This window comes from Strix aluco, chromosome 1, assembly GCF_031877795.1.
Source record: "Strix aluco isolate bStrAlu1 chromosome 1, bStrAlu1.hap1, whole genome shotgun sequence".
NCBI classification, from domain to species: Eukaryota; Metazoa; Chordata; class Aves; order Strigiformes; family Strigidae; genus Strix; species Strix aluco.
In genome coordinates this window covers 72,513,557-72,657,735 of record NC_133931.1, presented here as the reverse complement: position 1 = coordinate 72,657,735, position 144,179 = coordinate 72,513,557, and the positions used below count along the sequence as shown (strand labels likewise).

Sequence of the window (144,179 nt, the reverse complement as noted above, 5' to 3'; positions counted from 1 at the left end):
AATCAGCAATTAGACAGCTATCTACCTTTTCTCCTATCAGCATAAGACCACTCTAACATGCGTTGTGCAGACCAATCAACTTCTTATTCACACACTGTTCTCGCGGCAGTAACTTCTCACAGTTCAGTACTTTTCCACAGTTTAGTGTTCCAGCTGTCCGTTGTTTTTCCCTGCCACCTTGGCACAACTCAGCAGTTTCTTATCTTTCTACCAAGGCCTGTTTCTCATCAAAACCCTGCTGCTTCTCAGGGGCTACGCAGAGCTGGCAGGCCGATGTCTCTCCCACAGTTTTCAGGAAAAGTACTCACTTTTTTAGTTTGCTATTTCTGGTGGGAAATTTTCTGCATTTTTATTTTATGCCATTTTCTTATGGTTTCACTTCCTGTTTTAATTAAAACCTTATTTTTAAATGTCAAAATTCTTTGCAAGATGATTGTCTTTTCCAAAGAACTGCAGCTGCTAGAAAGAGCATGGTCATCAGTACAGCTGCAAACAGCAACATCAGAACCTGCTAAACATGAAGGTCTTGACAAGTTTCTGTTATGTAAGCTGCCAAGCAGATCTTCATTAGGAATTTAGTTTTAAACTGTGCAGTCTCACCCCACTGTAAGATGGTTTACTCTTCCATGAAATCAGATCCACTGCTGAAAATGGGTTATACTACTCACATGCCATTGCTTTTTGGAGAAACGGCTATTATGAGAGCAGCATCTGCTTTTCACAGAATCACAGAATCACCTAGGTTGGAAAAGACCTTGAAGATCATCCAGTCCAACCATCAATGCAACATTAACAGTTCCCATCTACACCATATCCCTCAGTGCTCAGTCGACCCTACTCTTAAACACCTCCAGGGATGGGGACTCCACCACCTCCCTGGGCAGCCCATTCCAACGTCTAACAACCCGTTCTGTAAAGAAATGCTTCCTAATATCCAGCCTAAACCTTCCCTGGCGCAACTTGAGGCCATTACTTCTTGTCCTATTGCTTACTGCTTGGTTAAAGAGACTCATCCCCAGCTCTCTGCAACCTCCTTTCAGGTAGTTGTAGAGGGCGATGAGGTCTCCCCTCAGCCTCCTCTTCTCCAGACTAAACAACCCCAGTTCCCTCAGCCGCTCCTCGTACGACATGTGCTCCAGACCCTTCACCAGCTTCGTTGCCCTTCTCTGGACACGCTCGAGTCATTCAATGTCCTTTTTGTAGTGAGGGGCCCAAAACTGAACACAATAATCGAGGTGCGGCCTCACCAGTGCCGAGTACAGGGGTAAGATCACTTCCCTGTCCCTGCTGGCCACGCTATTTCTGACACAAGCCAGGATGCCATTGGCCTTCTTGGCCACCTGGGCACACTGCTGGCTCATGTTCAGCCGGCTGTCAAACAACACCCCCAGGTCCCTCTCTGACTGGCAGCTCTCCAGCCACTCCTCCCCAAGCCTGTAGCGCTGCTGGGGGTTGTTGTGGCCCAAGTGCAGCACCCGGCCTTTGGCCTTATTGAAACTCCTACAGTTGGCCTTAGCCCATCGCTCCAGCCTGTCCAGATCTCTCTGCAGAGCCTCCCTACCCTCGAGCCGATCAACACTCCCACCCAACTTGGTGTCATCTGCAAACTTACTGAGGGCGCACTCGATCCCCTCGTCTAGATCATCAATAAAGATGTTAAACAGGAGTGGCCCCAAAACCGAGCCCTGGGGGACACCACTCATGACCGGCCGCCAACTGGATTTAACTCCATTCACCACAACTCTTTGGGCCCGGCCATCCAGCCAGTTTTTTACCCAGCAAAGCGTGTGCCCATCCAAGCTGCGAGCAGCCAGTTTTGCCAGGAGAATGCTGTGGGAAATGGTGTCAAAGGCCTTACTAATGGACAACTCCTACAGAATTCAGAATCACACACTCAGGTTTTTTTTCTTCCATTCTCCTCCAACACAGACAGACATACTCTGAGCACTACTACTGGACATTTATGGCAAGGGTCTGTTTTACATCCATTTTCACTAATGCTTAAGCAACCTTGCTTGGCACCATTGGGGGAACATTCTTTGGCTTAGGACTAAAAGCTTGGGGCCTTCTCCTAAAAGCACATTTCTGATGGAGACCAGCAGGTCTCTTTTCTTATAGAGCAGCCAAAATGAAGAGGGTTGCATCCCTTTTATCCAGCTGTTAAGTGTTTGAACACCTGCCTGAGAGGGTTCAATATTCTGCCTAGAGACTAAAGCATTACTCTTTCCTCCTCACTGCTTCTTTCATCTAGAGCTGGGAAGGCAGTTTCCTTTCTCAGCTGAAGCTGTTCTGTTGCACACTGAATATTTAAACAGCAATTAAATCATAGTGAGCAGCAGTCTCTAGCCTAGGTGTAAAAATAAGTTCACTTACTTCATATGAAGTTGCTATTAGAGCAGTAGCAAGGAATTAGGATCCTATTCCACACAGGCTGCTCTCAGGAAGAAGAGTAAACTGAACTTGCATCCCTGATGAATATTTAAGCTACCATACTAATTTACAAGGGGAAAAAAGCAACATATATAATGCTGACATCGGCTGTACTTTACAATCCAATGACAGTTACTTCTCTGTTGGGCCAACAGCCCAAATCCAGACATGCAGAGTAGGTCTACTGTGACTACATGCACTTAATAGAGGCAGAGGAACAACACCTAATTACAGGTTTGGGAGAGCTCAGGTGCACGTCTGTTACTGAGCTGCTCAGCTCTGCCAGCCTCATGGGCTTCTTAGGCTCATCCAAGAACAGATTTTGGGAAACACATTAATAAATACAGTAATCCTACTTTAGCTTCCCTGAGGATTAAAATGAACTGAATAGTTCATCATCACAATTGTGAAATTGAGCAAATCCACATTATCTGCTGGAGAGGTAACATCCCCAAGTCTGCTTCAGATAAAGCAGCCTTGGTGGTAGCAGGTACACATATATGCAGCAGACGCATGGTGTATCCTGTATTCAGGTAGAGCATGTAGGAAACCAGAATCCCTGATCGCTTCTACCACTGCACCACTGGCTTTCTCCATCTTCAAAGCAAACCATGAAGGGTGAGGTATTTCAAAATCATTTATTACATTAGTTTGACTCTGATGCCCCTCAAGAACCCAATTCAACTCCTGCTGTATAACACAGCTATATCAACACTGTTTATCTCACTCAGAACTTCCCACTACCTCAGTTTATCTGTGAATAATAAACAATTATCAACAGTCTCCCACTTCTCAGTAGGCTGAGATCTGCTGTTAACAAGTTACCCAAACATCCTCATCTGGAAAGAAGTGAAAGAAAAAGAACTGTCTGGCAGTACGAATATCCATCTTTTTCTACAAAGGACTCCACGCATCAGCAAAAATGTTCCACTATTCTTTTTTAACAAAATACTTGGATTATGAGGGAAAAAAAAATGGTTTTGAAGATAAAGATTAGTCATGAACAAACAGTACATGAAAATGGTCAGTCTTTTTATAAGAATAGTACCAATGCCTCAGTATCACTTAACTGTGATGAAGAGGCTGCAGCCAGCAACAGCTTACCCCGTTCCTCTTCTGAACTGGCTTTCATAGGGAGAAAGAATCAAAAAGGTGGTGCCAGTGGGACTTTATCAACTCAGCAAAGCTACAAGGTCATTCTTGTACACCCTAGACCATTATGAAGTAGATTGCTCCTTCGCTAAACAACAATTAAAATTTTAAAACAGGTGGACACTACATGTCATTCCAGAAAATGTACTGACTCTGAAAGAAAATGAAGAAGCACCTAAGCAAGCCAGAAAACTTGATAGTATTTTTCAGCACCACAAACAACAAACGTTACTGTTAAAAGAGATCAAGGCAAGGCATCATTTTTTAAAAAAACAAGACAAAAAAAGCAGAATGTTTTTTCACTTAACATCACAGATATTTATTTGGAAAACATAACAGTTAACAAGCTAACATCAAAGTAAAGCCACACAGAGCTGAAAAGTTTAGCTGGCTTCAGCATGACTCATGAACCCATTTCCACTCCTAAATCCCCAGTAAATCCCCATTTTTGTGTTATAAAAACATACATTAAAGGACAAAGATCACTAGAATGCAAGGAACTATCATGAAATTTCTGGTGCTGATCTTGCAGCTGTCAAGACAGCAGGCCTTGCTTATCTTTGCAGACAACTACAGATGCCTTAAGTACATGAGGGGATTTAACTGAATGAAACATTCCCTGTTTTAAGCATTCACAGAATTTTGTGACAAAGGGATTATTCTAGACCCTATTTTCCATCCTACACAACAGAAGCCATAGGATTTTTTCATTCAGAATCTCAGTTGTCCTAGACAGTGTAATGAATGATTTTAAATCCTCAAGAATGATTAATAATGGTTGGTTAATTAGTGTTGGTTAATTAGTGTTAAAACATGTGCCTTAACTCTAGTCCAAATTTGGTTAGAATCAACTTCCAGCTATCTGATACTGACATCTTTTCATATTTAAAGAAGGACCCTTTGATTTTTAAATTTGCTTTTCCTTAGCATTTGATCAATCCACTGTCAATAACCCCTTTCTTGGCTAAACTCCAAAGATGGAGTTTCTTTAATCTCTCATTAGGAGGAAAATTTGTCAAGCCTGCATCACCTTTTTCTCTTATTTTAGAACTTTTTTTTGACTATCCAATATCCTTTTCAATGCATGGCCTCAGGACTAGCCCAATTATTTTCTTAGTTCTCCTATTAATGTCATAGACATATACCTAGTGCTATCTTTTTTACACATCCAAGGATCATATTTGTTTTAACCATCATCCAACACCAGGAATTTTCATCCTGTCAGATATCTAAGCTGAACCATAAATGCTTTAAGAAGGCATTGGCTTCCAAATTATAAGCCTCATAACAGATGTATAATTCTGAATGCATCACCTTTCATTTGGCTCTATTAACATATACATTGTTAAAATGAGACCAGTTTGACAAATAACCAAGATTTCTCAGAAGGAATTTCTACCTGTCATTGCAAATGCTGAGAGTTATTACATTTAACCTTCAAATAATGACAATATATTGATACATCAAGAACAGTTTTTCACAGGAACCTACTGCAATACTTTCTAGAACAAGTATTCTCATTTATGCTTCCTACAGTCACTTGACTAGTTTATAATCCATCTAGTTTTCATGTGTGTTACCAATCTTTTAATCTCAATGTTATTTTGTCACGGTGTTTGTCAGCTCTCACAGGAGTCTACCAGGTCAACAAAATTCTTCATGGTTAATCAAACTGGAACTATTTCCTTAGGCAAGACATGCCATGTGCATGACTGCCCAGAAGACAGGAATCCCCTTTATCAAAAGAACATTTCAGTTTAGCCAAAGAATTATTTTTCATATTTTAATTCATATGAACATTCAGAACACTTCTACTTTGAACGATAGGACATAAATGTAGAAACAAGCTGCACAAGAAGTGAGTGTCTTTGCTGGGTGGCCATGGATATGGTGGATTTTTCCCAGCTGGGACAACTTAACCTTAGAATCATTTTCTTCAAATATTTATTTCTGAGCGATAAAGAGAGTAACTACACTTGAAAGTGCACAGGCAAATCTAATATTCTTGTACAGGTACTGAGAAATTTCCTTTAGCTACTTTATAACTACTAATGTAAGGTAGTTCATTCCGACCAGAAAATAAAATATATTGGAAGTTTTTGTCACCACAGGACATCCATTTGTTCTCATACAGACCAGAAGAGTTTTGAAGGTAAGCTTTTTAATGCTGGTAAACCAGTGGTGATGGCAAGCAGAGAGTTCAAATTAGTTACCATGTTTGTAGTTTTATTAGGAACACATAGGCATAAGGTTGACACTTTCTCAGATAAATTTGGCAAGGAAAGCATATAAGACTTCATCATTTTGCAATAATGGGCAATACTCCAAAGAGAAAATCAAATTTATTTCATCCTTGAGACAAAAAAAAAAAAAAAAAATCTTTAGTTTAAATCTCCACAAAGAAATTGGCTTTACAGTGTACAGGCAGCTTATGGTTTGTCAGAATGTATCGAAAAATGGGATTAGACTAACCGTTACTAGAACAATTACACTAGTACAGCAGTGACAGTCTAGCTACAACTATCTACTAACTGTATTTCATAAAGCAAAGAAATAACTTATTACATGTCAGTTACAGACCACTGAGAAGCATACAAGAAAATATTTTATATTCCCAGTGTGTAGGCTTCTGAACTCCCCTGCCACTGTCTCAGTTCTTGAAAGTCTACAGCAAAGACAACATTTGATGAAAGCCAGAAGCCTTGCTCTTCACAGAACAGAATTTCTTTGAAAAAATCTCTGGATTATTAGCTTAAAGAAAAAAAAAAAAAAACTATTTAAAGAAAATCTGATGTTGCTGCCTCCTGATGGGGATATACACTGGTTATAGGCTTTTACTCAGACATCTGAACAGGAAGTTGTGATTGTTGCCTGGTTCAATTGAAATAAGTCGAACTGAACTGTCTTGACCAAGAAAAGTTCTGGAACACCTCAGAGAAAGATGATTTTTTTAGGACCTTCCTTTGACAGGGATCTAAGCAACTATTTCTTTTGATAAAAACCAGATCTGGATTCTCTTTTTGAATTGTACATACTGTTTTTTGAAACACATCACATTTAGGCAAAATCTCTTACATATAGGGCCACTCCACCACCTCTCCTTCTCTATCTATCCCTCCTGAAGAGCTTGTAGCCATTGATTGCAGCACTCCAGTCGTGTGAGGCATCCCACCACGTTTCTGTCATAGCTACTATATCAAGGTTCTCATGCTGTATCATGGCCTCAAGCTCCCCCTGTTTGTTGCTCATACTGCGTGCATTGGTATAGATGCACTTGAGATGAGCTAGTGAATCCAACACCTTCTGTGAGTGTGGGCCCCATTTCCTACCAGACCCTTCTCGGGTGCTTCCACGGTTCCTAAACATCTTTCCCTTCTCTCAAATGAAGTGGCAGAGGGAGAGCCTTCACCAGTCCACCATCCTTCAAGCTTGTTCCTAACAGGCCCAGTTATCTCCCTGTCCCTCCTCATATCTAGTTTAAAGCCCTGTCAATAAGCCCTGCTAACTCCTGCCCCAGAATCCTTTTCCCCCTCTGGGACAGCTGCATCCCACCTGTCTCATTTGTCACCAGCAGAGCAGGGGCGTTATAAACCTCGTCATGGTCAAAGAACCCAAAATTCCGACGGTGGCACCAGTCTCTGAGCCACGTCTTGATCAGATATGTTTTCCACCCTCTATCAGTGGTTTTCCCTTCCACTTCAGGGATTGATGAAAATACGACCTGAGCTCCCGAGCCTTCAATTAGTCACCCCAGTGCCTTGAAGTCCATTTTGAGTGACTTAAGACTTCTCTCTACCACCTCATCATTACCTGCCTGGATAACCAACAAGGGGTAGTAATCAGAGGGCTGCACCAGAGCGGTGACCTTCCTTTTAATATCTCTGACCCGAGCCCCAGGGAGGCAGCAGACCTCTCTATGGTATGGGTCTGGTTGGCATATGGGCCCCTCCGTACCCTTCAGAACAGAGTCACCCACTACAATTACCCTCCTTTTCTTCTTACTTGAAGTTGCAAGTCTTGGGGCTGAGGGACAAGCTGTGGATGCCTCACTACATGGGTCCTCGTTTCCATCTTCATTTGGCTGGCCGTCTAGTTCCAAAGCCTCATACCTATTGTATAATGACAACTGGGAAGGTGAGGGGGGTCGAGAAGGTTTTCACTTGCCTTTCCAAGGAACGACCTGACTCCATTCCCCCCCGTCCCCCACATGCCCTCCTTCTGCCTGGTGAGAGGAAGGGAGGGAGTCATGTATTTCTTGTAGAGCCTCTACCTGCTGCCTTTGTCTCAGAGTATGGCTCCACCAGTCAATCTCGTTTTCACACTCTTTGATTGCTCAACATTTCTACCTCCTCCCTCAGTTCAACCACCTGCCTGAGCAGATCGTTTACTTGATCACACCGCACACAAATGGTGTCTCTGACTCCCTCCGATTCAAGTGCCAGGTTCAGGCACTCTCGGCAGGCAGAGACCTGCACAGCCACCTGCTTGTGCAGGACCTCTGTCTGGGTTCCCACATTCCTCATCACTCTGCCTCTTGGCCGTGTTGTGACCATGATCTTCTCTCTGGCTGGGACGGAACTAATCCCTGGGTGCTGTTTCCCACATGCTGTGCTCTCACGTCCCTGCAGTGCTGTTCCTTCCCTTCCCTCTCTCCAGCACGGGTCAATTGCTTGCAGGGATCAAATGTACCTTGTCCAGTGGCAGAGGCTCAGCCCTGCTCTACAAGCTGCCTCAGTGCACTCACAGTCAAGTACTGTCTGATTACCCTGAGCTCAGTGGGCAGTTGTTGCCCTCCCACAGGGTTCTTATCACCTCGTCAACGGTGGGTGGTGCTGGTTCCACCCATGGTAACCCGGCAGAGCCCACCCAGCTCGTTACCGAGGGGAGGGGGGTGAGCTGGTCTCGGCGAGTGACCGTTGGTGTGGTTACACTTCGTACAGAACAGGCCCCACCAGCACTTGGCTCCACCCTCAGCCCACGCCACCTCAGCTGCCCACCCACCGGCTTGCCAGCTTCCTCAGAGCTGGCTAGCCGCCTTCTTGGCTCCAAAAGATTCAAAAGCCCCCCCAAAAAGCTCCTTGCCGGTCCCTTTTGCCGCGATTCCCCCCCAGTGCAGGCTTACCTACACTGGAGCTGGTCTCCTCAGCGAGTGACCGTTGGTGTAGTTGGGAACTGTTAATGTTGCATTGATGGTTGGACTGGATGATCTTCATGGTCTTTTCCAACCTAGACAATTCTGTGATTCTGTGATTCCTAGATGCTCAGAATTCCTTTTAAGTTGGAACCAAGACAAGTGTATACATATCAGGCAGCCCAAAGCCATAGCACTCTGTGAGAACTCCTTAGCTCTCATTTGGTTTTTTTAGTGGTTTTAATGTACAGATACAGTGTTTGTTTTTATTAGGAGAAAATAAGTAGTTCTGTTCAGCACCCACAGCAGATAAAGTTTATAATGATGTAGCACCGGTGAAGCAGCCTATTTCCTCAGTCTCAGCTGTTCCTTCAAATTAATTCAGGAGGTACACGTCCAATATATAGTTGATTAATGTTTTGGGGGTGGGAGGGTAGAGAACATGAAAGAATTATCAGGCAGATACACAAGCAACACATGTGCTGAAAGACATATGTTGCCAATGTATTTTGAGTTTGACCAGAGATCAATGTGAGAAGAAATCTGTGGCAGGTAGCTGGTTACTACTTGAATGATACATCTGTTGTTTTTTTAGGACTGGTGGGAGCTAAAACTAGAAAGAGTAGCCTTTAACATATATTGCATTTTTTTCATTCATTCTGAAAGAATTATTGTTTTGTATGTTATAAATTGGAAGAAAATTTTATCTTAGGTTCGCTTCTAATCTATTTTTCGAAGTTTTTCAAGATGAGTGATGGCACATGAATTTCCCTGTTTAGTGAGGCCAAAGCAAATGACTGCTGTACTAAACGTTATATCTGCCTATATCAAAATGCACGCTCTTGTATCTCCATGGATGTTTATGTGTATGTACACTCAATGCATACAGTTCAGGTGCAAAAATATGATATAGCTTCTTTGAGCATAGATACTCTGCAAGGAGGATAGTATTAAAGGCAATTTTAGGTTTATAGGTCTGTGACATATGTGTCCCAAGATATTTGTCAGAGTCTGAATGGTGAAAAGAAAGAAAATAATGTTAGGGAAGCCACAGGAACAAAGAGTAGGAAAGAGCCAGCATGCATCAGGAACTGCAAATACTGTGGGAAAAGGCAGTGTCTGGGGAATGTGGAATGTGAAGCTGCTTGTCGTATGCAAGGGAACTCAGTCTGTGTGTTCACTAAGGTAGACTGAATCAGTCATTCATATTTGTTTGTTTGGAATAGCCTGTACTTGGTGCCTTATTTGAATTCTTTGACATGATCCTTCTGAGATATTCAGAACTTCCTCTCTCTTGCTCAGTTTGATTTATCATAATGCTTCTAGATTAGTTTACATTCCAATAAATACTGATTGTGATCTTTGGTGTGTAAATTATAGAACAGTTATAGTAACAAATTCCCATGAGTTTATGCATGCACAGTTTGTTGCCATATGAAGAATGCCACTGGAAGCCATTTCTTTTGTCACAAAGTAGCAGCTATGCTTAGTTTTTAAAGGTGAGGGGTTGCAAGAGGGGTAGGAACCTAAAAATGGCTTGTTCGCCTCATCAGTAAAAGGCATGCAAAATGGATGTTAATGCTTGGTGGTAAGATGGAAGAGACTCCAATTGTACTATGAATTATCAAGCAATGAAACCTCCGTAGTCACTTCCATCATTAGACTGTGACAGCGTTACACAACATGAATTCAACCTCAAAATACTCACGCATTCAAGTTGACCGAAAGTATAGAACGACCGGGTTATAAGTCTTGAAAGTCACCAGCTGTGTTCCAGCACCCATTACTCTTTAGCAGGACACAGCACATGCTCAAAGCGAAGAGTGCATGTAACTAGTCCTGTCCGGAGGGCAGAGATCCTCCTGGCGAGAGATGAAGTTAAGCCACTGTTGATCATGGATCAAATGACAGGAAAATACTGTTCTTCCATGTTGTCAGTCACTTGTGTTGCTCTTTTATTTAAAATATGTTTGTGAAAAGCACTAGGGAACTTGGATACCGTTGAGGAAGTCTCTTCCTTTGTGTCTTTTGCCATTTATTTGTGAGGAGAAGAGCCAGGGGGAAGGAAGAGCAGGGCAATCAGCAGATTATTGCTGTAGCTCAAGAAATTCCTTAAGCTGAGGCTGTTCTCTATCATCAGGCACCAAGTCAAACCAAGACCTTTTTCCATTGCAGTTTCTCTGATTGGAGCTATGTTGTGATTTTTATTGTCCAGGCAAGAAGTAGCGATAGATTTCATAAATAATTTTCAAATTCCTTTGCAAAGACGGTGACAGTTCTCTGTTCATGTGGATTGATTTGTGAGCTGTATTGGGGTAAAAACAGCTTTCCAGCCAATTTTTGAGCCAAGTGTTGAACCTGACTGTTTCTGTCACAATATCCCAGATGTTAAATTTGCACTTGAGTAGTGGGAGAAACAAAGTTGCAGCTGTGGTGACACTGCAAGACTTCTTTAAAAGAAGTTGAAGGGAATCCAGGAGTTACCTGCTGCAAGCCATGGGATGAAATGCTTTCGCAGCCTTTGGTAGGAAATCTGGTTGTCCAGGACAGAAGGGAGGCAAGATGCCAGCAGCAGGTATGAGGCGCTGGGAGCCAGCAGGCATTTGCCAAGGGCAAGTCATGCCGTGCCTAACCCCAGAGACTGCTTGGCTGGCCGCGTGGTACAAGGGCAGAGCGGTGAATACAGAAGCTCACTTGGAGGCACACGAAGGGCAAGGTGACATCACCGAACATCCAGCACGGCTTCCCTAAGGACAAGTTGTGCCAGCACCAACATGAGCCTTGCTTTGAGGATGTGACTGTCGTAGTGGGACAAGGGGAGAGCAATGACTGCCATTGACTCTGACTGAATTCAGCAAGGCCCGTGACACAACCTCCCATGGTCTCCAGATGGGTGAGGCATGGAGAGGGCGGCAGTACCCGGTGGGAGGACCACTGTCTTGTGCTCAGCAGGACAAATCCCACCCATGGGGCAGCTGCTCGGGTTGGTGTGCCTCAGGTCAGTGGTGGCGGGGCTCTTGCTGGTGACCGTCTGAAGTAAAGGCCTGGGTGGCAGTGGGGCAGGCCACCTTCCGCGAGGTTGTGGGTGTCCCTTGGCATCTGGGGAAGGCAGGAGCTCGATGGAAGCCAGGCCCTCTCCTGCCCTCTCCCTCGGGGCTCGGTACAGAAGAGATGGCACCTCTTCACGAGGGGCGGTGGTGGGGGATGGGAAAGAAGGGCCCACACAACCCTTGACCATCAACCAAAGAACTGCTTATTGGTGGGAGATGTTGCAGGTGAGCCTGCGGGAAGTCCACAGACTTTGTTCTCGGTTAAACAGGACTTTCCCCTTGTGAACCTGTGTTGGCTATGACCAGTGACGGCACTGCCTCTCAGATGTTTTTCAGTAACTCCCAGAATGACCTCCATAATGTTACCTGGCACTGAAGTGAGACCAATAATTTGGAAACAAGACATTCCTAGGGTTCAACGCCTTTCTTATGGTAATTTTACTCCATTGAAAAAACTAGTATCAAGTTATTGATGTTATAGCTTAAAAAAACTCAGAAGGTAAGGCACCGCCAAAGCACAAAGGTGGGCACGGAAACGGAAAGTTTGCAAAAAAGAGCCTCCTACTAAGAGGCAGAGGCCAGGAGGGGTGACAGGAGTGCAGATGCAGTCGCCCCAGTGCCAAATAAGAGAGGATGGAAGCATTTTTATTCTTTTGTTGTTTATTGTTTTGTTTGAGGTGGATCCACCTCCATGGGCTCCGGGCTGTCCTTTGGTGCACTGTTACGCCTGGGCATCTGGTAGGGAGCCGGTGGATCCACCTCCATGGGCTCCACGCCATCGCCTGGTGCACTGCCGTCCCTGGGCCTCACAGCATGTCTCAGCAGATAGCCATGGTGGGGCCCCATGCTGTTCCCCTGGGTGTCCACAGCTGTGTGCTGGACAACGCTGCTTGCATGAGAGCGGTCAGTGGTTCTCATGTCACGAGGGGTAGTGTTGTGCCTCATCCTCCTCTTCCTCTTCTGACTGTCCTCCCTCAGCCTCCTGGAACGTGCCTTCCTCTTTGGTGGTGGTGGTAACCTTCTCTCTGCTGTCACTGACAAAGGTGGGCAGCCACCCGCCTCGCCGCTCCGGCTGCTCCCTCGCAGGCAGACACGCTTGGGCTCCGGGTCGTTCTCCTGTCGATCTGCAGCCAGGTGCCTCTTGCGGTCAGTCTGAGGAGTGCGGTCATTCACGCCCGTGGCATGAGGGCTGATGTTCGTCCTCCTCTGCTGCTTGGCCTCCTGATTCAGGCTCCTGGGAGGTGTCTTGCTCTTTGCCGGTGGTGGGAATGGTCTGTGTGCTGTCCCACGCGAACATGGGCACCCCCCCGCCTCGCCACTCCGGCTGCTCCCTCGCAGGCAGACACGCTTGGGCTCCGGGCCCTTCTCCCGTCGGTCTGCAGCCAGTTGCCTCTTGCGGTCAGTCCGAGGAGTGCGGTCATTCACGCCCTTGGCACGAGGGGTGATGTTCGTCCTCCTCCGCTGCTTGGCCTCCTGATTCAGGCTCCTGGGAGGGGTCTTGCTCTTTGCCTCTGGTGGGAATGGTCTCTGTCCTGTCCCACGCAAACGTGGGCAGCCACCCGCCTCGCTGCTCCGGCTGGTCCCTCGCAGGCAGACACGCTTGGGCTCCGGGCCCTTCTCCCGTCGGTCTGCAGCCAGTTGCCTCTTGCGGTCAGTCCGAGGAGTGCGGTCATTCACGCCCATGGTACGAGGGGTGATGTTCGTCGTCCTCCGCTGCTTGGTCTCCTGATTCAGGCTCCTGGGAGGTGTCTTGCTCTTTGTCGGTGGTGGGAATGGTCTGTGTGCTGTCCCACGCGAACGTGGGCAGCCACCCGCCTCGCCGCTCCGGCTGCTCCCTCGCAGGCAGACATGCTTGGGCTCCGGGCCCTTCTCCCGTCGGTCTGCAGCCAGGTGCCTCTTGCGGTCAGTCCGAGGAGTGCGGTCATTCACGCCCTTGGCACGAGGGGTGATGTTCGTCCTCCTCCGCTGCTTGGCCTCCTGATTCAGGCTCCTGGGAGGTGTCTTGCTCTTTGCCTCTGGTGGGAATGGTCTGTGTGCTGTCCCACGCGAATGTGGGCAGCCACCCGCCTCGCCGCTCCGGCTGCTCCCTCGCAGGCAGACACGCTTGGGCTCCGGGCCCTTCTCCCGTCGGTCTGCAGCCAGTTGCCTCTTGCGGTCAGTCCGAGGAGTGCGGTCATTCACGCCCATGGCACGAGGGCTGATGTTCGTCCTCCTCCGCTGCTTGGCCTCCTGATTCAGGCTCCTGGGAGGTGTCTTGCTCTTTGTCGGTGGTGGGAATGGTCTGTGTGCTGTCCCACGCGAACGTGGGCAGCCACCCGCCTCACTGCTCCGTCTCCTCTTCCGTCCAGCTATGCTTGACTGCTGAGGGCCTGGAGGCTCGGCAATCTGTGGGCCAGCTGCAGGGTCCCTGGTTTTATAGGGCCAGAACAAAAGGCTGTGAGGTGGATTGTGACATCAGCAGGCCATTGTGATGGCGACTGTGACTGTGGCCAATGGGTGTGTCCAACTGTGGCAGGTTTGAGCGTGGTGGGCCTGTGGTCTGCGAGATGCCCAAATGTGGGAGGAGGAGGGTCGCAGCGGCTGAGGGTCCCCTGCCTGGGGCTCACTCCCGCCTGCCATGGTGCTCGCCCAAGAGAAAGGCTTCCCCTTGGGCACAGGGACTGCCCTCCACCTCCGCTCGTAAGCCTTGGGCTCCAGCCCCCTCCTCATTCCGTGCCTGGGTTCCCCTCAACGAGATGGTGGCAACCATGTTCCAGGAGGCTCGCGGGTCCTCAGCGACCCTCCACCGAGCCAATGCCCTGGAAGTGGCACAGCCTCCTGTGCTTGGCAGTGGCTGAGAGGGGGCAAATCATCCAGACATCCCGCCGGCGGGGAAGGGAGGTGCAGCCGGCCTGCGCAAGGTCTGACAGCTCTCTGTAAAGAACTGCTGATTGCCAACTGCTTGCTGCGTGGACTCTTCTTCCCCCTCCCCTGGCTCTGCCCTGGAGCGTGGAGAGGTGCCATTTCGCGTACACAGAGCTCTGAAGGAGAAGGGGAGGAGAGGGCCTGGTGTCCTTTGAGCCGCTGTGCCAGCACAGTGCAAGGAGCCTGCCGGAGGCCACTGAGGGAGGACCTTGGGGAAGGCAGGACAGGTTACGTTCAAAGACCCGCAGAATCACAAAGGTTGGGAGAGACACTTGGAGGTCTCTAGTCCAAGCTCCTGCTCAGAGCAGCTCCAGTTGCATCCCGTTGCTTGCGTCTTTGTTCAGCCGTGTTTAGATGCTCTCAAGCACGGAGGCTCCACAGCCCCTCGGGGCCTCTGCGCCATGTCTGAGCAGCTTCATGGTGACAGTCTTCCTTTCACCTAGCTGGGATTTCTCCTAGGCCTAGTGCCGCTCGTTCAGCTGTAGTCACCAGCCAGGTCCACCCCTGAGCCTTCCTTCTCTTCTTGATGCAGACCAGAGGAAGCTCCCTTTGCCTGCCCTTGTACACCCCTCCCCATCTCAAAGGCTTTGTGCTGGGCTCACAACAAATCTTTCCTGGACTGTGGAGACCAGGAGGGCACAGAGGAGCCCAGATGATGTTGCCGAAGTGCCAAATAAGAGAGGAGGCGTGTTTATTGGGGGGTTTTGGTGGTTGTTTCACTGTTTGGGGTTTAATGGTTTATTGGCCAGTCTTGAAAAGAACAATTAATAAAGTAGCTAGAAGGGACCTTAAGGATGAAGTGCAGCACTTCTTCCTGGCAGAAGCGCAGTCTTCTGCTTTTCCAAAGCAACAGCTGTCTCTCTAATGTCTTTGCACGATCTGTTGCTACTCTTTGTGCACTGCCATGGAGTGCACTGCCATGGAATGCCTGGCTTCATCTTCAAGACGCTCTTGGTCTTCTAAGACCTTAGACACCCAGAGGAGAGGGAGAGATGCAAAGAACGCCTTTGCTCAGGGCGGAGCTTCTCAGCCGGGAAGTGTAATTCAGCGTTTCTAGACTTCTCCTGGGGACAGGGAGGTAAAGGGAAGTGCAAGGGCTTGCCTGTTGCTGGTTTGGTCTTTCCCCACGTTGCGAATGTGATTCTGTTTGTAAGCTGGGCATTTGCCTTTGCCCCAGATATCTGCCCTTGACGGAGTTGTCCCAGTTCTCACAGGTAAATCCTGCTGGCCTCCAAGCCATCCTCCAGAAGGGGACTGGGAGCGTTTGGCCTATAGAACAAAGGCAGTTTTTCAAACTGTTCATAAATCAGTTTTCCCAATTTTGGGTCATTTTCATGATGAAAACGCTCCTATCATTTTAGAGGAAGCACTTGCATGAGTTTTGTTGCCATATACTGCCTTTGCTCCTCCTGATCAGTCGCATCTTGGGGAAGGCAGCATTTAATCTGCAGGGGGAGAGGGAACGTCAGTATTTGCGTGAGGATTCTGTAAAAAGCCTGGGAGGAAGATCACTACCAAAGGCATGTGTGACCGCAGGATTTTCTGACTGATGTATGAAGTACTGGTGCTACTTCAAATAAAGCAACTGATTCAAAATTCACAGTGCCAAATTCTGTGCTGGAATTTTGTGAGCCATTGCCTGCAAAGGAGGTGGGAAATAAAAATTTAGGAAAATGGTAATAATCCTGAATACTGCTAATGCCTCAGTAGGAAGAAAGCTTCTGTTCTCAACTAGTTTTGGTCTTTTGTACCCAGTTGGTGTCTCATCCCACACAGTGGGTTACGAGGGGGGGTGAATCTTTCAAATTCCCCAAGAGCCTGCCTACCAGTGGGTGGCAGAGCCGGTCTCTGCTCGGCAGAGCCACAGGGCGGGCCAAGTCACCACAGTGACTCAGAATAATTGTGCTGGTGACTTTATTATCTGACCACTCCAGTGAGTGAATGGAGACAATTTGGCAACAGTCGACTGGTAACCGTCTGGGAACGAATAAAGGCACTTTGGCAATGAGAGTATTCTCCTAATAAGCCGTCAATAATCAACGGATCACAATTCAACTCGTACAGAACTTATACACATGAATATATGTAAGACAGAGAGCAGAGAGAGGAAAGAGGAAAAGAGAGGAGGAGGAGGGCATAGGAAGAGGGGAAATCACCACCCCTGGATCCCGTGTTGTCGCAGAGTAGCCAGTTTGGTCCGGAGGTGGTGGGTCAACAAAGACACACGTGGGGTACTACCTTTATATAGTCGTTCTTACACACGTGCAATAGGTTGTTCCAGAAGGTTCTCATTTTCTCTGGCTTGTACCTGTGCAGTTAGGCAAGTTCTGTCTCTGGGCAACAACGGGAGGGGGGAGGAGGAAAGAAACAGCCCAGCGCCCCACCTCTGCAGAGCTCGCTTCTCTTCTCCCCCACAGGGCGTCCCACTCAAGTTGTTTGAGATGTCCTCTTTATGAACAGTTTCTAATTTATGAACAGTTTGTGACAGCTGGTTTATCTGTTCCTCTTTTTCTTTAGTCTGCAATCAACTGCAGGTCTCTCTCACTCCAATTTTAACTTTCTTGGTGTGAGCACACTTCATTACTCTTTCTCTTTCTTGATAAATGCTTCGTTTGCCCTTTGCCTTTCGTCCCTCCTGCCATTCTGTCCTTTTTTCTCTCTTCTATTTTTTTCTGGTTTTCCACATTACATAAGTGGATATCAGCACAAAAATGTGATGAATTATGAAGGTAGTATAGCACCTTCCTCACGTTCAGGAGTCTCCCTTGACTGGCAGTGGTGTTTAGTAGCCTGTGAATATAGTAAATACATGATTTCCTGTCACGGAAGCTACTAGAAGTCAGCTACAGGAGCCAATGGAGAAAGGGCAGTAGGAAGGGGACTGGCGACTGGCAGAAGGGTTATGCCACAGTAGGCTGAGCTGCAGGAATTCTTTCAGAGGCACTCTCGGTCAGGGTTAGGGAGGTGACTTGCTTTTAGAAATGTGAGAACCACTTGGACTGGTTTATTGTATTTAGAGAATTTTAGTTCACAATACCAGCTGGCAAAATTTGTCATTGTAATTCTATGAATAATGTAGTATTTTGAGGGTCAGGGGGAAATCATGATCTGCACATATTGGTGTGAGATTTGCTTTGTTCAGGAAGGTTCTGTAAAGTCAAGTTAGTCATAAGTCACCTACCTCACTGCATAAGTAGGAAAATTAGGTCCTTTACCCCGGAAACAGGGAGGCGGCTCTTGTCTGGACTTTTCTTTTTCCCCTGAATGGATGAAGCAGTAATTCTCCAGTTCACAGGTCTCCAAAGTAGTAGCATGCAAAATGGATGTTAATGCTTGGTGGTAAGATGGAAGAGACTCCAATTGTACTATGAATTATCAAGCAATGAAACCTCCGTAGTCACTTCCATCATTAGACTGTGACAGCGTTACACAACATGAATTCAACCTCAAAATACTCACGCATTCAAGTTGACCGAAAGTATAGAACGACCGGGTTATAAGTCTTGAAAGTCACCAGCTGTGTTCCAGCACCCATTACTCTTTAGCAGGACACAGCACATGCTCAAAGCGAAGAGTGCATGTAACTAGTCCTGTCCGGAGGGCAGAGATCCTCCTGGCGAGAGATGAAGTTAAGCCACTGTTGATCATGGATCAAATGACAGGAAAATACTGTTCTTCCATGTTGTCAGTCACTTGTGTTGCTCTTTTATTTAAAATATGTTTGTGAAAAGCACTAGGGAACTTGGATACCGTTGAGGAAGTCTCTTCCTTTGTGTCTTTTGCCATTTATTTGTGAGGAGAAGAGCCAGGGGGAAGGAAGAGCAGGGCAATCAGCAGATTATTGCTGTAGCTCAAGAAATTCCTTAAGCTGAGGCTGTTCTCTATCATCAGGCACCAAGTCAAACCAAGACCTTTTTCCATTGCAGTTTCTCTGATTGGAGCTATGTTGTGATTTTTATTGTCCAGGCAAGAAGTAGCGATAGATTTCATAAATAATTTTCAAATTCCTTTGCAAAGACGGTGACAGTTCTCTGTTCATGTGGATTGATTTGTGAGCTGTATTGGGGTAAAAACAGCTTTCCAGCCAATTTTTGAGCCAAGTGTTGAACCTGACTGTTTCTGTCACAATATCCCAGATGTTAAATTTGCACTTGAGTAGTGGGAGAAACAAAGTTGCAGCTGTGGTGACACTGCAAGACTTCTTTAAAAGAAGTTGAAGGGAATCCAGGAGTTACCTGCTGCAAGCCATGGGATGAAATGCTTTCGCAGCCTTTGGTAGGAAATCTGGTTGTCCAGGACAGAAGGGAGGCAAGATGCCAGCAGCAGGTATGAGGCGCTGGGAGCCAGCAGGCATTTGCCAAGGGCAAGTCATGCCGTGCCTAACCCCAGAGACTGCTTGGCTGGCCGCGTGGTACAAGGGCAGAGCGGTGAATACAGAAGCTCACTTGGAGGCACACGAAGGGCAAGGTGACATCACCGAACATCCAGCACGGCTTCCCTAAGGACAAGTTGTGCCAGCACCAACATGAGCCTTGCTTTGAGGATGTGACTGTCGTAGTGGGACAAGGGGAGAGCAATGACTGCCATTGACTCTGACTGAATTCAGCAAGGCCCGTGACACAACCTCCCATGGTCTCCAGATGGGTGAGGCATGGAGAGGGCGGCAGTACCCGGTGGGAGGACCACTGTCTTGTGCTCAGCAGGACAAATCCCACCCATGGGGCAGCTGCTCGGGTTGGTGTGCCTCAGGTCAGTGGTGGCGGGGCTCTTGCTGGTGACCGTCTGAAGTAAAGGCCTGGGTGGCAGTGGGGCAGGCCACCTTCCGCGAGGTTGTGGGTGTCCCTTGGCATCTGGGGAAGGCAGGAGCTCGATGGAAGCCAGGCCCTCTCCTGCCCTCTCCCTCGGGGCTCGGTACAGAAGAGATGGCACCTCTTCACGAGGGGCGGTGGTGGGGGATGGGAAAGAAGGGCCCACACAACCCTTGACCATCAACCAAAGAACTGCTTATTGGTGGGAGATGTTGCAGGTGAGCCTGCGGGAAGTCCACAGACTTTGTTCTCGGTTAAACAGGACTTTCCCCTTGTGAACCTGTGTTGGCTATGACCAGTGACGGCACTGCCTCTCAGATGTTTTTCAGTAACTCCCAGAATGACCTCCATAATGTTACCTGGCACTGAAGTGAGACCAATAATTTGGAAACAAGACATTCCTAGGGTTCAACGCCTTTCTTATGGTAATTTTACTCCATTGAAAAAACTAGTATCAAGTTATTGATGTTATAGCTTAAAAAAACTCAGAAGGTAAGGCACCGCCAAAGCACAAAGGTGGGCACGGAAACGGAAAGTTTGCAAAAAAGAGCCTCCTACTAAGAGGCAGAGGCCAGGAGGGGTGACAGGAGTGCAGATGCAGTCGCCCCAGTGCCAAATAAGAGAGGATGGAAGCATTTTTATTCTTTTGTTGTTTATTGTTTTGTTTGAGGTGGATCCACCTCCATGGGCTCCGGGCTGTCCTTTGGTGCACTGTTACGCCTGGGCATCTGGTAGGGAGCCGGTGGATCCACCTCCATGGGCTCCACGCCATCGCCTGGTGCACTGCCGTCCCTGGGCCTCACAGCATGTCTCAGCAGATAGCCATGGTGGGGCCCCATGCTGTTCCCCTGGGTGTCCACAGCTGTGTGCTGGACAACGCTGCTTGCATGAGAGCGGTCAGTGGTTCTCATGTCACGAGGGGTAGTGTTGTGCCTCATCCTCCTCTTCCTCTTCTGACTGTCCTCCCTCAGCCTCCTGGAACGTGCCTTCCTCTTTGGTGGTGGTGGTAACCTTCTCTCTGCTGTCACTGACAAAGGTGGGCAGCCACCCGCCTCGCCGCTCCGGCTGCTCCCTCGCAGGCAGACACGCTTGGGCTCCGGGTCGTTCTCCTGTCGATCTGCAGCCAGGTGCCTCTTGCGGTCAGTCTGAGGAGTGCGGTCATTCACGCCCGTGGCATGAGGGCTGATGTTCGTCCTCCTCTGCTGCTTGGCCTCCTGATTCAGGCTCCTGGGAGGTGTCTTGCTCTTTGCCTCTGGTGGGAATGGTCTCTGTGCTGTCCCACGCGAACGTGGGCAGCCACCCGCCTCGCCGCTCTGGCTGCTCCCTCGCAGGCAGACACGCTTGGGCTCCGGGCCCTTCTCCCGTCGATCTGCAGCCAGGTACCTCTTGCGGTCAGTCCGAGGAGTGCGGCCATTCACGCCCGTGGCACGAGGGCTGATGTTCGTCCTCCTCCTCTGCTTGGCCTCCTGATTCAGGCTCCTGGGAGGTGTCTTGCTCTTTGCCGGTGGTGGGAATGGTCTCTGTCCTGTCCCACGCAAACGTGGGCAGCCACCCGCCTCGCTGCTCCGGCTGGTCCCTCGCAGGCAGACACGCTTGGGCTCCGGGCCCTTCTCCCGTCGGTCTGCAGCCAGTTGCCTCTTGCGGTCAGTCCGAGGAGTGCGGTCATTCACGCCCATGGTACGAGGGGTGATGTTCGTCGTCCTCCGCTGCTTGGTCTCCTGATTCAGGCTCCTGGGAGGTGTCTTGCTCTTTGTCGGTGGTGGGAATGGTCTGTGTGCTGTCCCACGCGAACGTGGGCAGCCACCCGCCTCGCCGCTCCGGCTGCTCCCTCGCAGGCAGACATGCTTGGGCTCCGGGCCCTTCTCCCGTCGGTCTGCAGCCAGGTGCCTCTTGCGGTCAGTCCGAGGAGTGCGGTCATTCACGCCCTTGGCACGAGGGGTGATGTTCGTCCTCCTCCGCTGCTTGGCCTCCTGATTCAGGCTCCTGGGAGGTGTCTTGCTCTTTGCCTCTGGTGGGAATGGTCTGTGTGCTGTCCCACGCGAATGTGGGCAGCCACCCGCCTCGCCGCTCCGGCTGCTCCCTCGCAGGCAGACATGCTTGGGCTCCGGGCCCTTCTCCCGTCGGTCTGCAGCCAGTTGCCTCTTGCGGTCAGTCCGAGGAGTGCGGTCATTCACGCCCATGGCACGAGGGCTGATGTTCGTCCTCCTCCGCTGCTTGGCCTCCTGATTCAGGCTCCTGGGAGGTGTCTTGCTCTTTGTCGGTGGTGGGAATGGTCTGTGTGCTGTCCCACGCGAACGTGGGCAGCCACCCGCCTCACTGCTCCGTCTCCTCTTCCGTCCAGCTATGCTTGACTGCTGAGGGCCTGGAGGCTCGGCAATCTGTGGGCCAGCTGCAGGGTCCCTGGTTTTATAGGGCCAGAACAAAAGGCTGTGAGGTGGATTGTGACATCAGCAGGCCATTGTGATGGCGACTGTGACTGTGGCCAATGGGTGTGTCCAACTGTGGCAGGTTTGAGCGTGGTGGGCCTGTGGTCTGCGAGATGCCCAAATGTGGGAGGAGGAGGGTCGCAGCGGCTGAGGGTCCCCTGCCTGGGGCTCACTCCCGCCTGCCATGGTGCTCGCCCAAGAGAAAGGCTTCCCCTTGGGCACAGGGACTGCCCTCCACCTCCGCTCGTAAGCCTTGGGCTCCAGCCCCCTCCTCATTCCGTGCCTGGGTTCCCCTCAACGAGATGGTGGCAACCATGTTCCAGGAGGCTCGCGGGTCCTCAGCGACCCTCCACCGAGCCAATGCCCTGGAAGTGGCACAGCCTCCTGTGCTTGGCAGTGGCTGAGAGGGGGCAAATCATCCAGACATCCCGCCGGCGGGGAAGGGAGGTGCAGCCGGCCTGCGCAAGGTCTGACAGCTCTCTGTAAAGAACTGCTGATTGCCAACTGCTTGCTGCGTGGACTCTTCTTCCCCCTCCCCTGGCTCTGCCCTGGAGCGTGGAGAGGTGCCATTTCGCGTACACAGAGCTCTGAAGGAGAAGGGGAGGAGAGGGCCTGGTGTCCTTTGAGCCGCTGTGCCAGCACAGTGCAAGGAGCCTGCCGGAGGCCACTGAGGGAGGACCTTGGGGAAGGCAGGACAGGTTACGTTCAAAGACCCGCAGAATCACAAAGGTTGGGAGAGACACTTGGAGGTCTCTAGTCCAAGCTCCTGCTCAGAGCAGCTCCAGTTGCATCCCGTTGCTTGCGTCTTTGTTCAGCCGTGTTTAGATGCTCTCAAGCACGGAGGCTCCACAGCCCCTCGGGGCCTCTGCGCCATGTCTGAGCAGCTTCATGGTGACAGTCTTCCTTTCACCTAGCTGGGATTTCTCCTAGGCCTAGTGCCGCTCGTTCAGCTGTAGTCACCAGCCAGGTCCACCCCTGAGCCTTCCTTCTCTTCTTGATGCAGACCAGAGGAAGCTCCCTTTGCCTGCCCTTGTACACCCCTCCCCATCTCAAAGGCTTTGTGCTGGGCTCACAACAAATCTTTCCTGGACTGTGGAGACCAGGAGGGCACAGAGGAGCCCAGATGATGTTGCCGAAGTGCCAAATAAGAGAGGAGGCGTGTTTATTGGGGGGTTTTGGTGGTTGTTTCACTGTTTGGGGTTTAATGGTTTATTGGCCAGTCTTGAAAAGAACAATTAATAAAGTAGCTAGAAGGGACCTTAAGGATGAAGTGCAGCACTTCTTCCTGGCAGAAGCGCAGTCTTCTGCTTTTCCAAAGCAACAGCTGTCTCTCTAATGTCTTTGCACGATCTGTTGCTACTCTTTGTGCACTGCCATGGAGTGCACTGCCATGGAATGCCTGGCTTCATCTTCAAGACGCTCTTGGTCTTCTAAGACCTTAGACACCCAGAGGAGAGGGAGAGATGCAAAGAACGCCTTTGCTCAGGGCGGAGCTTCTCAGCCGGGAAGTGTAATTCAGCGTTTCTAGACTTCTCCTGGGGACAGGGAGGTAAAGGGAAGTGCAAGGGCTTGCCTGTTGCTGGTTTGGTCTTTCCCCACGTTGCGAATGTGATTCTGTTTGTAAGCTGGGCATTTGCCTTTGCCCCAGATATCTGCCCTTGACGGAGTTGTCCCAGTTCTCACAGGTAAATCCTGCTGGCCTCCAAGCCATCCTCCAGAAGGGGACTGGGAGCGTTTGGCCTATAGAACAAAGGCAGTTTTTCAAACTGTTCATAAATCAGTTTTCCCAATTTTGGGTCATTTTCATGATGAAAACGCTCCTATCATTTTAGAGGAAGCACTTGCATGAGTTTTGTTGCCATATACTGCCTTTGCTCCTCCTGATCAGTCGCATCTTGGGGAAGGCAGCATTTAATCTGCAGGGGGAGAGGGAACGTCAGTATTTGCGTGAGGATTCTGTAAAAAGCCTGGGAGGAAGATCACTACCAAAGGCATGTGTGACCGCAGGATTTTCTGACTGATGTATGAAGTACTGGTGCTACTTCAAATAAAGCAACTGATTCAAAATTCACAGTGCCAAATTCTGTGCTGGAATTTTGTGAGCCATTGCCTGCAAAGGAGGTGGGAAATAAAAATTTAGGAAAATGGTAATAATCCTGAATACTGCTAATGCCTCAGTAGGAAGAAAGCTTCTGTTCTCAACTAGTTTTGGTCTTTTGTACCCAGTTGGTGTCTCATCCCACACAGTGGGTTACGAGGGGGGGTGAATCTTTCAAATTCCCCAAGAGCCTGCCTACCAGTGGGTGGCAGAGCCGGTCTCTGCTCGGCAGAGCCACAGGGCGGGCCAAGTCACCACAGTGACTCAGAATAATTGTGCTGGTGACTTTATTATCTGACCACTCCAGTGAGTGAATGGAGACAATTTGGCAACAGTCGACTGGTAACCGTCTGGGAACGAATAAAGGCACTTTGGCAATGAGAGTATTCTCCTAATAAGCCGTCAATAATCAACGGATCACAATTCAACTCGTACAGAACTTATACACATGAATATATGTAAGACAGAGAGCAGAGAGAGGAAAGAGGAAAAGAGAGGAGGAGGAGGGCATAGGAAGAGGGGAAATCACCACCCCTGGATCCCGTGTTGTCGCAGAGTAGCCAGTTTGGTCCGGAGGTGGTGGGTCAACAAAGACACACGTGGGGTACTACCTTTATATAGTCGTTCTTACACACGTGCAATAGGTTGTTCCAGAAGGTTCTCATTTTCTCTGGCTTGTACCTGTGCAGTTAGGCAAGTTCTGTCTCTGGGCAACAACGGGAGGGGGGAGGAGGAAAGAAACAGCCCAGCGCCCCACCTCTGCAGAGCTCGCTTCTCTTCTCCCCCACAGGGCGTCCCACTCAAGTTGTTTGAGATGTCCTCTTTATGAACAGTTTCTAATTTATGAACAGTTTGTGACAGCTGGTTTATCTGTTCCTCTTTTTCTTTAGTCTGCAATCAACTGCAGGTCTCTCTCACTCCAATTTTAACTTTCTTGGTGTGAGCACACTTCATTACTCTTTCTCTTTCTTGATAAATGCTTCGTTTGCCCTTTGCCTTTCGTCCCTCCTGCCATTCTGTCCTTTTTTCTCTCTTCTATTTTTTTCTGGTTTTCCACATTACATAAGTGGATATCAGCACAAAAATGTGATGAATTATGAAGGTAGTATAGCACCTTCCTCACGTTCAGGAGTCTCCCTTGACTGGCAGTGGTGTTTAGTAGCCTGTGAATATAGTAAATACATGATTTCCTGTCACGGAAGCTACTAGAAGTCAGCTACAGGAGCCAATGGAGAAAGGGCAGTAGGAAGGGGACTGGCGACTGGCAGAAGGGTTATGCCACAGTAGGCTGAGCTGCAGGAATTCTTTCAGAGGCACTCTCGGTCAGGGTTAGGGAGGTGACTTGCTTTTAGAAATGTGAGAACCACTTGGACTGGTTTATTGTATTTAGAGAATTTTAGTTCACAATACCAGCTGGCAAAATTTGTCATTGTAATTCTATGAATAATGTAGTATTTTGAGGGTCAGGGGGAAATCATGATCTGCACATATTGGTGTGAGATTTGCTTTGTTCAGGAAGGTTCTGTAAAGTCAAGTTAGTCATAAGTCACCTACCTCACTGCATAAGTAGGAAAATTAGGTCCTTTACCCCGGAAACAGGGAGGCGGCTCTTGTCTGGACTTTTCTTTTTCCCCTGAATGGATGAAGCAGTAATTCTCCAGTTCACAGGTCTCCAAAGTAGTAGCATGCAAAATGGATGTTAATGCTTGGTGGTAAGATGGAAGAGACTCCAATTGTACTATGAATTATCAAGCAATGAAACCTCCGTAGTCACTTCCATCATTAGACTGTGACAGCGTTACACAACATGAATTCAACCTCAAAATACTCACGCATTCAAGTTGACCGAAAGTATAGAACGACCGGGTTATAAGTCTTGAAAGTCACCAGCTGTGTTCCAGCACCCATTACTCTTTAGCAGGACACAGCACATGCTCAAAGCGAAGAGTGCATGTAACTAGTCCTGTCCGGAGGGCAGAGATCCTCCTGGCGAGAGATGAAGTTAAGCCACTGTTGATCATGGATCAAATGACAGGAAAATACTGTTCTTCCATGTTGTCAGTCACTTGTGTTGCTCTTTTATTTAAAATATGTTTGTGAAAAGCACTAGGGAACTTGGATACCGTTGAGGAAGTCTCTTCCTTTGTGTCTTTTGCCATTTATTTGTGAGGAGAAGAGCCAGGGGGAAGGAAGAGCAGGGCAATCAGCAGATTATTGCTGTAGCTCAAGAAATTCCTTAAGCTGAGGCTGTTCTCTATCATCAGGCACCAAGTCAAACCAAGACCTTTTTCCATTGCAGTTTCTCTGATTGGAGCTATGTTGTGATTTTTATTGTCCAGGCAAGAAGTAGCGATAGATTTCATAAATAATTTTCAAATTCCTTTGCAAAGACGGTGACAGTTCTCTGTTCATGTGGATTGATTTGTGAGCTGTATTGGGGTAAAAACAGCTTTCCAGCCAATTTTTGAGCCAAGTGTTGAACCTGACTGTTTCTGTCACAATATCCCAGATGTTAAATTTGCACTTGAGTAGTGGGAGAAACAAAGTTGCAGCTGTGGTGACACTGCAAGACTTCTTTAAAAGAAGTTGAAGGGAATCCAGGAGTTACCTGCTGCAAGCCATGGGATGAAATGCTTTCGCAGCCTTTGGTAGGAAATCTGGTTGTCCAGGACAGAAGGGAGGCAAGATGCCAGCAGCAGGTATGAGGCGCTGGGAGCCAGCAGGCATTTGCCAAGGGCAAGTCATGCCGTGCCTAACCCCAGAGACTGCTTGGCTGGCCGCGTGGTACAAGGGCAGAGCGGTGAATACAGAAGCTCACTTGGAGGCACACGAAGGGCAAGGTGACATCACCGAACATCCAGCACGGCTTCCCTAAGGACAAGTTGTGCCAGCACCAACATGAGCCTTGCTTTGAGGATGTGACTGTCGTAGTGGGACAAGGGGAGAGCAATGACTGCCATTGACTCTGACTGAATTCAGCAAGGCCCGTGACACAACCTCCCATGGTCTCCAGATGGGTGAGGCATGGACAGGGCGGCAGTACCCAGTGGGAGGACCACTGTCTTGTGCTCAGCAGGACAAATCCCACCCATGGGGCAGCTGCTCGGGTTGGTGTGCCTCAGGTCAGTGGTGGCGGGGCTCTTGCTGGTGACCGTCTGAAGTAAAGGCCTGGGTGGCAGTGGGGCAGGCCACCTTCCGCGAGGTTGTGGGTGTCCCTTGGCATCTGGGGAAGGCAGGAGCTCGATGGAAGCCAGGCCCTCTCCTGCCCTCTCCCTCGGGGCTCGGTACAGAAGAGATGGCACCTCTTCACGAGGGGCGGTGGTGGGGGATGGGAAAGAAGGGCCCACACAACCCTTGACCATCAACCAAAGAACTGCTTATTGGTGGGAGATGTTGCAGGTGAGCCTGCGGGAAGTCCACAGACTTTGTTCTCGGTTAAACAGGACTTTCCCCTTGTGAACCTGTGTTGGCTATGACCAGTGACGGCACTGCCTCTCAGATGTTTTTCAGTAACTCCCAGAATGACCTCCATAATGTTACCTGGCACTGAAGTGAGACCGATAATTTGGAAACAAGACATTCCTAGGGTTCAACGCCTTTCTTATGGTAATTTTACTCCATTGAAAAAACTAGTATCAAGTTATTGATGTTATAGCTTAAAAAAACTCAGAAGGTAAGGCACCGCCAAAGCACAAAGGTGGGCACGGAAACGGAAAGTTTGCAAAAAAGAGCCTCCTACTAAGAGGCAGAGGCCAGGAGGGGTGACAGGAGTGCAGATGCAGTCGCCCCAGTGCCAAATAAGAGAGGATGGAAGCATTTTTATTCTTTTGTTGTTTATTGTTTTGTTTGAGGTGGATCCACCTCCATGGGCTCCGGGCTGTCCTTTGGTGCACTGTTACGCCTGGGCATCTGGTAGGGAGCCGGTGGATCCACCTCCATGGGCTCCACGCCATCGCCTGGTGCACTGCCGTCCCTGGGCCTCACAGCATGTCTCAGCAGATAGCCATGGTGGGGCCCCATGCTGTTCCCCTGGGTGTCCACAGCTGTGTGCTGGACAACGCTGCTTGCATGAGAGCGGTCAGTGGTTCTCATGTCACGAGGGGTAGTGTTGTGCCTCATCCTCCTCTTCCTCTTCTGACTGTCCTCCCTCAGCCTCCTGGAACGTGCCTTCCTCTTTGGTGGTGGTGGTAACCTTCTCTCTGCTGTCACTGACAAAGGTGGGCAGCCACCCGCCTCGCCGCTCCGGCTGCTCCCTCGCAGGCAGACACGCTTGGGCTCCGGGTCGTTCTCCTGTCGATCTGCAGCCAGGTGCCTCTTGCGGTCAGTCTGAGGAGTGCGGTCATTCACGCCCGTGGCATGAGGGCTGATGTTCGTCCTCCTCTGCTGCTTGGCCTCCTGATTCAGGCTCCTGGGAGGTGTCTTGCTCTTTGCCTCTGGTGGGAATGGTCTCTGTCCTGTCCCACGCGAACGTGGGCAGCCACCCGCCTCGCCGCTCTGGCTGCTCCCTCGCAGGCAGACACGCTTGGGCTCCGGGCCCTTCTCCCGTCGGTCTGCAGCCAGGTACCTCTTGCGGTCAGTCCGAGGAGTGCGGCCATTCACGCCCGTGGCACGAGGGCTGATGTTCGTCCTCCTCCTCTGCTTGGCCTCCTGATTCAGGCTCCTGGGAGGTGTCTTGCTCTTTGCCGGTGGTGGGAATGGTCTGTGTGCTGTCCCACGCGAACATGGGCACCCCCCCGCCTCGCCGCTCCGGCTGCTCCCTCGCAGGCAGACACGCTTGGGCTCCGGGCCCTTCTCCCGTCGGTCTGCAGCCAGTTGCCTCTTGCGGTCAGTCCGAGGAGTGCGGTCATTCACGCCCTTGGCACGAGGGGTGATGTTCGTCCTCCTCCGCTGCTTGGCCTCCTGATTCAGGCTCCTGGGAGGGGTCTTGCTCTTTGCCTCTGGTGGGAATGGTCTCTGTCCTGTCCCACGCAAACGTGGGCAGCCACCCGCCTCGCTGCTCCGGCTGGTCCCTCGCAGGCAGACACGCTTGGGCTCCGGGCCCTTCTCCCGTCGGTCTGCAGCCAGGTGCCTCTTGCGGTCAGTCCGAGGAGTGCGGTCATTCACGCCCATGGTACGAGGGGTGATGTTCGTCGTCCTCCGCTGCTTGGTCTCCTGATTCAGGCTCCTGGGAGGTGTCTTGCTCTTTGTCGGTGGTGGGAATGGTCTGTGTGCTGTCCCACGCGAACGTGGGCAGCCACCCGCCTCGCCGCTCCGGCTGCTCCCTCGCAGGCAGACATGCTTGGGCTCCGGGCCCTTCTCCCGTCGGTCTGCAGCCAGTTGCCTCTTGCGGTCAGTCCGAGGAGTGCGGTCATTCACGCCCATGGCACGAGGGCTGATGTTCGTCCTCCTCCGCTGCTTGGCCTCCTGATTCAGGCTCCTGGGAGGTGTCTTGCTCTTTGTCGGTGGTGGGAATGGTCTGTGTGCTGTCCCACGCGAACGTGGGCAGCCACCCGCCTCACTGCTCCGTCTCCTCTTCCGTCCAGCTATGCTTGACTGCTGAGGGCCTGGAGGCTCGGCAATCTGTGGGCCAGCTGCAGGGTCCCTGGTTTTATAGGGCCAGAACAAAAGGCTGTGAGGTGGATTGTGACATCAGCAGGCCATTGTGATGGCGACTGTGACTGTGGCCAATGGGTGTGTCCAACTGTGGCAGGTTTGAGCGTGGTGGGCCTGTGGTCTGCGAGATGCCCAAATGTGGGAGGAGGAGGGTCGCAGCGGCTGAGGGTCCCCTGCCTGGGGCTCACTCCCGCCTGCCATGGTGCTCGCCCAAGAGAAAGGCTTCCCCTTGGGCACAGGGACTGCCCTCCACCTCCGCTCGTAAGCCTTGGGCTCCAGCCCCCTCCTCATTCCGTGCCTGGGTTCCCCTCAACGAGATGGTGGCAACCATGTTCCAGGAGGCTCGCGGGTCCTCAGCGACCCTCCACCGAGCCAATGCCCTGGAAGTGGCACAGCCTCCTGTGCTTGGCAGTGGCTGAGAGGGGGCAAATCATCCAGACATCCCGCCGGCGGGGAAGGGAGGTGCAGCCGGCCTGCGCAAGGTCTGACAGCTCTCTGTAAAGAACTGCTGATTGCCAACTGCTTGCTGCGTGGACTCTTCTTCCCCCTCCCCTGGCTCTGCCCTGGAGCGTGGAGAGGTGCCATTTCGCGTACACAGAGCTCTGAAGGAGAAGGGGAGGAGAGGGCCTGGTGTCCTTTGAGCCGCTGTGCCAGCACAGTGCAAGGAGCCTGCCGGAGGCCACTGAGGGAGGACCTTGGGGAAGGCAGGACAGGTTACGTTCAAAGACCCGCAGAATCACAAAGGTTGGGAGAGACACTTGGAGGTCTCTAGTCCAAGCTCCTGCTCAGAGCAGCTCCAGTTGCATCCCGTTGCTTGCGTCTTTGTTCAGCCGTGTTTAGATGCTCTCAAGCACGGAGGCTCCACAGCCCCTCAGGGCCTCTGCGCCATGTCTGAGCAGCTTCATGGTGACAGTCTTCCTTTCACCTAGCTGGGATTTCTCCTAGGCCTAGTGCCGCTCGTTCAGCTGTAGTCACCAGCCAGGTCCACCCCTGAGCCTTCCTTCTCTTCTTGATGCAGACCAGAGGAAGCTCCCTTTGCCTGCCCTTGTACACCCCTCCCCATCTCAAAGGCTTTGTGCTGGGCTCACAACAAATCTTTCCTGGACTGTGGAGACCAGGAGGGCACAGAGGAGCCCAGATGATGTTGCCGAAGTGCCAAATAAGAGAGGAGGCGTGTTTATTGGGGGGTTTTGGTGGTTGTTTCACTGTTTGGGGTTTAATGGTTTATTGGCCAGTCTTGAAAAGAACAATTAATAAAGTAGCTAGAAGGGACCTTAAGGATGAAGTGCAGCACTTCTTCCTGGCAGAAGCGCAGTCTTCTGCTTTTCCAAAGCAACAGCTGTCTCTCTAATGTCTTTGCACGATCTGTTGCTACTCTTTGTGCACTGCCATGGAGTGCACTGCCATGGAATGCCTGGCTTCATCTTCAAGACGCTCTTGGTCTTCTAAGACCTTAGACACCCAGAGGAGAGGGAGAGATGCAAAGAACGCCTTTGCTCAGGGCGGAGCTTCTCAGCCGGGAAGTGTAATTCAGCGTTTCTAGACTTCTCCTGGGGACAGGGAGGTAAAGGGAAGTGCAAGGGCTTGCCTGTTGCTGGTTTGGTCTTTCCCCACGTTGCGAATGTGATTCTGTTTGTAAGCTGGGCATTTGCCTTTGCCCCAGATATCTGCCCTTGACGGAGTTGTCCCAGTTCTCACAGGTAAATCCTGCTGGCCTCCAAGCCATCCTCCAGAAGGGGACTGGGAGCGTTTGGCCTATAGAACAAAGGCAGTTTTGCAAACTGTTCATAAATCAGTTTTCCCAATTTTGGGTCATTTTCATGATGAAAACGCTCCTATCATTTTAGAGGAAGCACTTGCATGAGTTTTGTTGCCATATACTGCCTTTGCTCCTCCTGATCAGTCGCATCTTGGGGAAGGCAGCATTTAATCTGCAGGGGGAGAGGGAACGTCAGTATTTGCGTGAGGATTCTGTAAAAAGCCTGGGAGGAAGATCACTACCAAAGGCATGTGTGACCGCAGGATTTTCTGACTGATGTATGAAGTACTGGTGCTACTTCAAATAAAGCAACTGATTCAAAATTCACAGTGCCAAATTCTGTGCTGGAATTTTGTGAGCCATTGCCTGCAAAGGAGGTGGGAAATAAAAATTTAGGAAAATGGTAATAATCCTGAATACTGCTAATGCCTCAGTAGGAAGAAAGCTTCTGTTCTCAACTAGTTTTGGTCTTTTGTACCCAGTTGGTGTCTCATCCCACACAGTGGGTTACGAGGGGGGGTGAATCTTTCAAATTCCCCAAGAGCCTGCCTACCAGTGGGTGGCAGAGCCGGTCTCTGCTCGGCAGAGCCACAGGGCGGGCCAAGTCACCACAGTGACTCAGAATAATTGTGCTGGTGACTTTATTATCTGACCACTCCAGTGAGTGAATGGAGACAATTTGGCAACAGTCGACTGGTAACCGTCTGGGAACGAATAAAGGCACTTTGGCAATGAGAGTATTCTCCTAATAAGCCGTCAATAATCAACGGATCACAATTCAACTCGTACAGAACTTATACACATGAATATATGTAAGACAGAGAGCAGAGAGAGGAAAGAGGAAAAGAGAGGAGGAGGAGGGCATAGGAAGAGGGGAAATCACCACCCCTGGATCCCGTGTTGTCGCAGAGTAGCCAGTTTGGTCCGGAGGTGGTGGGTCAACAAAGACACACGTGGGGTACTACCTTTATATAGTCGTTCTTACACACGTGCAATAGGTTGTTCCAGAAGGTTCTCATTTTCTCTGGCTTGTACCTGTGCAGTTAGGCAAGTTCTGTCTCTGGGCAACAACGGGAGGGGGGAGGAGGAAAGAAACAGCCCAGCGCCCCACCTCTGCAGAGCTCGCTTCTCTTCTCCCCCACAGGGCGTCCCACTCAAGTTGTTTGAGATGTCCTCTTTATGAACAGTTTCTAATTTATGAACAGTTTGTGACAGCTGGTTTATCTGTTCCTCTTTTTCTTTAGTCTGCAATCAACTGCAGGTCTCTCTCACTCCAATTTTAACTTTCTTGGTGTGAGCACACTTCATTACTCTTTCTCTTTCTTGATAAATGCTTCGTTTGCCCTTTGCCTTTCGTCCCTCCTGCCATTCTGTCCTTTTTTCTCTCTTCTATTTTTTTCTGGTTTTCCACATTACATAAGTGGATATCAGCACAAAAATGTGATGAATTATGAAGGTAGTATAGCACCTTCCTCACGTTCAGGAGTCTCCCTTGACTGGCAGTGGTGTTTAGTAGCCTGTGAATATAGTAAATACATGATTTCCTGTCACGGAAGCTACTAGAAGTCAGCTACAGGAGCCAATGGAGAAAGGGCAGTAGGAAGGGGACTGGCGACTGGCAGAAGGGTTATGCCACAGTAGGCTGAGCTGCAGGAATTCTTTCAGAGGCACTCTCGGTCAGGGTTAGGGAGGTGACTTGCTTTTAGAAATGTGAGAACCACTTGGACTGGTTTATTGTATTTAGAGAATTTTAGTTCACAATACCAGCTGGCAAAATTTGTCATTGTAATTCTATGAATAATGTAGTATTTTGAGGGTCAGGGGGAAATCATGATCTGCACATATTGGTGTGAGATTTGCTTTGTTCAGGAAGGTTCTGTAAAGTCAAGTTAGTCATAAGTCACCTACCTCACTGCATAAGTAGGAAAATTAGGTCCTTTACCCCGGAAACAGGGAGGCGGCTCTTGTCTGGACTTTTCTTTTTCCCCTGAATGGATGAAGCAGTAATTCTCCAGTTCACAGGTCTCCAAAGTAGTAGCATGCAAAATGGATGTTAATGCTTGGTGGTAAGATGGAAGAGACTCCAATTGTACTATGAATTATCAAGCAATGAAACCTCCGTAGTCACTTCCATCATTAGACTGTGACAGCGTTACACAACATGAATTCAACCTCAAAATACTCACGCATTCAAGTTGACCGAAAGTATAGAACGACCGGGTTATAAGTCTTGAAAGTCACCAGCTGTGTTCCAGCACCCATTACTCTTTAGCAGGACACAGCACATGCTCAAAGCGAAGAGTGCATGTAACTAGTCCTGTCCGGAGGGCAGAGATCCTCCTGGCGAGAGATGAAGTTAAGCCACTGTTGATCATGGATCAAATGACAGGAAAATACTGTTCTTCCATGTTGTCAGTCACTTGTGTTGCTCTTTTATTTAAAATATGTTTGTGAAAAGCACTAGGGAACTTGGATACCGTTGAGGAAGTCTCTTCCTTTGTGTCTTTTGCCATTTATTTGTGAGGAGAAGAGCCAGGGGGAAGGAAGAGCAGGGCAATCAGCAGATTATTGCTGTAGCTCAAGAAATTCCTTAAGCTGAGGCTGTTCTCTATCATCAGGCACCAAGTCAAACCAAGACCTTTTTCCATTGCAGTTTCTCTGATTGGAGCTATGTTGTGATTTTTATTGTCCAGGCAAGAAGTAGCGATAGATTTCATAAATAATTTTCAAATTCCTTTGCAAAGACGGTGACAGTTCTCTGTTCATGTGGATTGATTTGTGAGCTGTATTGGGGTAAAAACAGCTTTCCAGCCAATTTTTGAGCCAAGTGTTGAACCTGACTGTTTCTGTCACAATATCCCAGATGTTAAATTTGCACTTGAGTAGTGGGAGAAACAAAGTTGCAGCTGTGGTGACACTGCAAGACTTCTTTAAAAGAAGTTGAAGGGAATCCAGGAGTTACCTGCTGCAAGCCATGGGATGAAATGCTTTCGCAGCCTTTGGTAGGAAATCTGGTTGTCCAGGACAGAAGGGAGGCAAGATGCCAGCAGCAGGTATGAGGCGCTGGGAGCCAGCAGGCATTTGCCAAGGGCAAGTCATGCCGTGCCTAACCCCAGAGACTGCTTGGCTGGCCGCGTGGTACAAGGGCAGAGCGGTGAATACAGAAGCTCACTTGGAGGCACACGAAGGGCAAGGTGACATCACCGAACATCCAGCACGGCTTCCCTAAGGACAAGTTGTGCCAGCACCAACATGAGCCTTGCTTTGAGGATGTGACTGTCGTAGTGGGACAAGGGGAGAGCAATGACTGCCATTGACTCTGACTGAATTCAGCAAGGCCCGTGACACAACCTCCCATGGTCTCCAGATGGGTGAGGCATGGAGAGGGCGGCAGTACCCGGTGGGAGGACCACTGTCTTGTGCTCAGCAGGACAAATCCCACCCATGGGGCAGCTGCTCGGGTTGGTGTGCCTCAGGTCAGTGGTGGCGGGGCTCTTGCTGGTGACCGTCTGAAGTAAAGGCCTGGGTGGCAGTGGGGCAGGCCACCTTCCGCGAGGTTGTGGGTGTCCCTTGGCATCTGGGGAAGGCAGGAGCTCGATGGAAGCCAGGCCCTCTCCTGCCCTCTCCCTCGGGGCTCGGTACAGAAGAGATGGCACCTCTTCACGAGGGGCGGTGGTGGGGGATGGGAAAGAAGGGCCCACACAACCCTTGACCATCAACCAAAGAACTGCTTATTGGTGGGAGATGTTGCAGGTGAGCCTGCGGGAAGTCCACAGACTTTGTTCTCGGTTAAACAGGACTTTCCCCTTGTGAACCTGTGTTGGCTATGACCAGTGACGGCACTGCCTCTCAGATGTTTTTCAGTAACTCCCAGAATGACCTCCATAATGTTACCTGGCACTGAAGTGAGACCGATAATTTGGAAACAAGACATTCCTAGGGTTCAACGCCTTTCTTATGGTAATTTTACTCCATTGAAAAAACTAGTATCAAGTTATTGATGTTATAGCTTAAAAAAACTCAGAAGGCACCGCCAAAGCACAAAGGTGGGCACGGAAACGGAAAGTTTGCAAAAAAGAGCCTCCTACTAAGAGGCAGAGGCCAGGAGGGGTGACAGGAGTGCAGATGCAGTCGCCCCAGTGCCAAATAAGAGAGGATGGAAGCATTTTTATTCTTTTGTTGTTTATTGTTTTGTTTGAGGTGGATCCACCTCCATGGGCTCCGGGCTGTCCTTTGGTGCACTGTTACGCCTGGGCATCTGGTAGGGAGCCGGTGGATCCACCTCCATGGGCTCCACGCCATCGCCTGGTGCACTGCCGTCCCTGGGCCTCACAGCATGTCTCAGCAGATAGCCATGGTGGGGCCCCATGCTGTTCCCCTGGGTGTCCACAGCTGTGTGCTGGACAACGCTGCTTGCATGAGAGCGGTCAGTGGTTCTCATGTCACGAGGGGTAGTGTTGTGCCTCATCCTCCTCTTCCTCTTCTGACTGTCCTCCCTCAGCCTCCTGGAACGTGCCTTCCTCTTTGGTGGTGGCGGTAACCTTCTCTCTGCTGTCACTGACAAAGGTGGGCAGCCACCCGCCTCGCCGCTCCGGCTGCTCCCTCGCAGGCAGACACGCTTGGGCTCCGGGTCGTTCTCCTGTGGGTCTGCAGCCAGGTACCTCTTGCGGTCAGTCTGAGTAGGACATAAATCCAAACACAGAATGAATTATAACAAAAAAAAAAGTATGATGAATGAAAGCATTTCGGGAAAACATCAAGATCTTACGTCATGCTACTGTATAAAATTTCATGGTGCAAATGAAATATAGAATTTAATCCTAACATAGAAAAATATGTAAAGATTTGAGCTTCCATATGAAACAATACATTTATTCTTACCTTTGACTGAAGGATGTTTGAATCATTTGACATAGTTTTGTATCAAACAACTAATAGCTTGCTTTACCATCCTAAATCAGAAGCGACTCCATGCTGATTACTTTTCCCACGGAAGTTCATGCTTCACATCATAGAAAATAGTTCCTGGTTTTTTTCTTTATATGAGGTAATCTTTGAAATTATGATACTTATGCTGCCTTTATTTGTGCTGCGATGGACCCTGATGTCTCCTTTGAGGATCCAGTTTCACTTCCTTGAATTTCTGAGCATGCATGCTCACAGGTGTTTTGGTCAATTTGGTGGACGCAAGATGGTTTAAGGAAGACACAAGAAATGCATTTAACAGGTGTGCAATGGTAGGAAACTCTTAATTCATGGCTCTACTCACCTGAAGAGGGGTGTATTTCTGAAATGTACAGCCTGCCATGAGGGTTACTGCTCTGGTGGCTGCCGTGGAATGTATATCCTTGCACAGGGCCAAAGCTGGCTGTCTTAAGCCAACAAGGCCCCAGCTGTCCTAGGGCCTCCAGAGCTCTATCTTGTAATTTGTTGCATGGCTTTCTGCTGCCTTGGAGCAGAGAAGAGCAGATAAAAAGACAGGATGAGAGCCATGAAGCAAAGGAATAATATAATTTTTATTTGTTTCCCAAACTACCGTACTCTGGTCTCTTAGGCTCCTTATTTATATTCTTAATTTTTGTCATGTTCCCCAGTGCTAAGACTAGAATAAGCTTGAGCATAGGTGTGTAGGACAGGAGCACAGTACCCAAAGTGCAGTGGGAAGCTGAGAATATGTACAAGTAGCACCGAGACCGGGCTGTGTATCTGGAAATGCCTGGAAGCAGCAGCAGTTATTGAAAGCTGCTTATGGAGTTGTTACCCTCACTGTTACCTCATCCAAAACTGTGCTCATGACCACATGCAATAGAGCTGATGGTCTGCCTGGCAGGAACAAAAAACCAAAACGAATCACACTGGGGTCTTGCACTGTTTCTACACCATTCTTTGTGTTGTATTAGTAGCTATAAAAATCTCCATCCATTTCTGCAGCTAGTTCCTCCTCCCTTCAGTATAACTCAGTTTTAAACACTAAGGTACTTGCAATACATGCAGGTGAAAGCTGAGGTCCAAGTATGTACCAACAGCTGTGTGGGGTGTTTTTTGTTTGTTTGTTTGTTTGTTTTTCTTGTGTTCAAGTACACAGAATCATCAAGGTTGGAAAAGACCTTGAAGATCATCTAGTCCAGCCATTAACCTAACACTGACCATTCTCAACTACACCATATCCCTAAGGGCTCTGTTGACTCTACTCTTAAACACCTCCAGGGATGGGGACTCCACCACCTCCCTGGGCAGCCCATTTCAATGCCTAACAACCCGTTCTGTAAAGAAATGCTTCCTAATATCTAGTCTAAACCTTCCCTGGCGCAACTTGAGGCCATTACCTCTTGTCCTATTGCTTACTGCTTGGTTAAAGAGACTCATCCCCAGCTCTCTGCAACCTCCTTTCAGGTAGTTGTAGAGGGCGATGAGGTCTCCCCTCAGCCTCCTCTTCTCCAGACTAAACAACCCCAGTTCCCTCAGCCGCTCCTCGTACGACATGTGCTCCAGACCCTTCACCAGCTTCGTTGCCCTTCTCTGGACACGCTCGAGTAATTCAATGTCTTTTTTGTAGTGAGGGGCTCAAAACTGAACACAGTAATCGAGGTGCGGCCTCACCAGTGCCGAGTACAGGGGCAAGATCACTTCCCTGTCCCTGCTGGCCATGCTATTTCTGACACAAGCCAGGATACCATTGGCCTTCTTGGCCACCTGGGCACACTGCTGGCTCATGTTCAGCCAGCTGTCAATCAACACCCCCAGGTCCCTCTCTGACTGGCAGCTCTCCAGCCACTCCTCCCCAAGCCTGTAGCGCTGCTGGGGGTTGTTGTGGCCCAAGTGCGGCACCCGGCATTTGGCCTTATTGAAGCTCCTACAGTTGGCCTTAGCCCATCGCTCCAGCCTGTCCAGATCTCTCTGCAGAGCCTCCCTACCCTCGAGCAGATCAACACTCCCACCCAATTTGGTGTCATCTGCAAACTTACTGAGGGAGCACTCGATCCCCTCATCTAGATCATCAATAAAGATGTTAAACAGGAGTGGCCCCAAAACCGAGCCCTGGGGGACACCACTCCTGACCGGCCACCAACTGGATTTAACTCCATTCACCACAACTCTTTGGGCCCGGCCATCCAGCCAGTTTTTTACCCAGCAAAGCGTGTGCCCATCCAAGCTGTGAGCAGCCAGTTTTGCCAGGAGAATGCTGTGGGAAACAGTGTCAAAGGCCTTACTAAAGTCAAGGTAGACAACATCCACAGCCTTTCCCTCATCTAATAAGCAGGTCACCCTGTCGTAGAAGGAGATCAGGTTTGTCAAGCAGGACCTGCCTTTCATAAACCCATCCTGACTGGGCCTGATCATCTGGTTGTCCTGCATGTGTTGTATGATGGTACTCAGGATGAGCTGCTCCATCAGCTTCCTGGGCACCGAAGTCAAGCTGACAGGCCTGTAATTTCCTGGATCATCCTCCCGACCCTTCTTATATATGGGCGTCACATTGGCCAATTTCCAATCTGTTGGCACATCCCCGGTCAGCCAGGACTGCTGGTAAAGGATGGAAAGCAGCTTGGCAAGCACCCCAGCCAGCTCCTTCAGCACCCTCAGGTGTATCCCTTCCGGTCCCATAGAATGTGTATGTCTATGTGATGCAGTAGGTCACTATCTCCTCCTGAAGTGCAGGGGGGTCGTTCTCCCAGTCTCTGTCTTCTGGCTGAGGAGGCTGGATTCCCTCAATACAACTAGTCTTGTTATTAAAGACTGAGGCAAAGGCGGCATTAAGCACCTCAGCCTTTTCCTCATCACTTGTTACCATGTTTCCTACTGTGTCTAGCAGGGGATGGAGGCTCTCCCTGGTCTTTCTTTTGCTGCTCACATACTTATAGAAACATTGTCCTTGATTGCTGAAGCCAGATTAATTTCCAGCTGGGCTTTGGACCTCCTGATTTCCGCCCTGCATAGCCTCACAGACTCTTTGTAATCATTGTGAGTGGCTAGCCCCTTCTTCCAAAAGCGGTAAACTCTCCTTTTCTCCCTGAGTTGCAGCCAAAGGTCCCTGTTTAGCCAGGGTGGTCTTCTCTGTCACCGTCTTCTCTTACAGCACCTGGGGACTGCCTGCTCCTGAGCCATAAACACTTCCTTCTCAAAGAGCGCCCAGCCTTCCTGGACCCCTATACCCTTCAGGACCATCTCCCAAGGGATCCTGTCAAGCAGGTGCCCAAACAAGACAAAGTCAGCCCTTTGGAAGTCCGGGATGTCAGTCCTGCTTAGCCCTCTCCTGGCCTCTCTAAGAATAGAGAACTCTATTATTTCATGATCAGTGTGCCCTAGCTGGCCTCCAACCGCCACATCATCCACCAGTCCTTCTCTGTTCACAAAGAGGAGATCCAGCAGGGCACCTCCTCTGGTCGGTTCACTCACCAGCTGCATCAGAAAGTTATCTGCCACACATTCCAGGAATCTCTGGGACTGGTCCCGCTCTGCTGTGTTGTATTTCCAGCAGATGTCTGGGAAGTTGAAGTCTCCCACAAGAACAAGGGCAAGCAATCGTGAGATTTCTCCTAAATGCCTATAGAATATTTCATCCACCTCTCTGTCCTGGGTGAGTGGCCTATAGTAGACTCCTACTACAACATCTGCCCTGTTGGCCTTCCCCCTGATTCTAACACAAAGACACTCCACCCTGTCTTCACTACACTTGTACTCAAAGCAATCACAACAGTCCCTAACATACAGCCCCACCCCACCACCTCTCCTTCCTTGTCTGTCCCTCCTAAAGAGCTTGTAGCCATCAACTGGCGCACTCCAGTCGTGGGAGGCATCCCACCATGTTTCTGTGATAGCCACTACATCATAATTTTCCTGTTTCATCACGACTTCAAGCTCCTCCTGTTTGTTACCCATGCTGTGTGCATTGGTATACATGCACTTCAGATGGGCTGGTGTTTTGCCCCCTTCCCCCTTCAAATCTAGTTTAAAGCTCTGTCAATGAGCCCAGCTAACTCCTGCCCCAAGATCCTCTTCCCCCTCTGGGACAGGTGCATCCCATCTAATGCCAAAAGGTCTGGTGTCCTGTATACCAACCCATGATTGAAAAATCCAAAGCCCTGATGGTAACACCAGTCTTGGAGCCACAAGTTCATCTGTTGAGTTCTCCTGTGTTCTTCTTCAACCATCCCCACAACTGAAGGGATGGAGGAGAACACAATTTGTGCACTCGAGCCCTTAATCAGTTTCCCCAAGGACCTGAAATCTCTCTTCATTGCTTTAGGCCTTCTCCTGGTAATGTCGCTACCTATCTGAAAAACCAGGAGAGGGTAGTAGTCCTTGGGTCTCACTAGAGCAGGGAGTTTTGCTGTGAGGTCCTTGATGTGGGCCCCAGGGAGGCAGCAGACTTCCCTGTGAAGCGGGTCTGGTCTGCATATGGGGCCTTCGACACCCCTCAGAATGGGGTCCCCCACTACAATGACTCTCCTGGGGTTCTTTTTAGAACTGGTTTTTATACCTGGTCCAGAACGACCCGGCCTTGGTGGACCTTGGTCTTCCTCTTTGTTTGTCTCATTTTCTTCCTCCTTCTCTTCTTCATTCAAAAGTTCTGGGGCCCCAAATCTATTGTGAAGGGACACCATGGAGGGTGAGGGAGGTCAGGAGAGGATTTTCCTGCCTCCATGAGCAGGGAGCTGTTTCCAGCCTCCCCCATCTCTTAGGTCCCCTCCTTCTGCCTGGTACGAAGAGGATGAGGGATTACCTGCCTCGTTTGGAGCCTCCATTTGCTCCTGTTGCTTTAGGGGTGCTAGGGTGCTACTCCACCAATCAATTTCCCTTTCGCACTCCCTAATATTTCTTAATCTTTCGACCTCTTCTTTGAGTTCTGCCACCAGGCTGAGCAGGTCATCCAGCTGATCGCAGCACACACAGGTGTTGTCACTGTTGCCCTCCAGCAGGATTGACGGGCTCAGGCACTCCCTGCAGCCTGGGACCTGGACCGCTGCATGTTTGTGTGGCAGCTCCATCTGGGTCGCCACGTTCTTTCTGGTGGTGGTTTTGACGTGAGTGGAGACCACTGCTCAGTCTACTCGTGGAGGACGATAAGATAAAACTAGCTCAGATAAGTTGTAGACCTCGGAGAGGGACTGCGCCCTGTCCGCTCGCCCTGCCTGTTGAACTGACACACCTCACCCTTCTGATGCTCCACGCCCTGTTCGTCACGCTCCTGGTCGCTCGTGCTCCCTGGGTGCTGCTCTTGTACGTGAGGGGCGTGGGGTGTCGTCACTCCAGCCTGCACCCACTCTGAGTCCCCGCTGCCCTCCTTTGCAGCAGCTCACTCTTCCTGCTCAGGGGGGAGACGACTTGAGGCTCTCCCTCTTCCCTGGGCTTCTGCCTTCTCATTTTGCGGTTTTGCCCCAATTTTCAAAAAATTTTCAGAATTTTCAAAAAAGTCATTATTATGTTACTACATCAATTGCTAAAAACCCCACCTTGTATGCTCTAAAGTGAACAAGGTTTGATCCCTTCAGAGAACTGAAGAGATACTAGCTAAAATTGACTGTGCTATACAAATTAGTTGAAGGTGATGAATCTGGTCACAGAACAGTGAGAGGGATGAAAAGTGGAACATCAGCCATATCTCTTTTTACAAGGTGTGAGCTGTCATGCAGGGAGGGTTTGATCACTTTTGCTTTATAGTCAGTAGAACGATCTAAAATTATGCTTAGACGCTAAACAACCATTTCCATTTCAGAGAGTAAGCTGTAACAGAAGTGACTTGAATTACCTACAACCACTGAACATAAGCTTTTGCAGGGTCTGGACGCGTGGTTGTGTTACTGCAGGCCATGTAGCAAGCTGCCAGATGTCAGCTGAGCCACAGTTACCGCTGAGGCGCATGTCCTTCCGTACCCCGCCAAAAATGTGAAGAAAAAACCAGAGAAGGTCAGCTTCTCAGTGAAATGAAGTTATGCTCAGGGACTGCAGCTTCACTGCCATACTTGTACTTCATCTTCAGCAAACCTGTTATTTCACCAGATTAACTGTCACCTTTGTGGCTCATTCCAAAGATCCCATCATTCAAATCAAACTCAGTTTTCTTTACATTAACAGCATTTTATTTCAAAATATATTAACTGTTCTGTGCTTACAAAGGACTGCAGTGTGAATACAATATTAAGTTAAAAGCTTCTTAAACCTGCTACAAAAAACTTTTTTATTAGGAAGAGGACTGGTGCATACAATCAGAATTATTTAGTTTAAATACCTCTGCAGTCCACATGAGTACTTCTCAATCTTAACTCATACATTTTGTTCTGCCACAGATGGACACAGGGGTTACATTTTCAATACCATACATGCAAAACCAGGTACTGTACCAAAACCAATTATAGTAACAGTTTTGAACATAGCTCCATTTTGAAGTTGTATCACATGTACATTTACAGACAAAATTTGTGCCAACAGACAATAGAAGTTATTGCTCCAAATCCCCATGAGTTCTGGGTAGGAATGCACGCTCTAGAACAACCAACACTCTGTAATGCAAAATATCCAAATGATGTTAGGTTTGAGTAGGGTCCAGCCAGACTTAGGGCCTGATGTCAAAAGTTTCTTCGGATTTGGTTTGGTGAAATTTACCAAAGGGAAAAAAACCCTTCCCTAGTCTTCCAACCAAATCATCAAACACTAATTTAACACACACATATATATATATATGCAAACACCTAACTATTAGTACAAAAAGTTGGTTTCCAACCGTCACTGAAGCATAGAAAATCTGTTTTTAAAGGTAACAATCTGAACAAATTGTATGCTTGCTGAATATACCAGTGATGACACTGGAACCTGAAACATTGATCTACACAGCCAGTAAGTTATAAACAACACAAAAATATTTTTTACTGATACTTCTTGAAAAAGCTTCAGTTTGGGGCTAAGAATGGCAGAAAGGAGGCCAAACATTTGAATTTTGTTTCTCCAACCTTATGGCCTGGATGTCAGTTCTTAAGCTTAATAAACTTTTGTTCTGTGGCTGCTTTTTAGCTTTGTGATGCCTCTTACATTTAATCTACACATTGGATTATTGTATACAATAGTCAAATGGCAATAAGTGAGGCTAGGAAAAGCAAGCAACATTTTTGCTTTAAGACCATCATGCTGAAAATTCTTCAGATATATACATGGATGCTAGAGCACTCACTCTGCCTTTATTAGGTTGCAAATGCATCCTGCTGCAAGCAAACATGCCCTGCTTCTAACTCAAACCTAGCTTTGGCATTGCCACATACTGCTATATTCAAAGAATAATCTCTAATTCAATGCAATATGAATGATGTTTGCCCAAGTCCATCCATATGCAGAGCACAAGGATGCATTTACTTGCCAATTAGCAATTCCTTCCTGAACTGGACATACTATTTCAGTATGGACATTCAAAGCATGCCCTTCAGGTCCTGAAATCGATCCCAAAGGAGGATGAAGCAATACTCTCATGTATTAAACCACATTCAAAACAAGATACCAGACGAGGTGTGGCAGAGGTTAAGAGACTGGGGAACTGAAGACATATTTCATGATCTATTACTTTTGGCCAGCTCTTTAGTAGATATGTGCAAATACTTCCAGGAACAGAATCTCTTAGCAATGTATTACTAGATGGAAGAACAGCTTTTCCCAACTTTATATTAACTACAACAAAACAGTTCTAGTCACCCTATCAGTATCTGCTTGGCTCTTCCCCAACCTTTATCAAGTAAACATTAGTTCTAGAACAGGTTGCTTGTTTTCACTATATACAGGTGCTATTTTGTTCTCAGATAGTTTAAAAAAAAGATAGGACAAAATTTCAATTAAAAGTCTGAATAGGACAGACGGTGGTTATATTTATATAATGCTGCATATCAATATATACATTTACAAACCCAGTGTAGAATCCCTGAATATGCTCATCACTTCTGGCATTGTTTCTGATTTCAAAATACCAAGTTCATTTTCTACACTGCAGGTTTTTTTTATATATCACTTAAAAGCAATTTTGGACAGTTTTACCATAAAGCATTACTGCGTTTTACTAAAAGTGACACATAAACAGTATCAGATCAAGCTTCCCTAACATTTGTTAAGAGTTTTAGGGAATTCTAGTTTTGTAAAAATAAAAATAAGAGGGGAATTGCCAAAGTATGCATCACCAAAAAGTGTAAGAAATAATAAGAAACCCTTTGAAATACAAGCCAAGATAGAATTTATAAACGTGATGCATCCATGGATTTATTTAAGAGATGCCAGCTGTCACTCAAGGAAGATTATTTAACTGCGAAATCAATTTTCTCTTGTAAAACTGCAAACTTCAAGGCAAACAACCACATCTCTAGAAGAAGAATGTTACCTCCATTATTAAACATAATAAATACTAAACACCAATCCCAACAGCTTTCAGCACCTTCTGAAGGAACCTGTAGCTGTTTCCAGAGGTAGTATCCATAAAGTTGGCACTACCTGCAGTGACAAACTTAAGCCAATATAATATAAACACAATGTCTGAATAAAGGCAATTGTGGGAGCATCTTCTACCACTGATGCAAAGCTATAGAGTCTCAGCAGAATAGCAGTATTTTCCCATCCTTAGTATATCAGGTCCATAGGAAACGCAGCACTCTTTGCAGTATTTTGTCACCAGTACTAGGGTTTAGCAGCATAGCAATTCTGCTGCTGCTTTTACTGGGGAACCATTTTATCAGTTTTGTGTTTTCAGGATTTCCAAAACCCAATGTTTAACACTGCAGCCATATACCTATTTCAGAAGTTACACTGATACCCACAATGCATAATACTGGAGATAGCATCCAATTTTCCCTACACAATGCTTTTTTCTTATTTTGTTTATTAAACAGATTATGGATTTCCTAATCCAATAATCACTGACAAAATACATGTAAGTGTACATTCCTCCCCAAACTCTTGAAGAGAAGACATACAGTCCTTGAAATCAGACAAGCCTAAATATACCCCAGATGAGCTGCAAATACATACCATTGCACATGGAAATATCTGACTGTTGTCTCCATTATTAGATACTCGAGTATCAACTTAATTTCTTAAAAGTGTATATTATATGTATGACTATAAACTTTTTTTTTTTTTTTTTTAAAAAAAAAAGCAGTCTCTCAAAGTAAGTCATTACTGCTCCCAACTGGTCACGGTGCTTCTGTGCTGGAAGTCACCATATTGTAGTAAGGCTGGCAAAATGAATGTGTGCCAGATTCTTGCCCACTGCAGCTTGTTGCTTCATGTGTTCAATTAAGCCAGTATTTACAGTGACCTGAAGTTAACGTGACAGGTGTAAACTGGCACACATTCACTTCTGCTAGCTCTGCCACAGCACAGTAACGTTCAGGTAAGGTGCAAGAAGGGGCGGAAGGGCTAACTTAGGCTCAGTGCAAGAAACAGTTACATCTAGCTCTTTGGCACTACACTGACTTGCAACAAGCCTGATTTGCTAGAAGAGAATAATAAAAACCAGTACAGTGGTATTTTACACAATACCATGAGACCACATTGGCTTGGTTTACGACAAGTATTCTCTTCTGAATTCTAAATTGCTTTTATTCAAATTGAATACTAAATGTACTAAATACAAGTAAACACCTGCTCCTGGAATGACTGTTTACAGTAAAACTAAAGGCCATCAACTTCTTGCCTATAAGCATTATGAAAAAGACAGTCTCTCCTAAGAAAACTGTAGTTTAATGCCACTACAGAAAAGGGTGTGAGGAGTTTCCCCTCCCCCCTTGCCTTTTTTTTTTTGAAACCCACAAGCTATCTGAAACCTTATCCCACAGAGCTGCTGCTTGCCTTTGCAGATGAGGCAATATAACCAGGAACTGGTATGTCACAATGACCAGAAGTCAAAATGACCAGTTTGATTATTTTCACATTAATGTGAGATTGATCTAAACTATCACACAATATGTACCATCATACAACACGTGCGGGACAACCAGATGATCAGGCCCAGTCAGCACGGGTTTATGAAAGGCAGGTCATGCTTGACAAACCTGATCTCCTTCTACGACAGGGCGACCTGCTTATTGGATGAGGGAAAGGCTGTGGATGTTGTCTACCTTGACTTTAGTAAGGCCTTTGACACCATTTCCCACAGCATTCTCCTGGCAAAACTGGCTGCTTGCAGCTTGGATGGGCACACGCTTTGCTGGGTAAAAAACTGGCTGGATGGCCGGGCCCAAAGAGTTGTGGTGAATGGAGTTAAATCCAGTTGGTGGCCGGTCACGAGTGGTGTCCCCCAGGGCTCGGTTTTGGGGCCACTCCTGTTTAACATCTTTATTGATGATCTAGATGAGGGGATCGAGTGCTCCCTCAGTAAGTTTGCAGATGACACCATGTTGGGTGGGAGTGTTGATCTGCTTGAGGGTAGGGAGGCTCTGCAGAGAGATCTGGACAGGCTGGAGCGATGGGCTAAGGCCAACTGTAGGAGTTTCAATAAGGCCAAAGGCCGGGTGCTGCACTTGGGCCACAACAACCCCCAGCAGCGCTACAGGCTTGGGGAGGAGTGGCTGGAGAGCTGCCAGTCAGAGAGGGACCTGGGAGTGTTGATTGACAGCTGGCTGAACAGGAGCCAGCAGTGTGCCCAGGTGGCCAAGAAGGCCAATGGCATCCTGGCTTGTGTCAGAAATAGCGTGGCCAGCAGAGACAGGGAAGTGATCTTGCCCCTGTACTCAGCACTGGTGAGACCGCACCTCAATTAGTGTGTTCAGTTTTGGGCCCCTCACTACAAAAAGGACATTGAATTACTCGAGCGTGTCCAGAGAAGGGCAACGAAGCTGGTGAAGGGTCTGGAGCACATGTCGTACGAGGAGCGGCTGAGGGAACTGGGGTTGTTTAGTCTGGAGAAGAGGAGGCTGAGGGGAGACCTCATCGCCCTCTACAGCTACCTGAAAGGAGGTTGCAGAGAGCTGGGGATGAGTCTCTTTAACGAAGTAATAAGCGATAGGACAAGAGGTAACGGCCTCAAGTTGCGCCAGGGAAGGTTTAGACTAGATATTAGGAAGCATTTCTTTACAGAACGGGTTGTTAGGCGTTGGAATGGGCTGCCCAGGGAGGTGGTGGAGTCCCCATCCCTGGAGGTGTTTAAGAGTAGAGTCGACAGAGCCCTTAGGGATATGGTGTAGTTGGGAACTGTCAGTGTTAGGTTAATGGTTGGACTGGATGATCTACAAGGTCTTTTCCAACCTAGATGATTCTGTGATGCTGTGATTCTGTAAACTGTTCTTAAAGAGGCTGAGTCTTTTCAGAAAAGAATATAGATTGTTAAATACACAAGGACTAAAGACAAACCCTAAAAAAGAATCAAGGTATCCTTTTTCAAATGGGTGGTGCTTTTTTGTTGATTTTTTTTAAACATGGTGAAATTCAGGGAATATTTCATATTTTAAAAAGGCATTATTGAAGGTTTTGTTTCTTCTTTTTATTTTCTGTTTGGCAGTATACTGTTACTGCACCACCACTGAACCATACAATTGGTTCCCCAATCAGGTACAGCATGACCTCCTTAAGCTACGTTTACTGAGAAAGACTGTGCTATGGATGGTTGTTCATGGCAAGTCTTAGTTGAATTTGAAACAGGAAGCATCAGTATCAAGGCTCATTTCAAAGGAGGGCAAACTAACAAGACTGCATCAGATATAAATTCTCTACACAAAATATTTTCTCTTCACACTGGGAAAGGAAGATTTCAAAATAGCAACATTACCTTCTCAGTTGATTTTACCTATTTGCCATTATTGAAGATAACTATCTGAAATACAATTTTCGTCTTCCCAGCAGACACTCTTCTTTGATCTAAGGAGGTCAGGTGAAGAGGAAAACTTAAAGCCAAACAGAGGAATGTTTTATAATGACTCTTTAAAATGTTGAGTACCGTAAGAACCTGAAAGATTGTCTCAGAAATAACTGGGACAGCAAATGTGGAAAATAGAAATGTCTTGACCAGTGAGCGAAGAGGAGCAATGGAAAACTGGAAATACATTAAAGATGCATATTTCTTGCTAGTAATCTTCTTTAAATGCTGTCTACAAGAAGCTATGATGAGAAGACAACATTTCAGTGCAAAACTGTGAACTAAAAAAAAGTAATATAGTAAAGAAATTTCCCTAGTATCATGGTGGTCTCATTCAAGCTGGTTAGAATGTTGCAGGAATACTTAGGGACAGCGTCAGGCTCTTTGTCATCCTCCACCCTAGCCAGCAACAATTATAAAAATGTGTTTCATTAAAGATTTTATGTGAGCCACAAAACCAATGGAATGAAAGCACAAGACAGTTATTTAATTCAAACAATACATCCTTCCTATTCATGATGTGTAGCTCTTTCCAAATTTAAAATGTTAAATGGGATGTTTCTGTGTTTCAATAAACTCGAGTCATACCACTAAGTTAGGGTTGAGTCTGTCCTCCAAACATATACCTGCAAGTTTGCAAGTTTAAAAACAGCATATTCAACCCCCCATTTAAGCATAAAATTTCATTTGTAAAATCGCAGCAGCTAATTTTGAGAATCTGATGAGTAGGCTACTTGTGTCTTAATAGGCAGCCTGTTTATTGCAAACCTATAGCAGGACTTCTTGCTTACTAGGTATCACAATATCTTCCACTCACTTTCTATGGCAATATATTTTTAGAAACAATGTAAAAATACATGCAATGCCATGAAATTAAGAGCCTTCTCAAACTATCAGCACTTCCGCAACTCGAGTAAAACAAACATCTATGTTACAAAGAGCTGTCCATACACAAATCTTAGATATCCTTATCCCTAGATAAGAACAGATTTTTATTCCAAGTGTTGCATTACCATCAACAATAAGTGCAAGGCATGCCTGTATTTTGTATAACTCATTATCAAACTCTAAAATAAATGCAAGAGAAGTTACTAGAAACTGAAAGGTGGTTCTTTGGTTAAGCATGTGCACCTGCTACTTTGTACCCAGGGCCTCACTGTATTTGTGGAAAAGCTGTTCAAGTATGAAATCTCTACCAAAAAAACCCACTTCCTATTTAGAAAAAGGATCCATTTATAAAGATCCATTATGGCAAAATATTTCAACAATCAATACAAAAGGCCTTAAATGTCACCAAAACTGCAATTTAAGCAAAATTACACATGGAAGAAAAGCACTAGAGGAGTTTGATGCTGTGACCTAGGCAACACACCATTTCAGGAAGTTAAGAACTCAGTTTTATTAAGATTTTATTATTATTAAGATATATCTTACGTCTTATTAAGATATTTGGCCAGAGGCTTACAGGGAAAAAAACACCAAACTAAAATAAACCAAAAACCATCCTCTCTCCCCTTCCTCTTTGGAAATAAATTTGTTCAAAAAATTAACTGAATTCAGCCACACCATTTGAAAACAAACATTAAACAATCCACATTACTGGAAGTAAATGTGACAATCGTACATTACCTCTGCCTGAAAACACTTAAGGCCTTTGATTAAATTGACAAGATGAGTCCACTGGGATGGTGGATAAACAGCAAAATATTATCAGACTTCACTGCAAATGAGGGCAAGATTTAAACTATTTAAATGAGGCCTCCTGTTTCAATATGAGGAAAGTCCACATTTAACAATTTGCATGTCTACTAACTTCAGGAAGATATTAGAAATACCAGTCTTCAACAACATTAAATTTCAGTGCATATAAGAGGATAATATTTAAGTGTTATTATGAGTTACAGGTGATGGTCAAAGCCTCTAAAGAAATACTTCAAGGAGCAGCAAATAATTACATTCTACTTTCATTTAACAATAAGTGGTTTACACCTTTTTTGCCACCAGATTAACTGAGAATAAATATTTTGGAATTAGCTTTCTTTAAAGCTACTACAGTTTAATGAGACAAATAACCCAATAAATAAAAGCCAAGTTAACCATTTCAGCAGATAAGATAATGACTCCAGTGGATGTACCTGTCCTCTTAACTATTCTTTTTACGAAGACAGAAGGTCTTCAGGGTCTTCAGCAAGGCAGCTGAACTGTGTGTTAGTATGCAAACATGGGAAGTAGACATTCTTTCCTGAAGAGGCAAAGTGCACAGTAATGTAAGGCCAGCAGATGTTCAAGAAGTGGTTTCTCCAGAACCCAAGCTGTGCTTCCCTGTGAGCTGCTCCTAGGCACAGCTGGAAAGGGACACAAGGCCATGGCTGTTGTGAACTCAAGACAGAAGATAGCAATTTTCTCATGTTGAATAGGTGCAGCACAGCACCTTCATCACTCTGCAGACATTTTCATCTCCTCAGGACTCTCTCTAGATGACCTGGCGGGTAGGGAGGAAAAAAACCAAACAACAGACTCACTCAAATCTGCTGACTGATTACAAATACCTAGTTTCCTACAAATTGAACAGGAAACAAACACACAGGCAGATTTTGTGCATACTGTGGGAAGCTCCATCTACGGCATAGACAGAAAGAGTCTACAACAGGTCCAATTAGTGGTTTTTCTCCTAAGTTACCCATATGAAAAATGACAACACTATTCATGTGAATGAAGCTAAGGATTATTTCTGACAAGCACAGAATCCTTTTTAAGATGTATGTATAATGAGCTAACCTATGTAATTGAACAAGACAGTAGAGACATTAAAATGGCTACTGTCATTAATAACTTCACAATGAGATTCCCAACTCTAATTAAGTATTCAGTTAGGAGTTTATTCATCCTATTCCTTAACTGTACAGTTTAAAGATACATTTCTATATTCCATCTTTGGTAACTTCAATAAAGAGATTAATCAAGACCATACTTCTAACGGAACAATGACATGTAATGTTATCTCATTTTTTAAATTCAAGTACGTTTACATTTTGCATTATTGTACAGTAACACATAGAAATGCAATACTTGCAGGCCCCTTATCAAGGTCAATGAACACGGACTATTAGATATCCATGAATAATAGTTTTACACAGAAGAAAGGACGTTTAATCATCTCCTAGCATAACAGCAGCATATAAATTATATGATACAAAGGTATCATCAGTGAATTTTCTGGAATAGCCTTCTGTAAGAAGCTGAGACACATTAAATGAACATTTCAAGTTCACAAGTTCCAGTGGGTATTTTACTTTACCATAATTTTTATTTCTAGAATATAGGATAGCTGAATCCTCTCTAAATACTTCAGTATGCACGGAGATATGTATGCACACTCATATATAAAACGCATTCACCCATTCTCTATACCTATGCATAAATAGACTGATCCACATAAAAACAGAATGCATAGATGTGAGACATTTATAACTTACCGGTAAATCTGCAATGGCCACGCTGCTTGTGAGGGAGTGGGCACTGAATTTGTTGGACTCACCAACATGGCACTATATATGTTGGAAGCAACCACAAGTATACAAAGTAGAATTGGTCCTATGATGGCTCCTTCCAGTCCCAGGTAATACGCTCCACCAGCTACCGCAAGACCTGTCAGGTAAGGATGACCACCTCTGGAATTATGGCACAAGCAGAATAAAATTAAATTAAGAACAACAAACAATACTATCAATTATGAAATGTGAATTAATCATAACATTTTATTAACATTAGAAAATTACATAGCTAGCTATAGATACCCGTATTAGTACTATGAACTGCTGTTTGACTGCACAAATATTCCAAGCTGTATCCTGTGCTATATTTGCACAACAGATCAAACAATGTATTGTAGCATATAATGCTGCTAATAATGGTAACAATGGAGTAGCTACTTTATAGACATCTGCTGAAGAATGCCTGAAGGAGTTAACGGGAAAAACATTTCCATTTTGAAAATGGAAAGATGACTGATTACAAAGATTGTTCAGGCTTTATGGTCAAGAAGTTAAATTTTAAGACAACTATAACATGTAGTATGAGTGCCCCTGAGCAAAGCCATTAATTTACACGATGATAGCAACTTGCACTGCATCTTTCAAAGAATAGTTAGCATATATTCCTTAAACAAATAGTCATGTCTTCTCATTTTGTTATAAAACAACCTCTCAGATTGACTGTTTGTTATCATTAGCTTTTAATGTTTTCAGATGAAAAACAAAACCAGATTCTTATGAACATATTAGTATCTACTGGAAAGTCAGGGCCAATGGAGCTTTTGATAAGAGCCATTATGGCAGCAAGTAAGCCATGCTGGTTTTCTTTTCCATGTTTCAGTTCAGGTGTGCAACAAGAACCCTGTCAACAGCATTTACACAAAACCTACTCATCATGCTTAACCTCTATAGCTAAAATAATGATGGCAATATGGAATTATATAAGAAAAGCTACAGTTGACACTTAGCACCCAATTTTCAGGAAGCTGCTCCAAATTCTGCGTGTGATGGAGTAAAAATTAGTCCGTTTAGAGCTCCGGCATTTTCTGCCAGATTTCTACTATGACCTTGACTTCTACTCAACATCGTCAGTCTTTGCCTTCATCACAACTGCGTGTGGAATGAGACCATGAAACATGACCTATTACATCATAGACACCTCAACCATGTCTTACCTAGACCAAATTTAACCTACTGGTAGGGCCAGATTGTTTTTCTGAGGGCACAGACTTGACCTTAAAGTTTTATGTTTCTCCAACAGTAGATACTTGATGCATTTCTAAACCTTTAAAACTTGAAATATTTTTTTTTTCCCAGCATTTGTATCAGTTCAAACATTCTTCTGGCTAGTTTGCCAAATTAAACAACAGCTCACCTGATGAAATAGGACTACAATATACATTTAATGCATTTGAAAACCCCTGCATAACCTAATTATAGCTATATCAAATAGATTTAATCTAATCCGCAAGATAACATGATGCTGACTGTTCTATTTAATGAGAATACAATTTTGCGCCACTGTCAGAGAATCTATTCCTGACACATATATTTTCTGGACAGTAAGCAGAGCCTGCATCGCTTACAGTCAAAACATGTATTCTAATAAGTGGAAGAATTACTGTCTGATTAAATAGCTACTAGCCTTAAATTTATCCATGATTTATTGTTGGAAAAAAATGGTAATTTGATTATACTTGACCTGTTAGCTTTAATTCATACAAAATAACTAGTGTCACAGTCTATGAAAATTATTATTAATATTGTGCATATTATCATTAGGTTCTCTCTGTTCAGTGTAATTATATTTAGTGTACAAAAATATTAATTTCTATCTTAATGTCCTTATTCTACATTAACTCTATTATAATAAAAATCAGCACAAATGAGGGACTTGTACCAGCATGTAACTAATTCTGGACCACAAAGTCCTCAATTCCAACAGTTTACTAGGACTGTTTCTGATGATCAAGACTGAAGCAGTAACTAGAGGAGTACAACTTTATATTGTACAAGGTTGTGAATATGTCTTGCACATATGCAACTTGACGGTTCATATCTTTGCCAGCTCTGTTAAACAGTGCTGCTTTATCTTCTAGTCTGAATTGCATGAAGGGATTCACTAGATATTTCAGCAGCAGAAAATGTCAGTGGACGTCTCCGTCACACTCCAGATACAACTGCAAATGTTGACTTTGTCTCCACAGTTTGGAACTTGTTTCTCTGTGTACAAAGCTGAAACCAGGATAGATTTCAAGTTAGTAGGGGCTGCCACACACCTAGCAAGATTTTTCAAGAAATCTGTGCCTAACTCCCACAACGGGAAAAGAGCACTGGCTACTGTCTCAGTAGAAGCCTAGCTCCAGTTTTGCAGTTTCATCTGTCTCAACACACTGAAAGATCAATCCATAATCAACAGATTTTTACACTGGGGTATGGTGACACAACACAAAGCCTGGCTTCAAAAAAAAATCCTCAAAACTCTCACAATCCATCCTGAAAAAAATTAAAGTGTTTTTTTCAGGTCCCTAACTACCTCATGGGTTTCTTGTTTGTTCTGCAGCATCATCTGGCATTAGGTGATGTAAAGAAAAATGTTAGACATCTTTAGTCAGTGATTAGATAAATAGCAGAGGTATTCTTAGAATTACTTTACCAACCAAGACAGTTGATTTTGCTGACTTCAAGATCGAGTTCAAGACCTCTAAAGTGACAAAGTTCACAGAAAAGAGGCCTGGGATAGTAAAGGCACTTAGGCTTGTAAGACTTCTAACCACAAGGTGGTATCACTACACCTATTCCTATGCTTGAAGATACTGTTCTGCATACTTCAGAAAAGTAAGTTTAATTAAAGGCATCAATGATCGTTAAGTATTTTTACAATGCTAATGTTAAAAAGTCTTTAATGTACTTACCCTGATATATCTGAATAAATTGCTGTATCTACAAAATAGGTTGGCAAGAGATGAAAAACCAAGAGCAAAATGGCTTTGCATCCCTCTCCTTGCACAAGCCACAAATCTAGGACTGCAGGGATGGCTGCCCAGTACGTCCCCAGAAATGGCACGGCCCCGAGGATTGCTGCTAATGCTAGAGCACACAGAAGCAGAGGTGAGAAAAAGACCAGAGAAACATATTTCACAGATATATTTACAGTTAAATTCTGACACTTTTGCCACACTGGTAGTCCCTCTTTTATCAACTGTTGTAAGTAAGACACTGAAAAAGTGCCACATAAGGCTCTTGGTGTTTTATAGCTGTGGTTTAGGAACAAACAAAAGAAAATGACATGGCTCCCCATACAGAAAAGCTTCAACAACTGTCAGTCATAAAGAGTTACTTCCAAAAGAGGCACCAATTCAGAAAAATTTAAAGTCATATCAACCATGCACATTTCAAACTTTCACATAACTACAAATTAGCATTGTGTGCAAGAAAGCATACAAGCAGAAGTCTCACTGTAACTTACTAGACCTCCTGCAGTCAGCGATAAAATCATGTAGGTAGCACTGTGAGAAACCAGGCCAATATAAAATCCATGACTTACATATTTCTGTGTGCACACATGTACACAGAGGCATATACCCTTCCGATTGTACAAATACCCCTTGTAATCTAAAGTGATGCAGTACTGCTGTCATGCTAATTTAACGCAACAGGAATGAACACAATACAAAAAATAATTACTTTTTTTTCTCTTTTTTGGTCTCATTAGAAAGCAAAAACTTTTAAGATTTTGCATGTAGCTGAAAGAAAGATTACCTTCTAAGTAGGTCTAATGACAACCAATGCCTTTAAGGTAGTTGCACTTTATAATACAGTCATTTCCTACTATATTGGGTTTTGTTGCTTTATAGCTTCCCCCTTTGTTTCCTCATACATGAAGGTACAACATTTTTTTAATTACTATTATTATTATTTTTTTTAGGGGAAGAGAGGCAGAAGAAGAACAGGGTAGAAGATTTTTCAGTGAAAACTCTTCAGCCATTTCCACAGTTAAGATTAAAGAATAACAGAAAAAACAGAGGCAGGTAATAGTCAGGCAACAGTACTGAGAATAAGAAGCACGCCTCTATGATGCATTTTCACGATACCACATTTTCCTGCATTTAGGCACCTTGAGAAATCAGCACCTGTTAACTGTGGAAGAAACAAAAGCCAAGGCAGGCAGAATGGAGTTAAAACCTGAAAAGACCTGGACTGCATGGAAGGAAGAAAGAATTACATCCAGCAAAAGAAACAGTCAGGAGAAGTAAAATAGCTGGCAGGGGATGCATTGTGAAAAAAGAAGTTAAGGCTCAGAGGTATGACAGCAGTCAGGGACTTCTCTCCACCCTACCCATGGCCATTCTCTAAAAATAACCTCAAAACTAATCTTATCACCAATATTTAATCCTACTGATCTTGTACAATAAATAATTATGCAATATTATCTATAAATAAATTATAATTGCTCAAATTCTTACCAGATGGTATGAAGACTATGTTAATCCCAAATATAGTATGAGTCAGCCAAGTGTAGAGTCCATAGAACCCAGCCATTTTGAGGGAAGCATCAAATACGCCTCTAAAACAATCAAAGAAACCCTGTTAAATTTTATTTGCAATAGGATTCTGAAAACTATAAAGATATACACAAGCTGCTCTGAAAAACTGCAAAGCCGTTAGTGCCACAAATAACACAACTCAAAATGTAACACTGAACCTTTTATGCATTTGTTCCCTATGAAAAGAAAAGCATCTATCACACCTGTCATTTAAGGCATTTAAACACAAAACCCCCAGACTGTTCTTTACTGTACAATGGGTTCCAGGTATAAACTCCTTGAAAGAAACTGCTCAAGCATCAGACCACATACTCTATCAAAAATAACCTTTTATCTATGGGAAGCAGTACCATTCCATTTACGAACTACTTTTTCTTTGCCCCTTTCCACTTCTACCTGTTCATTCAGTTTCTTCATCTGCTTACATTTCTGTACCTGCTCATTCTCATCAGACTAAAACCACTGATCTGTGAAGTGAAATAGGCTGCTTAAACTCTTACTTTCCTACATACTTACATGTATTTCTGGATGAAAAGAATTGAGCACCTCATATTCATTACTGGATTTTAGCCTCAATATCTTTATATTCCTAGCTGTTAAGCTGCTTACTAGGTTACATTACTAAAAACCAAATAGAAAGTCTGGCAATCTAATTCAATCCTGTTGAATCTACATCCAACATGCTGGTCACAAACAAAGTTCTCTCTTAAGTGTGACCACAGCTTCACTAGACAGCAAACAGGCACCTAAGTGCTCCATCATTTTTACAGCACTAGCGCACTTACACGTGGAGTATCCTATAGATGAACTGAAAACCTGTGCCTTAGGGCTACAGTCACAAAAATTATACTTTAAAACTGGTGTATCTCACCATGGTATTATGTCAGTTTTTCAACCTTATTTAAGAAAGATGTGAAGTTTCCTGAAACCACTATTTTAGCTTGGATCTAGAGTAACCAAACTATCCCTGAGTTCCTTTCCTCAGAATAGTCCTAATAGTTACATCATTGCAGAAGTGGTGGCACACACACCCTCTTAGCAAAGATAAATGCAAACTTTGCTGATGTTAACTTCCTATTTTACATGTTATGCTTTTAGTTATACTGCTTCTGTCTTTGCAGTTGTGGGAACTGTGGCAGGTGGGAAGAGAGGACAGGAAGACATGCAAGTGAAATCATGGAGCCAGATGATTAGTGGAAAGGTTTTCATTGCACTTTGAAGAGGAACATAGTCTGCACAGAAAACGGCCCTTTCTGAAACTAAAGCCTCTACAAGCAGTTTCTTCCCTCTGTTGAGTCAATAAAGCCTTCTAGAAAATAAATCTTTTCCGCTATTCAACTACTAGGTAGAATCTTCCCTTCTGAATTACCAGCAAGAATTCCAACACTCCCAGTTTTTGCTTATTTGGGCACCATCCTCATTATTATTTCCATGGGCAGTTTCCATGTATTTGCCCTCCTTTCCCACCTACAAGCATGCATAGATTCCCAAATGACTGCTGAATCAAAATGATCTTTTATTTAAAATTCACCCACTGGAAGTTATGAGTTCATAATAAACCTCACACATCAACACTGTTGATCAAAATGTGAGATTCTCTTAACAGATTAACTAGGAACTGTTGTCAGCCATTCTCCCCCCAAAAAGAGTTTAGAAAGGGAAAATACACAAAAAAGCAAGCTTTAAAGAATGACCTGAAATAACAAATCCAACCTTTGGCAGACAAATATTATGTGGTGCGTGAAGAAGGGGAAGGAATATTTACAAATATATGGTGGCCTCAGTAAAAAGAGCCTGAATACTTCACAGTTTAGATGAACTTCTATAACATTAAAATGGGAAATCACAGACCAAAATATATAGAATCTACAGATTTTGAAGAGTGAAATACTCACCTGTATTTCAAGAAAAGTAAGCTTCTGGTATAAAAAAAATTATCGAGGTGGGAAGAATACCCCAAAACCCAAAGCCACAGTAAGAATGCTAAATGTGAGTTTGCATTAAAAACTCAAGAAGTTTTCATGCTTCAGCTATTCAAAAGTCTTAATTTTCTGCATTTTCTGTGACATGTAATTCATGTCTGCTCTTTCTGAGGATATCAAAGGAGCATAATATTTTTGTAACAAGAACCTGTGTATTAATTGACACTGATTCTGTCAACCATTAAGTATAAACGTCATGATAGTCAATCTATCAACATTTTACTTAAGGATACCTTACAAAAACAGAGGGCCAAATACCACTTAATCCATATGCACAAGTTATCTGTGGTTGGCTGGATTTTAAGAATTCAGAACATGAACAATTACAACAGGGTCTTTGGCAATGGAAGCCTCCAGACAGCTAGAGAGATGAAGTGTCATCTGTACTGCAATGATCACAAGGGCACAACAAAAAAACCCATCACTTCTCCTGGTTGCACTAAAGATACATTTGTTCCCACTAAACTCATACTTTTTTCTCAGCCTTGTTAGTCTCTTAAATCTTAGACCTGAAATCCACTATATGCACTATTTGCACTATAAAGAAGGTATCTCACAATTTCTGAAACTCTTCACTGGTGACACAAAGTTTTCAGCTCTTTTTAATGAAATTTGCCAGGTCCTTCCAACCCCAACATATCCAGAACAATTTTTTAGAAGGAAGCATTAAATCTAAATATTTAATAGTACCTATGCAAACCACAGATGCAGATTTCCACATGCTATAATTAAATCTTCAAGTAAATATTTTTCCTATCAATCAAGCAGGAACTATGACACAAATAAATCTCAGATATTAAATATATTTTAAAACTGTTCTTAAGATATCACCTTATCTTTCCCATAAAGATGTTTTCTGTACCATAGTAAAATTAACAAGGTCTTAACAACTTCTGTAAGTATGTCCCAAAACTACATTTCAGTATACAGGAAGCAGGGCAGGCCTCTGGCTTGAGGCAGGTATCTGAAGTATCAACTTCACCTGAAATTAAAATATCCATCTACAACTACAGAAAAGACTTTTTAAATAAGCAGTCATTTTAGATTTTCCCACAGAGACTACAAAAGAAGGGAAGACAATCTTATTACAGTAACCAAAAGAAAGACAACAACCCAGGAAAATTATTCCAACAGACAGAGTTTATTGCTTTGAATTTAACTATGTTAGGCTGTAACTGCAAAACTGTTTCTCATTCATAAGCACCCAAAACTGCCATTCCAATTTACACAGTTTTCACATTTCAGTTCAGACAAGCATAATTTTTATACTCAGATTAATTTTATTCAAATTTAAACTCAAGTTCTGCCATGTCTTTTGCTGATGCAGCTTGTAAGAAAACTTTACACTGTTAAGTCCATTACTCATTGTAAGTGCGCTAGTAGAATAACAGAAAAGTTATCATGGACCAACAGGCATGTCCTGGTCTGATGTCATTCTGCAAGTTGATACAGTAATATTTCACAGAATCACAGAATTGTCTAGGTTGGAAAAGACCTTGAAGATCATCCAGTCCAACCATCAACCTAACATTAACAGTTCACAACTACACCATATCCCTCAGCACTAAGTCGACCCTACTCTTAAACACCTCCAGGGATGGGGATAGCATATACCTCTAAAAGACTGTAGAACAGTACAGCATCTCTCCTTGCATTTACCACACACAACTAATAAGCTGAAAGGAGAAGGCATCACACTGTACTGAGAAGCTGTGAGGTGCCAGTAGTCAAGCAGGAAGCAAGATGAGGCTATACCTAATTTCATTCTCCTCTCCCTCTCCTTCCTTTGTGTCTGCCTCAGCTAGTCAGAAAAAAGCACAGGGGATCCTACCTTGTGGCGAGTGTGGCCCTGAAGAACTCTAAAGTCTCTGGACTCATGTTTGTTACTTCTGTCAGAAAAACTAAGAATCATATCTTAAAACTCTCTAGAAGTTCATATCCATTTGACTTCATCGTTAAGGCAGCTCAAATAATGCCAAAACCACTAACCAGAATCTTCATCAACAGTATGCTTCAGCTATTCTGCATCTGTGATAACAGATCTTAAAGATGATGCACTATGACAGTGCAAACGCTGAATGAATTTATTACCATCTCTATAATGCAGACCTTCCTGGTGAAATTATGACAGTAAATTAATTTCATCTCTTAATACGTTATTGGCATACATACAGCTTCCTTTTATATACAAGAGTAATTGTATGTTTCAGAAATCAGAAAATCCAATTGCTGCTCATGTCTCACTTCGGCACTGTATCTGGATGAACCACTTTACCTGCAAGAGCTGTCATCTGCAATGTCTAATTTATGAGCAGTTCATGGCAATATGGGGTAAGGCATACTTAGACATACATATTCCATTTTACTGAGCTTTGAAAAGCATGTAAAATTAAAAAAAAAAAAGTCAGAGGACATGGGTCATACTTCACACTATTCAGATTAAAAATGAAGAAAACTTCTGTCAAATTGTCAAATGTTTCTGCATAGCTAACCTAAATATTTTTTTGCTAAAGTTCTTTCTACTTCACTGAAAAGTCAGGGAATTTGCTTGTAGACTTCACAAGGGAAAGTGCCACCTTTTCGTTTTATGGGTTTTGTGGGGTTTAGTGGATTTTTTTTTTTTCTCTTTTACTGATTTGCCATTAAAAGTCTACAGCTTCCCCTTTGCTTCTGCTGAAGTTTACATTAAATGTATGTCTACCTGAATTCAGGTTCGCTTCGCAGAGCCTGCAGGTAAGGTCTGTTCACCATTAGTGACATGGTGAAATTTCAAAAATTTCAACCTAACGCTGCAACAACCTCAGTTGAAAGGAAAGAGGCTGAAAAGTGAAGACTCCTGAGATGCAGAACATACCTCAAGCTTCAATTCAGAGCATTCATTTTTTGACCTCAGAGTTAATTCGAGATCTCTCTGTTCCCAGAGCACTGGAGAAAAGAGCATATGGGCTGAAATGATGAGCACTAGAGTTTCCAGAAAGATTAGAGTAAGCATATGATAAGTTCAGAAGAGAGATTTTCTGGTTACTATGCTAAATTTATAATGAAGGCATACTGACCCTGGCTGCTGAATGGGCATAAGAATAAAAACCAGACAAAAGCGGTATTTGTCTTTGGAAACGTTTGCAAGAATTAGCATTTCCCTAAATACCTTACAAAACACTTTACGAGCCATACAGTGGTTTACAATCCAATTAAAATGCAAGTTTGATAACAGGAACACCCTAAGCCAAAAATACTATTAGAAAAAGATAATTTCACTCTTTCGTCATCTTCTTTCCACCACTGATGTATGGTATTTTCCCATACTCTCTTAAGTAGACGTTACAAGGATTGTACCGTATCTTTGTTGCAAAATTGTCCTGTATAGAGAGCTGACATTCAAAATGATGATTTAAGGAACTCCAGCTACTCAATTTCTTTTGAGAACACAACCTTTGCATCTTCAAAGTAGAGAGGGTTCAAGGTATAAAGGCAAATGCAATGCATTCCAAACTTAACAGCACAGTTTCACAATTCATTTCAAATCAGGTTAATTCAGGACTGCCACAAGAGCAGAGCCCCTTCCATTCATCTGTTCTCAAGTATTCGTTTCTGCCCCAGACCACCTTTCCTCCATCTACATGCCAACACAGTCTCTTTTATGACAGTTTTTGCAATGAATTGAGCTAATAATTATTTTTTTGCTGGGTTAGTTTTAACTAACTAGCTCAGCTCTCTACTCCTTATCCAACTCATAGAGCAGTGGCATAAATCTCTGCGTTCCCACCAGGAAAGAAGCCAACACATTCGCAGCTGGAGGGCAGGAAAACTTCTTTGCACAATAGTGTTGTCTTATCCCAGCTGAAACTAACAGCCGCTGTCACCATCACTTCAAAACCAAGTACCTCATTTTCTTCCTTCAGACACCACCACGATCTGTTGCAAAAGACAAACTACCACTGAAAATCAAAGAACAGCCATTATCTCAAAAACGAGTGAAGTATTCTTCTACAATAATCCCCCAAATTTCAAGTGATCAGTGGGAGAACACTGAAGAATGAAATGATTCAAAGAAGTCCTTTTGAAAAAAAAACACCTCTTAAGCTGTTCTTTTAGGAATATAAAAGACCCTCATTATTTTTCAAATTACACATGAAAATAAGCAAAGAGCATTAAAATATATTCCAGCTATGAATAAAGCAGAAATGGCAGTGTTTCTTGACAGAGTAAGATCATCTCAGAACAATATAAATATGCAAATGATTTTCAGAGACAACTCTATGACAAGATTTCAACAGTTTTGCTGTTGAAATTAATTTCTCCTTAGGAATGATCCAACTGAACAAAGAGAGCTAACAGCCTCAACGTATGGAGGCTAGTAATGACACTAATCAGATAAAGTGATATAGTCTTGAACAAAGCATAGGTCCTTGAGACGGCGTAACTGATGCAAATATTGCACCTCTCAAAGCTGGACAGGGCTCCAGTAACTTTTAAACAGTGGCAACTAGTCCAAAGGACACAGCAGCAAACAGACTCTCTTCTCTAACAGAGAAACATCTACATTCTCTGAAAAAGAACAATTAACATGTAATCCAACTTCTAAGAAATTCTACATCTGATTATTTCTTTGCAATATTTTCATAGTTGTAATATTCATAATTATTTGGGCTGGTTTAGTCACATATACCACATAAACTTACAAATATTCTTCTGAGAAGCACATTTGAAAGCATTAGCTATTTCTGAATGAAATAATTCTAACATTTCCACATTTTTATCATGAGCAGACCACGATGCTTACTAATTGCAACCACTAACTATTCTTAAAATGGATCTTGGAACATAACATATAAAAAGCCAAACTAGTTCAGACCAAAGGTCTGTCTAGCCAGCATTCTACCTCCGGCAGAGGCCAGAAGCAGACACTAAAGTAAAAAAAAGAAATAGGACAAACATATTTAACAATCCCCCTGAACATTCTTCCAGTCTCTATTTCCACCTCAGGGGACATCATGAACCTGATGCAGGCTGTCTATTTAGTAATCCTCAATTAATATCTATTCTCAGCCCTGTCCAATCCTGCAAGTTGCTCCAACTCCAACATTCTTTGGCAAGACCTTCCCCACGTCTACTGCCTGTCACATGAACCAACATACCTTCCTTATTTTTGGAAGCTGCCTGCTTGCCTTTTGATGATCCCAAGATTTTATGTTGGAAGAGACCATGAGCAGTCCAATCCCAGTCATCCTTTTCACCCTGGTTCTGATTTTGCAAACCTCAATTGTGTAACATCCTTTTTCCGGGCTGAAGAGTCCAAATCAGCTCAGTCATTCCTTATACAGAAACTGATGCATACTTTCATTCCTTGAATCAGTCTTGTTGCCCTCCTAGCTTTCCAAGATGAAGGAACCAGAACAGCACACAGTAATTCAGGGTATAGGCAAACCATAGATTCAATGGGAGTAATATTCTGCATTTCTGTTGTCTATGTCTGTTGTAACAAAACTCAATGTTTGATATGCTTGGCAGATGTCTAAGTATTACCAAGCACTGAGCTAGCATGCCTACCTGAAAATATAGCTCCCAAGTGGTAACAGTCAGCAGAGAAGCCATCAGTTTATGCATGAAGGTAGGACCGCATGCATCACCTTCATCTACACTACATTTCATCAGTCATTTTATTCCCCAGACACTGCTGTCTTCTGAGTTTGTCTACAATCCTGCTGCAATTCCACAATGAGTCCTCATCCTTACTAGCTCAAATAGTTTTACACCATCAGTGAGGTATCCCTCTCTACTTCTTTCCCAGGACAATTATGAGTAGATGGGATAGTAGAGGTCCCCACCTCAACACCATCATTTACTCTTGCCCCCCGTTTCTTGTCTTTTTAACTGATTAATTATCCATGCAGAAACCTTCTCTATTATCTCATCACTACTTAATTTCCTTGAGAGTCTTTGGAAAAAGCCTTTATGAAACTTCAGCAGAACACAGCAGCCAGATCAACTTATTAATGGTCTTGCTTGCTGACCACTTCAAAAAACATGAGGAGTAAGGCAGAACTCCTCTCTGTGAAAACTCCACTGATTCTCTACAACTAAATCATATCCACCAGGTGCTGGTGTGTCCCTAACTAAGTAGTTCCTACTAAGGTGCACAGTACTGATGTCCAGTGTGTACTTACTGAGTTCCCTGGAACACTTTGGTTTTTTAAATTTTATTTTGCCCTTGAGTTTTCTTTGGCGAATTAATATCATCCACTCTCAGCAATTTGCTATTGCTCATTTTGTCTGTTTCTTCTACAACCTCTTCTACAGTCACTGTAATTTGAGAGATTCTGCTGCAGCTCACCCATAAGGAAGGTTTTAACATGTGACTCCCTCCACTTACCTTCACTGCAACAAACAATACAGCATCAATTTTCCTCCTCCCTGCAACAGCCTGCAGCAGCCTTGTTGCTGAGTAGTCCTTGTCATCCCTCAGCCCCCCTGAGTGCTCCTTGCTCCTGCTGCATATGAAAAATGGTATTTTGGCTTAATAGCATTTTGTAGAAGAAAGGGCTCAAAAAAATTAATTTCTGACAATCACTGATTAAGACTAAACTGTGATCCATGAAAGCTTTGCTTGTGTTTGTTTCCCAAGGACTCCTCAACTGTTTTCCTAGGCTTCTTTGTCTGTTTAGACAAAAGTAAAATGCTCCCTATATAACTCACTGACAGCAGACTCAAGGCCTTCAGTGGACACTTGGGCAACTCCTAGAATGGGCAAACTAAGATAAGGGGGACTTGAACAGAAGGATAGAGATATCCCATCTAGGGAGAATGATTTTGCTAATTTAGGAAGAAGACACCTGGACTTTACTTCACAGCGCATGCTCTGGAAAGAAGGCCAACTAGCAGAACACTGTGAAGAAGGCTACTTACTTCTTCCCTCAACCACTGAAGATCCTCACTCTATTTTTACTACGCATGCTCGGACTATGTAAATGAATTCCAGGAACTCATTATCGTAAGACACCCCTTTCCAGGAAATCTAATGAATATGTATGATTTGTGTGTATGTAAACTGATGTCCCTTGTTAGTTCTTGGGAGCCCTTATGGTGGAGAATCCCCAGGGCAACCCCAGTGCTGCTAATAAAGAATAAATACCTGCTTAACAGTAAAAAAAAAACTTTACTGTTGAGTCAATTTCTTTCTTTCATGGAGCTTTGAGCATATGAATCAAACCCTCCCACCCCCCGCCTCCTTTAGGCCTATTTCTATCTGCCAAAGTTTATGATCCTTTTGTTTTCTTTATTTAGCTAAAAAACTTCAGCTTTTTAAAGGACAGTTTCTCATTTCCTTGGCCTCTGTTACTTTGCTGTTCAGCTATGCAGTCAGTCTTCCCTTTAGCCTTACTCAAGCCTTTCTTAGCTGTTAGCGTGCAGTGGCACTGTACATTGGACATTCATTCTCCACACCACTTGTAAGGATGTAATTCTTTTAGGTCCCCATTTTAGCTTAAAAAGTTCACGAACAAGAGCAACAGCTAGCTGGACTCAGTAAAGCTTGAGATCCACTGCAGTCCTATATTAAGAAACTCCCAGTCTGTTCAGATTATTACTATTATAAATTTATGAATCCAAGCATAGAGAAGAGGGCATTTTGTTCACTTATGCGGGTGGAGAGAATAATGGATTGACCTTATAATTTGACCTAATATGACAAAAAAGCAAAAACTGAAAGCTGTGATGTAAAATCTTTGAAACGTCAGGAAATCCTGAAGTTTTGTATCAGGCTTCATGCTGTCTTCTTACATTACAATAAATCTGCACTTTTAAACAGCAAAAATCTAACCAAGCTTATAATAATATAGACTGCAACCTTAAATACACACATAAAAAATTATTAGATATGCAAGCATAGAATCCTTCAATATGTTACACTAAAAATAATTCTCATATCCCTTTATTCTTAGAAGTGCCTGACAGAAGATCTCTTCCCTATAAATGTAATAATTCTTTCAGCAATGCTTGTCCTTCCACCCCTCCCAGTTATCTACTAGGCCTGCCTTAGAAGCAAAGAGAACTACCCGGCTGAGCTGAATCCCAGATGCAAGTAAGTGTAACTGTTTTAACTGCTACAGTCTGTGATGTCACAGACCAACTAAATTTAATTCAAATAAAGACAAGCTCTGACATACAAATAACTGTTTAAAAAAGCTGGTGTTGTAGAAAAAGCAGAGTATATACATAATTGCATAAGTGCAATATGTAATTAAAGGACTAGGATCTAAGATGCTAAGGTGCAAATCTGCTTATGCGTTAAAATGTGTGCAAGCACACACACGCACACTAACTCACAACCTCTATGTGTTACAGATCCCTTCAGTCTTAAACAAACTGGACGGTCACAGAATTACAGTCTACAAAAGTGCACTAAGAGAAACTGCTGTTAGAACATACAGAATGTGCCATCTGGAATATGAAAGAAGCAAATGGCAGAATACTGGCAGTGCCTGATAGAAAACAAGGAAGCCTCCAATAACCCATCAATGTGTTAGAAAATGCGCTCTACCAGTTTGCATGGCACAGAGAACAGAACTGTTTGTTTCAGCATCACATTATGTACTTGCATAATCTCGTGAATTAGGGATAGTCAACTGCAAAATTCCTACAGACTTTGTGGCATGCTTGACCCAAACCATGTGTGTACAGTCATGAACATTTTTTCATAGTTTCAGGTAAATTTGGAAAAAGAGTAAAGATTAAGCATGAGCAAACCAATTGTTTTCTGAAATTTTCTTTCAATATCTGTTTTTCTTTGAATTATTCTTTGAATAACTTCTTAAAATCATGTGTATGTAAAGCAATATATAGAAAGCTGTGTTTATGAAGAACAAGGAATTTCGATACAAAAGAAAAAGGAAATACAGGTGAAGATAATCTTTTTTTTTTTTTTTTTTTTTTTTTTGCATCTAGGAGAATATTTAAGACTAAAATAGTGGTAGGAGCACATCACGTGGTTATTGCTATGAAAACAATCAGCCGATAAATACTACTGGCTATCCCACTAGGATAACCTGGTTACAGTTACTGTCAGTTTCGTTCTGCAAACGTACTGAAACAATTGCAGCATCTCTTCTAGAGTTATAGACTACATTCTACTTTTTTTTCAGTAACTCAACTGAAGCTTCCCTTTCCTCCATGTCATTTAAAAAAAAGTATCTGTTATTCCCAGTTTTAGACTAGGAAATTATTTAATTAAGACAGACTCCTTTTCAGTTCTATTCCCATCTTGTAACATATACCATAAGTAGAACTTATAAAATGTTAGATCCATTCCTGTGACAAAAGAGATTTCTGCAAGAGATACTCCTGCTACTAAAGAACATATGTTGCATGCAAAAAATCAGTCAAAACAAAATCGGTTAACAGTTATCTTTGAAAAACTAATCTAGAAGACATTATTAATGTTGCAGTAAAACAAACAAGACCACAGGTTTTGCTTTGCCTAAGCATTAGTTTTACATGCTGGAAGATTATTGTTTTCTGTGGGAATTGTATCACCGTCTCATTTTCTCCATCATTATTGTCAGGATGCCACAGCAAACCAGCTAGATGCTTGAACAGCTGAGCTTCTTTCTTTCTTTCTTTGCATGGTAGCTCGTTTCAGATCTCTTTAAATGTTAGTAAATAGAAGCTGAAAAACCAGTAAGAACCTATCGCAGCCATTAAGGCACTGTAGGTTTTCTTCCTATCAAATCTCTCTTTGACTTTCTCGCAAATTTCAGTTAAGGATATGATTCCTGTTTCCTCTTTGGAGACATCTAGTATTTTAAGTAACTTGTAACCAATGAAAAATCTGATCAAATTGGAGGCGTACGTGGCAAATGAAGAAAATGAAGCAAATAATGATAACCCTTCTCAAACGGAAAACAAGCAATACTCATCTTCCTGGCATTACAGAAAAGACTTCCACTAACGTGTGTTTCAAGGCATCGCTCAAACTACTGATCTGGGTTTAAGACCATTTCACAACGTAATTAGGCCCCACCAAAACTGAAAGCTGCAGTAACTTTAAGCCACAGCCATACCCGTGTGCATGCACTCGTGTGAAAGTATCGCACACACTAAATTGCACTGAGGCCGTGACAACGTGCAACTTAGTAATGTGCAATATCTCCACCAGAGCAAGCAGAATGGGAGCTTCAGGGAAGAAGGGTATGGTGCATTCAGGAAGAGAACGACATGCTGCTCAGGGAAAGGTAAATGGTTCAGGCAAAGGTGTGCATGCTACTACTTTGGAGAACTGTGAACTGGAGAATTACTGCTTCATCCATTCAGGGGAAAAAGAAAAACCCTCCCCAGGAGAAGCATAGAAAGGCTGAATTACACTTCCCGGCTGAGAAGCTCCGCCCTGAGCAAAGGCGTTCTTTGCATCTCTCCCTCTCCTCTGGGTGTCTAAGGTCTTAGAAGACCAAGAGCGTCTTGAAGATGAAGCCAGGCATTCCATGGCAGTGCACTCCATGGCAGTGCACAAAGAGTAGCAACAGATCGTGCAAAGACATTAGAGAGACAGCTGTTGCTTTGGAAAAGCAGAAGACTGCGCTTCTGCCAGGAAGAAGTGCTGCACTTCATCCTTAAGGTCCCTTCTAGCTACTTTATTAGGTGTTCTTTTCAAGACTGGCCAATAAACCATTAAACCCCAAACAGTGAAACAACCACCAAAACCCCCCAATAAACACGCCTCCTCTCTTATTTGGCACTTCGGCAACATCATCTGGGCTCCTCTGTGCCCTCCTGGTCTCCACAGTCCAGGAAAGATTTGTTGTGAGCCCAGCACAAAGCCTTTGAGATGGGGAGGGGTGTACAAGGGCAGGCAAAGGGAGCTTCCTCTGGTCTGCATCAAGAAGAGAAGGAAGGCTCAGGGGTGGACCTGGCTGGTGACTACAGCTGAACGAGCGGCACTAGGCCTAGGAGAAATCCCAGCTAGGTGAAAGGAAGACTGTCACCATGAAGCTGCTCAGACATGGCGCAGAGGCCCCGAGGGGCTGTGGAGCCTCCGTGCTTGAGAGCATCTAAACACGGCTGAACAAAGACGCAAGCAACGGGATGCAACTGGAGCTGCTCTGAGCAGGAGCTTGGACTAGAGACCTCCAAGTGTCTCTCCCAACCTTTGTGATTCTGCGGGTCTTTGAACGTAACCTGTCCTGCCTTCCCCAAGGTCCTCCCTCAGTGGCCTCCGGCAGGCTCCTTGCACTGTGCTGGCACAGCGGCTCAAAGGACACCAGGCCCTCTCCTCCCCTTCTCCTTCAGAGCTCTGTGTACGCGAAATGGCACCTCTCCACGCTCCAGGGCAGAGCCAGGGGAGGGGGAAGAAGAGTCCACGCAGCAAGCAGTTGGCAATCAGCAGTTCTTTACAGAGAGCTGTCAGACCTTGCGCAGGCCGGCTGCACCTCCCTTCCCCGCCGGCGGGATGTCTGGATGATTTGCCCCCTCTCAGCCACTGCCAAGCACAGGAGGCTGTGCCACTTCCAGGGCATTGGCTCGGTGGAGGGTCGCTGAGGACCCGCAAACCTCCTGGAACATGGTTGCCACCATCTCGTTGAGGGGAACCCAGGCACGGAATGAGGAGGGGGCTGGAGCCCAGGGCTTACGAGCGGAGGTGGAGGGCTGTCCCTGTGCCCAAGGGGAAGCCTTTCTCTTGGGCGAGCACCATGGCAGGCGGGAGTGAGCCCCAGGCAGGGGACCCTCAGCCGCTGCGACCCTCCTCCTCCCACATTTGGGCATCTCGCAGACCACAGGCCCACCAAGCTCAAACCTGCCACAGTTGGACACACCCATTGGCCACAGTCACAGTCGCCATCACAATGGCCTGCTGATGTCACAATCCACCTCACAGCCTTTTGTTCTGGCCCTATAAAACCAGGGACCCTGCAGCTGGCCCACAGATTGCCGAGCCTCCAGGCCCTCAGCAGTCAAGCATAGCTGGACGGAAGAGGAGACGGAGCAGCGAGGCGGGTGGCTGCCCACGTTCGCGTGGGACAGCACACAGACCATTCCCACCACCGACAAAGAGCAAGACACCTCCCAGGAGCCTGAATCAGGAGGCCAAGCAGCAGAGGAGGACGAACATCAGCCCTCGTGCCATGGGCGTGAATGACCGCACTCCTCGGACTGACCGCAAGAGGCAACTGGCTGCAGACCGACGGGAGAAGGGCCCGGAGCCCAAGCGTGTCTGCCTGCGAGGGAGCAGCCGGAGCGGCGAGGCGGGTGGCTGCCCACATTCGCGTGGGACAGCACAGAGACCATTCCCACCAGAGGCAAAGAGCAAGACACCTCCCAGGAGCCTGAATCAGGAGGCCAAGCAGCGGAGGAGGACGAACATCAGCCCTCGTGCCAAGGGCGTGAATGACCGCACTCCTCGGACTGACCGCAAGAGGCAACTGGCTGCAGACCGACGGGAGAAGGGCCCGGAGCCCAAGCGTGTCTGCCTGCGAGGGAGCAGCCGGAGCGGCGAGGCGGGTGGCTGCCCACCTTTGTCAGTGACAGCAGAGAGAAGGTTACCGCCACCACCAAAGAGGAAGGCACGTTCCAGGAGGCTGAGGGAGGACAGTCAGAAGAGGAAGAGGAGGATGAGGCACAACACTACCCCTCGTGACATGAGAACCACTGACCGCTCTCATGCAAGCAGCGTTGTCCAGCACACAGCTGTGGACACACAGGGGAACAGCATGGGGCCCCACCATGGCTATCTGCTGAGACATGCTGTGAGGCCCAGGGACGGCAGTGCACCAGGCGATGGCGTGGAGCCCATGGAGGTGGATCCACCGGCTCCCTACCAGATGCCCAGGCGTAACAGTGCACCAAAGGACAGCCCGGAGCCCATGGAGGTGGATCCACCTCAAACAAAACAATAAACAACAAAAGAATAAAAATGCTTCCATCCTCTCTTATTTGGCACTGGGGCGACTGCAGCTGCACTCCTGTCACCCCTCCTGGCCTCTGCCTCTTAGTAGGAGGCTCTTTTTTGGAAACTTTCCGTTTCCGTGCCCACCTTTGTGCTTTGGCGGTGCCTTACCTTCTGAGTTTTTTTAAGCTATAACATCAATAACTTGATACTAGTTTTTTCAATGGAGTAAAATTACCATAAGAAAGGTGTTGAACCCTAGGAATGTCTTGTTTCCAAATTATCGGTCTCACTTCAGTGCCAGGTAACATTATGGAGGTCATTCTGGGAGTTACTGAAAAACATCTGAGAGGCAGTGCCGTCACTGGTCATAGCCAACACAGGTTCACAAGGGGAAAGTCCTGTTTAACCGAGAACAAAGTCTGTGGACTTCCCGCAGGCTCACCTGCAACATCTCCCACCAATAAGCAGTTCTTTGGTTGATGGTCAAGGGTTGTGTGGGCCCTTCTTTCCCATCCCCCACCACCGCCCCTCGTGAAGAGGTGCCATCTCTTCTGTACCGAGCCCCGAGGGAGAGGGCAGGAGAGGGCCTGGCTTCCATCGAGCTCCTGCCTTCCCCAGATGCCAAGGGACACCCACAACCTCGCGGAAGGTGGCCTGCCCCACTGCCACCCAGGCCTTTACTTCAGACGGTCACCAGCAAGAGCCCCGCCACCACTGACCTGAGGCACACCAACCCGAGCAGCTGCCCCATGGGTGGGATTTGTCCTGCTGAGCACAAGACAGTGGTCCTCCCACCGGGTACTGCCGCCCTCTCCATGCCTCACCCATCTGGAGACCATGGGAGGTTGTGTCACGGGCCTTGCTGAATTCAGTCAGAGTCAATGGCAGTCATTGCTCTCCCCTTGTCCCACTACGACAGTCACCTCCTCAAAGCAAGGCTCATGTTGGTGCTGGCACAACTTGTCCTTAGGGAAGCCGTGCTGGATGTTCGGTGATGTCACCTTGCCCTTCGTGTGCCTCCAAGTGAGCTTCTGTATTCACCGCTCTGCCCTTGTACCACGCGGCCAGCCAAGCAGTCTCTGGGGTTAGGCACGGCATGACTTGCCCTTGGCAAATGCCTGCTGGCTCCCAGCGCCTCATACCTGCTGCTGGCATCTTGCCTCCCTTCTGTCCTGGACAACCAGATTTCCTACCAAAGGCTGCGAAAGCATTTCATCCCATGGCTTGCAGCAGGTAACTCCTGGATTCCCTTCAACTTCTTTTAAAGAAGTCTTGCAGTGTCACCACAGCTGCAACTTTGTTTCTCCCACTACTCAAGTGCAAATTTAACATCTGGGATATTGTGACAGAAACAGTCAGGTTCAACACTTGGCTCAAAAATTGGCTGGAAAGCTGTTTTTACCCCAATACAGCTCACAAATCAATCCACATGAACAGAGAACTGTCACCGTCTTTGCAAAGGAATTTGAAAATTATTTATGAAATCTATCGCTACTTCTTGCCTGGACAATAAAAATCACAACATAGCTCCAATCAGAGAAACTGCAATGGAAAAAGGTCTTGGTTTGACTTGGTGCCTGATAGAGAACAGCTTCAGCTTAAAGGATTCCTTGAGCTACAGAAACCATCTACAGACACTCTGCTTCCTGATGGGTTAGAGATATCATGGGCGTATCAGTTTTATAAAATACTAGTATTCACTACAGCACAGGCCTTTGAATTTTTTTTTTAGGAAAGTCCAATCAAATTGTTCTTTTAACAATCCAGAACTAATAATCATCAGTACCAGGTTCTTGAAAATCTTTGGGATTTGGAAGTCGTCTTTTAAACATGAGCTGTTGCAATTGCTAAATATTTGTAGTTGAGCATCAAGTTTAAAAACAATTTTCCAGAAGGGGCAAGAAACCAACAACATACCTTATTGCTTCCTCCACAGATTGACCAACTATATTTGAGGAGGGACCCGGCTGAGACAAAGGGGTCAGGCTTATCACCCACTTTACTGGCTTGTAATACTCATCACTGGAACTCAATAGGTAGAACAGCGTGGTCAGAAAAATCACCTGCAGAACAAATTGGAGTTTTAAATTAAAAGGCAATAAATACTTTCCAGAACTACAGTATGCAGCTATGCTTCAGACATTGAACTTCACTGGAAAGACACAAAATACTATTCCACAAGCTTGGATTTAGAGAAACACACAGAGCTAGAAGAACATTCTCCCTTACTCCACAAAGGACTTAACAGTTATAGATAACCATTATAAAACTTTTAGTCCTGTTCAGCCTCTTCCTGAAGTCACATCTAGATGAAACAACTAGAATGTTGATCTAAAGCAACATTCCAGTTGGGTTTTTTTGTTTCCAGCATGTTTCGCAGATCAAAGAATTGCTGAATAGTACCATCTACTTTTAAAAAAAAAATAAAGCCAAATAAATCCAAGTTGTCTCAAGAGTCATTATGCAGCTGGATCTTAGATATGAATTAAATGAAAACTCACAAACAGAAAATTTATAGTATTTATTAGGCTGGCAATCCTGACTGAATACTCCTTCTGTGAGTTTAAAGATGACTCTCAGCAGAAGTGATGGCAGTTCCATTGTTTCAATTTAAGAACCAAAAAAATACAGTCTTATTCTATTCATTTCCCACATGCTGAAGTCCACTACGTTTTCCTTATTTTCCTGTTAGCGAGCTCAACAACTTCTTGGGCTAAGTATACATCACATAAATGTGTCCAGCTTAAAACAGAATACCTCAAAAAAGGAAAATCCATTCTGTATTCTCCAATGGTAAACTATGGCTTGTATTTGCTTCATCTGCAAGCCTCAGATCTTTTTTCTTTCTTCACAAGATTAAAAAGAATTCTTTCACTCTCCTTATTTCTAATCTACTCATATGCTAGAATAAACCACATCTTAATCTTTTGATATGCCAAACAGCCTGACCTCCGTAAATCTCCTACTTTCAAGCATTTTATCCAGTCTCGGACACTTCATGCCCTACTCCCACCTTCTCTCTGAGCACAGTCAGAAGAAAAATACGCAGACAGCACAACATGCAGTATGTCATTACCAGTCTCAAGAATGCCATCTGTTTGTCTCTGCTCCCAATTCCTTTCTACTCAGTGATATGTTACGACTTCTTCCCCCCACCCTCCCAGCCTCTATCTTGGAAGTCACACTCAGCTGTTCCTCTACTGTGACCCCTTTTCCAAAATGTCATATATAGATTTAGGCTGTATTCCCTCTTCCCAGGTGTGTAACTTCTGCCTTGGGTGATAAACAATCTATCTACTAAAACAAGTCATTACATCAGCACATCTGAAACACCATACTGTTAACATTCATTTTGAGATCATTAAAAAAAACCCAAAACCAACTGAACTAGGCCTTGGTTTAACAGGAAATAATCCAGTGCCAGTAGCAATATCAGCTACATTTTGTAAGAATTTCAAATGAGTAAATCTTAAAACTTGAATCAGATTTTAGCATCCTTTGTAATGCTGCAAGTATCATTATTTTCTCCTTGATAGGGCCTGCCATTTCTCCTAAACTACTGTAATATTTCCTGATTTAGTTACAAAACTCCCTATACTGAAGCAGGCATCCAGGTGGTCTTTTGTCCTCCTTGCACTGGGATCCCAGCTACACATCCTTCTTGCAGTGTGGTTTTCAACACAGAGAGCAGCATGCTGCTCTTGGTACAATATCCACTCATCCTGACATCCACAAAAAGCAAGGTGAAAAACAGCTCCACTGGGTCTTGTTTTATTGGGACAGCCTCAGTTAACTTCTGAAGATGTTGCCTTCTGAAAAGAATACAGCAGCCAGGGAACAAACAAATTAACTGCAGCAACAGGCAAAGCTTGATTCCTTGTGTATGAGAAACACACAGGGCTGACCTGAGGCACGCCATGAATACGAGCTGGGAATTATTTCAAGTGGCAACATGCACAGCACCTGTACTGACTGGAAAAGCTGTTCTTCCCCAGTGTTTACAGAAGTAACTTGATTTCTTAGGGACTAACACCACACTAACATACACATACCTACCTGAACTGTAAAAGCCAAAGTGATATAGCTATGGATGAACAGCAATGAAATAAAATGGTGTTAAACTGATAAAAGAGATACAAACCTAGCTCAAATTCTGTTAATGCAAGATGCATGTAACTACAGCACCATAAAAAAATCAGCTGAATTCTAGACTATCTGCATTTTGGGAAATTAACATATTTGCTTTAGCTCAATATGTACAGAAATGCAAAAAGAAGCAGTAGTCACAGAACATAGTAATTTATTATCGAGTGGCTTGCTGACTCTTCAAAGAAGTAGAATAGCCTCAATAGTACATTTAGCAGCAAAAAGATATGTCCTACCCTGTGTCAACTGGACTCTGAAAGTTTTCAGAGCTCTTTTAAAGGATATCTGAGATTTCAGACATTACCTAAATTGTTCCCTAAGCAACAGTTCAAGATCCTGTTGATGACTATGAGGAGGAATTCACCAAAGATAAAATAATAAGATGTTTCCATGATTAAACAATTGATGGATTACTATTTCTTGCTGTAGAATTTGTTCTGTAGCCCAAAATGTCAAATACTCTAATTTGAAGGGGGATAGACTGAATTCAAGGAAAAAGCTATGGGGAAACATTCTATGCTAAAATGGTAGTTCAGCATTTCCACATATATCAAGAAACACATGACTTAATTGCTTGTGTGTCAGGTCCACAGATTTGGGAAATATTTGTACCTGCCTTTCTTACTCAATTTTCTGCCCAAAAGCTTTGTTCTTGTTTTTTTAATTTTTACAGCATCAAAAATTTGCATATTCCCTGCAGGACTGTAGATGCCCACCAGACAAATGGAGCTTTTCTCTTCCGATCTTTGTAACGGAGTATGAGCAGCATGTGTATGTGTGTCCAGCACACATATCCATGTGCGCATATATATACACACACAAAGGACGTGTATGTGTGTGCAGATAGCAACTTGTATTCAGAAGTGAAATAGAAGCGGCACTCTTGTAACTACTGATCAGTTTTCAAATGTCTGTTGAGGATGCAAATACAGTCTTACTGGATCGTGAAAGGACATGTTACATGGATTACTTCCCACTGAATGCTTTGATGGAAGACGTATTTTTCAAAATGGAGGTTCAGAACAAAGTGTCCATTATTTATATGTTTTAAAGCACAATTTTTTACACCATTTATCAAAACAAAATTCACTATTTTAATTTTTATTCAAGGTGACTAAAACTGGAATGAAATGTAATCAGTTGAAAAGCTAACCACTTCAGAAACTGTTGTCTTGGAAAATTTAAAATTAGTTTGTGCCACTTCAAACTAGTAAAAACTCTTCTGTAGCAACTAAGAATCCTGCAAAACGAAAAAACAAGAGTACAATTAAAGCTGGAGTAGTGCTTTCTTTTAAACACAGCTCTACCTAGACATAATTTAGAAGAATTCTTGCTGTTTCACATTTAGAAAAAAAACTTCCCTGAGTCTATCTTTTGTCAAAACAGAGACATGGCATTTTCAAGAGAGTCAGCTTTTTCAAGCTGGTGGGTGGGCAGCTGAGGAGGCGTGGGCTGTGGGCGGAGCCCAGGGCCGGTGGCGCCCATTTCGAACTAGGTGTAAACACACCAACGGTCACTCGTCGAGGAGAGCAGCTCCAGTGCAGGTAAGCCCGTACTGGGGGGATTCGCAGCAAAAGGGACTGGAAAGGAGCTTTTTTGGGGGGGGGCTTTTGAATCTTTTTGGAGACAGAAAGGCAGCTAGCCGGCTCCAAGGAGACTGGCAAGCCGGTGGGCGGGCAGCTGAGGAGGCGTGGGCTGTGGGCAGAGCCCAGGGCTGGTGGCGCCTGTTTCAAATGTGGTGTAAACACACCAACGGTCACTTGCTGAGGAGAGCAGCTCACACCCACCCCTCGGTAACGAGCTGGGAGGGCTTCCTAGTTAGCATGGGCGGAACCAGCACCACCCACCATTAATTCGGTGATAAGAACCCTGTGGTCGCTACCCACCGAGCTCAGGGTGATCAGATAGTACCTGTAAACCACCGGTTGATAGTACTTGTCAACCACCAGTAGCCTGAGCCATGGTCTCCACTCGCCTCAAAAGCACCACCAGCAAGAACGTGGCGACCCAGACAGAGCAACTGCGCAAACATGCAGCAGTCCAGGTCCCAGGCTGCAGGGAAAGCCTCAGCCTGTCAGTGCTGTTGGAGGGCCGCAGTGACAGCGCCTGTGTGCGCTGCAACCAGCTGGATGACCTGCTCAGCCTGGTGGCAGAACTCAAAGAAGAAGTCAAGAGATTAAGAAGTATTAGGGAATGTGAAAGGGAGATTGGTGGAGTTCCACCTTGGCACCCATGAATCAAGAGGAGCAAATAGAGGCTCCAGGCAAGGCAGGTGATCCCTCACCCTCATGCTACCAGGCAGAAGGAGGGAACCTAAGAGATGAGGGAGACTGGAAACAGGTCCCTGCTCAGGGAGGCAAGAAAATTCTCTCCCAACCTCCCTCACCCTCCATGGTGCCCCTTCACAATAGCTTCGGGACCCTGGAACTTTTGAATGAAGACATGGAGGAAGAGAATGAGACAAACAATGAGGAAGACCAAGGACCACCAAGGCCAGGTCACTCTAGAAAAGGTATTAAAACCAGCTCTGAAAGGAACCCCAGAAGAGTCATTGTAGTGGGGGACTCCATTCTGAGGGGTGTCGAAGGCCCCATATGCAGACCAGACCCGCATCATAGGGAAGTCTGCTGCCTCCCTGGGGCCCGCGTCAAGGACCTCGCAAGAAGACTCCCCTCTCTAGTCAAACCCAAGGACTAATACCCTCTTCTGGTTTTTCAGGTAGGTGGTGACGACATTAGCAGGAGAAGTATTAAATCAATGAAGAGAGATTTCAGGGCCTTGGGGAAAGTGATCAAGGGGTCGGGGGCACAGGTTGTGTTCTCCTCTATCCCTCCAGTTGGGGGGATGGATGAGGATGAACACCAAAGAACACAGCAGATGAATTCGTGGCTTCAAGACTGGTGTCACCGTCAGGGCTTTGGTTTTTTCGACCATGGGTTGGTATACAGGGCACCAGACCTCTGGGCGTTAGATGGGATGCACTTGTCCCAGAGGGGGAAGAGGATCTTGGTGCAGGAGTTAGCTGGGCTCATGACAGAGCTTTAAACTAAATTTGAAGGGGGAAGGGGGCAAAACACCAGCCCATCTGAAGTGCATGTATACCAATGCACACAGCATGGGTAACAAACAGGAGGAGCTTGAAGCCATGATGCAACAGGAAACTTATGATGTAGTGGCTATCACAGAAACATGGTGGGATGTCTCCCATGACTGGAGTGCGCCAGTTGATGGCTACAAGCTCTTTAGGAGGGACAGACAAGGAAGGAGAGGCGGTGGGGTAGCACTGTATGTTAGGGACTGTTATGATTGCCTTGAATACAAGTGTAGTGAAGACAGGGTGGAGTGTCTTTGTGTTAGAATCAGGGGGAAGGCCAACAGGGCAGATGTTGTAGTAGGAGTCTACTATAGGCCACCCACCCAGGACAGAGAGGTGGATGAAATATTCTATAGGCACTTGGGTGAAATCTCACGATCGCTTGCCCCTGTTCTTGTGGGGGACTTTAACTTCCCAGACATCTGCTGGAAATACAACACAGCAGAGTGGGACCAGTCCCGAAGATTCCTGGAATGTGTCGGGGACAACTTCCTAACACAGTTGGTGAGAGAACCAACCAGAGAAGGTGCCCTGCTAGATCTCCTCTTTGTGAACAGAGAAGGACTGGTGGATGATGTGGTGGTTGGAGGTCGACTAGGGCACAGTGATCATGAAATAATAGAGTTCTCTATTCTTAGAGAGGCCAGGAAAGGGCTAAGCAGGACTGACATCCTGGACTTCCAAAGGGCTGACTTTGTCTTGTTTGGGCACCTGCTTGACAGGATCCCTTGGGAGATGGTCCTGAAGGGTATAGGGGTCCAGGAAGGCTGGGCGCTCTTTGAGAAGGAAGTGTTTATGGCTCAGGAGCAGGCAGTCCCCAGGTGCTCTAAGAGGAGCAGGCAGCAGAGAAGACCACCCTGGCTGAACAGGGAGCTTTGGCTGCAACTCAAGGAGAAAAGGAGAGTTTACAGCCTTTGGAAGAAGGGGCTAGCCACTCACAATGATTACAAAGAGTCTGTGAGGCTATGCAGGGCGGAAATCAGGAGGTCCAAAGCCCAGCTGGAAATTAATCTGGCTTCAGCAATTAAAGATAACAAGAAATGTTTCTATAAGTATGTCAATAGCAAAAGAAAGACCAGGGAGAGCCTCCATCCCCTGCTAGATGCTGAAGGAAACTTGGTAGCAAGTGATGAGGAAAAGGCTGAGGTACTTAATGCCACCTTTGCCTCAGTCTTTAATAACAAGACTAGTTGTATTGAGGGAATCCAGCCCCCTCAGCCAGAAGACAGAGACTGGGAGAACGACCCCCCCGCAATCCAGGAGAGAGTCAGTGACCTGCTGCATCACATAGACACACACAAGTCTATTGGACTGGATGGGATACACCCAAGAATGCTGAAGGAGCTGGCTGGGGTGCTCTAAGCCGCTTTCCATCATTTACCAGCAGTCCTGGCTGACCGGGGAGATCCTGACAGATTGGAAATTGGCCAGTGTGACGCCCATATATAAGAAGGGTTGGAAGGATGATCCAGGAAATTACAGGCCTGTCAGCTTGACTTCGGTACCCGGGAAACTGATGGAGCAGCTCATCCACAGTACCATCTTACAACACATGCGGGACAACCAGGGGATCAGGCACAGTCAGCATGGATTTATGAAAGGCAGGTCATGCTTGACAAACCTGATCTCCTTCTACGACAGAGTGATCTGCTTATTAGATGAGGGAAAGGCTGTGGATGTAGTTTACCTTGACTTTAGCAAGGCCTTTGACACCATTTCCCACAGCATTCTCCTGGCAAAACTGGCTGCTCGAGGCTTGGATGATCGCACGCTTTGCTGGGTAAAAAACTGGCTGGATGGCCGGGCCCAAAGAGTTGTGGTGAATGGAGTTAAATCCAGTTGGAGGACGGTCACGAGTGGTGTCCCCCAGGACTTGGTCTTGGGGCCACTCCTGTTTAACATCTTTATTGATGATCTAGATGAGGGGATCGAGTGCACCCTCAGTAAGTTCGCAGACGACACCAAGCTGGGTGGGAGTGTTGATCTGCTTGAGGGTAGGGAGGCTCTGCAGAGAGACCTGGACAGGCTGGAGCGATGGGCTAAGGCCAACTGTAGGAGTTTCAATAAGGCCAAAGGCCGGGTGCTGCACTTGGGCCACAACAACCCCCAGCAGCGCTACAGGCTTGGGGAGGAGTGGCTGGAGAGCTGCCAGTCAGAGAGGGACCTGGGGGTGTCGATTGACAGCCGGCTGAACAGGAGCCAGCAGTGTGCCCAGGTGGCCAAGAAGGCCAATGGCATCCTGGCTTGCATCAGCAATAGCGTGGCCAGCAGGGACAGGGAAGTGATCCTGCCCCTGTACTCGGCACTGGTGAGGCCGCACCTCCATTACTGTGTTCAGTTTTGGGCCCCTCACTACAAAAAGGACATTGAATGACTCGAGCGTGTCCAGAGAAGGGCAACAAAGCTGGTGAAGGGTCTGGAGCACATGTCGTACGAGGAGCGGCTGAGGGAACTGGGGTTGTTTAGTCTGGAGAAGAGGAGGCTGAGGGGAGACCTCATCGCCCTCTACAGCTACCTGAAAGGAGGTTGCAGAGAGCTGGGAATGAGTCTCTTTAACCAAGTAATAAACGACAGGACAAGAGGGAATGGCCTCAAGTTGTGCCAGGGAAGGTTTAGACTAGATGTCAGGAAGTATTTCTTTACAGAACGGGTTATTAGGCAGTGGAATGGATTGCCCAGGGAGGTGGTGGAGTCCCCATCCCTGGAGGTGTTTAAGAGTAGGGTTGACATAGCGCTGAGAGATATGGTGTAGATGGGAACTGGCAGTGTTAGGTTAATGGTTGGACTAGATGATCTTCAAGGTCCTTTCCAACCTAGCTGATTCTGTGATTCAGCTGACACTGCTGGTTGGACCACAGCAACACACAAAATGTGCTCAAATGCTGCCTACCTAGCTTTAGGGTTCAATCCATTCAAAATGTAAAAATTCCATTCCAAAACTGCATTAACAAGAAAAAAAAAAGAAGATGGGGTAAGGATATTGTGCCAGGTAGCACTCAAAGATGCAGAAACTAAAACAGAACAATAGAAAACTCTGAAACTATTTGTCTTCACATTCAAAATGAACTCTATACAAAAGCTCTTTCTCCTTACTGGAAAATAGTGAGAGTTCTCCCAGGAAATTGTGAACTTCATAATTCAAGACTTTCCGAAAGAGAGCAGAAAAGAGCTCATGCTGAAATCTCAGCTTAAATCGTTAAAGGTACCCATGCTTAGAAAGCAAATTATTGAAAAAAATTCTCACTACAGCGAAAGATGTAAGTATGCCTCCAGACCCAGAAGAACAAGAACTGTTAAGGTCACTTCTGGTTGTCTCCTTCTCACTTAAAGGGTGTTTTTCTTTAGCTCTGAAGGAAGGAATGTGAATAGCGGGTAAATCTAACAATGACATAGTACCAAATGGGATTCAGTAGCAATGCACATCACAAAAGTTAAGAAAGCTGCAGTGATTTATCCTAGGGTCACATTTGGATTTTCTCTCCTTATTGCATTAAGCTGTTGCAGCAGGGAAAGAGATGGGGAAAAAAAAGGCATAAGGAATGTGAGAGATGAGAAACCAGGCCTGCGAGAAACTAAGAAAAACAGCCTGAGAAAGCAAAAGTTGAGGCTGATCGAAGAAATGCCTCAAACACTCGCAAGACAAAACTATGAGTCACAGGGTGCATTCTGTGGAGGTTGAAGCTGATAAGGCTGCCCGAATAACACAAGATGCAGCTGGAGGAGGGAGCCCTGTGGAGACAGGACGGCTCTGCTCTGGTGTACCTGGCCAAATTTCAAGGGCCATCTGTCGGGTGAATGACCTTTGCTTCATTATCCACCAAATGCATATTAAAGTTAACACCCCTCAATATGCTAACGAGGGCTAACATGATCATGCTAATTACATCATCCCATGAAACACCTTACCCCTCCCCGTACATGGGATATATGTAGGTATGTGGGTCGACCTAAGGGACGGACCCAAGGAAAGTGGGTATAAATCTGGAGGAAGGCGGGGGGGGGTGGGGGGGGTGGGGAGGGCGGCGCGGGCGGCGCTGGAGAGTGCAGTGAAGCAAAGAAGATGGATGCAAGCGAAAAAGACAGCTGCCTCCTGGAACCCTCGCCAGCGGGATCAGCACAGAAACCCAGACTGGTGATCTGTATTTCCTCATTCCCTCTATCTCCCTCTTTTCCCTTTCCCATTAAGAAATGCAAGGCATATTATACTGCTTGTCACAACTTGCTATATACCTAGCCAACTATCGTGTGTTCAATTAGTACATTGTGAGTAGTTAATAAATGTTTAGACTTGGAGACTTGTTGTCCGCTCCACTGGGGATTTGCAAATCTGAGTCACTTGTCTCCCTCGTCTGAGCGGGACATGACAAGGAAAAATTAAGAAGCAGTTATATTGTTTCTACATGGAGTTCATGACAGTTTAGTTAAGATATCCTAAAAAGTAGTTTAAGGTTCAACTAAATTCTCAACTAGCATTTTCATTTACTTTCTGACCCAAATAATGGACTCTATTAACCTTTATTTAGTGCAGGCTATTTACTGAATATCCTAAATTTAAGTCCTTTCAGTCATAAGCTGTTAACAAACCCACACTAAACTCTACTAAAACAAGTCCATTAATTTACCTTTTTGTGTTTTAAGAAAATCTGTTTAGTTTTTAGAGCAAGAACCTTTGCGAGATACTTTCATAAATGAGAAACGATGTCTCCGAGCAGACACAACAGCCTATGAAACATAGAGCACAAACAAGACTTAGTTATAGCACTCTCCCACAGCCTCTTCCAGACTGGCTCCAACAGGTCCGTGTCCTTCTTATGTTGGTGGCCCCAGAGCTGGACACAGTACTGCAGGTGGGGTCTCACAAGAGTGGAGTAGAGGGGCAGAATCACCTCCCTCAACCTGCTGGCCACACTTCTCTTGATGATCCTGATACAGTTGGTTTTCTGGGCTGGGAGCGCACATTGCTGACTCACAGTCAGCTTTCCATCTATTAATACCCCCAAGTCCTTCTCAGGGGCTGCTCCTGATCCACTCATCACCCATTGGTGGGGAAAGCTTTATATGACCATTTATATGACCATTTTGAGTAACATATCCAACCTACAACAGAAGTGGAGGAAACAGAGTAGCCTTTAGGGCATCTAATGTTTAAAAGAATTCCAACACAGCAATATCCAAACTAGCTCTGGTAAACCAGCTGACTGCACAGTGCCCCAGCAAGTGGCGGGACTCTGCTGACAGACAAAAACGCAGGATCGTGCATCACAGCAACAGTATGTAATGAACTTTGTATAAGCCATTAGGCATCTAGAGCTAAATTTTTGTCTGAGCAATGAGTGCACTGAAATAATCTGCAATTATTATAAAAACGTGTCATTTTTAAGCATACTAACTTCTCAGACACTGTTTTCAATGTGTCATCATGGGTGAAGTTGTGGACTAAGTAAGAAAAGAAATTAAGTATTTCCATGCAATCTTTTCTTTACTAACTGAAAGATAGCTACAGAACAACAAAATCAAGCTGCAGTGATTTTCTTCAGTTCAAAACAGCTATTCCATTAAGTCTTACTGTGATCGGTTCTTTCTTTAATATTGGAGACTCCACACAGCTGCCTTGAAATGCTGTTAAATATTATTTCAATTTTGCAGCTTTCTCTACAAAGACCTCCTCCTGAGCAAGCATCAATGAAGGCAATGAAGTTAAACTGGCAAGGTACTTTTCTTTCTAACAGATGTTTTTGAATCCTGAACTAAAAACCAAGACATGAATTTCAGTCAAGCTTCCAAGATCAGTACTTGTTTAGTTAAAACAGGAAAAAGTCCCAGGCCTGTGTTTTAGGAGATTTTTATTTTAAGTAACAGCTGTCACAGCAAATGAGAAGAAAGAAGTTACCTCTACCATTATAAATTACTGCACACAGCTGTGGAATTTAGAAACAAAAGAAACTATAAACATCTAGCTCACAGAATAGTAACACATCGGTTAAAGAACACACCTTTAATAAAAAGGTTTCAGAGACTACTACTCAGTGTGGACAATAACATTAACAAGAATTAACTCTGTGTAGGAAACATTCTGCAGGTAAGAGCTCACAGAGGTTAAATAAAAACGGAACAACCCTCTCACACAGATTTGCTGGAGACACTTCATTAAAAAAGGGAATATAAGGTAATCCTTGTGAAATAAATACTTTTGCTGACACTTCCTTGTAACAATTTTTTCCTTCTTCTGAGAACACTGGCTTGTTTAAGTATATGCTTAAGAGGACTTAATATGCATAAGATCTCAGTAGTTATGCAGGATATCACAAGTTGCAGCTCAATATCTTCGAGGCCAGAAACAAGAGTTTTCCATAAACAGAATGATAGGAAGACTGCCAGTTCCTTAATGTGGAAGTTACACAAATTTTGCCCTCTGCCTAGAATGAGCCCCGAGACAACAGATTTGAAAGTTGCAAAATCTTTAAGAACTTTGGTGTTAGATAAGGTTAGAAGACACTTTCAATGCTTTAGGTTTGATTTTTCATTGTTACAACATGTGCCATTAGGTTCCTTCAGTAAAACAGGCCATGTAAACCAATGACATACTACTTACCACTGAAAGCACAAAATTGAGAAGAGCTGTCCCACTATGGAAGAGGATTGTCACTAATGTTGTAACGGTAGTAAACAAGAGGCTCACATTGCGACTCATCACTATCCACAGAGACTCCAGGATCTGGAAAAGGAGAGGGAAGCAAAGACAAAGTCAGATACGGGACGGTATGCACTAGGACAGAGAACTGCTTACATAGTGATTCATCTCCATCAAGCCATATGAAGAAGACATTTCTTAAAAAAATCATCTTCCTTCACTCCTAAATTATAGCAGGTAATATCAACTCAAAAATGTCTACTTTACCAAAGACAAGTTTCTAGGTAGATGGCTATAAGGTTTTAGAACTTTCCTCCAATGTTCAAAATTATTTCATTATGAAAAATAGCAAAAAATTTAGATGTGGTGACACTTGTTTATTGAGATTAACATCACCACCAACTGAAAGCAGATAACGTCTTGGCAGAGAAAACTGCCAATTTCAAAAGCAGAAATGCTAAAACACAAAGAACAACAAGTAACACCACAAGGTAGAAATAAATCTGAAGACAGCTTCAAATCAAATAATAGAATTACTACTTTAATAAATTTGTTTTAAAAATGTTTTATGGTAATGAGATTCGTATTTTTTATAATGTCTGCAGACAAGTACACAAGTTGTGATTTTGAGCAGAGATGTATCAGTCAAGCAATTATGGCAAATAAATCAAACAATGCTAGACAATCTATTAAATTTTGCACAGGCTTGGGGAATTGATCAATTATTAGTTACAGATAGTAGTTTTGAGACATGCCTTTAAACACAGAATACCCACTACAGCCAAATTAGTTCATGTATGCATGCAGACACATCAATCTGAATAGGGCAGCAACTTCATGAGACATTAAGGACATAAAGGCATGGAACAGCATGGCACAGGGAGGCATCCTAAACGCAGTGCACAGTAGTTTCACAAGAAATATTTCATTCAGAAGGAATACAGTAAGAATCTATTAGCCAAGGTGATTCAAACATATACAAAAAGTAAGGTTACAAACAAAAAGCCATACCTTCCTTCAGTCTAACTAATATAACTGAAAAAACTGTAAAAGCTCTGACACAAAAACCCTTCTCCAGGTTCAAAGCTGTAAGTGAAGACTTCAAAACTAGCAACAGCTACTCTTGGTTTAATGAGTATCAATTAGACTGAATTAAAACAAACAAAAAAAACCAACCCAAAAACCCAACCCAAAACAAAAAAGACCCCCAGCAGCTGGCATTTGTAGAGCAGACAGAAGAGTGTGAGCCACGTGATTGTCTCTCCTTTGGAACTGAGTGAAGCATATAGAAGATAATTTATTAAGCATAAACTTGGAAGGACCTATGTGCCTGGAGAGAAGTGACAGGGAATTATAACACATAGTAAAAACAGAAAGATCTACTTAGTTCGTGCTGCTTACTATTTAATGGGAATTATGATTTTTAAGGCTCGTCGTTTGAAGAGATTTTATTAGTCTCTCAAGAATTCAAGTGAGGTTAGAAGTGAAGATGATGTTCTGCTGAAAAATGTTCTCCCACTGGTACCTGTCCCCTTCCTTCTTCTACGGATTAAGAATTCATTCTGGGGGTGCAGCAGTGGTGTAAGTTCATGCAGCTGCCAGGTAACCTTATTAAACATACATTACACTATGACAACTGTAAACACAGAGAACAGTGATTTTTGAGGAAACGGTTTGTACCTAAAGCAGAGGCCTTTCAGTTGGTATTCAGTAAAAATAGTTCTGCCATTGCTAATAACAGGCTGTAAGCTGTATGCTAACTGTGCAAGGCTCCAGTCCCAGATGTTTAAGCCTGTTGCTAGAATTTGGCATGTGAGCAGGAGCTTGGTGCCACAGATATCCTATTAGGATGTGGAGTTTAATCACCCAACAGCAGCAAAGGCCTTGAAAATAGGGACACGGGTTGAAAACAAAGGCCCCTGAAACTCAAGCAGTTCACTGAGGAAGAAGGCATTGAAGACAACAACCTTAAGAGCTAGGAAAACACTTCTTTTGCTTTAAGAAAATGTGGTAGCAACTAGGGAAAGGGAAAGAAAGCCAAACAGGCAAACAACACGACAAGGCCCTGCCACGACCTGGAAAAGTAACGCCTCTCCAAGTATCACACGGCATATAGTCCACGGCAGAGGTCAAGGAATGGGAGTTGTCCAGAAACAAAAACACATTATAAAAGGACAAGCTCCTTAATTTGAGGGAAGATTATGTCCATTTCAGTTCTACCCTTTCATATTTAAGAGCTCTTGAGCCCACTCACTTTGACTTCTGTGATTGAGACCATCAAGGATAGCAGCTATTAGTGCCAACTACACAGCATCACCACAGTGGTATTCTATCCTTACAGCTCATTGTAAGATATGACTGTTAAGGACTGACCACTTTGAATACCTAACAGTAACAATTAGCAGAGTGTAAAACAAACCATTAGCATGAAGTGTGTTGTTAATGAAAGTTGGTCTAGTAAAGTTTTGTTTTAAAGATTGAAACTAGCCTCATTTATCAGTCTTCTACATAGTAATCACAGCAATCATTAATTCCCTTCTTTGTACACCATCCTTTGCAACAGATCAGCTGAGCTGATATTGGTGAGCAGTTCACAAGGAGAGCGGCTTGTTCCATGTGCTACCAGAGAGAGTACATCTGAAGGGGACTGGGAAAGTTTCCTTCAAAATAGTGTTCCTCCAGTATAGGTTGTAGTTGTTCAACACTTTCCCTAGAAGCTTTAGCCTAAGGAGCTGATAATCAGGAATATACAACTGCAGTTAGTTTGAAAGCAGTTATCAGGTGGTTCAGTCAGTATCAGGAATGGTTCTCCCAGAAGAACATCTTTGTTAGGCAGAGTCATTCATTGAAAGCATTTGCTTTAGAGTAAGCGTGGATAGTGCCTTTCGTTCAGCTTCAGTATGTCTTAATGAAAACAAGTGCATCTTTTAGGACTCGTCTCCAGCAAGTTTCTCTTTATGCATATGTACCATTAAAATGTCAAGACACATGCTTCTCATCACTAGGATGAGAAGACAGACATAGCAGACATTAATCATTACTGAATACAGTATCAGAAAGTGCTCAAATACTTCACTAACAGTCACAAAATCAAAATACATGTACCTGCACCTAGGAGTTCATAATGCCGTTTGATTCAGAGCATACTGCTGCTGAGTTAATGAGCTCAGTTACTATGCATAAACAATTTCTAACACCTTGCCAGCGGAGACCAGTTCTCCAAAGCACAACTGTGAAAATTTATGCAATAACAGTTTTAATGTTACTGTTATTAAATAACTGAAAAACACACCTCTTTCCCCAAAACACTGCTTTGTCTAAGTAGCCTTAAGAGATTAGTCTTTAAAAAAAGAGCTATGAAGCTCTGTACAGAATTCAAGGCTCCCTTATGCATCACACTGTGATGCATCACCATCAGCATCAGTTGCTGTCCTTTTCCAATCTGTAACAGGCGAAAAAATCAAAATTGTGCTTAATGTTCTTAGCCATCTAAACTGTCCTATTGGCCACTTACACTGGCCAATACCTGCACAAAAGGTTTAAAAGACACTTGACCAAAACAAGTATATTGCTGAGAACTTCAAGTCAACAAACTTCTGGAGGCCAGATAAATTCATGTTCCTAATTTTATTATAGAGATCAGAAACAGATTTATAAAGGGGATAAAACTGGACACGATGAGGTATTAAGAAAAAAAACTTGTCCTTCTGTATACTTTTAGTATTTTTTTCTGTTCATAAAGATGGATCATCCTGACAACTCAAAAATTACAACAACAGAACAAATCAATAAAACTTTAAGGTAGAAAACAAGCAATGGACTTTGTGAAGAATACTATAGTATGTGCAAGATCAAAGGCTTCCTGCTTCAGTTAAAAGATGATTTCCAAATAAATGTTTACCCATAAAGTTCTGGACTAACCCTTCACGGCTCAAAAGCTCATTTTTGAAAAAACATCTTTGCTTGACCTTTACATGATACAGAGACAAAACAGCAACAGAAAAAGGACTATCCTTCAGCATCATATCTTTGACTTTCTCATTATAAAGAAATCAACTCTTTCTCTAAAAATATGCATCAAGTTGAATTTCACCTAGCCTGAAAAAAAAAATTCCCATTATGAAGAAGAGAACACCAAACCTGTGAACGCTTGCCTTACTAGGGAGGAAAAAAAAAAAAAAAAGGCATGGTAGTTGAATTATTACCAAAGAATGGACTGTATTAGCTATAAACTTAGGAGGTTACTTGAAGAAATACTCAGGGCCAGAGAAGACATTAGGGTATGTGGTAACTCAGTGAAATAGTTGAGAAACTGACTTGATTTGGACCACACAGATCAGTCATGCCAAATGCACGGATAAAGAAACCTAACTGAGCTGAAGCTCCCTGTGTATGTCTTAATGGAAGGTCTTCTGTCTTCCTGTCCGGGAAATCTTTGAATAAGATACCGGCTGTTGGTGAAATGATGAATATTCTTGTGCAGGAAGCAAAAAGATCCATTTAAGGAGACATTAGAAACATCTCATATACCATCAAGGGAGTTCTGTGGGATCATTCACAGATTTAACCAGCAGCAATTTTCTGTTTCAAGGTTTCAAGCCTTCAAGAAATGGAGAAAAAGGGTATGAATGAAAAAGCAGGTGAGTGGGAAAGAAATGAGGATTTTTTTATTTTTCAGAAATTAAATCTTAGTAGTCCAGCTATGTACTGCATATTTCATTCACCTGACAAACTACCTTAGACTAGAGCATGGGGCGCAAAATTTGAGGCATAAGTGAGGATCCACTCTAGTTTTCTCCCCAAACTAAGAATAGGATGAGATAAACCCCACTTCAGAAACACATGACTGGATAAACTGGTTTATAACACTACTGCTTCTAAAGAATACTAAAAAAATCCAAAGCTGAAAGGCAGAAGTGCTGCTAACACCAAAGCTTTTAGAAAAAAAACAAACCGATGATTTGAAAAAGCTTTTCTTCACATTAAATCTTCAGGCAATTTACATGTTTATATAGTGAGTTACTTCAAAATAATTAAGGTCTGTCTACATCAAACTAGAGCTAAATATAACTGCTATAATGAACAGCAAATTTTGAAGGGGGTACAGAAGCCTTCTGTGCTTTATCTGATACTCAAAGTACTGAATCGATGCATATTGTTACAAATTAAATGAAAGCCAGTAATTCCCCAGCACAGCTATACCAGTGATTTAATTATATGCTTTCAACTCTAATATGGAAGTTTCTTCAACTAAACGAAAAGCCTGAAGTGAAACAGTTGCATCTGTCTCCTTTTAACATTCTTCTTACAGCAAACACTCCTTCTCTTACTAAAGAGGATGAACACTTCCTATGATTTGCATTAATGGAAAAGAGCTTATCTACTTGTGATTGCAATTCAACACTGTCAAAACAGCTGTATTTTCAGAGAATACAGAGTCATCTGTACTATTCCGAAATATTTCAGAAAGCCAAGGGACTAGCAAGACAGTTATTCTATGGTGAACTCTAGCCTTAATCTATGCATAAGTATTTATTAAGTGCAAGTAGTGTTATCTTAGTTTATTCTTTTCCAAAAGTGGAAGAAATCTCACTATAACTGCATAGCCACACACACTTCTTTGCAGTTACCTTACTGTCTTTAAAAGCTCTGTGTTTTAAAAAACTGTCAAAGCAGTTTTGGGACCGCACCATGTCTTGCTATATTCTTAAGAATTGCAGGTTAGCATTGATTTCAAGTGTCCAAATGCAGAAACATCCTACAGCCTAAATCACAGCTAACCTATTTAACCAACCCCACCCCAGCACCTCCCCCACAATCCCCACCATACACAACACTCAACATAAAAAAATAATCCCACCCAAATTCCACAAAACACAAAAAAGCAAACAAAAAAGCCAAAAAAACCCCAAACCAAACACCAGCAAAATCCACCCAAAAGAAGAAAAGAAACCCCCAAGAACAAACCCCCCTCAAAAGCACCTACACAATTTAAAATATTTATCCTTCCCAATTTGGCATGCCATTCTAATAACTCATTGTTCCTCTTCAAAATACCAAGAGAAAGATTTTCATGTTCTGATAAAAACATAAATCCTGAATACAGTAAGCTTCCATTGTATCCTAGGGTAGGTAACCAACTTCCTTAGAAACACCAGACTTAGTCAAAGCTATTCTTATTTTCATAATCTCTAAGTTTTTATGACCTAAACAAGCACAGAAATCAGTTTTTCATCAATTTTAATCTGAACTATCAGTGTAATATTTATGCAATGCATTGTGGATGAGCAAGCCAATAAAGAAAATGCTGCCCAGTAAGGATGTGAAATCAGGATTTAGAGCGATATACCATGTTGACTGGTTTACAGTCTGTCATTAAGGTCATGAGTGTATGGAGAAAAAGGACAGGTGTTTCCCCACAGCTGATGAGCAATGAGTTCACGGAAATAAACAGGAAAGCAAGTCAACTGCTAGCACTTTTTTTCCTGAATTTCTGAACCAGATTTCAGAAATAAAGCAAAGCATGCTAGCCAGATGAAAATTTTAGTATTAATGTATTTCAGTCTTAAATATTTATTCTCTTTAGACTATTTCCTGCATTATTCTAGCTTATTTAGATTACTGAAGCACACTTATCATCATGGTTTCTGAGCACTGTGAAGCAATGCTGTAAATGACATGGCTAGCACCTATTGTATAGTTTCTCCTCCTTCTCTCCCTCTTGCCTAGAAGGAAACTCCATATTGATTTTAAATGATGATGTGTTGTGCATTTTTATAACTGTTTCAAGCATGCATGGTCAACTTTGAGAAAGTACTAAGCAAATTTCACTATTAACTGAAAAAAGGTTCACTGCAATAAAACGTTTCTCTCAACTTTTTCTTGACTCACGTCTTCTTCTATGGTAGAAACTGTACCTATTTAAGCAGCAATTGAGGGAGGACAGAAAAAGCACACACACCCATCAGTCTAAACCAAGAATTGCCTTGAGGCAAATACTAGCTTTAATTGCATCCACAGAAAGGTTATATTGTGAGTTAGGTAGAAATAATATTCTTCCAAAATGGATAAATAGTAACCTGAAGATACTTTTAGTTTAAGACAACAGCTCAAGTCAAAGATGAATTATATCAGGGATTGACTCTGTATATTAAGCATTTCAGACTTAACATCAATTTTTTAGAGGAACATAGTTACTTCAGTTTGGATTACTTTCAATGCTTTTTCCTTTTCTCCTCATGAGGTGAAAGGTCCACTGCATTAATTCAGGAAATCACACAGTGTAAAATATTAATTTCATTCTCCAAAGAACTTTCATAGAAGAAGAGAGAAATACGCTGCTTTCAACTCAATGAATTATAACTTGAGGAAAAAAAAAAAAACACTACCAAAAAAATATTTTGTTTTCACAACCTCTTGGTCAATGCTTCCTCAATTACAACCTAGATAAATTGGTCTATGTTTTAAAAAGAAAAGACTACATAACATAAAGCATTTAAAACCAGCATTACCAGGTGACACAGGTAATCCTACAGTAACGATCTCTCTCAGGAAGAAGTCTGGGAAGTTAGTATTAATGAAGATGCTGAAATCAGGAAGGCTTCTTCATCATAACCAGTTCTGTAGAATGGTTATATCCTAAGTAGGCTTAGAATAATTGTTTACATAACTCTAAGTAACACTTGACAGTGTTTCCATAATTTTCCATGTACTTGAACCCATAACCTTATTGTTACCAGTTAAAAATGAGAGCAATTTGGTAATAAGGGAAAAAAATACATACCGAAAGAAATGTTTCAATGTTATCGTGAACAAATGATGCAACATCTTGCCAGTCCAGAATATCACCAAGCCAGCTGTTTTGACGGTTTATGTGCCATTTGTGTCCTTTGTGTCTTCCAGAATGCGTTACATTCTTGAAAAGAGAGACAAAGACGTAAAGAAAACAGGCGTCTGAATAACTTAGACACGAGAAAGCCAAAGACTAATGTTTTGTTAATGAGGAACAGACCCAACATGCATCTAAATACTTAGAGCTGCTTTAATTGGTGTCCTCAAAAATACCTGAAAGTACTCTGTACACTGGAAAAATTTAAAACTGACAGAAAAGCGTAGATAATTATCCCATATAATTATAGTTCTGTATACTGTATATTCACCTCAGTTAAACCTTAGCTTTACTGATACAATAGTATCTATCTTGCTCTTTATGAAAGCACACAAGAAACAGATAATCATTTCAGTTACTAACTACGTAATTTACTGTTTGCAACACACAACTCTTCCCAGTACAACCCACAAAGTAAAATACAAGCACAAGCCAAAACAAGTAGTTTTCTCACAATTAGTGTTGTCTACTCCACTGGCAATGTTCAGTCATGCAAAAGCCAAAAGCTAAACTGGAAGCATAGAGGATTTCTTCTGACTACACAGCTTTGTAACTGCAACAAATGCAGCAAGACAACAGAAAATGGCCATAACCACAACTGCTAATGCCGTTAAGTGGCTTCACCCTAATCATGAAGTTGCCTATTGTCCAAATGAATCACACCTGATTACTATCTAGCATAAGACTATTTGACTCAGTCTGGGACTGTGTTTCAGAGAAAGATGCCAAAATTCTACTGTATGCAAGTCTAAGCAAACCCTCTGATTACAACAGATCTCATCCTGATCTTCAATAGCAAGAGGCTTTTCAAGTTCTCAACTCTGATGTTTATATAAGCGGTCCACTACTCCTGTTAGAATTTTCAAAAAAACTTTTTACCAGCCTGCATTCAAAATTACAGTATCTTTTTTTGGCACACATGGCAAGTAGTGTTCCAAGTGAAGTCCCTGCACAGATTTATCTAAGAGTATTACATTTTCTGCTTACTACCAAATCTCCATACATATTGATACACTTTATGATGCACAATTAGCAACGTTCTTTAACAATCCACAGCAACAGAGATCTTTATTCTGAGCTAGGAGTTTATTTAGAGAGGAACATATGAGCAGTCAAAAATCTCCCTCCAATAGGTCTTTTGTATTTGTAAACTGTATCAAGAACCTATTTTCTGTTCATCTAGTTCTAGTTTCAAAGCTAGCTCTTGCCATCAACTAACAGAACTAGGTATCATTTGCAAATTTTGTAACTGTTATTCATACACATTTCAAGTTCATTGTTATTCAGCAACTATACTGTTGTAGCACCTAAGGCCTTAGGTGCTGATAAATAAGGGATTCAAAGAAATTGTCAACTGGTTCCTCTCAAACAATTCACTAGATCTTAAAAATAAAACTAAACCTCACACCTGGAATAGTCCAGGAAGAAGAGAGTCTTGTCTTTGAAAAAGACACCTTAATTGCAGAGTTACACCATCACTTTCCAAGTGGCCTATTATTCTGTTACTATTTTACTTCATTTGGGTACACAGACACAATGGTAACTGATCTATCACAACATCTCTAGAACCATTTAAAATATACACCATCTGCTACCTACTGATCTTCTCAAAAAGTAGCAGTTAATTCTTGAATCCACATTTCGTCAGTAATTCTTCCTCAATTCTACAGCTTTCATGGAAGATTATCACCTGAGCCTCTGTTCTTCAGTCACCTACAGACTAGAGCAACATTATGCAGGCCTCAAAATGAAGTCTAATTATTATGCTCACACAGCTGAAATAGTGGGGAGCTTGAAAGCTGTACTGAGAGCTAGATACAGTACAGATGTCATTCTGCACTATCACCTAGTTTACCAGTTTTCAGATACACTGAAGGACCACACAAGGCTACTGCAATATTGCAGAAGGAAATAGCCAGGTGGAAAGCACTCAGATGAGACATCTACATGGATATGGACTGTGACAGAAGGGGCAAGATTAAAAATATCTGGAGGAGTTACCTGCAGCCCACAGATACTCGGATGCAGCCCAGCATGCCAGTGGTAACACATGGTGTCTAGTATGCAAACAGCAGCCAGTGGAACAGGCTTCAAGATTGTAGGCAGCGAGCATCAGTGCACTGCTGAAGCTCTTTCTGCCATTTTGATTGCTAGGAAAGCTGTTTCTTACCCTACCAGAAGAGCATCTACAAGAAAGAAGCCTCATAGTATTCCCTCAAATAACAGCTGCAGGGAAGAAATCACTCAACACAATAAACACATGTACCACCCTGTATGCAGCAACAAAAGTACTCCTACAGCACATGCAGTGACACAGAGCCCTACTGGACTATACAGTGCTACACACCATCTGACACAAAAGTTATACTAGTAAAAACAACAGGTTGATCAGTATAACTGCATCAGAAGTGGGCATATTTCTTGGTCAAGCATTTAACACTGAATACTCCCAAGTGCTGAAAGCCAGCAAAATCTACTGAAGATACAGCTTTAATTTCTCCTCAGTGGTCCCATATTCCTCAATAGCATCATATTATCTCTCCACATGTTCTTCTACAGCATTACCGTATCAGAAAAAGAAACTGATTCTTTTCCCTTATATTTGACTACTATACTGAAACTCTTACTTCTTTTAATACAGAGATCTTCCTGGAACTTTAGAGGTACTTTAAAAATAACTGTATAAAGAAAAGCGTTAATATACTATAATTGCAATTATTTAAATATACAGAAGTATTTCAGGGGTATGACTTCCGGATTTTGGTATTTCCATTGCACCATGGCTAATGAATTGCTTTCCCTTTAAAAGGCAAACAGCACTGGCAGCATGAAAATGATTTAATTCTTATGAACTTCTCAAGATTCAGTGTGCAGAACCCATTATAAGAAGCCTAGTACAGTTGGCAAAAATGCATTGTAAGAAACTTAGCAAAAAGACAATTTCTTTCTCAAAATTTCAAATTAATAAAAGTTACACAAATCATGCAGAATACCAGTTTCCTTCTCCTAACCCCTCAAGATCACGAAAATTCAACAGAAAGTTCTAAACTATGAAATACTAAATATAAAAAGTGAGCAAAGCATAAATTAAATGGCATACATAAAACCAGAAATAACTATTTAAATGAAGGACACAGCTCTGGCTGTACTCAAACTGTGACTGTAGAATGATATATCTTATACACTCAAAATTTTTACCAACTTTTTATCCTTTACTCAGCATTTCAACTTTTTGCTAATCTCTTCCTCAAAAATGCATACTTAGCATAATTATCTCTAAGCACTAAGTAATAGCTTATACAAATACTATTTAAATAAGTTACCCACCTTCACAAACCAAGAGTGATAAAGCCTGTCCCAGAGCTCTAGCACTTGTTTTTCAATCACAGCGGTGTTATTCACTTTTTCTCCTAAAATCTTATGGAGCTAAAACATATAGAAACCTTTTATTATACAGGACAGAATGAAGTGACATGTACTGATGAAGTCCAAGCTAGATGAATCACGTAACATTATCAGTAAAGGCATGGCTCAAATCCAAATGATTAGGAAAAGCTGAGTATCAGTATGGAATCTGAACTTCAGACAACATGGTTCACAATGTGAAGATTTTGTTTATAAAAAAAACATTCTACTGCACTAAGCTGAGGACTTCTTTCTGCACCGAAAAACCAATGCTGTCTCTAAAATGCTTAATCCAAAATCCTTGATCATCTTTAGAGTAAATATTTCAAATAATTTGAGATGTGTGCTAGATATCAAAATGTATAAACAAGAATTTTGGCAACTTCTCCTGAAGAAAGTTAACTTAAATAAATTATAATTTTAAAAAATCCAATCTACCACACCCAGCCCACACAGAAATTACAATACGTGGGGGGGGAAGGTGTGTGGAAGTCTACATTGTCTACAATCTACAATTGGACAGCTAAAGCCAGATGAAAAGAATTACTCATCATTATTTGATGCATTTTCACTGGCAATCTTATTAAAATGATGACAGATTTTTCAGCTCTTAAAAATAAATATTCCTCTGAGCAGAAAAGACTACTGAAAACACTCCCACCCTTCCTTCAACTCACAAACCAGAGAGTGGGTCAATAAAAGTTAACAACACAGAAAAACATCACTAACAAAAATCTTTATTTCTTTTTACTTTTATGAAATTCAAATAATTAAAATATTCAAAAAGGTGGGGGAGCTCACTCTTACCTTATGTGTAATCCATTCTCGGCCATACTGGTATACATTATTAGCTGCTGAATTGAGTGCCTTCTGAATAACCTGGGCTTCTGGGAGCCAGCTAGGTTGTTTTAAAGAAGGAAAACTAAGTTAACTGCTATGTATTTTACCCATTTCATTACACCCAAAACACATCACAAATTAACATTTTGAAACAACAAACAGTTAAGGTTAAATACATATAAACTTACTACTACTAGAATATTTCTGTCTACATATCAAGGAACAGACTTTATCATAAGCAAAGCACAACTAATCTAGGGCACATCATTGCATTTGGAATTCTCCAAGTTCCTGAAACCTTAGTTAAATTGGTATCTCAACTTTTATCAAAAGAGATCTGCTCTTCCATCTGTATGTGTGATATTTACACTACATTCTTAGAAATTTTCCTCGTGTTCTAGTCTTCTGAAAACACTACATGAAGCAGTCTCGTCAAGCTGCAAAGACAACCTTCTGAATTGAGCTGAATCTAAATTGTTAATGTAGCTTCCCTGAAAAAGCGACCAGATGAAGCAACAGGTTTGGGCAGCAGTTATTTTTAAGCCCCCACCAAAGAATCTGCTCATTAATTTCTTCAGGAATTCACGTCACTTTCAAGCAACAGACCTACTGAGTTGCCAGCATTTCAACACTTGTGAATACAGGGCTTATATTCTCTGCTTGGACTTTCTTTCTACATCTTGATTCAATGGTACATGTTGGAGCCCTTCCAAAACAAGAAATAAACAAACATTCAGGAAATAAAACTGCTGCATTTGTTCACCTGACTGAAGATCAATATGGAAGCTTTTCTGTCTGTATAAGCCTTTAGAAATGTTCTGCATTGGAATTCCAAGACATTTCAGTCATCACCTCTAAATGTAATGTAAGCATCAAGCTCTGAAAGCTGGTGAAGCTTGATGGATTTGGCAAGTCGTATATTTACTCCTAATGAATTAAAAGATAGTGGTTTGGATGCTTCAAATCTGGATGCAAACACTGGAAGTAAAAATTTTAGCTAAAATTCTGCTAATTGCTCAACCAGTACTCCAGTATTTTCATGATGTGAATAAGCTTCTGACAGTCAAATTTTCATACTTATTTCCATCTTATGACAAAATGGAAAGGCTAAACAACACAAGAGATGTCATGAAGGAATAAACATATTTTAAGTGCTTTCTGTTCTCTTGATTGCATATTAAGTATTGCTAAAGCACGTATTACTGTAGTGTTTATTAACTATATCATTTTAGTTCTGTTTTTGAAAATTTCTCTTGCTCTTATAATACAGCATGCACTTTCCTTCAATCATGTCAAACCATCATCACTTCTGTTTATAAATTGCCCTTGAAAAAAGTCAACGATTCTTGTCCAGGAGACAGTTCTTTTTCCTGGTAAGTGCCTGGACTCACCTTTACTCAATGTCTGTTTAGGTGAAGCAGAATGAAAGCAAACTGGAACATCCCCCCCTCAAAATCACACTCTTCAGTCTCACCTACAGTTCCTCTGCTGTTCATGCAATCACTTCTTTGCTCACCAGTGTGCCCTTGTTCTTCTCTATATGCATTTCTCTCAACACCTTCTCTCCCTTATTTGCCTTGGTGTTTGCTTTAATCATTAAATAGACCACATCTTATGGACTTCCTACTGCGTACACTATACACATCTACTCTTAAAAGGAACAGCCCTTCCAAACTGGATCCATACCAAACTCTCCCCATCCACCATTCTTTCCACCCTCGAACTCTTCTTCAGTTCACTCCAAAAACATTTTCTTCAACTTCTATTCCCTCAAAGGCATTCTGCAGCCAGCTCTCCAATTGAAAAAATAATTCAGCTCTTATCTCGCAACCTTCTACAGAATGAGATACCACACTGACAGTCCTCCAGAGTAATACATAAACACTACCGCTGCCTTAGAGTTTAGCTTTTACATCTGCCTGCAACAGTCACCTCCATTTCTGTTCACCTAGGGGATTTTCTGAATTAAAAACTATGCTTAAGAGCACCTGGAAGCTTGTTCATCCACCCTATACTATTTGCTTAACTTCAGCATTCTTACTTTGCCCATTCTGGGTGACTGGCTACTGTCTCATTGATCAAGCTGCTTGTGACTTGAATCATGTGAACACTCTCTTGATGTACCTAAATTAAATATAAAGAGGAGAAATGTTATGTAATGCAAACTAGAACTCTTCCTACATTCTTTTTCTTTTTTTTTTTTTTGGGGGGGGGAGGGGGTGGGGGTGGTGGTGGTAGTGACCACTTTGTACATTTAAAGAATAATTCTTCCAACAGACAACCGATTATGAAGAATGAAGTGCTATTAACCCAAAAAAGCAGTCAATACAATAATCATCAGTCTCTTCTGACAATTTTGGTCACACACTGTGTGACTAGTAATAGCAAATGGAAGTTTAAGCCTTATCTCATCAGTGGAAAAAGAAATAACAATACAGCAGTGCTGTCAAGGAAAGTACTAAAATACAAAGTACAGTTTCAGATGTAAGCCATGGATCAAAGTAGTGTAAAAATTAATGAATGCTCAGCTCTAACGTGACTAACCATGCTATAAAGTGTCTCACCAAATTAATTCTTTAGTAAGAATGATAAAAGACACCTTTTATAAATATCTTAATGTTCCTTTAATGAATATAAGGAAGCTTTAGGCGGGAATGTTTGCACAACTTTTAAAGCTTTTAATTTTAAGTACTCAACATTATCTAATTCTACATTTTGGAAAAAATGAGATTGACATCAGAACCCATTGATTTTTGTTCTGTAACTGTATTCAAGTCAAACATTCAACCTCCATTGACTGTTTCAAGTATGAACACAGCTCCATTAAAAAAAAAAAGTACATGAGTGACCTCTTCTGGTGTCCAAAAAAAACCCAAACCAACCACAAACCAAAAATTAATTTCAGAGAACATCTGATCATGAATATATTAGCACATTTAAACTCAGAACAGGATACCACGAGGTTATTAGAGGCAATTATACAAACAAATTGACAAAGGGACACCTTAAGCATTTTGCAACTATGTTTCTGATGCAATGTAATTTAAAGCAAAAAGATTTTAAGTGGCTCTGCTCTTGACAAGAAAAGTGTAATTGGATGCAAAACAAATCTGTTCCTGTAATATAAGCTAATAATTCCTTTACTGGAATAAATTTCCTATTTCTAAATGTCTCTGTATTAGTTTTGTCATATATGTAAATAAACATAGAAATACAAATATATAAAAATCTCTATGTCTTGGAATGGTAACAAGTTCAACTACAGAGCATGCTAAACTTTTAAAAAAATTCTTTAAGCTACACAATTTTGCATAAATATCTGTAACTTTCAGCATTTGAAATGAGCTCTATGATTACATTCTTTAGCGCACTGTACCTTTGCAGTAAGGAGGAGGGCTAGCAGAAGGGTTCCTATCACTAGCAAAAATATTATGAAAATGCTGATTATTTTATCTAGCATTTTCTCCAACCACACGATGATCTGTGCAGAAAAAAGAAAAAACAAATCATAGGACATAAATCAATCTTTAATGAAAGCAATGCTATATGCTATATGACAGTATTATTATCTTTATGTACAATCACAGGGCAAAATCAGGCTCTAATCAAACAGCATTTATGCCCAAGCTTGGAAATGAACAATTAACAAGCGATGTTAGCATGACTAAGCTCATGGTATGACATGTGATTTGCAAGACATTTATACATTACCACAAGACACAGCAAGCTCTCTGCAAAGCAAGCAATAATTCAACATTTACTTACTAGACCTAAAGAAGATAGCATTCATGTCAGCTATCAACCTAGAAATTTGTCTTTGTTTCTTGTCCTTCAGCAACTTAGAAATTTACAGATACTATCTGCACAGGACTTGGAAGCTATCAAGGTCTACTGTAAAGTACAACCACGACTTTCAAATCTGAATAGCTAATAGTCATCAAAATGACAAATGAGGTATTTCCGCAAGTAACCAGATTTTTAAAGCTGCTCATCACCTTCTGAACTGAAATGGGGCTGGAGGTTTTCTACATTATTGAACATCAGAGCAATTATTCAGCACTGACTATTTCTATCCACTTTCAATCTCAAAAGGATGCTCGGCATTAAACACGCATCAGCTAAACCTGCTGATACAGGAAACAGGCGTGTATGCTGTTCTGCTGGTTTACGGAAAGGCCCATTCTATACGTGTCCACAAACAAATAGTGATACCACTTTAAGATTAGAGAAATTCTGATAATGTCATTCAAAACAATAAAATTGCTCAGCAACGTGACCATGCAGAGTGCTCTAGAACACTGCAAGCTGAGCTTTGTCTCATACACAAACTGACTGTGAAAGTCCATGCAAGTATGACCAAATGCATTTTTCTAGCTTCTATAGTTCATATACCAAGGCTATTTCTACTCCATCTGGCATTACTGCAGGAAAAAGCAGTAGCAGGACACCTGTAAAATTTGTGCTTTAAGGAGAACATGTGCAGTAGATGAAAGTATTTCCAATGAGTACAAGTTATAAATTCAGCGATTAGGCTGATAACTTTTTAGTTAGAGATCTTACAAAACTGATATGCTTGGTGATGGTTTACATTAGTTCTTTCTTCATTATTTACCCTATCCCTGCACATGAAATTGGCCCTGGAATAACTAACTTCTAGAGACTACTTTGTGACGATTGAATTGGTTAACACTGAAGTTACATCTCCTATTTTCAAAAATGTAAGGATTTTTTTTGGTGCTCATCCTGTAGCATCTGAGCAGTTAATAGACATTAAACAATTACTTTTAAACTTCAAGTTCTTTTACAACCAACTCCTTGTCTGATCTAAACTAACAAAAAGATTATATTCAGCATTTTAGAACTGCTGTTCAAAATTATTAAGAAAACCGGAAGAAAGCAAAATCCTTTCAGAAGAAACAAGGTGTTGAGTCAGCAAGTTTTTATAACAAAATCTGCTCTGTATTATGACCTGCAGAAAGGAATTCAGAGAACCTGAAGGAATCTGCAAAATCTTTTGTCTTAGATATTTTTAACATTTTTCAGCATTGCTGAGATATTTCAGCCATCAGAAATGCCTTGACAGTGCTAGAGGGAGGTTACCTGCCTGCAGCAGTACTGCAGCTTTCGGAAAAAACTCTTGAGTAGCCTCTACATGGGGCCGTTACCTCTTTGAAAATAAGACTGAAAACAGGATTTGCTGTGCCCTTCCAAGCCTCACATACACCTAAGGATTATGCAAAAGAAGCAAGAAATAAAAGTCCCTGGTTTAAAGGTCAGAAATCAAAAATATAACTGAAAAACACTGGATGGCCAGGGGATGGAAATTTTATAGCATGGGCTTCAAAATGAAGCTATGAAAAATTAAAGCTGCCCCTGTTGTTTCTTAGATAACGAAATTCAAACTAATTGCTGTTTACTTTCTAAGTTAGATATAAAAGAAATCCGCTAGCTGGTTTTATGCATAGCACCTTAATCGGACTCACTGAACCCAAGAAATTGGAGGTACTGTCAGAGATCTCCAAAAATGCTAGCCTCAGCGATTGTGTGAGTGGTATCCAACACTGGTGCAGCTGAAGCTGGATGCTTTAGATGTTTCACCATGGTGGCAACTACTGGAAGATCAAACTCCCAAAAATCAGGATGAGGAATGTCTCTCAACTAGAACATAACAAACAGGGGTTCTTTTCTTGACACTCCTTACTGTGGGTTGGAGTAGGTCTACACTGCCATTGAGGTGCAGCTGCAGCACATGTAAAGCCTGAATTACCTTTAGTCTAGTTAGTAAAGTAATGGCAGCACTAATGTTGTACCAGTACAGGCAAGCCCACCTTGCATTTATTTACTTAGGCAGATAGCCCAAGCAAGCTAGATGAAAGCCAGCTCAGGTATGCCTACAGGTAGTGCAATTACATCTTTCACACAGTCTTAAGGAGATCCAAGTTATGCAACTGGTACAGACATATCGCAGGAGAAGACTGAGTTGGATTGAGTATTGTAGAAGTAGAAGCAGATGCACAACATTCATTTAGGGCTATATTTACTCCTTCTCCTTTAACTTCCTTGCTATTAAGTCTTCGTTCCTTCCTCTACATTTACCCACACTCTTCCTTAGGAAGCACTCACCTTTGCACACTCATGCTAAATAACGCACAGGTGCTGTTACTGCAGGTAAGCTAGACTGTTAAATCCCTGTGTGCTTGTACTTACCACTGAATCAGATCCAGACTTCGTTCTTACCCCAACCCTGTCAGACCTCCCTTTACATCCTTCCTGTAAACCATGGGCATGCACACAAAGACAAACACATACTGACTAAACACTAGTCATTAGCCAGAGATCATGAAGTTTTAAATTCAGTTCCAAGCTTCTAATCTAAAGGTTAGTCAACAGCGGGAAGCTTATGCTGCCACAACATCCAAAATTACGCAAAGGTAAAGGAAAGCCAGGCTCCTAAGCTACAGAAGGTCACACTTGTAAAACCAAACTTGAAAGGTTACTGATTTTTCATTGACTGTCCATAAAAAACTATCCTTAATTCTCACAGTTTTGAAGGGAAAGGTATCAACTTTTTTTTTTTTTTTAATTTAGCTCACTGCAAAAAAAAAAGTTTTTAATATGAGTTGTGTTCTGTTAAAATGCTTCTCAGTAATTTGCAAGTACTGCCTGCTTTCAACTTCTGGGTGATGATACAAACCATATTATACTGAGCTGTAACAGAACTACAGTTCATGCTTAACAATCAGGAACCCTAGTATCTAGACAGGTTCTCCATGTTATGCAGTATGATACATCATCTATGAATGAATGAATGTTTCACACTGCATAGCCATCAGAACACTAGTTTTTCTAGTATGTTTTATTTACTGCATTACCTACACAGTGAAGCATACCCGGACATCTACTTCATTTTCAATTAAATCTACATAAAATTACCAAAGAGGACTTTTTTTTTTTTTCCTTCTTTAAACAGCTTCACTATCTATCAGGATTTTTTCCAAGACATTTCTTAGACTTGTTGACATTTCCCTTTAGTTCAGTTAATATTTGAGGATATCATCTTATTAATATCATCTGATGAGAACAAGGGAAACCTTGTAATCAGGACACATCTCAGGGTTATGTTGAAATGAGTCAGATGAGTAGTTAAGTTAGAAAAGATAGAGAACAGTTCATATGAGGTCTCAAGTCTACTTATACCAGTGTCCCTCTAACAGCAACAGCAGAGTTTATCGATTCTTTCTAAGGACTCCTGCCATAGACAATGTTACAAAGAACAAATCATGCTAGCTCAACTGCATCTATTCTGTATTTTGGGCTACGTATACTGTGTTAAACTATGCGATTATATACTTATTCTCTTTGCAAAAAAAAAAGTTTCAAGCAGCTCTTTAACAAAAGCTCTCAGAACAGGGGAAAAAAAAAGGTTTATCACTAGCAGACATAGTCAACCATCATTTAAAACTCTGCCATCTCTAGGTGGTATCTATTTAGTTTCTTGGTGCATTATCAGAAATTTATCTTGGTGCTCTCACAGGTACTTCCCTTCAAAAGACAGGTAAAAAGGAAAAAGGTGCAAAGGAAACAACCTTTTAAGTGCATCCAGTGCTCTATATTACAAATCTTCTCCTTTCTTTGCCTTTGGTACAGTATGATTTTTTTAAAAAAATGTAACTAATAAAAAAAAATAAAAAATAAAAAAACAACCAAATAAAAACCTGCAAGAATCTGATACAGGTTTGCACAGTATTTTTGTGCTTTTTTTAAAAATTTTGATTATAAGATTATTACTACTTGCTCATGCACAGCAGTCAGCATTGCAGGTAACACTATAGGACTTTCAGGATCCCATGAAACTGTAAAGTAAAACAGTTTTCAAAAACAGCTTCTAGGAACTATTAGAAAAAAAAACAAACCTCTGTTAAGAAACTATATCCACAAGGTTTTGCCCAATAATGCAAATCTCTAAACTGAAAATAAAATTCAGACATTTTAGAGTTCAAAGCAACTACAGTGAAATTATTTTTGCAACCTATCAATATTAAGGAAAAAATTGATCTATGTATATGAATTTTCAAACAAGCAAATGACAAACTCAGAGCCAGAAAAAAAGTAATTGAAACTAAACTTCCACCTGTGTCTCACTGAACTCTGCTCTTCACCTAAACTATGCTAACAAACCAATATCCAATAAAAAAATGTTTATGAAGTGTTATAGTTGCACATATTTACTAATTATAAGTCACCCACATAATACAAACATTTTAAATTCAGGAAATAAAAACGTAATTTTAAAACAACTGAACTATATTCAAGGGCAAAAGAACATTCAAAAATTCCCCTCTTAGTGGACAATTATAATCGAAACATAAAGCAAGCAAGTCTACTCTCCTGTTCAGAAACACAGAAAGCCCCCCGTTGTTGGGAACTGTCAATGTTAGGTTAATGATTGGACTGGATGATCTTCAAGGTCTTTTCCAACCTAGACAATTCTGTGATTCTGTGATTTTGTATAACCCTGAGTACACTGATTAAATATTGAAGATCAAATTTTATAAATTCATTATAGCTGCTCTGCCACCCAGAGCAGATACCACCTATGCAGCCGCATTTCTTTTAGAGAGTTGTGCCAGTGCCCCCATGGCCTTCATACTGTACTCTGTTCTGCTTGTTTCCAACAGAATTCATGACAGTATTTCAGGTGTTTTTCACAACATGCAAGGCAGATCTATGGTTTCCATTGTAATAGCTACTGAATGGAAAGGATGGGCTGTTGTTTATAAAACCATAGTAACCGTTCTGACTCTTCCACTAATACTGAAGTGGTAAGCGAAGATAGAAGTTGTTTCTGGAAGCATAACCCATTTCCAGATATGGTATTTGATTTTTTCTCTTTCACTTAATTACTTGGTTTTCATACGTTTTATCACATACTAGATTTTTACCTTTAAAACTCTGAGGTCCTGCAGATGTACACATGCTACAAGTATCTCTCTCCAGCTCTGTGCTTGTCTGAAGCACTGACACTGCCCAAATCCCAGAGAGGTATCACTGCACTGAGGAGTTGTCCAGATTTCAGACATGCAAGGCTAAACTTGGAATGAATCAGTTTTAACTTCTCTTGGGATGACAGTTCCCCAAAGAACAAGTTAACCCTAGTTGACTAAGATGAACCATGAGAACTGAGGAATACACTTCTTATAAAACACATCACAAACTTTTAATAGCCCACAAAAGAAAAAATATTTCAGCTATACCAACTGCTTTATTTTTTTTTTTTACTGGCCCTCACTTCCCTTAAGACTGTCGTTAAATCAGTTCTGTGACTGTGAGTATTCTCATTTCACTCCTGCCATGCTGAATACCATCGACTATACAGGCTAGTTTGACCGTTTAGAAGCAAAAGATTAACATCACTGACTTAAGTCAGTCAACACACTATTTGCAAGCACTTACATTCATAGCTTTACAACTGTGCTTCACCCTCACCACTCCCTGTTAATTCAGTTAACTGATGCTTTCTCTGCGCAGAGAACTGGTTTTGTTATGTGTACAGGTGGGGAACAGGTGGAGATCAACTGTTCTGAAACAAAAGTGCCACTAAATCAAACTACCACTTGGAAGCAAATGCAACATTCTGTTGTACAAAACATTTAACTATGTGCATTCATTTTAGTAGAAGACAAGAGATCAGCTAGAATTATATGACCTTCAGTAGCTTATATCAAGAGCTGGAAGAGAGACACTTGGGAGAGAAAACTAAGAAGCAAGGCATGTTAAATAGTGTTCATGCTGAAAAACAAAACAAAACAAAAAAAACCACCTCCCCAGAACCACAGAATCCATTAGTTGGAATCACAATTTTTCTGTTTATTTACCTTCTTATTAAGCCAGTGCCACAGCTTGCCAGTGGCAGGGGGAGATGGAAGAAAAGGGAAAAAAAAGACAAGAACACAGTGGAAAATTATTGAAAAATGCAGTAATAAAGGGGGGAAAAAAGCAACGAGAGGCAGGCAAAGTCATCCACAGAATGAAAATGAAATTGTTCCAGACACAAAGGTAAATTGCGATAGGAAGAAAAGATCATAACTTCAAATGCAAGAATCTAGATTTTACTACTAACATGCACTTTTTGAAACAAAGAGGGATATAACAAGTAAGAGCAACTTTAATGATATTAACAGAGCTATCAGCATAATCTGGGCAATTCCAGTTTAATTATACTGAGCGCTAACATTTCAGAGCAGGACCTGTAAAAGTACTCTGAGAAGGGCACTTTACTGAAACACCAAAACTTAACATGAGATACCTGTTTAGTGCATTAATACTCTCATTCAGGCAGTTTCCTATGTATTTCAAAACACTCCTATTATGTCAACTACTATTAAATTTTGTATGGTTTTTTTAGTATCACACTCATATTACAACATTCACATTCAGTGGCACAACATCAAATACATAATTAAATCTGATATACACAGAACAGCAAATTGTAGATCAAATAAATTAATGGATTTCATATAATTTTATTGGTTGTGCAGAACACTCTTAGCACTTCTCAATAGTCAATTTCTCCTTTTGTACTACAGTTACTTTTCCTTACTAATTCTCATCCATACTGGTCAAGTACACCCATTTTAGGAACTAGTTTATGTAGGACTATACTCTTAATTCTAGCCATTAGTAATCAGTTAGCAGCACAATCACAACAGTGAAAAGCTTTAATGTTATTATTCATCTGTGTTATAGGTTAAGATCAAGTAAGGGAAGTTTGTTTCTTCCTGAAAACCAGATCATTGAATGCTCAATAAATCTAGTGTTTTCACCAGTTGCCAGAAATTATATTAGCTCCCACTGAAAACAAAATGTAAGAACATTTCAATTTTTAAAATCTCAGAATGTTAATTAACTTACATCAGAAGAAAGAAGCAGATTTACAAAGAAACATGAACATCAGGAAACATGAAAATACGTGACAAAGCACCCACTTTTACTACTCATGGAAAGAATCAGAGTAATGGAAAGCAATGACAAAACTTCAAAAGCCTTGAACTGACACTGTAGAATTTTCCATTTTACCTCTTCACCTATGGAATAATTTATCACTGAAAAAAGGTAAAGTTGTTTACTGATTCAACAAAATACTTTTGCCTTTCACTTTACTTCTGCATATTAAAATCCACTATACATTAGGTTCATTTTGGAAAAAATGTAAATCTCATGGCTGCATTTTTTGAATTTGCAACTCCGATACAACAAAAGCTAGAGCGCTATTGTTAGCCTGAGATTTCAGCAGAATGTGAAAGGAAGTCTTTGGTATTTTTCTGCAATTTCAGCCTCCTGGAACTGGATGATAAATACAAGAACTAGGAAATAACATATATCAAAAAATAACAATAATTTTTTTATTAATGCTTAAGAATATCTGGGAGGCTTTACCCTCCTTACTTTGGTGCCTATCTCACCAATACTGATTGTGTAAGTAGTTCTACAAATGTAGCCAATTTATATTTAAAAATAGGCTACAACTTAATTCTAATCTTCAAGTCATCCAAAACTAGTAAGGCTACAACCACTTTTCCAGCATTTTATTGGAAAACTATTTATGTAAGATTTTCCGTCTATGAAAGTATCTCCTAGAATAATATATGCACTGGTAGAGATTCCGTGCTTACTTTAACTACATGCTAAACATAGTACCAGAAGAACCAAACCTTTGGACACAAAGTCCAAACAATCTATTACAGTCCTCCATATGTAAAATTCCAGTACACTATACCTAGAAAAAGCATCTAAGTATATGACTCACTCAAGTCTACCAGAAAGCATGCATGCAAAATACTAGCCCATTCTAATTACTGGAAGTCTAGAGCATGCAGTTGAGCAACTGCCTATGCTGAACTCCCTTGCAAGCTCTAATCAAAATAAAACTACAGTCACCATATTAAAAGATAAGTCTTCTATTTAAAAAAAAAAAATAAATCAGTTAAGTAAATTATTAGTTCTTGACTGTTGATAAGAACATGCATGATGCCGTATCTATTAAGTTTTAAGATGACTTGATAGATGACAGCAGAAACCTCCCTACTCTTTCCTCCAGGAAGACTCTCATATCTGAACTGCTGTGCCTGTTGGCTCCATGGGGCAAATGCAAAACCAGGGACTAAAGAATACAGGACAGGACATCCTATTTCCATAGTCCATATTTAAAGTCCACATACAGGCACAGCTTGACCTACTGTTTATAAAGAAAATGAAAAGCAATGTCCTGCTTTCTTTCCTCTTGATCAGAACTTCCCTTAGGTTGCAATTTGTCTGCATTTCCAAGAAAACCAGAGGGTGGCAAGCAGTGGGAAAGAGCAGCAGCAGTTCATTTCTCACTGCTTTTCTCTAAGAAACAGACATAAGCAGTAAAGCTCAAAGATTTGCATGCATTAGCAATACTCTCCTATAACTTCTCCCAGTGGGTTATTTTCCAGACCATCTACACTAGCTTCCTAAACTTTGTTTGGGAGAAAAAAACATGCCACTTTAAGATGTATTCCTTGTCCTCACTACTTCTACTGAAAACTGGAACTATTTCCTAATCAGGCATACCACTTTAGAAAGACCAAGTAGTACCACTAGGTATCTGTGTGAAACAGATCATGTCAGTAGCTTGTCGTACTCAGCTAAGAGCCCTGCTCCCTCCTGATGCTGAGATCCAGCCTTCAAATAACTGAGTATACAAAAACCAACCAAGCAACCAACCAACCAACAACAAAAAAATCACTAAGCAGCTTCAGCTCCCAGGAAAAGAAAGCAGAAATATTAAGAAATTAGATGTTTCATCGCAAAGGAAATGATTCTTCAGTCTTGGTCTCTCTCACACACACATAAAAGGTAAGCTGTAACAATTTACTCCATGAATTTCCATTTTGTGTTTGCATATATTTACTTCCTCTTCAACAGTGTCTACTGAAGCCAAAATGTTTGGTAATCCAACTTAAATACAGCTCATCCATCCTTTCTAAAAAAACTTGCAAGGATGTGGTTTTCATTCCTCTCCTTTCCCTGTCCCCACAAAAGTCACAATTGTCAATGTCCTATGGCATTGCTTCCCAAATTCTCAGAATTAAGACACATCTATGATCCTACAATGCACAGAATAAGTATATCCAGTAGAACTTAAAAGATATGAAAGCAGTAGTTTGATAAGCATTGGAAGACCACATATAATTCCAGCTGCCCATGATAAAGCCAGGTAAACTGTAATTAGAATAGGTACAAATGAGAACAACAGAACCATGCAGAGTATCAAGTGTCCTTCTTATAACAGCTAGACGAGCTTGAATTGCTTTAATACACACAGCACAGATTCAGAAGGAACATGCCCGTCAGCTAAAAAACGCGGGGGGGGGGGGGTGGGAAAGGGGTGAGGCGGATAGAGAAATGAGTTGTGCCAACGCCATTCTTTTGCTTAGACAAGAACATGAATATAAATTGACCTTAAATACATTTAAGCTGAAGAGTGGGAAGTTCTGCTGCACATTACAACAAAAGCCCTACCTTCTTTCAGAAGAAAAGACTTAGTGGAATTAGGAAGGATACTATATCATATAGTTACGCAATACGAGGAGACTAAACTTGACATCTCATGAAATACAATACATATGATATTCTGTCTAGAGAGCCTTACTTTCAAAACAAAAGCTTTTAATGAAAAGCTTTGGATAATGTAAGCTTTTATCCTAACATGTTCATACTTTCCACTACCTTTGGAAATCCCCTTTATCTTGTTCATAGCGGTATTCTGAAAGACTTCTCCTTTTTTCAAATTCTTCTTCAGTGAACTCTGTGCAAACATTACTTATTTCCTACAGCCATCTTAATGCTTTTGTTGACCTTTTGACATCCATTTACCCATTAGATCTGGGCTTAAGCTCTTCCTTTTCCTGCAGGAATTCAGAGCTATAAACTGCAGATGGATCTGCCAAGGTACAGATGCTCTGACAAATGTACTTACAGGGTTCAGCTCTTCAGTTACAGAAACTCTGAGGTAACGGCTTTTTCTAAAGCAGAGAATACTTCAACAACACAGTTACAGAAAGCACATTCTTACAGACTGGCACAGCTATTAAAATAATCTATCAGGTTAAGTCAAAACTTACAATTCTGAATGGAGAAACATTCATAAATTTTATTGAGATTTCTAACTCTGCAATTTGCAATGCAAACTTGGGCGCATTTTGAGTGGGGGGGGAAGGGAGGGGAGCACAGAAGTCTTATTATACGGCACTTCCCAAATACCTTATTCCACGTATTTCTTCTCTTACAGAGGGAAGCCTCCCTTCTGTACCACCATGCCACTCTATTCAACAACTATACTTCCACACAGTGCAAACAAATGTGTTCAAACTAGCTCAGGCCCTACTTACAGAGTAAAATGGCCTGCTTTTAAAACCAAGTTTTCACAACAGAAGTAGCAATGTCTCATCCTTCAGATTAAATCTCATTAAATTGAACTTCAAAATATTTGTAATCAGGTAAGGTGACTGAACCTTGAGGTTTGCCTTGCTCAGATAACGAATCTTCTAAAGCTAACTCAACATTTTTAAAATTACTTCTGTCAAGCTTTGCAGGTAATAATTTAACAAAGTTTAAATGTGTACTTAAGTGTGAATAGTGACAGAAGAGACATGGTTTAAAATACACCATAAAACAGATATATTTTTACATGAGAGACATGTCCATTAGTGACAGACATTTATTTTAGAATTAAAGCGTCTCAGCATACGGTGAACAGAGAATAAAACAGTCAGGTTGCTTAGGGAAATAAGTAGAAATACCTTACTGTCAAGCTTTAGCATGACACTTCCGAGACCTCTGATGGGCCTTGGAGCAAGAGCTTCCTGACGTTCCTTCACAAAATTTTCAGCAAGTTGCCACCAACTTTTGCAATGGTTTGCCATGAAGTTCAAAACTCCAAAATGCACCACGAGCTTTTTAAGTGCCCAAACTGTAACCACAAGAAGGAAATAAAATATTAGAGATTTCAGAGGAGCACCACAAGACTACACATCGATTCCATTCTGAAAGACCTATGAAAAAGAAAGAAAAAGATTCTTGAGTATTATTTCCCATTAGAAATCACTTTCAGAATTTTCAAGTGGTACTAATCTCACTTGCTTTACAGCCATGCTTACCCACATGGAATTTAGATGGCAGCAGAAGAAAGGTGCCTGTGTACTACCCAATTATGCAGCTAAAAGACTTAAGCAAGGCCTGGGATAAGCAGGTGCCATTTCATGATTCCAGTACAGTGGATTTATCACATCTTCACACATATACCATGCCAGATGACTACACATAAAATACCACATTCAGAACTTAACAGTATGATATACATAAGTTTTCAGCCTCAATTCTTAAGTTTTAAAGCTTTCTAAACTGTTAAAGCGCTATCTTTCCTTTAAGAACTGACAGCAGATCATGCATAATTTCACAGTGAAGAAGTGTTCATTTAAACCTTCAACTGAAATACAACTTCTGATTAATTTTGCTTTTAAACATCAAAAATATTATTAGGAGATCAGCTTTTTATCTTGGCTTGAAGATGATCACACAAAGCTTCAGAAAAATCCATACTGCTCCTCAAAACCAAACATAAGAAATATTTACAACTTTTTTTCCCCAAAAAAGAAGCATTTTGCTACCACAAACAGCTTTTCTCCAACACTCCTAACATATATCCACTGGAAAATAAAGAGCTTCTCAACAACATTAGAAATGTCTAGCATTACAGTTACAGAAATAAAAGCTCATGTCCATTTACTTGCCATGAAATAAAGTTCAGACACTTTTGCATAAGGCTTATGGTTCCAATTCTGCAATGGCACTGCTCTCCCTCACCTACTGAGTATACACGCAAAACCTGTGAATCATCACAATCAGGAATGTAAAAGCAAAAAAGCATGATACATATGAAACTTTCCTTGGAAGCTAATAGGTCTTTAATAGTCATGAAATATTTATGATATTCTTTTTTTATTCAACAAAATGTTACAACACTCAGATTATTTATGTTCTCATCACTGAAAAGAAGCAAGTAAATCTGCTAGTGGCTTAGATTAACATCAGAACTGAGGAGTTAGTTCTCATTATAAACAAAGATTTGTATTACAACTAATTTTACTGGAGTATTGATGCAAACGTATCAGTCACAAAAACATCACTACAAGATACATCAACTTAAAGGATCATAATTATTCTATGTAGCAGTAAGAGACTAGAAGGTCTCACAACCCAGTCCTGCCAAGAACTACTGATACACAAACTTCTAAAAAAATTATGCTGCATCTCCAAATACTGAAAACTATGGTTCTAAAGGAAAACAAAGTGAAACTATTAGCAACAGAATCACATAATTCTAATTTATCCCTAACTTTTTTTAAATCAGAACTTAATAACAGTGAACATCACATGTAGATCAAAAATTAGCTGGTGTTAAAAATTCTACTTACACAGTAAAATAACCTTCTGTGAAAATGCTAGCAGTATTTCTCCAATTATGTCGTATTTATAGCAACATTTGATACTGAACCCCCCATCGTTACATTCAAGTGTACTTTTAATAAAGCTTTTTTTCATTATGAACAACTGTGCTCCAAACTAGATTAATTATTTACTGCCATACATCAACACCACATTAATTCTCTCATCCTCAAAAATTGACTTCATTGTCTATCTGGAGACATGTAAAATGACATATGTAGCTGAAAAGGTTAACTTTTAATATCCACGGGACATTTATCAGAGTTCCACAAGGCCCTATCATCTGTAAGCCACTTGTGTAATCGTTTATGTTCTTGTTCAGGGAGAGCTCATGCAACAATTTGCTGACATTGGGTTTACTTACCTTCTGGCACCACCATGTGGCAAATATGGGATTTATTCTCTTGAAGAAGAATGATCTAATAATCTTTCTACTAAAGATAAAGCGGCAAACATACAAAAAAGGACAAAATACAGTGCAAGTGCCAGCACCTAACTTACAGGTTGAAGTTTTGTATGATGAAACACAGTTCATGGTAAGTACACAAACTGCTGCTCAGCAAAACAGGGCAAACTTGCATTTTACAAGGTGAACATACCTGAAATGGCATTCTAACCTGCTACTATTTAAAAATGAATGTTTAAGTAGTATCTTCCAAAATAACTGAGTGTACCCTCATTGCAAAGGTGATGTCAGGAGGTGCTACAGTCAATAACACAGGTGCAATTACATTAGGTTAAAAAGAGGCAAGAGAGAAAAATCCAAAGGAGGACTGCTGTTAGAAAGTTGTGAGCAAAAGAAGAGAAAGGCTGCATAGTAAGGAATTCCAAACATCTCCAGGAAGCAGAAAATGACCTGAAGACAAAAACAGAATTAAAAAAAGGATGCAACAGAACAAGCAAGGAAGTAAATGAAAAATCTTAAAAAGAGACAGTACCAGGATTCCCAGGCTCACATCACTGAACAAAATGTTACAAGTGTTCACAACCTGGTTCATTGCTTAGCTTTTGAATTTAAATGCCATTTTTTCACCTTTTCATTTTATGGTATAATTATGGTATAATTTTTCCACCCTCTACATTAAGCAATTTTAAAAGAGCATCTCATTCTACCAAAGTACAAATGTATTCAGGGAAAAATGTTAGTGGTACCAAGATATTTCTAATAATCTAAATACTACTTCATGTAAGTGCTGTCTATCAATATAAGGATCTCTGGTGAAATTAACCCATTTCTATTTAAGGTTTTGGGGGGTTATTTTATTTTCATTTTTTACATAGTAGAAGCATTCTCCTTAAGGTCTCAGAAGTGCTTTAAGTTATTAGTGTCTTTAAACTTGAACGGTTGCAAGGAAATTTGCTTTATAAGCCTTCCCATCTTCCACTACTAAATATTTTTAATACCACCTCTCTTTTAACAATCTAGGTTATCACCATTCACCTTCTGACACTTAATGTGATCCACTGGTCTAAACTTGGCTCTGTTAATCATTATACTGCCTTTTCATATTTTTGTGGTGATCTAGTAATATTCAGTTATATGCCAAGAAAAAGCAGTTAATGGCCTGGTGTCACTGCTAGAGCAACAAGTCACAAATATTCTCAACATTAATTTCTATTTTGGCATGAGTTTATTGTTCGGGTAGCTATTTTAGACCTCATGACTGGCAACAGCAGTATTCGTCCATTTCAGTTATAGATGTACATTGTAATCTAGATTTGTCTGGCTCAAGCTCAAAACCATTCATTATTGTTTACCTAACTGCAAAACTATTGTGTCCATTTTTCCTCCCACCCAAGTAGGTATTTCTAAACAGTGGTTAAGTCACTCCTTGACTTTTCTCTTCAATAAATTAAGCCACATAAACTCTGCTTCTAGTAAGTCTAAAATTTATTTTGTAATACGTTTATCGTTTTTATGTTTTATTTATAGCTACATCCAACCTGCCATCGCCATTTCCCATGACGCCCAGACACCAAAACTGGGCCGTTTCTTCTGTAGCAACTACACTGGAATGAAACAAAGGTCAAACCCCTCTCTCCTCTTACCCTGCATTCAGCTATTTATATGCCTGACCATCACACTACCCTTTAGCTGCTGCTACAGTGCCACAGCCAAATGCGCAGCTGTTCCTTTCACCATGCCTCTCAGAGTTCACAGTCCCTCAAACCTGTAAGCATGGCCCCACAGTCATGATTTCCAGATACACAATTAGATGGCTTATAATGACTTTGTGTATTGGATATAAATTTGGTAGCAGGGTGGCTGCTGGGGTGACCTCCATGGGGAGAAACCAGGGGCTGCACTGTGCCAGACACAGTTGATTCCAGGTGGGTCCACAATGGACCCACCACAGGCCAAAGCCTGAGCGCATCAGGCACAGGTGTGCTGCCTCCATGAAAATATATTTAAGAAAGGGCAGGAAACACTAGAGAGGTAGAAGAGGAGGGAACACAGAGAATAAGCAAATAGAGAGGAAGAAAGGACAGAGGGAATAAAAAGGCCAGGGGAGTAGAATTGCTCCACGGTGGAGCAGGCACACCACTCAGAGGGACCGTGGCCTACGGAGGACCAATGCTGGAGCAGGTACACCTCTTGATGGGACTGTGGCCTAAGGATGAGGAGATGCCAGAGCTGGTACATCCCCAAAGGGACTGCAGCTCATGGATGAGCCCACACTGGAAGACAGGAAAAGAGTGATTGGCTTTGGGGGTACCTGGCCATTAGCTGGGGCCAACCCACCACACTTGGTAAAAATAGCTACATTTAAGTGTTAAATATATTTAAAAATGCTGAAAATCAGCATTTTAACTGAAGATTAAAGACAAGCAAATTAGGAAATTCACTTTGTTTACAGTAGGTAGATGGGCGGAAATGACTTCATAGTACCGCATGCATATTTCCAGAGTTCCCATCTGCCCTATTCACTCCACAAGAGTATCAGAAAAAGTGGCATTCAGTTTTAAAATAACCTCTTTAGATAGCTATCGTAACTACTCCTATAAGAGAACAGATGCACGTAGATGTGAAGCAACAAAGCTAATTAACCTCAGAGCTAGAATTAGAATAAAATTTATTTTGTGATTTGTCCACAGAGCCTAGCAACCCATTTTTAAGGAAATTAAAAGCTAGCATGAGTAACAGCTAAAAATATTCTTTATCTATAGGTGCAAAACCATGAAAGACACGACATCAGGAGGAAGAAAAACAAAGTACTCTAAACCAGAAGTATTCTTACAATGTAAGGTATGGCACTAAATTATTCCAGGTAATTACAATACTCAACAGACAAAGCAATTTTACAGAGTTATCCACTACATGGCAACAGACAGTGCACATCAATCTTCCTATCTGAAGCTACAATTCACCTTGTCTTAACAAAAAGTCTTGAAAAAGTCTTAAATTAAAACTCATAGAAATCTACAAGCCTTTCCTTTTATTTTATTTAGCACAAAGCTTAAGGCTTTCCAGAGTCATCATTTAACATACATTTCTAATAACTGGATTATTACCTGCAAAAGGCACTGGCAATAGCTGCACAATCCAGAAATTTAGCCAGATCTGGACAATGACAATGGCCCACACAAGTGTAACGAAGTAAATATCACTAGTTTTCTTTTTTCTAAGAAAAGATCCAATCTCAGGTCTTTGTCTGCTCCCAGAAGAGGATGAAGAGGAGGAGAAAGATGATGAAGCATGTGGAGGCTGATCACCTTCTGTTGCTCCTAAAACAAACAAATGCAAACAAAGAAGTAGAAATTATCACATTAATGTTCACCACAGAACAGAATATGCTCCCCAGTCCCAAATTAACCTTTGTTTTGGTTGGGGTTTTTTTTTGCTTTGGGTTTTTTTTTTGCTTGTTATTTCTCTATAAGACAGACAGCCTTGGCACTGATCTGAATTTTGAAAAGCTAGAACAGGGCTGTGTAAGCTCTCCCACATCATGCAACACCTTCTCCCAGCACTGCTTGGCATGGAGAGAAGAAATGATGCTACAGCCTCTAAGAGGCCTCCTCTTACTGCAGGTAAATTACAAGCCAAACATTTTATCAAAAAACCATAAAATCCTGAAAAACACAAAGTGTAATTCGCTTCTAAAAGAAATCTAAAGTCTTAGAAGAAATCTTTGATTTCTCTTTACTTCAGGTACTCAAAAAGAAGTCTTAGATTTGCTCAAAGCTCATTTAAACCAAACAAAAAAGTACAGCATACATTGAAGAAAAAGCTTGTATCTTACAAATTTCTTACCACACTTTTTCTTTCCCTGAACATTACAATCATAGCACTCACACTGTGATCCTAAATTACTTGCTTGTGTAACATATTTAGTAACAGCAAGCATAAATTAGTGGGTAACAAATGCTGTCATTCTCTCATTCGTAAGTTAGTAAACATGAAATTCAATTCAAAAATGTGAACTGATGTGTTAAAGGCATTTATAAACAGTAAATAGTCATTTCAGGCAAAAATATTATGTCCAAATTAAAATTATTGTATAGAGAACAGAGTTATTTATTTATTTGTTTAACTCTTTAGTTGGTAAATCTGCCTCCTATGGGTGACATCAAATCCATCTTCAGTCACTCTATGTAGAATCTCTCCCTGAAAACACCAGTACTAACTTTTATTGAGGCCCCATGCTGGTGGCGAAATGCACACACTTCCTACACACCATTACCTGAGAAAAATTTGTAGCTGTAGTGGAAGAACACACACACAAGAAAACCGGAAAACTTATTCTATGGTGTAGAATAAAAGGCAGTTTGTTATGTTGGTACACACTGAAGCAGGTTAGCAATGAACGCAACTCTTGCTGGACCTGTGTCACATCAACACCAACCACTTTCTTCCCACGAAGAAAAACTCTGTGAAAACTGTTACTACACGTGTATCAATCAGTCAAACACCTCATGTTCCACACATGCAGTTTTAGCTGCAGTGTGTCACTAAAGCCATTCCTAGCCTAAAGCATGACAGCTAGAATGCACAAAAAGACAAGACAGATTTGTCATACGTGTACAGTAGTGGTACGTGACAAATTCTGCATCCTCACACACTGGATTAACACTCTTCTGTTGCAGAAATGTGCACTGGTGTTCTACAAGTAAGGGGAACTACTTTTAGAGCTTATAAATACTTCCCCACCACACTAATACAATAATGCAGATCCACCGATTCACCCAACTGATAGACACTGGGATGATGACAGAAACATCAGCTGGTTGCTGGTAACATATTTGGTGGAACTTCAGAATATTCCCAGAGGAATTAAAGCATGCAACCTGAAAGAAGGAAATCTGCAAGCAGCTAAACACAGCAGAAGCTTCAGGCAGAGCACTTCTTCGCAAATCAAAGGGATGAAGGCCAGCTCTATCATACAAACTACAGGAGTAAATTTTTCATAAGGGAAAAGAAAGTTACCTGTAAACAGAAATTTTCCTAAAAAAAACCCCCAAAGTATTTTTGTCATAAGAAATAGGGGGTCTATCATTCTCCTGTACTTCTCAGTCTATTTTTAACGAAGTAGAAGAGTACCAATAGAAACAAATGGATCCAGCTTACAATGCACTAAAGGAACACAAATTTGAAAGAAGTTTATCTGTAACTGAGAATTGTCCCATCAATTCAACTTACTCAACATTTCTCTTCTTTTTTCTCCAAAATTAACGTAATAAACATAAGTAACATGACAACAAACAGAAACTCAAATATTTACCAAAGGGAAGGAAGTGCTAAAAGCCAGAACAGAAAACACAAGGAAATTTAATATGCTGAAGTCTATGCCTCAAGATTAAAGCTATCCAATACTTTTTGCCCCCAAAGCCCTTAGTAGAGTCTTTTATGAAAGAAAAATGAATATTCCTTCTTTTGGTAATGAAAAATTTGATGAACATCTTTTTGCAATGAAGAAAACCTTAATTAAATAGCAGCAACGGTAATGTTAAGAGCAGTACCAATTAAACAGCCTCATTCTCCTACAGTTTCCCTACTAACTTAAGCAGACGGTTGCAGATGTGCAAAACACAGCTGGGAAAGAACGAACGGGGGGGGGGGGGGGGGGGGGAAGAGAAAAAGAGACCAAAAAAAAAAAAAAGGAGACTAAAAACTCCTAGGGTATCCAAAGACAAGAAAGCTTTTTCAGAATGCAGTTCTGCAGCACTTTAAGCAAAACTAAATGGGCACTGCCAATGACCCAGTATTCTCCCTGTGACAAACACAGACTCCTTCACATCAGAACTGACATTCAGATGACGGTATCATAAGTCAGTTCACAAAGTTGATCCATGCAAAAAATCCACCAAACTGCAAATGAAACAAGTCACATTTGTTGGCAAGATATGCTCTGTAAACCAATGCATGACTGCCTTGTCAACAGAAATAGGAAAAAAAGAACTACTGGAATATTGATTTGGACTTAACTTCAGGGTCTGTAAAGCCTCATTTCATGTACTTCTTGATATTTTTAGAGATGAAACCTGAAAAACACCTTTCTATCTTCCAACGAATTAAAGTATGACAGTCTTTCCCAAATGGTTAACATAATACCCAGCTAAGAATTCTAGCAAAATCAGAATTTATCATCCTCATTTGAATATAATAAAAACAACAAAGTAAATTTTCCAGGCTGTCTTAAGACACATTCTTTTCTTTACACAATTGTTCTCTGTCAAGTCAACTTCTTGCTAGCATAACATTTTGAATTATTCTCCTCCCCTTCCTTAAATAAAAGGAAAATGAACAGAAGCATAAACAGGAAGGCAAGTGTCTGTATCACTATGGAGCAGGGTATCAGAATGAAACCTTCAGAGTTAGATGGAATGGTGATTTTCTTAATATTAATGAAAAATTCTTTCGGAACACCAGGATGAAGGTACCCTTTCATCAATAACCACATCTTTCTGTAATTTCAAGAGAAAATTTTTATTTTTAAGAAAACAAAGAAGCACATGGTGAAAGGGAGGCTAAGAGCCATGATGACATTTAAGGATTTCAGTATCTATCATATTAAAGGCCAACAAGACAACAGAATCTTGCCTACAAGGCAGCTAACAAAATGCTGCAGTGGTATCTGCTTCTTAAGTTATGGACTTCTCATTTGCTGTATAGTCTGGAAATTCTTGGGACACCAGGAAGGACAAGGTAGATCACCTGCACTGGCATCATTAAACTCCTTACCTTCAACACTAAATACCAGTATTCAACAACAAAGTAAGGAAAAACATGAGTGTTCAGAAAAACCTGTAAAATCAAGACATCTTATTTCCACATTTTTTTCATGAACAAATTTAAGCATAAGGAGAACAGTAAAAACATGAAGCATTGACTGTTCTATAACTGATCTAATACAGTATAAGCATTGTTATTGCTACTGACACTTAATCAACCTTGACAACCACTAACATAGAATAAATATAAGGAAGATCTCCTGAACTCTGCTATTCACCAGGCTGAAGGTATTAACACTTTCAAAATCTTACACTTCTCATAAAATAGTTGTGTGTTACTTTACAAGTTCCAAAGCAAGGTAACATCTAAAAATCACTGCAGAGGAAAACCAAGAGTTGTAGTTTCTTAAACCTATAGATAAAATCTTTTGCTGTACAAGAATAATATTTCATCACCATTCACACAGAAGATCCAAACCAAATACAACCAAAAGGATGCTTAACACATATCACAAAATAGAATGCTAATTCCCAATTGTTGATTGTTGAAAAATTATTTGAACTATTATTAGGAGTAAACAGGAAACTCCATATTTGTTCTTCTCCTGCTGTGAAGGAAACAACAGAATTTGCAAGACAAAAAAACATATGGTTAACTGTCTCAAGAAAATAAGTCATAAAACATTCACTAAAAGACACCTTTGTAAAACCACTATAGTTTTCTTTTGGCCAAGAGAAGTTACAACTAGAAAATAGAAAAAAAAACTGTCTTGAAGAGAAAAAAATTTAAACTGGTAAGTTTAAAAAACAAAAACAAGACCACAACCGTTTACATAGCACATTTGTGGGAGAGTGTTGCTCGACCAGATGTTTAACATCTAGCTAAAAAAAAAAAAAATTTCTAATTTCCAAAATTAAAGATTAGGGACACCAATATAAGAGAACTGTCACCATGATGATCTGTTCTCAAATTTCAGTACACACGTCTATAGGGTTCTATATTTATTTTGATGAGTCATGTAAAATGTAGAAACAAAGGTAAGACATGAGTAAGTTGTCTAAAGCTACCCTTTTTATATTTAAAAATGAAGATGTTTTCAAGTACAGCTTACATTGACATATTTACAGTCAGGAAGTGTGTTTACATTTCATCAAAAGATTTCTGAAGAGCTTGTTCTACACCATTTCACCTGGTGGCTGAAGTAACTTTTTAGTTTCACAAATGATAGCCTTTAGACAGAAGTTTTTAAAGCCACCTGCTCAAAGCATTCTCTCCTGTATAATCACTATGTTTCCTCCTCTGGAGCATGATTTACACATTACAGACAATATTAAGAACATGCTGTCTTGAAGTAGACGACTTAGACACAGTCAGTTTCAAACTGAAGTTTTGGAAGTTCACATTCTGTCAACTTGAATGACCTGTTTTGTCTACTTACAGGAAACGGATGAAATCTTTAAAATTCCTGAGACCTTCATAATAGTTTTTTTTCCAGTACCACATTCCACCAAAGGCCTACCCAGAAAAAATGATGGTAAAGTTCAAAACCAGTGATGAACATCTAAACACCTTCTCTGCAACTCTTTCAAGCCATTTTTTACAGATTTCTAGTTGTGTTATTGCAAGTGAAAGTATCATGACTCAAGCTACAATGGCAAGTAAACTCACTATAGAAAAAACTTTGATCATGCCATAGTTAAACAGAGGACAAAGGTTTGTCACTGTGATGTACAGGAAAATTATTCCAGTCTGTACCTGGTCCTTAAATCCAGTTATATCCTTGTAACTGCCAACAAATCAAAAGGCAGCTAGGAAAAATTAAAAAAATAATAATAAAGAATACGAAAAAAACCCCCACGCCTTCATTAAAAAAAAAAAAAAAATCCTTCTAGTCAAGCCTTCTAAATGTACAGATAGCCATGTAAGCTATCATTTGCAAGACAGCTTTTACATTATCACTGTCTTAACATTTTTAAAAACAAATAAACCTGTTTCACAAGGTAAGAATAAATGTGCTATTTTGGACAGAATGAAGAGGATAGGGACTATTTTGAAATTTATTCTTAATTCCCTCCAATTTCATGCCTTTAGAGCAAATTCAAATGTTTCTTACACAGTATTCAGTCACCTGAGGGTTGTGAGGAACGTTCATTATTGGACTCATCTTCTGTCATCGAAATTGCCATGGCAATTGTTGAAGCAGCAATGGAAATCATCTGACCAGGAAGCTCTGCCCCTGTAAAATATATATGTGTCTGTAAATAAAGAATATTTAAAATGTTTTCTTTGTTGCTTAACATCCACCAAAGCTGTCAAGCAACAGAAATTATACAGGTAGACATTAGTTAGTTTTTAATATGTATTATAGGTAGTTAACATGATCAAACAGGAATGAGTGCTATTAATTTTAGTGTTACAATACATCTGGAGCCAAAACACAAAACTAGTTATTTGCTTAGCACTTTCCTTGCTAATGAACTGCTACCAACCAAGTCATTTGCAGTTGGTGGCAGACTGATTAATCTAAAAATCTTTATACCAGATAACCAATTTAACTAACCAAGATTATGACGACTTTCAAGAAAACTAGAACAAGACAGGAAAAAAGTTTCCCAAAATAATCATACAGCTAGTACTAGAAAGGAACACCTGACATTTGCTTTTACAGAAAATTGACTCACAACAGGCACAACCTATTTTTCTCAAAGCCTAAACACAAACCATAGTTTTAAGAAACCGGTATTTCAAAAACAAATGACTGGCTATAAGAAACTTGCTGGATGGAGTTGTTTCAGTTCATCTCACACTCACTATTATAGCAGCTACTAAACCCATATTGCTCATTTCTTGCAAAATTAGCCTCCGATTTCAAATTTCCTGGGCGTTATGCTTGAAACTACACATAGGATTCTGTAAATTTAAGCAATTGGATGAGAGTCAGTACTTTGCTATGGAAAAGAAACATCAGTCCATTGCAATTATTTTCTGTAAAGAATCAAAGATTCACTTCAGCATGAGTAAACCACTTTGAAACAAACATACTAAAAATCTAATAGCAAATTCTTCTAATCCGTATGATATTGAATTTACAGTAACACGGTCCAGATTCTTTCACTTAACTTTACAGAAATTTTGCCTCCAACAGTAGAAGAAATAGTGACTCATTTCTTACCAGAAGACTCCTTTCCAATCTGCTGTTCGTGCAACATGCCTACGGTCATCAGAACAACTATAACCAGAAACACAGGAATTCTCCAGGAACCTGCCACAGAAGCTGAAAGATACAGGGGGTTTTTTGACAAGAAAAATTACACCACCAATAAACTCTACATTTAGCAAAACCAAGAAAGGCACCACATCAACCAAAACAATCTGGGCAGAAACTAAGAAGTGTCATAAAGTAAACAAGTTTTCTACATTCACAGAAAGGAAGAATAGGAAACACAGGTGAACAAGTTTCTCAATGAATAAACAAAGTTGATACCATTCCTAACTTGAGTGACTTTAAACTATGCTGATATAGAGAACAATTTTAAAAACATGCAAAATTACATTCAAATACACACAAAATAAAAACATTTTAGATGCCAGAGGCCAATGAAGTTCCCCCCAAAAAATCTATATTTATGTTAGATCTCCACAGAGTGGCATCAGGCAGTGCCTTCTTGGGGTCTGGCTTTTCAGCTAGTACTTCCAGCAAATACAAGACTGTTAAAATGTAAGCAAATGCAAAGCCATTATGTGTATCTTAAAACCTCAGGAAAGTGTCCCCACATGGTCAGAACAACCCTTGAAACCCGTTGCTAAAGCAAAGTAAATAATGAAGTATGCTGTGAAACATTCCATCATTACCGTCTTGTATTATTTGCATGATACTTTAACCATAAACTCTGATATGATAATATAATCTGATAATCTATTATATTAAGTATGTAAAATAAATCTAGTACTAATACGTTACTATAATCTTACATTTGTATTAACAGATTACTGGGAAATTTATTTGATATTGTTGATATCATATCAACAGGCTTATCAACAACTGATAGAAAAAGGGGTTTGTTTTTGCTTCTATTACTACTATTAAATGCATTTTACAGCTTCAGCCTTGGTTAACAGCAGGCTTTCAAGAATAATAATATTAAACACCATCACAAGTGAAAGTCTAAATCCACCCACATGTGATCCCAGCCCTTCCTGACTGTCAGGGAGTAAGTACCCAGTCTGTGAGTCAAACAAGGGAAAACCATGGGAAGAACAAACTGGGCAGGAGGAGTGGAAGACACATGTTGCTCAGCATCTTGATGCCTTCCCATTCCCTACTCCAGCCCTTCCTGCTGCCTACATGCAGCCAGAATTACTGAGCAGAGAAAACAGCCTGCACCTCAGCTAAGACTCCATTACAAAGATTTAGCTGAAGAGCAAGGGAGTAGCTTTGTTTGCAAGACAACAGAATCCCAGTGGACACATCAGAATAGTAACTTCTTGTTACCCACCTAAGTGAAAGAGCAGCATAATCCAGACAGGGACAGAGATAGCTTTTAAGTAACGTTCAGTGCTTATATTCCACTTGAATGAAACCATCAGCAGGTAACCAACTACCAACGTCCATATCTTTAAGAAAAAAAGATACACACAGGTATGTATACATACATGAGCACAGTACAGCTACATTTTTATGAGTGTGTACACATACAAATGCATGCACCCCGAACTGCCATACTGAGAGAACTGAAGTCAGGTTCTAATTCTTTAAGAAACCTACATTTCAGTACTGTCAGTTAATTACAGCAGTTTTTGCTCCATGTAAGAGAAACAAAGTTTTCCCGAAGTGTAAGAGCAGGCTAGACATGCCTTTGGTCTGCCTTCAGTATGGTTCTAATGTGAGGGGGTATACGCACTTTGCTGGACACAAACCCTGAAGGAAGATGGTTTTGCACCCGAGACCAAGCAATTACTCTGGAACTACTATTAAAAGGTGAGAACCTAAATGAAATGGGGCCACCAGCAGCACCAGTGGGGCCACAGAGAGACAGAGCCAGCAGAGCATCCAGCACAGAGCAGCTTGCCAGCTCCTGTGTTCCAGTCCGAAGAGACAAAAGGGATTTTAAGCCAACCATAGCCGCTAGGAAGCACAACAAAAACTGCTGTTCCCAGTGTTGGTCCACAAAACAATCACGCTTTTAAATGACTTGTGACATGTAATTTTATCAAATATTTAACTAAAAACAGTAGCAACAGAAAAACGTCCATCATAACATATCAGGAGGAAGATGTCATCATTTTGGTTTTGCTACTTCTAGCTGCCTTCTACAACTCTGCTCATCAGATAAATCACAATACAGAATTCTAATTGAGAAACTTGAGATGAGGAATTTGAGCTTGAGAATGCCGAAAAGAAGAAAGTAGAAACCCAGAAGAGGCAACAGGAGATGAAAAGTTGCTACTCAGCAGAAGATGTGAAATAAGAGAGGTATGAAAACCTGTAAAAATAAACACTCAGTGTTGCATTCTTAAAAAAAAAAAAAAAAGACACCTTTCTGGCCCAAATTCAGTAAATATTCCCTATCCATAACCAGTTAAGGACACATTCAAATTTACACTTATAAATCCATAAATTCCAAAGAAGTTTAAAAAGGACTTCTATTAATAGCATTTGCTGAATCAGAGCTCATGGTAAGAGGCAAGAATGCACTGGCAGAGACGCAGAAGATGCAATCGTACAGAACACACCACAAGAGTTTTCACCTCTTTGCACTACATGACTCACACTGAAGAGGCAACTGTCTCTGTGAAAAGCAGGTCTGTGTGACTACTCCCATGTACCTCCCTGGTGCACAGGAAATCTTAATTGTACTGAATACAGCAGACAAGCAGTGATGGACCCTGTTAACTTCAGAGGGAACACACACAAGGTAATTTAAAATCACTCAAGAAATGTGAACAAACGTAAGCGCTTTTCATACTAATCTTTCTTATCAAAGCTGATCAGTCCAACTTTTCACTGCTATCTATCTCTAGTTTTTCATTAACAGAGCTGCATAGTGCTTATGGCTAAATGTGGACTCAAGACAAACGTCTAAAACTAATACAACCGTTAGACATTAAGGCTAAAGTCATAAACAAACGAACAAAAATATTTTTGATCCGAAAGCACAGCACCACTCCTTTAACAGCATAGGTTCATAACATAAACTCTCTCACGAGGCATATTACAGCACAACTGTAATTGCAAGAGATAACTCAGCATGAAGATGCTATCCTACTCCTTAACATCAGCCACACAGCATCTTTGTGCGATAAATGTTCCAGCATTAAACGAATTTTTCTCTTTAGCTTTTAAATTTAATGATAAATTACAAATAGGAGTCTCGGTAAGTTTAATAAATTAAACTTTCTGATTAAAAATATGCCAAAAGTAGGAGGATAAAAGGACATAAGCCTATGTTTAACAGCCAACAAAGCAAAACATCTTGCACTACTTTTAGCCACGCATGTAGCTGGCTAGCTAGCTAGCATTTCAGGGTTTAGCTATTCAAAAATTTTTGTGTTGTAAGTTACAGTAATTCACCAATTCTCATTTACAAAAGCTTAGCAAATGACCCAAGTATTTCTTATTTCTATTGAATAGAGAGAAATAGCTTATTTTAAAATCAACAACTCATCTTGTTTCAGAGATCTAACAATAACAATCCTGAAGCCCTGTAAAAAAACCTATGTAGTCAACTGACTGGTGCAAGAGGTTTCATTTCAGTGACACCATGGAGTAATCAGTTCTTTACCTGTTGATGTTATGTCCAAGCACTTCCCTATGCTGCAAGAAATACACTGCATGGGAACTAGGGTAGCCTACTTCTCTAACTTGGGTAGCCTACTTCCAACAATTCACAGCTGAAAGCAACTGACAAAGCAAATTAACTTAAATTGACATGGACTAGGATTTCATCCCATACTAACTTGGCAACTGCCTTTTTTTTTCCCTTAACCCTTTAAAACCATGTTATATAACCTCTCCCATTGTTTTTCTGAACAATCTCCAGAGGTTTTGGCTACAAGAGTGTGAGAATATTAATAGCCTCTTTACTACTGCATGTCCATCTCAACAACTGACATCATGGAAATAAAGAATAAAAGATACTGCCTACTTTCATCAAAATTAAGCTACTGTAATTACTGCACTGAAACTAGAAGGGATACAAATTCCCCGCTAAACCAAAATGCCTATAAATTTGATTTATAAGAGCATACAGATAACCAGGTAACTAATACACACACTTCAGATATTGCAGAATGGATTAGCTACCATAAACTATTTATTTATCAAGCTGAAGTCAGTTGCAGATGCCTAACTTTCACCATGTCCTCTGACATTTCAAACGCCTATTCAATCACAATTAGTATTTGCAGACATGCACAACTCCCATATATCACAATTTTAGGATGGTTTAATCCTGTAACTTCTCCTTCTTCTTCCTTCCCTCACTTGTCTTCATTGTCTGAACAGACAACAAAGACCTCATTTCTCACATCTTTCAATGTTGTAGCCCCCCTCACAAATTGAACAAAGTGTTGTTTGCCTTTAGACATATGAAGTAAAACTGCACGCTTCCCTGAATAAATAGCTGTAAGACTACGGTGTAACTTCTCGGATTTCAGCATCCACTTCTGGGTTACAGTGGTAAATTTAAAATGTGTACTGGGTCTGGCTGAGCCGGAATTGGTTTTGCCCTATAGCAGCCCTCATGGTGCTGTGTTTTATGTTGGGAGCTGGCAGGGTGTTGACAGCACACTGGTGTTGTGGCTACTGCTGAGTAGTGCTTACACAGCACCAAGGCTCTTTCCAACATTCTCCCCCCCAGTGGGACGGGGTGGGCAAGATCTTGGGAGGGGACACAACTAGGACAGCTGACCCGAACTGACCAAAGGGATATTCCATACCATATGACGTCTGCTCGAGTATAAAGCTGGGAAAAAGGAGGAATGGGGCAGAGTCACCCTTGGTCCTCCAAGGCAACCACTACGCGTATTGGAGCCCTGCTTCCTGAGAAGGCCCGACATCGCCTGTTCATGGGAAGTAGAGAATAAATCTGTTGGCTTTTTTTGCTTCCGCGCGCGGACCTTTGCTTCGCTTTGCTTATATTAAAACTGCTTTTGTTTTACCCACAAGGGTTGGGGTTTTTTCCTATCTTATTTTCTTTCCCCTCTTTGCCCTGTTGAAAAAAAAAAGGGGAAGGGGGGGGAAGTGATAGAGCGACTTGGTGGGTACCTGGCATTTAGCCAAGGTCAAACCACCACAGCCTTTTTTGGTGCCCAACATGGGGCAAGACAATGGCAGTTTTATATTAATTGTGCTATAGCTATAGCAGTTATTAAGCGTCAAACTCTTGTGCTGGTCACGGGTTTGTTGATTGCTCTGCTTATCTTTATTTTGCTAAGCTCGGGAACATGCTGGAAGAAATTGGGAACATCATGAGTGGTTTTATTCTGCAGGCTCCCGAAGTACTTATTAATCCTTATGTTAGCTCTTTGATACTGTTCATTAATGCTATTCACCTATTGTGGGTTGTGTGGAGCTCGGTATGTTTTTGGTGTAAGAGAAGGCAAATTTTGGGTCAGTCAATACCAAAATGTGCCCTGAGGCGGCCTGTCCCTGGGTGGCAGGGGGAGTGGAAGATTTGGGCAGATTCCTAGGACGGTTATCACCTCCTGTAGCCTGGGATCTTACCCCTGAACAGGCAAGCAACCCTGCAAAATTGACACAACACCTGATAGAAGGGTGCCTTGCCTATCCCAGTGAAAATCAGCAACTCCTAGCACTGTACTGGGGCCTGGCCTATGCTTATCGAGCTGCAGTTCAGTGCTCTCAAAGGACTGTGGTTGAGATGGGATCTCAAACAATAACAACAGCAGCAGAGATTGCCCCAGTAGTAAAAAAGAAACAGTGGACAAGGAGAACAACAGGTCCATACCCTCGATTAATAAGGGAGGAGAAAGAAGAGGAAGAAGCGGGTCCTTCAGCAAAGGGGTCAGAAGAGGGAATAACAGAACTCAAACAGGAGGCAGAAACTACCCGGTCCCTGACGTCATCAGAACTGCGAGATCTGCGGAAAGACTACAGCCGCCAGCCAGGTTAGCGGATTGCTGCCTGGCTGCTTCGATGCTGGGATAATGGGGCTGATGCTCAGCAGCTGGAAGGTAAGGAAGCCCAACAGCTGGGTTCCCTTGCTAGAAATCGAGGAATTGAAAGGGGAATTGGAAAAGAGACAGCAATTTGCAGTCTGTGGAGACGGCTCCTTTCAAGTGTTAAAGCAAGATATCCTTTCAAGGAAGATCTTACGGACAACTCCCCAGGGAAGTGGGCTACTGTGGATGAAGGTGTCCAGTACCTGAGAGAACTAGCAGTGCTGGAAGTCATCTATAGTGATCCAGATAATGATGAAGCCCCTAAAAATCCAGAGGATGTCCTGTGCACACGGGCCATGTGGAGGAAGGTGATTAAAGGTGCGCCGTCCTCGTATTCTGCCGGCTTGGCTGCGATGTACTATCCAGAAATGGATATGGGAGAAGGACTAAGATGTATGCCAACTGTGGAGGCAGTCTCTTCCTGGCTTCAGAACTTTGAAGAGAGTCTTGGTACCTCCTCATCTCTACGGGCAAGCGCCCTGGATGTCAGGAGCACCCCAAGAAATCAGTTCTCTTCCACCCCAGTCAGAGGGAAAGGGAAACCTAGGCGCATGACACGTGGCGAACTTTGGTTCTTCCTGCGTGACCAGGGGGAGGACATGAGGAAGTGGGATGGTCAACCCACCTTCAAATTGGAAGCTCGTGTACATGAATTGCGAGGAAAGACCCCTGCCAAGAAGAAGACATCCAAGAAGGTTGTTAATGTAGCTGGTGTGAAACCACCAGAAAGTAATCAGCCAGATACAGGAAGACTGAGATCACCACCCTTGGCCCTGATGAAGGAATCTCCGGCCTGGCATGGCAAGGGTCAGACAGTGAATACTCCAACCAAGAACAGGAATAGAGGGCCCCTGCCTCCAGCCAGGAGGAGGAAAGGGATGATCGGGTGTATTGGACAGTGTGGATTCGATGGCCTGGCACATCAAATCCACAGAAGTACCAGGCTTTTATCAATACCGGGGCACAGTGTACATTAATGCCATCAAGTTATAGAGGGGCAGAACCTATCTGGATCTCAGGAGTGACAGGGGGATGTCAAGAACTGTTAGTACTGGAGGCTGAGGTTAGCTTGACCGGGGACAAGTGGGAAAAACACACCACTGTAACTGGCCCAGAAGCCCCTTGTATCTTGGGCACTGACTACCTCAAGAGGGGGTACTTCAAAGACCCAAAAGGATACCGATGGGCTTTTGGTGTGGCCAGTGTGAACACAGAGAAGGTCAAACAGTTGTCTAATCTGCCTGGCCTCTCGGAAGATCCTTTTGTTGTAGGACTGTTGCGAGTTGAAGAACAACAGGTGCCAATTGCTACGAGGACCGTGCACCGACGGCAGTATCGCACAAACCGAGACTCTCTGGCTCCCATCCAAGACCTGATTCGTCAACTGGAGAGCCAAGGTGTCATCAGTAAGACACATTCGCCTTTTAATAGCTCAATATAGCCAGTGCGAAAGTCTGACAGAGGGTGGAGGTTAACAGTGGACTATCGTGGTCTGAACGAAGTGACGCCACCACTGAGTGCTGCTGTACCAGATATGTTAGAGCTCCAGTATGAACTGGAGTCAAAGGCAGCCAAGTGGTACGCCACAATCGACATCACCAATGCATTCTTTTCAATTCCTTTGGCAGAAGAGTGCAGGCCACAGTTTGTTTTCACATGGAGGGGTCTCCAGTATACCTGGAATCGACTGCCCCAGGGGTGGAAGCACAGCCCCACTATTTGTCATGGACTAATTCAAACAGCACTGGAAAAGGGTGATGCCCCTGAACATCTACAGTACATCGATGACATCATTGTGTGGGGCAACAAGGAGAAGAAGTGTTCAAGAAAGGACAAAGAGTAATTGAGATTCTTCTGAGAGCTGGGTTTGCCATAAAGAAAAGCAAGGTCAAGGGACCAGCACAAGAGATTCAGTTCTTGGGAATAAAATGGCAAGATGGACGCCATCATGTGCCTATGGATGTTGTCAACAAGATAGCAACTATGTCTCCACCGACCAACAAGAAGGAAACACAAGCTTTCTTAGGACTTGTGGGATTTTGGAGGATGCATATTCCAGGTTACAGTCAGCTGGTGAGCCCTCTCTATCAAGTAACCCGAAAGAAGAACAATTTTGAGTGGGGTCTTGAGAAACAACAAGCCTTTGAGCACATCAAACAGGAGATAGCTCAGGCGGTAGCTCTTGGGCCTGTTCGGACAGGACCAGCTGTGCAAAATGTACTTTACACAGCAACTGGGGAGCATGGCCTCACATGGAGCCTCTGGCAGTAGATACCAGGTGAAACTCAAGGTCGACCATTAGGATTTTGGAGCCGGGGATATCAAGGATCAGAAGCCCACTACACTCTGACTGAAAAGGAGATACTAGCAGCATATGAGGGGATTCGAGCCGCCTCAGAAGTTGTTGGTACAGAAGCACAGCTCCTCTTGGCACCGCGATTGCCTGTATTACATTGGATGTTCAAAGGAAACATCCCTTCTACGCACCATGCAACCAGTGCTACCTGGAGTAAATGGGTAGCGTTACTCACACAACGAGCTCGACTGGGAAAACCCAACCGTCCAGGGATCCTGGAAGAGATCATGGACTGGCCAGAAGGTAGAGATTTTGGAGCACTGCCTGAGGAGGTGGCTTGTGCCCAAGAGGCACCACCATATAATGAGTTACCAGAAGATGAAAGGCGGTATGCTCTGTTTACTGATGGATCCTGTCGTGTGGTAGGAAACCATCGGAAGTGGAAAGCTGCTGTGTGGAGTCCCACAAGACAAGTCATTGAGGCCACTGAAGGAGAGGGCAAGTCAAGTCAGTTTGCAGAAGTAAAAGCGATCCAACTAGCCCTAAAGATTGCTGAATGAGAAAAGTGGCCAGTACTGTATCTCTACACTGACTCCTGGATGGTGGCTAACGCCCTGTGGGGGTGGCTACAGGAGTGGAAGAAGACCAATTGGAAGCGCAGAGGTAAACCCATCTGGGATGCTGCATTGTGGCAGGCCATCGCTGCCCGAGTGGAAAACGTGGCTCTAAAGGTACGTCATGTAGATGCTCACGTGCCCAAAAGCCGTGCCACCAAAGAACATCAAAACAATGAGCAAGTAGACAAGGCTGCCAGAATTGAAGTAGCTTGGCTGGACCTGGACTGGGAGCGCAAGGGTGAGCTATTTGTAGCTCGATGGGCCCATGAAACATCCGGGCATCTTGGGAAAGATGCAACATACAGATGGGCTCGTTATCGAGGGGTGGACCTGACCATGGAGGCCATCTCACAGGTCACTCATGAATGTGAAACATGTGCTGCAATCAAGCGAGCCACATGAGTAAAGTCTCCCTGAAACAGAGGGCGATGGCTGAGTTTTCGATATGGTGAGGCCTGGCAAATTGACTATATTGGACCACTGACACGAACACACCGAGGCAAGCGCTACATACTCACTATGGTGGAAGCAACTACTGGTTGGCTCGAAACGTACCCTGTAAATCATGCCACTGCCCGAAATACCATCTTAGGTCTTGAAAGGCAAATTTTATGGTGACATGGTACTCCTGAAAGAATCAAATCAGACAACGGGACCCATTTTCAAAATAATCTTATAAACTCCTGGGCAAAGAAACACGGCATTGAGTGGGTGGATCACATCCCTTATTACCCACAAGTGTCTGGAAGATTGAAAGATACAATGGACTGTTGAAGACTATGTTGAGAGCATTGGACAAGGGGGGATGGAAGCACTGTATACATTTAGCAGAAGCCACTTGGCTAATTAACACCAGAGGATCTGTTAACCATCCTGGTCCTGCCCAAACAAAACCCCTTCATACTGTGGGAGGAGATAAGGTCCCTGTAGTACACACAGGGAAATGGCTGGGGAAGGCAGTGTGGATTGCTCCTCCCTTGGGAAAAGGCAAGCCCACTCATGGGATTGTTTTTGCTCAGGGACCTGGATGTACTTGGTGGGTAACACGGGAGGATGGGGCTACTCAGTGTGTGCCTCAAGGAAATTTAACCTTGGGGGGAAAATAATCTGTGGGGTGAGTTGTATGTTGCAGGAAGTGATGGAGGAAGTAGGAATGACGAAGAGTGAACCAGATACGTGCAATGATGACCCAAACCTAGCCGGTGCTGGAGTCCAACAGTCAAACATACTGCTCCTGTCCTAAACATCCATCTTGACAGATGGGAGCCAAGTCACTGAACATCTGGAGGAGTGATGAAAGCTTACGGAATGAATAAATGAGTGTTATGTGGAACCTGTGCATGACGTAAATGGTATGGAATAAGGGGTGGAGACTGTACTGGGTCTGGCTGAGCCGGAATTGGTTTTGCCCTATAGCAGTCCTCATGGTGCTGTGTTTTATGTTGGGAGCTGGCAGGGTGTTGATAGCACACCGGTGTTGTGGCTACTGCTGAGTAGTGCTTACACAGCACCAAGGCTCTTTCCAACATTTCCCCCCCACAGTGGGACAGGGTGGGCAAGATCTTGGGAGGGGACACAACCAGGACAGCTGACCCGAACTGACCAAAGGGATATTCCATAACATATGATGTCTGCTCAAGTATAAAGCTGGGAAAAAGGAGGAACGGGGCGGAGTCACCCCTCACTACACGTATTGGAGCCCTGCTTCCTGAGAAGGCCCGACATCGCCTGTTCATGGGAAGTAGAGAATAAATCTGTTGGCTTTTTTTGCTTCCGCACGTGGACCTTTGCTTCACTTTGCTTATATTAAAACTGCTTTTGTTTTACACACAAGGGTTGGATTTTTTTCCTATCTTATTTTCTTTCCCCTCTTTGCCCTGTTGAGAAAAAAAAGGGGGAAGGGGGGGAAGTGATAGAGCGACTTGGTGGGTACCTGGCATTTAGCCAAGGTCAAACCACCACAAAAGGCCAGATTTAGACACATCTAGGCAAGTCTGAAGGGCTTCAGTTCTCTTTAAACTGCCAACTGGATACAAAACTACACCACTGAAAAATGCAGCTTTTATATTAAGCTCAAGCATCTGCTTCAGTGTTTTGATTCTTCTTTTCAGTGTTGGAAAGTCTAGGATTTATCAGCATGACCGTATCACTAATGTTACTGAAAATGTGTTTCCAGTTCCAGTTAAAGTTGAGAGAATTTGAAAATCTCAGACACTCTTTTGGCTTTGGCATCATTTTTCAAGAATGAACTCTTTCTTACTACTCAACTCATGACAACATTTATATTGATTTATATTGAAGAGTAGAATTCATTATTTACACAGTTCACTCCCTTTTGTTCCTATCAGCAAGTTAAACTCTGAGGGAAAGGTTTTACACATGAGCCCATTTAATAGCTCACTGCTACTGGAAGCAGCAGTTCATTCTCTTCCACTGCAGTCCCACCTCTTCTGCACAACAGCTTCAATGTTCAGCCAGCCAGCTCCCTAAACTGATGAAAAACTATCCAGGAAAAAAACCAAGAGTTAAATTATAAACTCACTTATAGCTAAACAGGCTCACAGAGATAAGACAGGCACTGACAACAGGGCAACTGAACCTTATGTCAGAAGTGGGATAAGCAAGAACAGCCCCTCACTGGTAGCAAAGCTCCCAGAACAACTTGGTCTTCCTTGGGATGTTGCCCCAACAACTCAATATCCAGCAGCGAACACATTTCCTACCTGTTTCATGTAAACCACCCCATGGTAAACACAATAGTGAAGACTAAGTAGAATAACCAACAGTTACTTCTTTGGATATACGCTCTGCCAACCTTCCAAAAGTTTCCAGTTTTTAACAAGTCAGGACCTATCAAATGGCGTGTTTCAACTCTTTATTTTCTAGTTGTGGCTCTACCCTCTTCCTTTGCCATTTCAAAGCATCATTTTTTTTCCAGGCTGCTCTTTTCCACTTGGAAATCATATGGCAAAGTTTTTTAGGGTTTGGTTTGGTCTTTTTAAATTGAGATATTTAAAGTTATTTGATGAATCTATGGATCCAAATTGGTTTCCAATTTTCCAGTTTGTTTCAGGGTTATGACAAAAAAAAAATCCTAACTATCTCACTGCTTCCCTTTAACATTTAAAAATATTATTTTCTTTTGGAAATATATATTTTTATTAGTTTTTCTTAAAATAGGAAATCCTTAAAAACATTGAACAAACATTCACATGATACTTTTGCAAACTTTTAAAATAGTGCTGCACTGAGTGAAGATGGTTGAAGAACTGATCTTTTAACAGCAGATCATTATTCCTCCTCAGTGGCGATGCAGACTGGTGAAAGAAAATGAACCTACCGCAAAAGCTGAGCAGAATAGTACTAGTTGGACTTTAAAGATGAGGCGACACAAGGCATCACTAAAAGCCAAACTGTGTTTGTCACAATGGACATTACAGCAGTTTATCTGTCTGTTCATTTGATAATGGTTTTCTAAACAATAAAAAATAAGGAGGCAGATGAGGAATTATGAAAATATCATTTTGATTCCAGCTTTCAGAACCAAAATTAATTCCATGTGCCTTTACTGTATAGTGCACAGTACACAAGAGAAAATATCCCACAATGTGCAGAGTCTGGCAGAATGAAGAATGTATAACTGCCCTTCATTTAGCACGGAGACAGTCTTTATCAGACACAAAACCAAAAAAACCCCAAAACAACTGATCATACATATAATACTATTTCCCATCTCACAGAAAACTCAACCACCTCGTCCCTTCACTAAGGAAGCCGTCACTTACCTAAGCAGGTAGATGACATCCTAAGTGAATGCAAGTAAGCATAAACCTGACAGACTGGGTTATTCCTTGTCCTAAACCCAAAGGATTAGAACAGCATACCAGTTCCATTTCCTCTAGAAGCCCCACTGTGACAGATATCCAGACAGATATGTTTGGTGTTAACACACACAGACTGCTAAACCACATGAAATAGAAGCCTGGTGTTTAGTGAGACTACCCCTTTTTGAAGGGACAGAAGTATGAACTTCTAACTAGAAACCTGGGGCAGGGGGGAACTGACCATCAAAATCAGCACTGCCACACTGAAAAACTATTTTCAATGTGTTCTGCAACACTTCCTACACTGTTAATTTAAGGAAATCCATTACATCCACAATATGCAAAAGACTGCAGCTACGGATGTTGAAAATATTCCTCCTTTAGTTCACTCGTCTTAATAGAACAGCTATTTGTGAGAAACTCCCTTAATAAAAACACTATTCAGAAATCAAACTCTTCAGGATTCACTTGTGAAAAGAGGGGTTTCAGAATACATCAAATTCCCTGCAGAGAGAGGGACCACTCCTCTGACATGCTTCATGATGACACTTTCACAAGAGATGGCTCCTCAACATATGCAGCTTCTTCACCTTCTCGCTTTATTATAGAGAATGTGGTTAAAATTCTGCTGGACAGTTCCATAACAAGCATTCCTTTCAGAGGTGGTAGAAAAAGAAGTATCACTGTGATCAAATACTACACATAAATACCAAAAAATCCCTAACTCGATGTAGCATATATCTTTAGGCTGAAGGCTGGAGACAGCTTAGTGCCTAGGGCTGCAGTTCACGCATATAAATCTAAAGCTTACAAGCCTTTTCAAGAAAGGGATCTCACAGCAGGTTCTCCCAAAACTGGGTGGGTGTGGAAGGGAAAAACAAAGGTGGAAAAGTAAACACTATCAACACCGCAGTCCTTCCCTGCCCCTCCCCATCCTGTTTTTAAATAGGCCACACGTGGTCTCTACACAGTTGACCTCTACCAAGTTGTGAAAACAAACCAAAAACTGTGGGTTGGGTACATGTGTTTACAGTCAGTACCTGGCTGTATGATTTAAAAGTCATGATACCAAATAAAGAAAGGATTATTATAAACAGCAGAAAGAATACTTAACTGTTTTTTCAGGTGTGTTTTTTTTTTATGCTGGGCAAGTTTTAGAAACCAGCAAGCCTGCTCAAAGAAGAAAGGGAAGGAAAAAAACCCCAAAAAACCCAAACCCTCTCTGAAACACTCAAAAAATAGGAATTATATGCAACTCAAAAATAAGAACTGTGTTTTTCTCATTTATAGTTACTCCAAAATGATAGTCAAACTTAGCCCTTCCCTCTGCTGGAAGAGAAATTGCCCCATCACGTGAACCTGGCAAAATGTAGATGCATTTTCGCCTCCATAGATGAGATTCAATAGCACAGTGGAAACCAAGCATCTTGAAACCTGTGACCCAAAACATTTACCAAGAACCATGTTTGAGAATTTCTATCTGCAAGGGTTACTTTAGGGGCTGCTGACATTTAGTACCAACACAAATGGAGGTCTCCCTGGTGGATGTCTTCGATAGTTTCCCTGACAGGTAGCAGACAGACAACAGGCCAAAACAGACAAGACCTACTTTGACAATATTCCAACGTAGTGGTCATGGCAAATGGTGTTTCCAGATTTGCCCAGCACTGTACTGAGGAAAGGATTGATTAGGTCCCCTAACTGCATGCTAAGCACTACAACAAAATGAGTTGTACCTAGTACAGTCAGAGGTACACATACATATGAGTACACAGTTCTGACCCTGACCAGTAACTTGTGACAAACCAAGGAAGAAAGACTGGCCATGGGAGAAAGATTTTGACAGCCCTATAACCAAGTTCACTCCAGAGAATTCTGCCAATTATATTAGATTTAATTTACTAAGATGCACTTCAGAGTCAATGTAGAGCAGCTGTATAATTCATTTCATCTATTCAGATCTACAAACTATTTTCTAAATAAATATGAGCATGTGAACCCTGCTGGAAAAAAAAAAAATACAACCAATAGCTGGCATTTCCTGTATATTACTTTAAGTGTAAAGCATCTGACTAAAGTAGTTTGAACTCTTGCCATAAAGCAGAAGAATTTCCTCTACCTTAGACACAGTGCTAGATACAAGCCTACTTCCTACAAAACTAGGATCACAAGGCAGTCCAAGATTAGTCTTCAGAAGGTATGCTAACTGCAAGGGTAATCATGCTGAAATTGTCATAGCCTATAAGCATGTAAGAGTATAGTCAGTCCACTATGGGACTTTTAAAGAAAAAAAGATACAGAAAAACACTCCCCTTCCCTACTATAAGTAACTGAAGTTCATGTAGAGTGTATGTCCTCTATGTAAGACTTCTACAAACAACTCACAGAGAAGGCTGGAGTCAGAGCAAGGAACTCAACTGGAATTTATAACCAGCTCCTAGCTCTAAGGCCCAGTAGCCCACTACATTTCTTGAGCAAGCTTCTTCAAAGCTGATGTGGGAACTGTAAAGCATAAAGGGAAGGAAAAGGAGATGGCAGGAACAAGATACTTGCAGAGTAGCCTCAGATCTTGAACTTGTTCTTCAAATGGAGTGTTTTGCAATTATCTATCAAACATTTCCTAACATGTTTAGGATTCCTAATTCAAACTGCAGGTGTGACTTAAGAACCACAGACAGGAATATAGCCATTTCCAAATGTTCACTCATCAACACCATGAATGGCTTTCCCATATTGGAGGACAACAGTACAAGAAAGCTCTGTAACATACTGGTGCCAAGATACAGTTTACTATGTCACTATCACATGCAATTGCTGCATTTGGAGAACATTTTTTTCTGGAACCAAAGAGAGTTTCTGTCTCCGTATCACGGCCTAGTAGATACCATAAAAATACCTTCAGTTGGAGAACGCGAAATTGGCATCCCCAAAATCCGCAACTGCTCTCAGTCAAATTCTAATGATAGGCATCCTCTCACTTCTCTAGCACAACAGAGGGAATTAAAAAGGGAGAAGACAACGATGCATGTTCTTCTCTGTAAGCAGCAGGGCCTTCCAGATGGGGCAAAGCTCCAAATAAGAACAAATACACAGTACACCTTTGCAGCTCAAGGCAGAATCATTTGTGGCTGGAGTACAGACATTCATGGTTCACAAGATGAAAATTACCATAAACAAGTTTACTATGCTAGTCAGATACTGGTCTCAAACTTAAAACAAGCCATGTTCGCTCGTCTTTTTTATGCTTTTAATAAATGATTTATATATCATATTCTTGGCAAGAAAGTATTCCTTGCTAAGTGGAAAATTTACTTATTTTATGTTAATCAAGTCATTCCGTATCAAAATATTTCAAAACACAGAAATCTAAATCAGCTTAGTGGGCTGCTAAAAGAAACAGTGCAAGAAATTAAATTACCGTTACTTTTTCTTATCACATGGAGTATCTACAAACAGAAACAGTTGTAATCTTCATGCAAGGTAACATACAGAAGGAACCATGGAGGCTCCAGATCCCAGAGCAGAACAGTACAATGGAGCAAACTGACTCGTAATATCCAAAATTCCTGTGCAGCTAACAAGCAGACTGTACACATGCAAACAGTCTTGCAATATAACATGGCAATTAAATGGCTTTAAAATGATTAACTGAAGTTAAAGCAGATACTATTAACTGATCCAGCTCAAGGCTCCTCAGCAGCATGGATAAAATTAAGTTATCCTGCTACAGCTCTGAGATAATATAAATCAGGTAACAGCAAAATTCAAGAAACCGGAATAGGAAAACACTGTAAAGTGTACAGATGATGCCAGGCTGAGCAGAGGTTATTTACAAAGGGAAGCCCCACCGTTTCTTTCTCATAGAACGCCCCAGAAAGAGACATAGGCAGCTTGCTTAGAAAGCTACAGCAACTGGTTCGCTTAAGGAAGCCCATGGTCAGTTATTGTGACATGAACCTGAAATCTTCCCAAGGAACTCAAGTCAGAAGAGTTTTGGGAGCTTATTATCCTTTGGCCCACTTAAAACCTTACAGCACTTCAACGAACACAAGTGTCACACCAGAAACAAAAGTACCAGACACTGCTAAGCAAAACTGCACTGAGCACACAGAGACATCCAGCGGGGCATTACAACAATAGTTAGGAGGTTACATTGGTGCAACTTCCTTTAGTACCCTTATACTTACCCAGTTAAGTACAGCTTAATTAACCAAGTTTGATAAAGGACTGGACTTAGCCAAGTTGGTTAGTGTAGCAAATTGCTGATTTGTTAAAATAAAATGGGTAGGCCAATGCACAGTAAAGTCTTAAGCTTATCAAGTAAATTGTGTGGCAACTAATCAAAACTTCCCATCAGAACTAATCCATGCTTACATTCTTCCAACACTTGGCTGAAGGTAAAGATGGTTGTATATTTATAAAAATAGAGAGCATCTCTGTCTACTCAGTCTTAATTATACTTCTGAGAACAAAACAGAACAGAAACACATCTCCCCTGACATTTTCCAGAGTATGACAATGCTTCAGAATAGAAAGCCAAGAAAATCTCTTCTCCCAATGTTTACCTTCAAGAGACAAAACACATTTTCCAGTCCATCCTATTCACACCAGAAATAGCTCAAAACAACCTTTGTCAGTACATTCAGGAGAACTATTACTTGTTTCTGGTATGCACCTCCAAAGTTGTGTTTGAGATATCAGCATAGACCAGCTCCACCAAAGGAATAAAACTAGTATTCGAAGAACATGTGTAATTCAAAATCAGAAGCCTGGACAACCTTGTTTGTTTGTTTTCTTGATAGTTTCTCTCTCTCTTGCCCACATAAGTTGATCAGTTTTGGGCAGTTCTTCAAGTTTTATTTCCACTGTGTATGTCACTTTCCACCTTGGGGGGGGGGGGGGGGGGGGGGCAGGGGGTGTACATGTTGTTTAGTTAGTTTAAAAACTAGAGCAGCTTAGAAAAAGTCTTTTACGCTAAGCAATCTGAGCATGTCAATCATACATCACCATTTTCTAAAAGTGTAACTTACTGCTCTTCTGTGCTTTCACATATCCATTTACTTCAGATATGTAGCCTTTCTTGCATTTTCAATTATAACTAGCAAAGTGAAAATTAGTTCTGCCAGGGGTTTTAACTTACCTACCTACTGAAGACAAGACAGGGAAAAGTAGTAGTCTCCCAGAATCTTTACTACCATATGTAAAATTTGTAAGTTAGATAAACAGCTTTAGTTTTTAACGTTCAAACTGAGTTTGCACCATTTGATACTTTAAGGAAAAAGAAAAATCAGTACACTGAGAAACAAGCCTTAAGATGCCTTTCCCCTCAAGTCATTTGCAGAGCTGACCTGCTATTTCACAACACTTAAGACACATCTCACAGCTCAACAGGGTCGATGTTTGCCCAAGACCTCACCTGGATTACCTCTGACTCAACAGCATCTCAAAACTGGGGCATGACTAAACGACGGACCCAAAATGCCGAGAGAGAAAACGTATCTGCCTCTGCTGCACCCCCCGTCTATACGAAACACCCCTCCACGCCGCGGGATGGAACTCGGGAGCTCCTTTTAAAGCTGTTTTACACACACAGCTTCCTCGTGAAAGCGAGGTTTGCCCTACGCCACCGCGACGCCCTGACCGGGGGGGCTGGTTTGCCCGGGCATCCCCGGCGCTGCTGCCGCCCCCCACCCCACCCCACCCCCCCCTCGAGCGACGCTGCGGCGGCAGTCACACCCGCGTGCCGTGAGGAGAGTTTCTGTCTCCTTTACCGGAAAAAAAAAAAAAAAAAAAAAAAAAAAAAAAAGGCTGCGGTGACTTCAAACAGGCGATTTGGGTCATCCCCCCGCCCCGTCCTCGCCGCCCTGCCAGCCCCCCGCCACCGCCGCGCAACAAGTGAGATGGCGGCCGGCGCCGCGCCCCAGCCCGCGCGCCGCAACCGCCCCCCGGGGCAGCCCAACGGCCGCCGGCGGGCAGGGCGCGCAGGCAGGCAGTGCGGGCAGGCAGTGCGGGCGCCACGGCCGGCCGGCCGGCCAGAGGGAGGGAGCCGAGGGCCGCATCCCGGCCCTCCCCGTCGGGCCGCGCACCTCCGAGGCGGGGAGAGGGAAGCTGGCGCCCGCCGCCCCCCCTCCCGGGCAGCCCGGCCACCCCCGAGACCCCCGCCCCGCCCGAGGCGGGCACTCACCCACTGGCTGCTGAAGTAGTCCAGCCCCTGGCAGATGAGGCGGGCGGCCTGGGCCAGCAGCACCTGCACGCCCAGGGAGCTGCCCAGGCAGTAGAGCCCGTAGAGCAGCGGCCCCCCGGCGCCCAAGAGCAGCAGGAGCCGCCGCCGCCGCAGCACCTGCTCGCCCAGCGCCTCCACCCCGTAGTTGGCGAAGCAGATGGGGAGGAGGAGGGCGGCCAGCAGGACAGGCGTGCGGGAGCGGTGCAGGCGGCCGAGCCAGCGGCGGCCCAGCGCCGTCAGGGAGCTCTTGAAGGGGTGCAGGAAGGTGCCGCAGAGCACAGCCCAGAGCAGCGGCCGCAGGAAGGCCTCCAGGATGAAGTAGACCAGGACGGCGGCGCCGCAGCACAGCCCCGCGAACAGCAGCGCCCCGGTGTTGTAGAAGGCCTGCTTGATCGGCTTCTCCAGCCGCGGCAGCGACATCCCCGCCGCCCCGCCCGGGCCGCCCAGCGGCAGCCGCGGCATGGCCGCCGCCCCCTCCGCCCCGCCGGCACCCGCGCTGGGGGACCCGCCCGGCCGCCGCTTCTGCGCCGGCGAGCCCGGAGGGGCCACGGCCGGAGCCGCCGGGGGCTCTCCGCTGTCAGCCATGGCGCCCGCCCCCTTCCGCGCAGCGCCGGGCACGGCCGCGGCTCCGGCCGCCGCTGCCACAGGCGAGGGCGCGGCGGGGCGGCCGGGGGCTGTATTGCCGCCGCGCGGCTCCGGGCACGGCCGTGCGCCCAGTCCGGCGGGGAAGGGGAGTTGCCGGCGGGGAAGGGTGCTGGGAAATGTAGTCCTGCCCCGGGAGAGCCGCCGGCCGCGCTCCCCCCCGCCTCCCCCGCGGCGGGGCCTGGCCGGGGCGGCGAGGGAGGGGCCGCCCCAGAGGGCCTCCACCCCGCCCTCCCCGCCTCGGTCACCGCCGAGCGCGGGTCGAGGCTTCCCCGCGCCTTCGTTACTCTTGCTGAAGTCGTTACTCTTGCTCAAGCTCCAAGGGCTGGAGCTTGAAAGAGCCCAGCAGCTTGCTTCACGTCCTCATCCCCATCCCAGCAGCGCAGCCCTGCCGCAGCTCCCTCAAACGCTCTCCCATCCCTACTCTGGAGCAGAAAATATTCGGAAATTTGCAGTGTCATTGCAAGGTGGAGAGCAAGACCGGTTAGACCAGCTGGAGAATTTTGCCGTGTCTGAACATGTTCTGGCATCAAATGTTTAACAAGGAAGCATCTGGTACTTTTAATGGGAATTAGGCCCGC

General features: G+C 42.9%; 1 protein-coding gene across 3 annotated transcripts; it reads right to left on the bottom strand.

Moving 5' to 3' along the window:
* Window positions 1-49,543: 49,543 nt before the first annotated feature.
* On the bottom strand, window positions 49,544-143,663 carry TMEM245 (transmembrane protein 245). Of its 3 annotated transcripts, XM_074824972.1 has the most exons (18): window positions 142,918-143,663; window positions 125,310-125,427; window positions 123,986-124,087; window positions 122,942-123,049; window positions 117,156-117,368; window positions 111,938-112,107; window positions 106,988-107,011; window positions 100,489-100,593; window positions 99,154-99,236; window positions 97,080-97,170; window positions 96,195-96,293; window positions 92,763-92,894; window positions 84,941-85,063; window positions 73,026-73,171; window positions 56,169-56,269; window positions 54,618-54,792; window positions 51,646-51,840; window positions 49,544-50,651 (listed from the first exon to the last, which is right to left on the bottom strand). In XM_074824972.1, exons 1-18 carry the CDS (start codon window positions 143,539-143,541, stop codon window positions 50,606-50,608), a joined length of 2,655 nt encoding a protein of 884 aa, XP_074681073.1. In that variant the 5' UTR covers window positions 143,542-143,663; the 3' UTR covers window positions 49,544-50,605. The 3 variants fall into 3 exon arrangements, with proteins under 3 accessions (XP_074681073.1, XP_074681083.1, XP_074681092.1); XM_074824982.1 differs by lacking the exon at window positions 106,988-107,011; XM_074824991.1 differs by lacking the exons at window positions 100,489-100,593; window positions 106,988-107,011.
* Between the last annotated feature and the right edge of the window lie 516 nt (window positions 143,664-144,179).

Bases quoted from the DNA above. Each gene is read 5' to 3' on its own strand.
- TMEM245 (XM_074824972.1), bottom strand. From the start codon at position 143,541: ATGGCTGACAGCGGAGAGCCCCCGGCGGCTCCGGCCGTGGCCCCTCCG. The intron at 125,428-142,917 runs GTGAGTGCCCGC...TTTTTCTTAAAG, and splicing joins ACTACTTCAGCAGCCAGTGG to ATATGGACGTTGGTAGTTGG. The intron at 50,652-51,645 runs GTAAGTTATAAA...CCTACCCGCCAG, and splicing joins TGGCCATTGCAGATTTACCG to GTCATCTAGAGAGAGTCCTG.